At 42.4% G+C, this 144,179-nt stretch overlaps 4 protein-coding genes across 11 annotated transcripts; 3 read left to right on the forward strand and 1 right to left on the reverse strand.

Moving 5' to 3' along the window:
• Nucleotides 1-1,987: 1,987 nt before the first annotated feature.
• On the reverse strand, nucleotides 1,988-4,723 carry vkorc1 (vitamin K epoxide reductase complex, subunit 1). Its single transcript, XM_014154731.2, has 3 exons — nucleotides 4,416-4,723; nucleotides 3,263-3,372; nucleotides 1,988-2,298 (listed from the first exon to the last, which is right to left on the reverse strand). Exons 1-3 carry the CDS (start codon nucleotides 4,601-4,603, stop codon nucleotides 2,087-2,089), a joined length of 510 nt encoding a protein of 169 aa, XP_014010206.1. The 5' UTR covers nucleotides 4,604-4,723; the 3' UTR covers nucleotides 1,988-2,086.
• A 3,444-nt stretch (nucleotides 4,724-8,167) lies between these two features.
• On the forward strand, nucleotides 8,168-38,746 carry LOC106577048 (pleckstrin homology domain-containing family A member 1). Of its 8 annotated transcripts, none has more exons than XM_045700873.1 (13): nucleotides 8,210-8,339; nucleotides 21,273-21,483; nucleotides 23,748-23,804; nucleotides 23,913-23,958; nucleotides 26,960-27,057; nucleotides 27,440-27,571; nucleotides 27,712-27,852; nucleotides 27,974-28,042; nucleotides 31,507-31,571; nucleotides 31,661-31,724; nucleotides 31,872-31,961; nucleotides 32,357-32,427; nucleotides 33,702-33,882. In XM_045700873.1, coding segments are annotated over exons 1-13 (1,194 nt in total). In that variant the 5' UTR covers nucleotides 8,210-8,337; the 3' UTR covers nucleotides 33,850-33,882. The 8 variants fall into 8 exon arrangements, with proteins under 8 accessions (XP_014010210.2, XP_045556829.1, XP_045556825.1 ...); XM_045700872.1 differs by lacking the exon at nucleotides 33,702-33,882 and adding an exon at nucleotides 36,775-38,746 and having other exon boundaries at nucleotides 8,213-8,339; XM_045700874.1 differs by lacking the exon at nucleotides 33,702-33,882 and adding an exon at nucleotides 36,520-37,033 and having other exon boundaries at nucleotides 8,213-8,339.
• Nucleotides 38,747-48,055: 9,309 nt separating this feature from the next.
• LOC106577049 (serine protease HTRA1A) lies at nucleotides 48,056-80,375 on the forward strand. Its single transcript, XM_014154743.2, has 9 exons — nucleotides 48,056-48,740; nucleotides 56,208-56,307; nucleotides 56,912-57,116; nucleotides 74,634-74,828; nucleotides 74,921-74,953; nucleotides 75,182-75,296; nucleotides 75,550-75,607; nucleotides 75,870-75,965; nucleotides 79,736-80,375. Exons 1-9 carry the CDS (start codon nucleotides 48,281-48,283, stop codon nucleotides 79,902-79,904), a joined length of 1,431 nt encoding a protein of 476 aa, XP_014010218.2. The 5' UTR covers nucleotides 48,056-48,280; the 3' UTR covers nucleotides 79,905-80,375.
• Nucleotides 80,376-82,772: 2,397 nt separating this feature from the next.
• Nucleotides 82,773-111,972, forward strand: LOC106577050 (wings apart-like protein homolog). Its single transcript, XM_045700875.1, has 21 exons — nucleotides 82,773-83,216; nucleotides 83,980-84,365; nucleotides 84,940-85,660; nucleotides 87,159-87,463; nucleotides 90,737-90,745; nucleotides 93,141-93,262; nucleotides 99,571-99,666; nucleotides 99,984-100,148; nucleotides 100,801-100,937; nucleotides 103,519-103,630; nucleotides 103,883-104,116; nucleotides 104,198-104,309; nucleotides 104,700-104,797; nucleotides 104,972-105,048; nucleotides 105,194-105,366; nucleotides 105,569-105,684; nucleotides 105,962-106,558; nucleotides 108,213-108,426; nucleotides 108,517-108,605; nucleotides 109,828-109,923; nucleotides 110,029-111,972. Exons 2-21 carry the CDS (start codon nucleotides 84,002-84,004, stop codon nucleotides 110,092-110,094), a joined length of 3,903 nt encoding a protein of 1,300 aa, XP_045556831.1. The 5' UTR covers nucleotides 82,773-83,216; nucleotides 83,980-84,001; the 3' UTR covers nucleotides 110,095-111,972.
• Nucleotides 111,973-144,179: the final 32,207 nt, after the last annotated feature.

Here is a 144,179-nt window from a genome sequence, read left to right on the forward strand (position 1 = left end):
TTTCCACTGATTTGAAAAGGTTTGGTCGACTGGTGAAAAGCAATAAGTACCAGGTCTATTGGGGGATTTGCTTTTACCTGTCCAGTTCTTTAATCAGTCAAGATTAGTGCTGGTCCTGTGTGGCTCAGTAGGTAGTAGCGCATGGTGCTTGCAACCCATGGATGATGGGTTCAATTCCCACTGGGCCACCTATACAAAAAATCTATGCGCGCATGCCTGTAAGTCAGTTTGGATAAAAGTGTCTACTAAATGGCACATTATAACTGTATACAGTGCATTCAGAAAGTATTCAGGCCTCTTGACTTTTTCCACATTTTGTTACGTTACAGCCTTATTCTAAAATGGACAAAAAAATAATAATTCTCATCAATCTACACACAATACCCCATAATGACAAAGGGAAAAAAGGTTTGTAGAATTTTTTACAAATGTATTCAGAGTAAAAAACATACCTTATTTAGATAAGTATTTGATATGAGATTCGAAATTGAGTTCATGTGCATCCTGTTTCCATTGATCATCCTTGAGATGTTTCTACAACTTGATTGGAGTCCACCTGTTGTCAATTCAATTGATTGGACATGATTTGGAAAGGCACACACCTGTCAATATAAGGTCCCACAGTTGAAAGTGCATGTCAGAGCAAAAACCAAGCCATGAGGTCGAAGGAATTGTCCATAGAGATCCGAGACAGGATTATGTTGAGACACAGACCTGGGGAAGGGTACCAAAAAAGGTCTGCAGCATTGAAGGTCCACAAGAACACAGTGACCTTCATCATTCTTAAATGGAAGGCGTTTGGAACCACCAAGACTCTTCCTAGAGCTGGCCTCCCGGGCCAAACTGAGCACTCAGGGGAGAAGGGCCTTGTTCAGGGAAGTTACCAGGTCTCTCTTTATGTAGTGTTGTGTTGTCTCTCTTGTTGTGATGTGTGTTTTGTCCTATATTTATATTGTATTTTTTTTTTTATCCCAGGCCCCCGTCCCCCGCAGGAGGACTTTTGCCTTTTGGTAGGCCGTCATTGTAAATAAGAATGTGTTCTTAACTGACTTGCCTAGTTAAATAAAAAAATAAAACCAAGAACCTGATGGTCACTCTGACAGAGCTCCAGAGTTCCTCTGTGGAGATGGGAGAACCTTCCAGAAGGACAACCACCTCTGCAGCACTCCACTAATCAGGCCTTTATGATAGAATGGCAAGCCACTCCTCAATAAAAGGCACATGACAACCCGCTTGGAGTTTGCCAAAAAGGCACCTAAAGGACTCTCAGACCATGAGATACAAGATTCTCTGGTCTGATGAAACAAGATTGAACTCTTTGGCCTGAATGCCAAGCATCACGTCTGGAGGAAACCTGACGCCATCATGCTGTGTTGTTATTCAGGGGCAGGGACTGGGAGACTAGTCAGGATTGCGGGAAAGATGAACGGAGAAAAGTACAGAGATCCTTGATGAAAACCTGCTCCAGAGCGCTCAGGACCTCAGACTGGGGCGAAGGTTCACCTTCCAACAGGACAACGACCCTAAGCACACAGCCAATGCAGGAGTGGCTTTGGGACAAGTATCTGAATGTCCTTGAGTGGCCCAGCCAGAGCCCGGATTTGAACCCGATCGAACATCTCTGGAGAGACCTGAAAATAGATGTGCAACGACACTCCCCATCCAACCTGACAGAGCTTGAGAGGATCTGCAGAGAAGAATGGGAGAAACTCCCCAAATACAGGTGTGCCAAGCTTGTAGTGTGATACCCAAGACTCGAGGCTGTAGTCGCTGTCAAAGGTGCTTCAACAAAGTACTGAGTAAAAGGTCTAAATACTTACGTAAATGTCATATTTCCATTTTTCATAAAAGTGCAAACATTTCTTAAACCGTATTTTTGCTTTGTCATTATGGGTTATTGTGTATAGATTGAGGGGGAAAAAACTATTGAATCAATTTTATAATAAGTCTGTAACGTAACAAAATGTGGAAAAAGTCAAGGGTTCTGAATACTTTCCAAATGCGCTGTATATTATCAGTGCAGTAGGATGGAAGGCAAGGGGGAAAAAACTACTTAGACTATTGAGATGCACACAAAGATAGTCTCTCAGCCAGTCTTTTTCTTGACTGCTTCTAGTCCCGTCCTCCTCTTCAGATTGGTGAAGAGCAGCAAAAAGTTAACCACATAGGTTGAGACGCAGACCACGCAGAAATCTCCCAGAATGAAGGCAAGTACTCCGGCTAGGTACAGCGATCCAGCCATGGACACCCAGGAGGCCAAGACCAGGAGGAACGCTGCCCTACTGGACACAGACTGACCTGTAGACAAAAGAGACAGTGAATGTTGGTATGTGTCCCAAATGGTAACCTATTCCCTATTTAGTACACTATTTTTGAACAGAGCCCTATGGGCCGCCATAGGGCTTTGGTCAAAAGTGGTGCAAAACGGGAATAGGGTGCCATTTGGGATGCAGCCAGTGAGTAAGGAGACATAGCATCCCTGCGTAACATAAAATAATAAAAATGGGGAACTGTCCTGGGTGTCTGAAATTTTGTATAATCGTATATGACAGGGTTGGGGTTAATTCCACAAATTACATTGTAATTCAATTCCCTCTCCCTGTAAATTCCATGTCATACTTTGAATTCAGAGAGAATTCAATTCCTCTCAACTCCAACGTTAGGTAAACTCTAGTAATTCAAATTCAAATTCAATTCCCCCGGGCTTTCAGGCTGATCACGTCACTGTTCAGACAGCCTAGCTGTACTGGAAATATAGAAATACAAGTTGAAATAATTTAATACAAATCTTTCAGTCAATTTTTTTATACTAAGTGCATTAATTCAATTAAATATACAAATATTGAATTCCAATAAAACATTTTTTTTTACAAATTCAATTCCCATTCCATAATTTCAATTCTTGAATTTGCTCATTAAATGGAGAATTTACGTTTTAACAATCTTCAAATTCAACTCAATGTAAATTCTCCACTTAATGACAAAATTCAAGAATTGAAATTAAACCCAACCCTAGAAAGCACTTGATAAGAATTTCTCGTGTACGGCCTAGTGATAACTCAAAATAATAACCACTAAAATATATATGGACCCCTAAACCAGTAAGATTAGCTGTCATCATGGCGTCAGCTAATGACAATCCAAAGGGGGGTGACAATGGGTCAGTTGAGCTGTATTGTGTTGGTCAAAAGTTAGCCGTAACTGATCAGAAACAGACATCTCAACTCACAAGAGAGTAGCCTACATAGAGTATTTGACCTACCCAGAGCCAGTTGCAATGTGTAGAAAATGATCCCCAACAGACTGTTGGGTTGATTCAGTACACTGTCTTTAGCAAAGAAGAACTGTACAAGCCCAAAACCACGTCCCCATCTGACAAAAAAAGAGGCAAAACACAACGCTTTGTCATGCATTATGTGATAAGTATGATACAAGCATGTCATTATGTGGCATCAGTGCAGCTTTTAAATGAAAATGGATTACTGTGACTGTAGGCCTATTTTTATAAATACTACAATGCACTGTATCCCATCTGTCATGTGTGAATTGTTTGTCTAATCTGAATGCCACAATTTAATTCAAGATTCTACCAAAGACTAAACCACACACCCAAACTACAGAAAATAATAACTATGCCATAACAACGATAGAAAAATTGACTTTCTTTGGTATCGCCTTGACTAAGATTCACCTAACAAAAATAAAAATGCTGGCTTTTAAATGATTAACATGTGTTGCAGGTCATCAAAATAAATAAAAAAACGGATAAGGACCTGTGCAGTGCAATTAGTGCTGCCCAGATAAAAATGTAGGCTGTACGTGGCATTGAGAGGGGGGTGGGAGATTCTAGAGGAAGAGGCGAAGCAAGAGGTTTTACGAAAATAACCACGAAGTGAGGAATTTTTGAATTTGGAAAACAACAAATGTAATTGCTAATTTGCTACGTGAGGCTTATTTGATCGAATAGAAGGTTCGTAATGGTTCGGTTGTTACGAATGCACTGATAAGAAGACGCACGTGGCATTTCAGCAACTTTTAAAAAAAAAGACTTTATTTCGGAGTTGTGCCCCTTGTTCACTCGCGTATCTGCCCCGTCATTGGCTAGAATGGTTCCACCTGATCTCTCCTCCCATCTTTGAGGACATGTATTTACATTGTTAGAGTGGTCACTCGACTATCTTTGAAATATAATAGATCATCTTTACCTAGGAATTCTATGAACAACGTTGTCTATTCGTATGCCACGGAACTGCGATAATTGTGTTTAGCGCGCTGGTTGAGTTATAGAAGTGCGTTCACTACCCAACATCGCACACATATAGGCCTTGGCTACTAATAAATATGGAAAAGGCTTCAAAACACACCAATAAACTATAGGCCTATGCATGAAGAAAATACCTTCACCACTATTTTACCTTGAGGTGAAAACTTTAGAGCAGCTCACAGAATCTCCCAGGTCGCACATCGCCCGATACTCAGGGTCCCTCTCTCGCGAAATCTCAACGTGCAGAGCATAGAATGACAAAAACAAACCGAAGATACAAAGAAACAAACGTGTTTTTCTCTCCCATTTGGGAACTCCACTGCAACTATTCGATGCCATGTTCTATTGCCTTTCAATTAAGTTATTATAGACTACTATGGACAATCCCGGCTGGTCGGCAGTCAGAGAGTCGGTGTGTGTCGTGAACGACAGTGTGAGCAACATTTTCGGAATCAGCGGGTTGCCTTCAAAATAAAAGTCCCCCATTGAAACTGACGCAAACGGTGAGAAGTTGTGGAATCGTGCCACAATTGGCCTAGATAATGCTGAACAATGTTGGAATGTTGTTATATAAATTCAACACAACTGTAAACAATTAAAATTCCTTCAACAAGAGCTAGCTATGACGCTAATATTTGTGTAAACTATATACACTGAAAAAAATATAAATTCAACATGTAAAGTGTTGGTCCCATGTTTCATAGGCCGTCATTGTAAATAATAATTTGTTCTTAACTGACTTGCCTAGTTAAATAAAGGTTAAATAAAAATTATAAAAAATGAGCTGAACGAAAAGATCGCAGAAATGTTCCATACGCACAAAAAGTTTATTTTTCTCAAATTTTGTGCATAAATTTGTTTATTTCCCTGCTAGTGAGCATTTCTCCTTTGACAAGATAATGCATCACCCTGACAGGTGTGGCATATCAAGAAGCTGATTAAACAGAATGATCGGTACACATGTGCACCTTGTGCTCGGGACAATAAAAGGCCACTCTAAGATGCCACAGATGCCTCAAGTTTTGAGGGAGTGTGCAATTGGCGTGCTGACTGCAGGAATGTCCACCAGAGCTGTTGCCAGAGTATTGAATGCTAATTTATCTACCATAAGCAGCCCCAAACGTCATTTTAGAGAATTTGGCAGTACGTCCAACCGGCCTCACAACTGCAGACCAACTGTATGACATTGTGTGGGCGTGCGGTTTTCTTGATTTCAACTCTGTGAACAGAATGCCCCATGGTGGCGGTGGGGTTATGGTACGGGCAGGCATAAGCTATGGACAATGAACACAATTCGATTTTATCGATGGCAATTTGATTGTGCAGTCCATAGGTGGGTGCACAATCCATATGTTGGGCTGTACATTGCAATATGAATGTTCAAAACACAGATTGAATGGTGAGCTTAATGTTGCTAATTTCAGTGGTTTTAGAGTTCCACAATAAGAGCTAAGGCACTAATATTTGTGTAAACTCTACACAGTTGTGTTCTGTGAGTGTCACTGAGTAGGCTGATACCCCATTTCATGCACAATCCATAGGTTAGGCTGTACTGTAACCCTTCCTGGTTAAATAAAGGTTAAATAAATAAATTAAATAAATAAAGTATGCCCCCAATGCAAATCTGTGAGATTTCAACAGATTTTTACTTTTCGGGGGTTCAAATGAACTAATAATTGTCTTGTTAAATGTATATAACATCTAGTCCAAGTGTGGCATGATTCTGCTATTTTTATCCGTTTGCATCAGTTTCAGTGGGGACTTTTATTTTGACAATGAACAATCGATTCCGCTATCGTTGCTCACGCCAATGTTGTTCACAACACACTGGTCAATTGGACGGCATTGCAGATGTTACGCCAGAGGTGGTCCAGAATTCCACAAAGAAAATAAACATTCGCATGCCACTGCCTCAAGGTTGCGGACTTGGATAGCTGTAGCAGAGATGTGGGCCGTTTACACAGCCTACTATTCGTTTGCTTTTCACATGGGGGGGGGGAGTGGACACAGCGCAGCCGACTCTTTTTTCAAGCACAAAATCATTGATTGGCGCTTTCGATTTACTGATTAAATTATTAGGCCTAGTTGTTTTCATGTGAACGATCACACTAATGAGTAAATACGCTTTACTCTACTTTGCCAATGCGCTGTTTATTGTGAGCCCCAGATAGCCGAGTGCGCATTTGTGTGTTAGTGATGATGCTGACTCGGAGGTAGAAAGAGGGCTGTGCCTGTGTTGTACATGCCATAATATACTGTGTCTGTAGTTGACGCAGTAGCGGTGCATGGGTAAAACCACTGAAAAAGCCAAGCCAGGAATAAAAGCCTTATTACAATCCCTCTTGTGATAATTGCATTGTTTGCTCTATAACCTGTTACTTCATATGCCATGACACCGTGATATATAGGCCTAAGGCCGAGACAATAAGACACAGTGGCAGAATAAATTGAACCACAGCTTTGTTTCTTCACTAAACCGGAGAGCAACATCTGTCGGTGAAGTCCACAAAACATATTTAATATAACAAACAGTTTACATGACCTACAGTATGGCCAAGCAAGTTACTGGTTCCGAGATTTTCGGCCAACTAAACAACTATTGATTTAGAACCAGGGAGAGTTACTGCAAGTTGCAAAGAACTGGCACTGCCTCCAATATTCCTGCGCCATTTCAACTGCAACATCATCTAATCACCTATGCTTAGTTTAAAACAGTGACAACTAAAAGATACCAAAAACTATTTAGTCCAAACAACAAAGCTAAATATGACGTGGCTGTCCATGGTACTGATTTCTGTATGTACAGGTAGTGTTGACTCACCCTACTTGTAGAGAAACGTCAATGCCACCCTCCTCTTTCACGTTGCGTAAAAGTCTATGACTATGTCATACAGTACACACTTTTAGTTTTTGTTGTCCTAGGCTACCTGTCTAAAATGCCAGGCCAGCTAGTTAATTTTTTTAACCTTTATTTAACTAGGCAAGTCAGTTAAGAACAAATTCTTATTTACAATGACTGCCTACCTTGGCCAAACCCTAAAGATGCTGGGTCAATTGTGCACCACCCTATGGGACTCACATCCAGTTATGATACAGCCTGGAATCGAACCAGGGTCTGTAGTGACGCATCTAGCACTGAGATGCAGTGCCTTAGACCGCTGTGCCGCTCGAGAGATAACATTAGCCTACTACATCTAGCTACATGTTGAACTTTCAGGCCAGGGGCACAATGTATGTATTTGTGGTTGGATCCAAATTGCCATTATAATCATTGGCCAGTACAGAGAATGAAGTCCAAATATATATCTCCATCCACGGTTCATTTAGGAAAGGGACAATTTTAGCTAGCTAGCTAGCCACCAAAAGACAACAACAAAAGGAGATGCAACAATTCAATTTTTTTCTGTAAATTACTTTGGGATTTTGGTGTGGTGTGAATGGTGTGAAGCCAAATCCAAACTGTCTTCCAATGACACCTTTTTTGGTGCTCCAGGACCATTCACAGTTGAGCTCGCTCAGTTTAGCTCAACACTGATTGGTTATTTTATTATTTTTTATCAAGGGAGGTCAAACGCTCACCGGCTTCCCTTTATTCAATGCTATGGGCGCCTGCAATATCATATAATTTTTCACCAGACAGCACCCATTCAGCCTCTTGCGAATTGAAGGAAAATGATGACGCACAGAGACGAAATATACATTATTTTGTTATTTTTCTTGGTCATTTGTTGGGGCCATCCATGACTACACGTCACTTAGTTGATGTGATGGCAATTAGATCAGGCAAAGGAGCTACGAGCGTACTTTAGCAGGAAATTATGCAGAATATAAAGTTTTTCGCTTTGCAATTGTTTTTATAAAAAGCAGTTCTGATTGTGGCCGCTAGATGGGGCATAAAACCCATGTTTAACACACACACAGTAGCAGCCTAAAGTTAGTACGCTAGCTACGTTTTATACAGTGAGTGGGGGAACTCATCCAACCCAGCGTAACAAGAGGAGAGGCTGAATCAATGAGCTCCTGTGTGAAGACAACTTGAGTGAGTTGCACTGGTTGCAAGTCGCCAAATATAAATGTAAACGTTTATTCGAGACTTAAGTATTAGCTATAGTTAAAGCCTTGACGTGAAGCTGGCGAACATTTGAAGTGCGTTTTGAACGTCCCGTGCGTTGTTAGCTAACGTTAACCTTTCGAAAACCCTTCTGATCTGTAGCAGTTAGCGTCTATGAATGGGTTAGCTAAAGTTATGCAAATTAGCTAACTAGAGTTAGTTGTCAGAGCTCATTCTGTGCCAGGCCAGTAACGTTTGCTAACTACGTTAGTGAAGGAGAAAAAAGTCAGTCCGCTACATTCTGTGCTTAGTTAACTAGGTAAAGCAGAAGTTTGCAAAGTAGAACTATCACTACATGAGAAGTGTGTTGTGTTTTTAGCTGCTAAGCTAGCGCTAACTAGCCTTGTACTTCCTAAATAAAAGCCACAACAATTAGTTATAACGTTTGTTTAGCCAAACGACTACTAAGTTAATTCTTCGGTGGGGTTTATTGGTGGTTAGCATCCAACGTTGTTTAAACATTTTTTCTTTAACCTTTTATTTTACTAGGCAAGTCAGTTAATAACAAATGCTTATTCACAATGATGGCCTACACAGGCCAAACCCGGACGAAGCTGAGCCAATTGTGCGCCGCTAATGGGACTCCCAATCACGGCCGGTTGTGATACATTCTGTATTCGAACCAGGGTGTCTGTAGTGACGGCTCAAGCACTGAGATGCAGTGCCTTAGACCGCTGCGCCACTCAGGATTACCGCCACCTACTGTACAGGATTGTGGGCCAGAGACTGGGAGATACTACATCCAGCCAGCCAGACCCATTTCTTAAAAAAAATATAACAACATATTTGAAACTGTATCTAATGACATTCTACTCAGTATGCTCCTTTATACAAGGCGTGGGTCTAATCCTGAATGCTGATGGGTTAAAACCGTGTTCCAGCTGGTGTCTATTCCACAAGTTACCACCTGCTAAATCTATGACCTTAAAATGCCTATTTACTCTGTTCCATCTGACTGTGCAATCCACTGTCTCATCAGCCCCACCCAGGCACTTTATAAACTTGATCACTATAAAAAGCATCTAGACATTATCTTACATTTTTTTTATACTAACATTTAGTTTTCAACAGCGGAGATTTGTATAAACCTTACTGTCTGTCTCCCCGACATTTACAACATTGTTTCAATATTCAATTTCGATCTCCAGCTGTCCCATAGTAATGAACATGTCTGGACAAGAAAGATGGGCAGCGTTTCTTAGCTAGTCGAAATCATGAATCAGCTGGCATCATTTTTATGGATATATATATATACACAAAGAAATGTAATTTGGAAAAAGGTCAAATGAAACAAGAGTGTCGCTAGTTTGCAGTCTTTCCAGCTTCAGTTTGAAGTGATTGTGTTAGCTGTGTTGTTGGCTAGCTCCTCTGACCAACAGTGTCCTGACGAGTGAGCACATTTTCTATGCCAGGCAAAATTGCACCTCATTAGCTCCACACAGATGTCACTAGAAAACAGCTTAAACAAATGCAGCTACTTTGCTGTTATTCTGGCTGCACTTTTTGACGTGACTGTAAGTTAGCTGTAGTTGCCTAGCTAGAAAGCGTGGGATAAGAACGTTGCCAGCCATTATGGGAATGGAACATTTAGAACGAACAACTGGGTCGCGTCTCTAGCCACCGAACCGATAGAGCGAACGACCAGCCGGCTTAGGTAAAAACCCTAGATTTGGGCCAGGACTATATCTTGTGGAAGGATGAAATAGTATGAATAAATTCATAAATGTTCAATCATTATTTGAATATGTTGGTAAACAGTTGTATAAAAGTGATACTGCCCTTGAAGCCGTTTGGAGGATATTTTGTCACAGTTTGCCGGCCCTACTATAATCACACTCTTCCTGTTGGATGCTTTCCTACAGTATAACATTTATACATGCTTCACTGTCTCTGTTTCCTGGCAATAATCACACTTTCCTGTTGGATGTTTTCCTATAACATTTAAAGTATTATTCAACCGGCTGTGTCCCACCCGTAGTCTTGTAAAAATAGCCTCCTCTCTTCCTGCCGTCCTCCCCTCCCTGACTTATCTCTGTATTTGGAATATATGTTTTCCCTTAGTGTCCCTATTCCACTGCTCCTGCCATCTCTGCACCATCACTGTCCATATCAAGCTTTTTGCCTTGAAACTACAACATCCACATCCCCACTACTAAGTGCTTGTTTAGCCAGTACACCAGCTACCTCGTTCCCCTCCACCCCCACATGGGCTGGGACCCAAGAAAACTTGTCTGCATACCTATCTGTCTAACCCTGCCATGGGTTTTTAGTACCTCATACAGCAGGTCTTGTCTGCTACGTGAGCTACAGGACTACAGACTCATCAACACTGCACATGAGTCAGAGAAAGTAACTACTCTGTATAGCTTGCCTTCTTCCACCCACTGCAAGGCCAACAGTACACCCATCAGCTCCACCATATATACAGCCAGGTGATCTGTAATAGGTTTCCTGTCCGCCACCCCACTTTTCCTGCACTACAAATGCTGGCCCAGTGCGTCCTGTCCTTGGATCTTTTGAACCATCAGTGTAAATGGCCACAAAATCCTGATATACAGTATCCAGACGTCTATTAAACAAATCAGATGGATCAAACCCCTCCTTATCTTTCCGTAGTCTCTCCAACACTTCTAGATCAACTACTGGAGGCGGGAGTAGCCATAGTGGGTTCACAGGAATAGCTACCGTGAAGCTAAACTTCCTTCCATACAGTCCCATCTCCCTTCGCCTGAGTATTACCCATCCACCCAAAGCTCGTGTTCTGTCCTTGTTCATGTTCTCAGCATGCCTGTAGAATTCCTTTTGCAGGATGAGACACCCGATGTCCCAGTAGGTTGACCCAATCATTAATGGCCAGCTGCTGTCTCCTATTCTGCAATGGCATATCCCCCATCTCCATCTATAGTCCAGACACTAGGGAGGTCTGAAACGCCCTACTACATATTCGGAGTCCTTGCCCCTGTATGATATCTAGTCTTTCCAGTGAGATCTGGGCTGCCGAATTATACACTATACTGCAGCGATCATCAACTAAATTCAGTAGCAGGACAATTCTATTACTATTTATTTTTATATTTTCTTCTTGAATGGATGGTCGGGGGTCCGGATGATGATGATGATAATAATTACAAATAATTTGTAGACAGCAAATTGACCGATAGAAGCACAAAGGATGTGTTTGACTAAAACTCCATTTCAAACCTTGCTTACATTTCTATATGATCACACGTTTCTCTTTATTATCCATGGGAATACTTGAACAGATTTCTTAAATTAAAATCACTTGGAGCTGATTTCTTGGTGTTTTTAGTCTGTTATATCCAACAACAACCACAAAAAAATACTGCTTCAATAGTCATTTACAACATTAACAATGTCTACACTGTATTTCTGATCAATTTGATGTCATTTTAATAGACTTTTTTTTGTTGCTTTTCTTTCAAAAACAAGGACATTTCTAAGTGACTCCAAACTTTTGAACGGTAGTGTGTCTGATACAGTTGAAGTCGGAAGTTTACATAGCCAAATACATTTAAACTCAGTTTTTCACAATTCCTGACATTTAATCCTAGTAAAAATTCCCTGTCTTAGGTCAGTTAGGATCACCACTTTATTTTAAGAATGTGAAATGTCAGAATAATAGTAGAGAGAATGATTTATTTCAGCTTTTATTTCTTTCATTGCATTCCCAGTGGGTCAGAAGTTTACATACACTCAATTAGTATTTGGTAGCATTGTCTTTAAATTGTTTAACTTGGGTCAAATGTTTCGGGTAGCCTTCCACAACCTTCCCGCAATAAATTGGGTGAATTTTGGCCCAGTAACTGAATCATGTTTGTAGGCCTCTTTGCTCACACATGCTTTTTCAGTTCTTCCCACAAATGTTCTACAGGATTGAGGTCAGGGCTTTGTGATGGCCACTCCAATACCTTGACTTTGTTGTCCTGAAGCCATTTTTCCACAACTTTGGAGCTTTTAACTTTCTGACTGACATCTTGAGATGTTGCTTCAATATATCCACATAATTTTCCTGCCTCATGATGCAATCTATTTTGTGAAGTGCACCAGTCCCTCCTGCAGCAAAGCACCCCCACAACATGATGCTGCCACCCCCGTGCTTCATGGTTGGGATGGTGTTCTTCGGCTTGCAAGCCTCCCCCTTTTTCCTCCAGACATTCCTTTTGGCTACATCCATCCTGGTCCCTCGGCATCATTCAGGCACACCAGGTCTTTGATTTCTATCAGATTTTCAACCACTTGGCCATTTCCATCCACCACTAGCACCCCTCTCAGCCACACCACCACCACCACTACCATATATTCCTGTTCAATACCCTTGCCCTAGCATCCTGTAATGAAGTCCTTGCTTTATGAAGGTGGCACAACCCCCTGCCCCTACGAACCACTGCACACAGTGCACTCGCAAAGTATTCAGACCCCTTGACTTTTCCCACATTTTTGAACATTACAGCCGTATTCTAAAATGGATTTGAATTGTTTTTGATCCTCATCAATCTACAAACAATAACCCAAAATGACAAGGCAAAAACAGGATTTCTGAAAATACACTGCTCAAAAAAATAAAGGGAACAATTAAACAACACAATGTAACTCCAAGTCAATCACACTTCTGTGAAATCAAACTGTCCACTTAGGAAGCAACACTGATTGACAATAAATTTCACATGCTGTTGTGCAAATGGAATAGACAACAGGTGGCAATTAGCAAGACACCCCCAATAAAGGAGTGGTTCGGCAGGTGGGGACCACAGACCACTTCTCAGTTCCTATGCTTCCTGGCTGATGTTTTGGTCACTTTTGAATGCTGGCGGTGCTTTCACTCTAGTGGTAGCATGAGACGGAGTCTACAACCCACACAAGTGGCTCAAGTAGTGCAGCTCATCCAGGATAGCACATCAATGCGTGCTGTGGCAAGAAGGTTTGCTGTGTCTGTCAGCGTAGTGTCCAGAGCATGGAGGCGCTACCAGGAGACAGGCCAGTACATCAGGAGACGTGGAGGAGGCCGTAGGAGGGCAACAACCCAGCAGCAGGACCGCTACCTCCGCCTTTGTGCAAGGAGGAGCAGAAGAAGCACTGCCAGAGCCCTGCAAAATGACCTCCAGCAGGCCACAAATGTGCATGTGTCTGCTCAAACGGTCAGAAACAGACTCCATGAGGGTGGTATGAGGGCCCGACGTCCACAGGTGGGGTTGTGCTTACAGCCCAACACCGTGCAGGACGTTTGGCATTTGCCAGAGAACACCAAGATTGGCAAATTCGCCACTGGCGCCCTGTGCTCTTCACAGATGAAAGCAGGTTCACACTGAGCACATGTGACAGACGAGACAGAGTCTGGAGACGCCGTGGAGAACGTTCTGCTGCCTGCAACATCCTCCAGCATGACCGGTTTGGCGGTGGGTCAGTCATGGTGTGGGGTGGCATTTCTTTGGGGGGCCGCACAGCCCTCCATGTGCTCGCCAGAGGTAGTCTGACTGCCATTAGGTACCGAGATGAGATCCTCAGACCCCTTGTGAGACCATATGCTGGTGTGGTTGGCCCTGGGTTCCTCCTAATGCAAGACAATGCTAGACCTCATGTGGCTGGAGTGTGTCAGCAGTTCCTGCAAGAGGAAGGCATTGATGCTATGGACTGGCCCGCCCGTTCCCCAGACCTGAATCCAATTGAGCACATCTGGGACATCATGTCTCGCTCCATCCACCAACGCCACGTTGCACCACAGACTGTCCAGTAGTTGGCGGATGCTTTAGTCCGGGTCTGGGAGGAGATCCCTCAGGAGACCATCCGCCACCTCATCAGGAGCATGCCCAGGCGTTGTAGGGAGGTTATACAGGCACGTGGAGTCCACACACACTACTGAGCCGCATTTTGACTTGTTTTAAGGACGTTACATCAAAGTTGGATCAGCCTGTAGTGTGGTTTTCCACTTTAATTTTGAGTGTGACTCCAAATCCAGACCTCCATGGGTTGATAAATTGGATTTCCATTGATTATTTTTGTGTGATTTTGTTGTCAGCACATTCAACTATGTAAAGAAAAAAGTATTTAATAAGATTATTTCTTTCATTCAGATCTAGGATGTGTTGTTTAAGTGTTCCCTTTATTTTTTTGAGCTGTATATATTACAAATAAAAAAAACATACCTTATTTTGAAATATCATATTTTACATACTGTAAATAATTTTTACAGTACATTACAACCAAATTATGCTATTGCATATTGGATCACAAAATCACATAAAAAAAATTAACATTATTTTGTAGTTTTCCAATAAAATGGTCTGAAGTGTACATACTTAGTACTCATATCCCTAAATAAATGATCTCACTACAAAACAGTTTGTAATAGAAAGTTAGCAAAAATAGATAACGTCTTGCTACCATAGATATGAAAATACCTGTCCATTTGTGGAAACATCTTCACGATTGAACTCTTTTGTTTTATCCCACTATACCTGTTTGCTTATGGCCTTGCCTACACTTAACGACGTGTATTTAAATTATATGAGCAAAAAATATTTGTTACGTTAACTAGCGAGCCAGCCAGCTAACGTTAGCTAGCTAACAGTACACTTTAACTTGAAATGAAACCACTTTCTGTCAAAATTGGAAACGTGTAATTTCTGAAAATGTAGCTAGACTATCTTGGATGGACGCATCTCCTGTCAGATGCCATGGTTGCCCTTAGTTTGAAGATGTAATCCGAAGACAGGTGTTTTCTCCATCTCCGTAGCTATCATACTTGAATTCCACTGATTTCAAAACTGTCCTCCAGAAAGTGGAGAGCATAGACGTAACGTTAGCTAGCGAGCCAGCCAGCTAACGTTAGCTAGCTAACAGTACACTTTAACTTGACATTAGGCTTATGCAGTTTTACTACGCGATACATTTTTAAAGCTGCATTAGACAGGGTTACCTAGATATACTGACCAGCTCAAATAGACAGAAGGATGCTAAATGGCAGACCAATCCAAACTCATCTCTTGGCATGTCCAGCCCACTAATTATCTCAGCCAATCATGGCTAGCGGGAAGTTTTGTCTTTTTCTGTGGCTAAACCAACTAGGCTCGTAATTTAACAATTGTATTTGTATTTACAAATGGCATACACGTTTGTAATTAAGGCACATAAGTTCACATGTTCGAGAAGGCATTTCTGCCAAAAAATGTATTTTGATAAAAAATCTAGTTTACGTTCAAATGGCTTTCCTGTGAAGTAGTGACCCGCGACATATGCCTACTTTCCTGAAACGGGTCAAAGAAACATTCAATCATATACTTTGCATAAAAACCCAAATAAAAGTATGAAGATAGAAAGATGTGTGTCATGAATGCTAGAGTGGAGGTTTAAAAACTACAGCTGCATATGCATATTTGCCAAAATGGCATATCCTGCACGTATACACTACCGGTCAAAAGTTTTAGAACACCCACTAAGGGTTTTTCTTTCTTTGTACTATTTTCTACATGGTAGAATAATAGTTTTTATAGCTTCACTATGAAATAGCACACATGGAATCATGTACTAACCAAAAAACTGTTAAACATAACAAAATATATTTTATATTTGACCTACCCAGAGCCAGTTGCAAAGCGTTCCAGTTGAAGCTGGTTGAGAGAATTCCAAGAGTGTGCAAAGCTGTCATCAAGGCAAAGGGTGGCTATTTGAAGAATCTCAAATATAAAATATATTTTGTTTTTACATGATTCCATATGTGTTATTTCATAGTTTTGATTTCTTCACTATTATTCTACAATATAGAAAATAGTTAAAATAAAGAAAAATCCTTGCATGAGTAGGTGTTCTAAAACGTTTGACCAGTAGTGTAGCTTGCATTACAATCTTTTCTAACAGCTTGGCAAAATGTATACAATGTGATATGCAATAAACCAGATGACTTCTCAAAAGTCAGCAGCTGCCTAACCTTCTAAAAGTTGACTGTGCCAAATTATTTCCAATCCATTATGAGTGAGTGTGATGTATGTTTTCCATAGTGTATGTTTCATACAGGGGTTGGCACCGAAATTATTTTTGATCAGTTCCACTGTTCCGACCAACAAAATAAGGTTCTAAACCAGTTTGAACTAAAAACAATACCCGTTTATATCGTTCCTTTTTAAACCGCTGCATTTTTTTATTTTTATATATTTTTTTACATTTAGATTGACGTTAAATTACTTCACCAATCAGTGTGGATAGAGCAGCTAGCTGTGGAGCGAGTAAGCGATTTTAAAGAAATATAATAATAATTTAAAATATATGTATAGGAAAGTCGTTAACAGCAAATTGTATTTTGCCGTAACAGGATGATTTAATCATAATAAAAGAGAAACGGGAAGTTTTTTGCCAGTCACAGTGTAGAGCGTGAGATGCACCAAATGCTGAGGGTGAAGAGAGTGATGGAAGCTTGCCTTGAAGCGCTGGGCATCTTGTTATGACATGCATTATCTGAATTAGGCCCACAGTATTATACCTACGGAGAAGAGGCTTCTATCGCGGAACTTTGAATGTCTTTGAACTGCCGAGTTGGTTTAACGTTGGACCAGAGCAAACGTTAGCTAGCTAACAAGCTTGTGTGTTCAGAGCAGGAGTAGAATGAAAAACATTTTGTAATTGTAGTAAATCAATCCAAGGCGCTGATACAGCCCGACCGGATGATGCAGTTGGTGTTACAGCCAGACAGGATGCTCTCAATGGTGCATCTGTCAAAGTTTGTGAGGGTCTTAGGGTCCAAGACTCATTTCTTCAGCCTTCTGAAGTTGGCCAGATGCTGTTGGGCCTTCTTCACCGCACTCTCTGTGTGGGTGGACTATTTCACATTGTCAGTGATGTTTATGCCGAGGAACTTAAAGCTTTTCACCATCTCCACTGCGGCCCTGTCCATGTGGATGGGGGCGTGCTCCTTCTGACTGGGCTTTGCTAGGAGGGCTTTCAAACATCCTATTACACTTGTGTTGCCTAGTATTAAAACAATCCAATAGAACTTACGTTGATTTAGTGAGAATACTGCCTTTTCTGTTTCTATAGCTATTACTAACCAACCTGTTAGGCATGTGATGTAGCCTACTCTTGCATCATATGGTCTTGCATCAAGTACTGCCTAGTGTATGTGATGGACCACATCATCCAATTTACAGGGAAACTGTGTATCAAACGGTGTGCAAAGCCCAGGCCTATTGTAAAGCGTGACAAAAAATAAAATAAAAGCTAGCCGGCAAACAGAATTGAATTGACCTGTACATTTCATTTACACAGTGGAGTGCCAAGCCACGGATATTGCAGATGCAAATTGTCAACTCGGGATGTCAATTTTCCTGCTGACTTACCAACCCTCATTAACCGGTTAACAAACAGTTGAATTTGTTCCAAATAGTAAAATTGTGACCCAACAGAAAATACTATGCGTGCATACAAGAAACATACTTTTTTCATTATAGAGCTTAATTGAAACATGCAATAGCATCAAGCCAATTGTCTTACAGCTGAAAGGCTAAGTTATTGAAAATACAACTACTGTAATTAAGCAGCCAATGTAAAACATAATTTCAAACATTTGGCAAAATGGAATTCTCTGTTCTACATGGGGCACCTGATGCAAACGTTTCCATATGTGACAGAGATGAAAATCTCCTTTTAGAAACTTAGAGAGGGAATAAAGATGCAACAACTAGGATGGGTTGCTAATATGATAAGGATTGTGCCTCTGGCTTCTGGACAACCTAAAGAAAGTTGATATGAAAACCAATAGAACAGGAGAGAAATAGTGGTTTCTATGGTCCTATTTTGGCTAGGCTGGCTATTTTGATGCAATGTAAGACATGCCTCATAATATGAAGTAAAACGTTTCAGATTTCAAACAGTTAAGTATCCTGTATGTTTTCAAAATGCTTGCTGCCTCTAATTGCAAGGTGGCGGGTGACATGCCTGCCTACCGTACTGCCTATGCACTAGAATCGCTAATGGATGACGGGCTTCAGTTAGGAGTTGAGAAACAAGAATGGTAGCTATATAAAGCTGGGATCCTCTTGTTAAACGTGGCTATGTTTTTAACATGCGATTGCATTTACAATTGTTGTGCAATGACTCAACTTATCCAGCTGTTCTGTCCGACAGGTGATATTTTTCTGCTCAAAGCCTCAGGAATTCATAAGTGCATACTGACACAAACACACGCTATGCTGTTATAGTTTATTTTGAGACTGGCCGGCTATGGTTTTAACGTTTCGTGGGTGGACTGAAGCGCTTGACTTGGTTGTTGGTCGATTCCTGTTTGAAACCCCACCAAGCTGCAGATAATGGTGCATGCCAGCAGGAGCTTGAACAGGCTTGTCAGTAGCATTGTCTTAACTATCTGTTACTTAATCGGTGGACCTTTGGTCTGACTTCACCAGGCGTGCTGAGACTGAGCATATCATGAAGGAGAGGCAAATAAATATAAAAGAATATATATAGCCTAAAAGGCTAGTCTGAGCAGATGCACAGCAGACGGGCAGAGTGAGAGATTGGTTATGGGATTGTTCCATTTGATTTCAATCACTCTTTGACTGCACCCCTTTTGATTTGAACGAAACTTGCCGTACATATTTGCCCATAGTAAAAGTGGTCAGAAAATTACTTTTTGTACCTGAATGCCAAAACATTCAAGAGCATGCTGTGTCTCAACTGACGGCGGGCACAACACACAAACACCTCAGATTATGTAAATTAGGATCTAAGCTAAAATGTAGAATTTTTCAAGAAATGATCAAATAGTTTGCTAAACCTGAATGTAAGCTTTTAAACGACATCACACTCAACCGTTTATCTTTTCCAGTGATGAAGACATGGATGTCTCATTGTATGGTGGGGTATGCAAAATGTGTGAACTTTCAGCGCCTCTATCTAATGAATGTTTTGGCATTCAGGTTCAAAATGTCACTTTCAGGCCACTTCTACCATTGGCAAATATGTATGTAAAGTTTTGTTGAAATCAAAGTGGTACAGTCAAAAAGTATTGATATCGACAGTCAAACATTAAATAAGATTACTTCCCAACAAAGTCCAATTTCTTTAACTCCTTCACTTTAGAAGGTCGTAGCTCATAGAGACAAACCAAAGATATTCCAATGTGCATCAGTTGCGTCTTCCTAGGGCATTTTATCGCTTGTTTCTAGCCTAAAGCATCATTGATTTATGCGTTGCTTTAGATCAGTATAAACATTTCTATTACATTTTTACCCCTCAAATCAAGGAAAGACCCCCCAGTTGGACTAGTCTCTTCACTGATTGCTCTGCTAGAACGCAGAGTAGGTGCCTGGGACAAGCCTAAATATTAGGCTTATCTGCCGCAATCTTAACAAACTCGAAGCAGAATCTTTTTGTGAGACTGGAATTAATTTGACCTACACGAACTAGTGAAAAATGTTTAGATGAAAGTCGCACAAAGTTAACCTTCGCCCTCCCTTACTCACGATGACACAGTAGGTAGCCATTGTTCTTCATCACAAGCCCCATCCCACTTCACTCCCTTACTGTTTGTCGTTCTCCTGTCTCACTTCCCAATGATCTCTCCTTCTTTTCTGTCACTTTCTTTCTCCCTCCCTCTCTACACCTCTCATTTTGTTCAGTTTTATTGCCCGGCCGTTGGTTGCCAGTGGTGGACAAAGCCGTTCTCTTGCATTTATACGAGGAATGAATGTGGACACTGATGTTTGAGTTGGGACCAAGCCCATAGTCCATGATTTGATTCACCCCCCCCCCCAACCTTCTCTTATTTGACCTTTCTAACATGGTGGTTCTGTAGTCTGTCGCTTGCCCCCCTCTTCTGTCTGTTTTTGAGCTCTTTCTCTCCCTCTCCTCACACATGGAAAGCCTACTTTCTATGTTGCCTGACAGTCGAAGTGTCAGTTGGATTTAGAGGCCTCGCATGTTGCAATACTATAGAAATCTCCCCCTGAAAATCTTATGGCACTCTTGTGTAAGTGTGTACGTACACAGGCTCCAGTCACTGTTGACCAAGAAGCATCTCCAGCTAGTCTGAACCTCCCCTTCATATACTCTTTAAAATCAATGTTCAGGATCAGCCCTGACAGTGTTTCGTCAAGCGTCTGTGCGTGTCTACTGAATGACTCCAGGGGCTGCGGGGGCTAGCCCTGATGTCGTCACCCCTTTACACAATGCCCAACAAGCAGGTCTTTTGTCCCAGCTTTGCTTTACCCCTATCCTCCCACACAATGCTCATAATGTCCCAGCCTCTTTATCTGAGGCAGAGGTAGGGAGAGAAAGAGGGTCCTTTATCATGGACTCAAAGGTCTGTTATTAACTCCAATTCCTTCAATCAGAAATTACAGCAATGTATACAATATTATGCCCCCACATAAGAGCTGATATCCGTAATACAATTCTATCCACCAGGAGATGTCAGTGAGTTAGTTGGCTGCTTAGTCTTTGGGTTAAATATTGCTCACCCCAGCTCCTCAGAGTATTTGATTGTTGTGTTGATGACTGAGCTCCAGGTCTGTAGTGTAAATGAAATTGTGTTCTCAGTCGGGTTACCTTCTAGGAAATGAATGAATAACTTAAGTAGATCTGGGCTAATAATTCTCAGCTCTGAGTTTGTGGAGGTTAAAGAAGGAAAGGCTTGGGAAGACTGCAAAGGCTTACCAGATGTGAATGAAGAGCCAGAGGGAGGGAGGAGAAAAAAGGAGCCAGAGGGGGATGGTAGAATGGGTGACTGAGGGAAACTGATTAGGCTAGATGGAAAGGGATAAAGGAGGCGGGGTTGAAGTTTGTCACATGATCCCGAGTGTAGCTAGTACCAGGGGGCAGAGTAGCAGAGGCAGGCAAGGCTTTCTAACACTACACTGCAACTCTTCAGTACCCCCTCTCTCCTCCCTCCAGGCTATCCTCCATCTACCCTCTTCCCCTCCTATCTCCCGGCCCCTGGGCCAGGGAATGTGCCGGCTGGGAGATGCCTTACGTGGATCGGCAGAACCGGATCTGTGGCTTCCTGGACATCGAGGAAAACGAGAGCAGTGGGAAGTTCCTGCGCCGCTACTTCATCCTAGACACCCAACCGGGCAGCCTGGTGTGGTACATGGACAACCCTCAGGTAACACAGTACGATGGCTAGCATTAGCTGGGTCACTCTCACAAAACTGTCATTTTTCACTACTGAGATTAGCATATTTTCTTATCTATTTCATAATTACGTTTATTGATCAGATAATATGCATTTGACCACAATTTCCACAACATTGTCATTAATGCAACAGTCCAAAAAAGTAATACACAAATCAATTTCAAATATTTTTCAACATTGCTCTCCTAAAGAAAAGTCCTGAGGTAAACATAAAACCAAATAAAATAGTAACATTATTATAACTTTAAATCAGACTTTTTCCCCCAACTTGAGCTTCTTTGCCGTTTCGGTGATGAGAAGGCCAAGTGGGGTAAAGGGGTGTTTTGAACATAAGAACCCCATTCTGAAGGCATATAAGCGAATAGAATAACTATTACTACTCTAGATGATGCATCATAGGTGAATAAAACGTTATTTAAAAACTGATTGGAGTTTTTACAGGAACTTGAAAATGTGTTTTACGTAATGAGACTCATGTCCTCAGACAGTGTTTGTACCAGGGTTTCCATTAGCCGGTAATAAAAATGAAAAGCCGATAAGTAAAACTGCTGCCGACCAATTGTCCGCTATAATGGGGGAAAAAATCCCATTGCAAAATAATGCTTTGTAGCCTATTCATTGATGGAAATACCAGTCAATAGAAATACATTTGACCGGTCATGCTTATCTGTCTATAGGTTCATCTCTGTCACATGAAATCGCTTGTATGTGCAGTGTGGTTTTGACTACAGTGTTTTCCCGCTAATTGCATTATGGAATGAACATTTGTGTGTAGTCTACTGCCTTGTGCGCATTGCTGCGCTTATAACGTGAAGAAATAAGTTGATCAACATTTTCAGCAAAACATTGTGATCGATTGCGTCAGCCTCATTTGCTTTTTAAAGTTTGTTTTTGATGTAGCCAAGGCCTACTGCTTGTATGAATATGGGCTCTATTGTCCCAGAGTCTGTTTGGAATAGGCTATTTTCTTGCACAGATCAACAAGGTACAATGCAATTAGTGGGAAAACACTGTTGTCAAAAGCACACTGCACACATACAAGCAGTTTCATGTGACAGATTAAAATATCTGTTAGAAATTTAGAAAGAGTGGAGCTCTAAAGATGCAACAACTAGCATGGGTTGCTAATATAACTAGGATTGAAAAAATAGGGTACTGGTTTCAACATGAGAATCACCCAGGTTTGTTGATGTTACTTGTAGGGATGGGCATAGGCCCACCCACTAGGGAGCCAGGCCCAGCCAATCAGAATTAGTTTTTTTCTCCACAAAAGGAGTTTGAGACAGAAATAGAGACAGAAATAGTCCTCCGTTTCATCAGCTGTCCGGGTGGCTGGTCTCAGAAGAAACCGGATGTGGAGGTCCTGGGCTTGCGTGGTTGTGAGGCCGGTTGGATGTACTGCCATATTCTCTAAAATGACGTTAGAGGCAGATTATGGTAGAGAAATTAACATTCAATTCGCTGGCAACAGTTCTGGTTGACATTCCTGCAGTCAGCATGCCAATTTCACTCTCCCTCAACTTTAGACATGTGGTGTTGTGTGAAAAAACGGCACATTTTAGAGTGGCCTTCTATTGTCCCCAGCACAAGGTGCACCTGTGTAATGATTAGGCTGTTTAATCAGCTTCTTGATATGCCACACCTGTCAGGTGGATGGATTATCTTGGCAAAGGAGAAATGCTCACTAACTGGGATGTAAACAAAATTGGAGAGAAATAAGCTATTTGTGCGTATGGAACATTTCAGGGATTTTTTTGGTTTCAGCTCATGAAACATGGGCCAACCTTTTACATGTTATGTTTTATTTTTGTTTCGTATACATATAATGTTAAGTATGCTTGTTGGTGTGAAACGGGGCTGAAGGCAAAAAAAGTTAGCAGTATGCCATTGTTCCAATTACTGGTGGTTCTGAAAATGACTTCATATATTTCCACTGCACTGACACTCCACAAATAATAAACACATCTTAGAGTTTGAAATTCTGTTAGTGCTTATAAATTGAATCTGCAAAAAAATGTTGTTCTTGTATTAGATTATTAACAATGGAATAACCTTGAATTGATTACTCAAGTTCTCACCCCCATCCAGTCCCCCCCAACCACCAAGTCACTCTTCTTTAGAGTAATCCAAATACATAATATGGAGCACCCCGCATATTATAAGGTCAGGGTTTGCAACAATGGACAGTATTCAATGGTATCTAATAGTTTCTCACCCACATTTTTCCCTTATAGAACCTGCCCATCAGTGCCCACTGTGTTGGCTCACTTAAGCTCACCTACATCTCCAAGGTAAGAGATTTGCTGAAGAATATGCATATAATTGATTTTATAGGTGCTTGTTGGAAAAGGGATATTAAATTCAATAATTGAGGTTTTTGTACTTCTCTTGCCTCGTAGGTCAGCGACGCCACTAAGCAGAGACCAAAGGCAGAGTTTTGCTTCGGTAAGATTGAGGACAACTATTCTCTTTCCTCTCAGTTCCTCTCCTCAATTAATAGGGAAGTGGTTGTAACTTGGCTCAACTTTTCATGACCTTCAGTATTTTTAAACTCATACCAAACCACAGCTATAGATATACAGATTTCGGCCAACTTAGTTTCTAGATTTAGAATGTTAGTGGACACCAAACGTTCCGTTATTTATATGACCATGGGCTCTTTTTCCCATTTGCATGAGTTGAAATGACTAAATGATATGGGGGGTAGGTGAGTCCATGTTTCTGTTCAGCAATAAATCCAGCTTTTTTCAGGATTGACATGACAGTGACATCTCAAAGAGCCAGACTTTCTCAGTTCAAGGTCTGCCCTGACAGATGCCACCATGTACACAAGGCTGGGTCGTTTAGATTGACTTGAACCTAAGGGAGGAATGCATCCTTCTTGCCCTTCTCTCATCTCAGCCTGATTTTCATGTGGCTTGTCTCCACGCTACGAATAACCCTGCATAGCTTCAGCTGTTTAGCCAAAAGAGATATGCAGGATAGCAGCTGATCAGGATACTGTACATCAGGGGTCATCAACTGGCGGCCCACAGACCAATTTTATTTTTTCTGTTCCCAAGTACTCCCATGAACAAAAAAACAGACATAGGCCTATGTGATCATGTCTCAATATAATAAAAAGGTTTGAAATTATTATTTTAAAATACAATCTCTTTTTGGCCTGTGTGTGTGTGTGTCAGCATTCCCCCCTTCGCCCTCAATAGAAGGAAACACTAGTGTGTGTGACAGAACTGCCCCCGTCATCACCACACCGTTGTGTGTGTGTGTGTTGGGGTTTTGACAGGATGCTGGCATCCGAATCGGAACCCATTCTCAAAAGTCTGGGATATTTTTAAACCACTGTTTGCATGCCATGTTTTGTTGATTTCCACATTTATTACCATCGCACCCCTTCCTAACTCCCATGTCTTTTAAAAGTAGCTCTTAATTGGTGTTTTCAGGAAAAGTCATTTGGGAAAGGCTGTCATGCTTACAGTAAAACAAGGATCAGAGTGGCAAGCTATGATTCATGTCCGTGTATGTGTGTGGCTCTGATGCTGCGGCCCAGCTATGTGACTCAACAACACACATGTTTTGTGTGTGATCGCAGCTGTGAGTCAGATCTTAGATATCGCCCTCCCAGCTTATTATTCACTTCCTTTGAGAGCCCCCACCACTTGGTCTACACACCCCTTCAGCCAGACTGTTACAGTTTATAGTGGGGTAAATTGTACGTGCTAATGTGGCATACACACCCGTGTATGCCACATTGGTACGATTTTGGTTTCTTCTTGTTTCAATGCTGTCACTAATGGATTGATTTATAGCCTCGTCTTTCTTTTCCCATGATCTCGTTGTCTCAGTATGTTTAACAAAATGCCCATGGCATGCCAGCCTCTTACTGATCATCTCCCACTCATTGAGTCACTCATTCATTCCACACCATTAATGTTCAGTCAATGGTCACGATGTCTCCTTTCAGTTTCCATCACTGTGGTTTTTTGTGTGGTCAGAACAAGTGGGACTTAGGGATGGGCATAGTTATTCGAATATCCGAATGGACGATGGTATTCGAATAGTTACGGGAAGAAAAAAAATGAATTGGCCTATTTTAACAATGAAAAGGCTGTCTAAATGAAATGATCTATGTGACATTGCTACACACAATATATCATGACATTTGAAATTCTTAATTCATAAAACAAACTTTTTGAATGTAGTTTTTATGACATGCGGCCCATAAAGACACAGGCCTTTCGTAGTAGCCTACACCGGTTTCACATGTTGTTGTTATTGTCGGCCAATAAAAGTGGCGCTGTCTACAGTCAGTGGCTCCATGTGTAGCAAGCAATGTGGGATATCTCTAATGAATGCAAGGAGGAATAAAAACTACGGAATTAAGTTAAATGAAAAGGAGTAGGCTACAACGAGCAACCATCAGGTAGGCTGTTTTAATTTGAATGGAATTGTAGACAACGATGGGAAGTGCGTCAAAATAGCCTCAAGTAGCCTTGGTAGCGAGCTAAGTTAGCTAGCTGACTAACATAGCTGGTTGTCTTAGCTAGCTTCATTACATCGATTTGATGCTGTCAAGACCGGCACGACCAGATGGAATGATAACCTATGGCATGTACAAGTTTGACTAGCTAGTGTGAGTCTGTTTGGTCCCTGCAGTCACTGGCGCAAGCAACACACGTGCACACCCACGCTCATATAGAAACTTAAAAGAATGGTGGCCATTGTGTCACAAAGTTCTAGTGCTTAGAGCTATTCGCTGCACCATCACCCAGGCTATAATGTAATTTAACCCAACGATCTGAAGGGAGAGCGGGAAAGTGAAGGGAGGGAGGGATAAAATAATTAAGAGATCATGAAAGATGCCAAAAGGAGCACTCTGTGCCAGAATCACTGGTTCAGAGCTAATCAGGCTTTGACCTAAAACCCCTTTGTCATTGGTGTGTGTAATTTGTAATAGTCTTGAGCCCCTTTTGTTAACATATTGGTGGAAGGTCATTAGAATGGGCTGCTGATTGCCTTGATGCAATTCTCCACTCTCATATAATGGACCCAATGCTCCTGCTATGCCCTGTCTTATTACGAACAGCAGACAATCCAACCTGGTCAGAGCATTTTCTATTATTTTGGCTTAAGTAACCTGTCTAATGTATGTAACCATACCAAATGGAAAATCTCATACTAATTTTAGTATCCTGGATTTACATTTGCTATGTTACATCTAGTTTGAGAGCAGGCTGGACAATCCACTCTATTTCCTCTCAACCAGCTGTAATTAAGATACAGCCTTTTAACTTCTGTATTGTCACCAGTGACCCAATTTTATTTTTTATATGTATATATATTTGTGATATTTTTTTGTTCTTCTCTTTTGAATGTGTCACTCCCCATTAGGCCTATTTTTGATGTCTTCCATCTCTTTCTTGGTATTTCCCTTCCTCTTTCTCAGTCATAAACGCTGGCATGAGGAAATTCTTCCTCCAGGCCAATGATCAGCAGGACCTGGTGGACTGGGTGAACGCTCTCAACAAGGCCACCAAAATCACTGTGAGTCTCTCACTAAATGCTGCACTGTCTTTTATTGCTGAGGACTTGTTTTACACACAAGAAGACATAGCCTAGTCCTCTTTAGAAAACTATGACTTCCTGTTAATGACTGAAGTCATAGAGTCTTAGTAAAGTGAGTAAAATCTCAAGATTTCCTGTGTGTGTGATAGTCAAGAGGGTGACTGGCAGGATGGTTATTGTTAGGCTACCTGCCGCCCAGAAAGGTCTCTCCTAACGGTTAGAACGTTGGGCAAGTAACCGAAAGGTCACTGGTTTGACCACAGAGCTAGAAACAGGAGTAATCAGTAAAAGTAGTAAAACAGGAGGAATCAAGGTATCCTGTACATGTTAGGAATGTTTTTCACACCATTTTCTCTTGCAGGTGCCAAAGTCCTATGATGGCCAACAGAATGTGGAGACCCAGAAAGCCCTTCTGGACAACCTGGGACCCAAGAAGCAGGTCTCCTACAGGACTGACATCATCGGGGGAGTTCCCATCATAACCCAGATGCAGGTAGGCAAGGCCAGCCCCCCTATCTATCCCTAACCCTAGCTAGTTCATTTTCAGTAGAGTTGCAGTTGATAGTTTGAGCATCTGCAGACCATTTTTAGGGGACTACACAACTCAGGTGTACCCCCCTTCCCCCCCAAAAGCAGGAAAGGGGAGAGGGCCAGGAGGGTTCCGAGCGAGAGTTGCTGCATAGATCCCACAACCAGCTGCCATACTTCCTGGGCAGGCCGACCCAAGACAAGACGGTCATCAAGTCTGGCTATTGTGTGAAGCAGGGAGCTGTGGTGAGTGCAGGGGACTATAGTGGGTTACAGTAGGGGGGCTCTTAGTTTGAGGTCTGGAGTGTTACAGTAGGGGGGCAGTAGAATGAAGAAGGAATGTGTGTTTTTATGCTCTTTTACCCAGATGAGGAATTGGAAAAGGAGATATTTCTTACTGGAGGAGAACTCAATGAGTTACTTCAAATCAGATCTGGTAAGTCCTTTTCATCAACACTGGAAAGCATACTAGAATGACTTATTACTCACACACACTCGCTTGTCCTGGCATGCTCCACCTCATGTTCCTGGAATCTTGTGCCTCTGCTACACATGTCCTAGCATGTCCCTGTCTATGTGCCCTACTACACACACTCAGCGAAGAGCTTCCATGCTTGCCCATATTTTTCTCCAGCATGTCTATTTATCATCAACAGTGCCCAAGGACAGTCTTTCTCCCTTGTCGTCTTTGTGTTCCAAATAATACTGTATCAATAAGGCCTTGAAAGTTCATTTTGCTCAACAGAAAAGGAGTCCAAAAGACCAGTGCATTAAAAAAATTGAACTTTTTTTTAATTGTCCAAGGCACACTTTGAAGTGGCTAGAACAGTCCACATTTACTTTTCCTCTGCAAACATAACAAGTAATGAATAGAAAAATCAGACAACCCCATTGTAAAATAGTTGATCTATTTACCTAGTCAGCTTGTGTGTTCAATGTGAGAGAAATATTCCTCTCGAGGAGCATTCAAGTTACGAGTGCCATAGGGAGGGAATTCCCAGAATCTAATATACAATGCATTCGGAAAGTATTCAGACCCCTTTTTCCCCATTACAGCCTTATTCTAAAATGAATTAAATAACACATTTTCCTCATCAATCTACACAGTGCCCCATAATGACAAAGCGAAAATAGGTTTTTAGAAATGTTTACAAATTTATATATATAAAAAAACCAAACAGATACCTTATTTACATAAGTATTCAGACCCTTTGCTATGTGACTTGAAATTCAGCTCAGGTGCATCCTGTTTCCATTGATCATCCTTGAGATGTTTCTACAACTTGGAGTCAACCTGTGGTAAATTCAATTGATTGAACATGATTTGGAAGGGCACACACCTGTCTATATAAGGTCCCACAGTTGACAGTGCATGTCAGAGCAAAAACCAAGCCATGAGGTCAAAGGAATTGTTTGTAGCGCTCCGAGACAGGATTGTGTCAAGGCACAGATCTGGGGAATGGTACCAAAAAATGTCTGCAGCATTAAATGTCCCCAAGAGCACAGTGACCTTCATCATTCTTAAATGGAAGAAGTTTGGATCCACCTGGCCAAACTGAGCAAATGCGGGAGAAGGGCCTTGGTCAGGGAGGTGCTCAAGAACCCAATGGTCCTCTGTGGAGATGAGAGAACCTTCCTGAAGGACAACCATCTCTGCAGCACTCCACCAATAAGACATTTATGGTAGAGTGGCCAGATGGAAGCCACTCCTCAGTAAAAAGGTACATGACAGCCTCTTGGAGTTTGCCAAAAGGCACCTAAAGGACTCATACCATGAGAAACAAGATTCTCTGGTCTGATGAAACCAAGATTGAACTCTTTGACCTGAATGCCCAGTGTCATGTCTGGAGGAGACCTGGCACCATCCCTATGGTGAAACGTGGTGGCGGCATCCTGTTGTGGTGATGTTTTTCAGCGGCAAGGACTAGGAGACTAGTCAGGATCGAGGCAAAGATGAACGGAGCAAAGTACAGAGGGATCCTTGATTAAAACCTTCTCAGGACCTCGGACTGGGGTGAGGGTTTACCTTCCAACAGGACAACGACCTAAGCACACCGTCAAGACAACGGAGTGGCTTTGTCCTTGAGTGGCCCAGCCAGAGCCTGCACTTGAACCCGATCGAACATCTCTGGAGAGACCTGAAAATAGCTGTGCAGTGACACTCCCCATCCAACCTGACAGAGTTTGAGAGGATCTGCAGTGAAGAATGGGAGAAACTCCCCAAATACTGGTGTGCCAAGCTTGTAGCTTCATACCCAAGAAGACTCATGCCTGTAATCGCTGCCAAAGGTGCTTCAACAAAGTACTGAGTAAAGGGTCTGAGTACTTATGTGAATGTGATATTTCAGATTTCAAATGAACTGTTTTTGCTTTGTCATTGAGTTATTGTGTGTAATTTATTTTATAATAAGGCTGTAACGCAACATCATGTTGAAAGAGAAGCTAAATTGGTGTGTGTGGGGAGGGGGGTTGGTTTAGTAAAATCATCACCATCTCCATGGTAACCCTGTAAATGGCAGGAATGGGCAGATGAGGTTAACATTACAACAATTATTATCTGAGAATATTTTGAATAGTCGAACAGTGCGCACAAAATAAAACTCCTGGTCGCACTGCAAACAATTTCGTTGCATATTCGGCCAAATTGATCGCACTTTAAAGCCCTGACCGGCGTTGTGCTTCCAAACTGGGTATTTCACTTGCGCAGCCCGTATCAAAATGTATTTTGCCGGTTAGGCCTACTTTAGACATTTTTGCATGAGTTAGTCTATCCAGGCAAAGTAAACTTGGCAATGTGTCGTATTCTCACGTGGGGAGAGTCAAAATAAGCTCTGCGCGTGGACAAATTAGAAAACTGTAGCACCACACAAATAAGGGACAGTTCCCGGTGTTGTGCCGAAAATCTCCCCCCTGCCAGAATCCCCCCTTCTAATTTCCATACTTTTGTGGCTAATCAAATACTTTCTGTGGCAAATATCAGTCAAATACTTTCAATAGAACAAACTTCACGTCAGGATAGGCAACCGAAATGAATCATTTAATGTATGTGTGTTATGTTAAACGTAGAGGAGGGAGTAAAATGTTGCCAGTCAATACACATTTCAGAACAACTATGGCTGAGTTATTATCCTTACACTTTCAAAAATACTAGTCGAATAAGACACGGGAGAGATGACGAATTTTGGCAAAGAGATTTATTTATAGACTAATACAAAATCAGAAGCGGATTTAGGTACGGGTTGCATCTGCACGGGGTGCCCCCGGGCGCGGGCGCTGAAGGGGGGGTTCGCCCATACAAGCTAGAACCGCCACATACACTTGAAACAAATAGCCAAACCGAAAACTGCAGATAAAAATGCTTTCTGCTACTAAGATCAGTGAAATGTAGGCTAAACTGACAACGGAGTGAAGAGCAGAAATCTCAACTAGCATGCAAGTTGCAGCAATGAAGAACGCGAAGGGGGGGATTTTCGGCGCAATTTAAAAAAAACTGTTATGGCTCACTCACGGGAACATGGGTATCCGAACAGATGCAGGACTCTATTAATGATTAGCCCAATAGTGCAAATGCAGATAGGCAACCCCATGTTTCAGCCTATTTATTTATAGCCACTATGCTGCATTAGTAGGGCTACAGGTGATAATGCTTATTGCTAATATGGATTTAAGGTTAGAGGGTAGAGTTGCTCCCCCTCCTATGTTCTAATATTTTTTTTACAAATACTTTAACCAATATGTTCTTTAGCTCATTTCCAGAGGTGGACATTATATTTTAGATTGTCAGCATTTCAGTCATTTTGGAGTAGAATGTCCTTTTAAAAAGTCGCCAGAACTGAGTTATAGCACACGTTATACATTTTGGGTTCTTAAATTCTCTTGCCCCCCCTCCCCCCCCTCCAGGAGAAGGACCCTCTAAGAATTATTCCATTGAAGGACGTCCACAAAGTTCAGGAGTGCAAACAGAGGTACTGCACAACTCTCAGCATTGTCATGGTTGAAGGAAGCCTCTACATTTGCATGTAACTTTGATCACTGTTTATATTTGTATTTCCAGTGACATCATGATGAGGGATAATCTCTTTGAGGTTGTCACCACATCTAGGACCTTTTACATTCAAGTGAGAAGAGATTAAACATATTTTTTCTATGACATATGTCTAGATTAATATTAAGAAATATCCCACTCAGTATATGTATTTCTCTCACCTCTGACTCTCCCCCTTTACAATTTGCCCCATTGTCCCCTGTCTCTTCTCTCCCTGCAGGCTGACAGTCCAGAGGAGATGCACAGCTGGATCAAGGCTGTCTCTGGGGCCATCGTAGCCCTGCGGGGACCTGGGAGATCTGCAGCCACAGTACGTAACCACCCACCATGTCACTGGGGTTATAGGGCTACTGCATGCCATCTGGCTCTTATGTTCAGTCTCCCGTCTGTCTGGTCCTTAGTAGAAACACAAATTGATCTGTTCTCTATTTGTGTCACGTGTTCATGGCAGCCCAACACACACACACACAAACAGTGGGGATGCAGGGAGGAGTGTAAAGTATGTGTCACTTTCTGTACTCACTACGGAGGGTAGAGGTTGGTCCCCCTCCTACTGTAGGTGTTAGCCCCCCTGGCACAGCATAGGCAATGCAGTCGCCACATCTCCTCTTTTCTCTTCCACTCCCTCTCTTTTCCCCCTGTACTGTGGGCAAGCCTGGCCCTTCCCAACCTGCTCTAATCCAGCTGTCCACTGTGTTGTTGCAGATGCGGCAAGCCAGACGGCTGTCGAACCCCTGTATACAGAGGTATACGGCCCGAATCGGGGAGTGCAGCACGTATGTCAGCTCCTGTTCCCCAAAGCTCCTTCTCTGTACTGTTGTTTTTCACTAACCTTTGGTTTTTGATGTCTTGGAGTGGACTGGAGAGTCACCACTCTGCCTCCCTAAAAACTGTAAATGACCTCCCTGTGTGGGCTCTAACCTCTCCACCCCGCTGCCCATTCTGTAACTCCAACTCAGACCTTCTCTCCTCTACCTCTGCTTCTTTGCTTTTCCTGTCATCCTGTTCATGCTATACCTCAGCTCTGGGGTTAGTCCCATAAACTCATTCCCTTGATTTAATGTAGCTTAAAGGGATACTGCGAAATTCTGGAATTTAGAGTCCGATGAACTCGTTGATACATTTTTAGATCTCTGTGTAAGGGATGTTTGTGGTAGTTTCGCAATGCTACCGTACCTGTAGACTTCATCATTACACTAACGCTAGTTAGCATTGGCTCACAATACTACTGCTAACTTCCTTCATACAGCACGCAGAGACATAAACATCGTATCCAAGAGTTCATCTGACTAAGTAGAACCACAATCTCCCAGTATCCCTTTAACTTCCCTGGACCTTTGCAGCTAGTCACTGCCTCCCATTCACTTCCACACCCACTCATCCCGCTCTTAACCGCAGGTAGCCTAGCGGTTAAGAGCATTGGGCCAGTAATCAAAAGGTTGCTAGGAGCCAACTAGGTGAAAAATGTGTCTGTGCCCTTGAGCAAGGCACCTTAACCCTAATTGCTCCTGTAAGTCGCTCTGGATAAGAGCGTCTACTAAATTCATAAAATATAACTTGCTATTGTGGCTCTGTTACCATTTGAAGATGACTAAACTTTTTAAACATCCCTCTGCAACTTCGAAAACCCTTACCACACACACACACATTTGAAATCTGTACTAACGCATCTCTGGTACAAGCACAATTTACAAAAGGTATAAAATCACTTGTTTCCCCTTTTGATGGTCTTCGTATTGATTGTTCAATGAGTGTATAATGGAGCCAGCCTGATTTGAATCTTACCTTAGTGTGCACTTGTTCACTTCCCCTGATGGATTTAAAAGTAAAGGACAATATGGTGGAAACACCCAATGCTTTTTAAATGCGTCGTAGGGAGGGAGTGTATGAATGCACACTTCAGGAGAATTGGGACGCTACCTCTCTAAGATGTGTTGTGTAAAAATGTTTGTACAAACCTGTTTCCTGTTTCTGTCTATATCACTTCATATGTGCTCTCACACTCTCCTTGTCTCTCTTTCTCTCTCTCGCTCTCTCTGTGTCTCTGCAGTCTCCTGCAGCTGTGTACCTGTCTTAGATGTCTCACATCCTGCCTGTCTCTAGTTCTACTTCCTGTCCGCTGCCTGTATTTCTGTTTACTCTCTCACACCGTCGACTTGCATAACCCAGTTAACTTCAAACTTTATTTAAAAAAATGAGAATAAACTTCATCTTTGGGAGCTAAACCACAATCATCTTGACATAAATAACTGTTTAGCTGTTTGTTTGCGTTGTGTATGATGACTTCCTCTGTGTATGTACACTCGGAAGCTCATGAACTAACCGACCTAGCATACCTGAAGAATCACGTAGCCCTTTGTTTGTTCACACACAGGCCGTTATGGTGTCGGTGTTTCTGTTGAATGGCCTGCTTCAAGTCATGCAATTAAACTGCTCATTCAGTACCAGTCAAAAGTTTGGACACACCTACTCATTCCAGGGTTTTTCTTTATTTTTACTATTTTCTACATTGTAGAATAATAGTGAAGACATCAAAACTATGAAATAACACACATGGAATCATGTAGTAACCAAAAAAGTGTTAAACGAATCAAAATATATTCTATTTTGAGATTCTTCAAAGTAGCAACCCTTTGCCTTGATGACAGTTTTGCACACTCTTGGCATTCTCTCAACCAGCTTCATGAGGTAATCACCTTGCGTGCATTTCAATTAACAGGTGTGCCTTGTTAATTTATGGAATTTCTTTCCTTAATGCGTTTGAGCCAATCAGTTTTGTGACAAGGTTGGGGTGGTATACAGAAGACAGCCCTATTTTGTAAAAGACCAAGTCCATATTATGGCAAGAACAGCTCAAATAAGCAAAGAGAAACAACAGTCCATCATTACTTTAAGACATGAAGTTTAGTCAATCTGGAAAATTTCAAGGACTTCGAGGATTTCAAGGAAAATTTCAAGTTTCTTCAAGTGCAGTCGCAAAAATCATCAAGCACTATGATAAAACTGGCTCTCATGAGGACCACCACAGGAAAGGAAGACCCAGAGTTACCTCTGCTGCAGGTAGGTACCTCTAAATGCTTCAGAGTTCAAGTAACAGACACATCTGAACATCAACTGTTCAGAGGAGACTGCGTGAATCAGGCCTTCATGGTCGAATTGTTGCAAAGAAACCACTACTAAAGGACACCAATAAGAAGAGACTTGCTTGGGCCTAGAAACATGAGCAATGGACGTTAGACCAGTGGAAATCTGTCCTTTGGTGTGACAAGTCTAAATTTGAGATTTTTGGTTCCGACCGCCATGTCTATGTGAGACGCAGAGTAGGTGAACGGATGATCTCCGCATGTGTGGTTCCCACCATGAATCATGGAGGAGGTGGTGTGATGGTGTGGGGGTGCTTTGCTGGTGACGCTGTCAGTGATTTATTTAGAATTCAAGGCACAATTAACCAGCATGGCTACCACAGCATTCTGCAGCAATACGCCATACCATCTGGTTTGGGCATAGTGGGACTATCATTAGTTTTCAACAGGACAATGACCCAACACACCTCCAGGCTGTGTAAGGGCTATTCGACCAAGAAGGAAAGCGATGGAGTGCTGCATTAGATTACCTGGCCTCCACAATCACCCACATCTACCCAATTGAGATGGTTTGGGATGACTTGGACCGCAGATTGAAGGAAAAACAGCCAACAAGTGCTCAGCATATGTGGGAAGTCCTTCAAGGTGAAGCAGTTTGAGAGAATTCCAAGAGTGTGCAAAGCTGTCATCAAGGCAAAGGGTGGCTACTTTGAAGAATATCAAATATAACATATATTTAGATTGTTTAACACTTTTTGGTTACTACATTATTCCATATGTGTTATTTCATAGTTTTGATGTTTTCACTATTATTCTACAATGTAGAAAATAGTAAAGGGGAAAAACCCTGGAATGAGCAGGTGTCCAAACTTTCGGCTGGTACTGCACATTTTTACATGTTCTCTGTCCGGCTGCATGTTTGAATTAATGGTACAGAATTATGATGACTTTGGTGATGTTTTCCATATAATTTTGAACTGATGGGGGGGGCATTTTGAAATGCCAGCATGGGCAATCAGGTGTTCTTTTATTTAGGTTCACAAACTGTTTTTGCTGGGTGAATGGATTGGGTTAACAACTAATACGTGCTACTTGGCTTGCTCCCTCCTTAAAACCTTCTTCGGGATTGGTGTCCCTTCCACGGGATGGTTGAGCTAACGTAGGCTAATGCGATTAGAATGAGGTTGTACGTAACAAGAACATTTCCCAGGACATTGACATATCTGATATTGGCAGAAAGCTTACATTTTTGTTAATCTAACTGCACTGTCCAATTTACAGTAGCTATTACAGTGAAATAATACCATGCTATTGTTTGAGGAGAGTGCACAATTTTGAACAAATTGGGCACATTTGGGCTGTCTTAATACAACATTTTGAACAGAAATGAAATGGTTCATTGGATCAGTCTAGAACTTTTCACATACACTGCTGTCATCTAGTGGCCAAAATCTACATTGCACCTGGGCTGGAATAATACATTATGGCCTTTCTCTTGCATTTCAAAGATGATTATACAAAATGAAGTTTTTTTGGTTTCTTTGTATTATCTTTTACCAGATCTATTATGTTATTCTCCTACATTCCTTTCATATTTCCACAAACTTCAGTGTTTCCTTTCAGATGGTACCAAGAATATACATATCCTTGCTTCAGGGCCTGACCTTAGATTTCGTTATGTCATTTTAGGCGAACATTTTAAAAAGGGGGCGGATCTGTAACAACACCACCAACTGGTCACTGATATGTTCTTTCTTTATTCTTCACCTCCTCTTGTTTTTACAGAGAGTGAAATGACATTAAAATACTAATTTAAAAAAAAACAAGCACTACTGCTTCTGCTTGCACTACCACCGTCACAGCTTTACCAGCACTTCTACTGTCTGCTACTACTACCACTGCTGCTGCATCAGCCGCTACACCACAAGTCTGCAACTGACTCTATTCACAACTGTTTTCCAAATTAGATTTTCGTCACCGCCCTTGGTCCCTGTCTGACTGTGATTCTGTGGGACACACCCCTCTGTCCTCTCTCAGCAGGAGTACTGTGGCTGTTCCTCCCCTTCCACATTCTACCGCAGCCACCCGGGGCCCCCCGTCCCTCGCTCGCCCATATCTGCAGTGCCACCCTACCCAGGGTGCCCTGCTGTCGCGGGCGGTGCACGCCCGGAGCCTGGCGTGGGACAGCGAGCATTTCATGAGCCTCCTGCCACGACCCAGCCACGCCCGACTGTCACTGCAGGAGACACGCCTGTCCAAGTGACCGCTGCCACCACCCTCGAGTCGCCATGGAGACGGTGCAGCACCTTTGAGGGCTACCCACCAGAACCCCCACTTGACTTGGACCCTGCCGACCTGCGGTCAGTGAAGTCTGACCCCTACCCATAAACTAGGAGATGATGTGTGACAACAGGGATAATGGAGGAAATGAGAGGAGTGCTTTTGAATAACCAAGAGAAGCAGAACCAGGGGGCTGCTGGTCTCCTCCACCAAACTGACCGGAAGTCATCTGGATAGAAATGGCAGAAAGCAGGAACTGGACTCCATGCCAAAGTGAATGACTGTATAATATGTCTGACCTCCATCCATCTCATGTTACCTAACCCAACTAGTCAACCCTGGTCAGATATTAGAGTTGAAAGTCACTCAGGGACAGGGGGTTGCGTTCTCTCCTGGTGTTTCATTGTTATTCATCTGCTCAGTTGAAGTCGAGGCCTGTGGGCACATACATAAAGTCATGCAATCAGCTGTGTGTCTGTGTGTGTAGGGAGGGTGGGATTCACACTGAGTTATACGCCAAAGATTCGTCATTTGCCACTTTCTCCCACCTCAGATGAAACGTTAATGTTCATTTAGATTTAATTAGATAAAAAATGTAATGAAGAGTTTTACCTGCAACTCATGACTAGACACAAAGATTAAGTTAACAATTTGTGAGCTAATGAGTGTATATTTTAAGGGAGCAAGCTATATTCTCTGAGGGAATAGTTGTCAAGCTACAGAAATAATCATGCCTGGTCATTTCATACATTCACTGTTGTTCTTATTGAACGTTGTCTTTATCTGATTTTAAAACCTACATACAATCCCACTGAAGATCCACACCATAATATTACAGTTAGAAAGTTGTTGGCACACACTGTGGACTGGTACGAGAGGACTGTGCAGCTCCAAAGCAAGCCATGTGGGTCGTTCCACCAATTCTGCCTTTTTGAGAAGTATAAATTGGTAGAAAAAAAAAACATTTATTTCACTTTTATTTAGCATTCTGTCACATTTTCAACTTTAGCAAGTCTTTATTCAGATGCAAAAAATCTGATTTATTGTATTCTTTGTGTGGTCTATATTAAAGGCTACTTCATTTAATTGAACAGACTTAAATGTGATGTTGGTGCACAATTTTTACTTAACATTTCAAAGGGAAGCAACAGGCACTCATTTCGTGCAACGATCCACGGATGTTTGCCTAATCCTGCAGGGTACTGTTTTGGGGTTATCTTCGGATTTGTACCAATAGGATTTCAGTGGGGGAGTGAGTTGAGCGACAGAGTAAAGGTGGCTTCAGTACGGGACCAAAGTTAACAGCAGTCACTACTAGGGAAGGGATGGCCAGAGTGTCTTGCAGAGATGATGTTTAAATAAATACTGGTCACCAAACCTGCCTGACCTCTTCAGACCTGTATACTGTACAGTGGCTTCAACCATTTTAGTGACTGCTGCCCTATTTGTTGAGTTATGACAATGACAGCTGCTGTTTTGTGTGTGTGTGTGAAAACATTGGTTTTGTTCAACAGTTTATTATGGGATGGTTTTATTTTATGTTGTAAAATTATGTGGTAAGATGTATATTTCCGTTTGAACTTCCCTGTGCCTGTATTGCCAGGTAGTGGAGGTTAACCCAACAATACAACTCAAAGGTCTTATTTCAATAGCTCTCAGTAGTGGTTTTGCAAAACCATATAGCTGCTAAAGTGCCATAAATTCTATAAAAATAAAAGTTATTCTAACCCTTTTTGTCTTGTGTACTAGATTTTAATTATGTGGCTATTTATTATGTGGATGACTTGAAAGAAATACTTTAAAAATGTTCATGTGTTGATTTAATTATTGCAAATCAGTTCAATCAAGATGAGCAGTTGCTCATACAACTCCCACTGGTCATTAATTAACACATTTTGAAATAAAATCAAGGACTAAATCCAGATAAAGCAGACAATTCTATGAATGCATAAAAAACTGGAATAAACTGCTAAATATTAAGAAATGGTTTAACAGCTCTTACGTAGCCTCACACTTAATTGTATGACTACTCTGCCCCCTGGTGGTGAAATGTAAACAGTTAACTTTCTTCCCAGGGTGGAAATGCCACTATTGACTCACTCCTATACAGCCTGAACTTTGGTAATGATGGTCAGTCAGCATTATCTGTGTGTCCAATCATTGACCTGTCAAGTCTAAACAGGGTGTGGTGGTATGAGTTGTGTTTAGTCGAATGGGGTCCCACAGTGACCAATGATGATGCCATACGGTTGCTTGTGGAAAACAAAAACGACTACATCTGGATTGACTCAGGGCCAGTAAGAAGTGGGTGAGGTAGCCCAGTCTGTATATGCTTTTATTGGCCAGCAACAGTGACTTTTGTTGGGCTTCAACATTGTTTTGATCACACGGACTGGGATACGTTCTGGGTACCCTCAGAGAATAACATTGACGTTTACACGGACACGGTGACTAGGGTTCGTCAGGAAGCGTATAGGGGATGTTGTTCCCACGGTGTCTATTAAAACCCACCCAAACCAGAAACTGGATAGATGGCAGCATTCGCGCAAAACTGAAAGCGCGAACCACCGTATTTAACCATGGAAAGGTAACTGGGAATATGGCCGAATACAAACAGTGTAGTTATTCCCTCCGTAAGGCAATCAAACAGGCAAAATGTCAGTACAGAGACAAAGTGGAGTCGCAATTCAACGCATCAGACACGAGACGTATGTGGCAGGCAGTGGCGACCTGTCATTTAGGGCAGGTGGGGCTCCCCACATTTTAGTAAAAAAAAAAATTATACAAAAAATTGGGGGGCTTGCCTGTTTTTCATGTTATTTTGGCCTGCAACAGTGTCACATATCAGTTTGCAAATAATGCAAAAAAGAATCCTTGAGTTAATGAAGCCGCATACAGCAAACATGGTCTCTTTTTTTCTTTCTTGAGAAAGGCAGCTCCAAAATGCAGGTGTTTCAGCCTAGCCCAGTGCTTTCTGTGGTGGTGGGGCAGCCAGTGGGAAATACGGAGCGTAGGGTGTTGGTAATGTCTACTTGCGCTGTGATTGGCTCAGTGTTCTGTCACTCATGGTGACACTACGTCACCGCCGTGTCTAAGGGTAGAGCTAAAAAAATTCAAGCCCCTTGGGTGCTGCCGAAGAGTTACATTAGAAGTGCCCATCCTAGAAGGCTCAAGGTAAGGTCATTGGCCACAGATAAAATTACGCAAAATCACATTATATCTACTGTAGCTTTGATTGGACTGATCGTGTCAACATCATACTTTCAAAATCTTAGCTAGCAGTCATCATCATGAATCAAGCCGACAATCTACTGGCAAATCCTTTTTAATCCTTGTCATATGAAGAGAAATAATGAAGAGAAATGATAGATAAAACGTATCGGTGCTCATCGACCATTGGACATAAACATTACACAACAAGTTGGAAATCGCAAATTCAACACAAAGTGGTTTGGAACGAATCAGTGTCTAACTGCAAGCATTGCAAAGCAATCAAATCTAATCAAATCAGACTTTATTTATCACATGCGCCAAATACAAGTGTAGACTTTACTGTGAAATGCTTACTTACAAGCCCTTAACCAACAGTGCAGTTCAAGAAGAGCGTGCGATTCAGTGGAGTGGCTGTGTGGTCCAAGTCTGGGATTAAGGGTCTTTTTTCCAAGTTTAAAATTATAAACATTCAACATTGGCCATGCTGTCAATGAAGCATGATTTGTACTGCGCTCAAAACAACTGTTAACTCGGAACTGGGAAATCTCAGACTTCAGTGAGTCAAGACAACTGGGAACTCGGGGGAAAAAATAGCTCAGACTGGGAAAATACGTTTTGAACAGTCATCCAACTCGGAATTGTAAATCGGGAACTCGGGCATGTTTCTAGAGCTACGACCTGAAGATCAATGATGTCATCATGATTCAACCTTTTTTCAGAGTTCCCAATTGTCTTGAAAGCACCATAATTCCAGAGAATGCCAGATGTTGCCTTCCTGTTCAAGTGAGCACAGCACAACAAGGTGAGTCCAAAAATGTCTTGTATGCTGCTGCATAAATGATGTACTATGCCAGGGAGATATGTATACTCCCTGGCATAGTACATAGCTAAGAAAGTAATACTAAGTGTATGTTGTGTAGTAAGCTGATATTAGCCCATATTCCTCACCCTAATAATTTGGTCTATTATCCCCTCTTAATTTCTCCTACTGTTCTGACTTGGTGGTGTACATGTAGCCTATAACCTGTTTTAGAGAAATGTAATCATCGAATATTGTAAGAGCTTTCATTGTCTGCTTATATGCCCCCTTTATTTATCCTACGGTTCTGACTTGGTGTACAGGGAGAACATCCATGTTCTGAATTCTGTCGCTGTACATTTCAAAAGTGCTGAACAAATAGTTATATTGACTACTTCCGTCCTAACTTTCTCATTAATGTCTTAATCGAAATTACAGCTTGTTGTCCCCGTATGCCGTAGTTTGTACATCTTAATTGTCAGTACAAACCACATTTGTTTAAGCAAGTCAGCCAAATCAGCTATGTTTTTTTAAAAGGCAATAAATGAGGCTGAATGAACTGTTTCGCTGCCAGACAAGGCTCTGCTGATAGCCAGGTGTAGCAGTGGTAAGGTGTTGGGACTGCTGTTGGGACAGCTTTACAGTTTGTGGGCACCGTTTGTCACCGTTATAGTGCAATAATGTATTGTTTAGTGTTGTGTAGTGGCCTTGCATGCCACATATTTTTTTTGCCCCACCAAGATTTACATGCTAAAATCACCACTGTTGGCAGGGACAACAGACACTCACGGATTACAAAGGGGGAAAAAACACCATCTTGCTCCCAGACAAGCTAAACGCCTTCGCCCGCTTTGAGGATAACACAGTGCCACCGATGTGGCCCGCTCCCAAGGACTGTGGGCTCTCGTTCTCCGTGGCCGACGTGAGTAAGACATTTAAGCGTGTTAATCCTCGCAAGTCTGGCTGGACCCAGACAGCCTCTCTAGCCCACATCCTCAGAGCATGCGCAAACCATCTGGCTGGAGTGTTTATGGACATATTCAAACTCTTCCTATCCCAGTTTGCTGTCCCCACTTGCTTCAAGATGTCCACCATTGTTCCTGTACCCAAGAAAGCAAAGGTAACGGAACTAAATGACTATCGCCCCGTAGCACTCACTTCTGTCATCATGAAGTGCTTTGAGAGGCTAGTTAAGGATCATATCACCTCTACCTTACCTGACACCCTTGACCCACTTCAATTTGCTTACCGCGCCAATAGATCCACAGACGATGCAATCGACATTGCACTGCACACTGCCCTATCCCATCTGGACAAAAGGAATACCGATGTAAGAATGCTGTTCATTGACTATAGCTCAGTCTTCAACACTATTGTACCCTCCAAGCTCATCATTAAGCTTGGGGCCCTGGGTCTGAACCCCGCCCTGTGCAACTGGGTCCTGGACTTCCTGCCGGGCCGCCCCCAAGTGGTGAAGGTAGAAAACAACACCTCCACTTCGCTGATCCTCAACACAGAGGCCCCACAAAGGTGTTTGCTCAGCCCCGTCCTGTACTCCCTGTTCACCCATGACTGCGTGGCCACGCACGCCTCCAACTCAAGTTTGCAGACGACACAACAGTAGTATGCCTGATTACCAACAATGACGAGAAAGCCTACAGGGAAGAGGTAATGGCCCTGGAGGAGTGGTGCCAGGAAAATAACCTCTCCCTCAACGTCAATAAAACGAAGGAGCTGATCGTGGACTTCAGGAAACAGCAGAGGGAGCATGCCCCTATCCACATCGACGACCGCAGTAGAGAAGGAAGAAAGCTTCAAGTTCCTCGGTGTACAAATCACTGACGATCTGAAATGGTCCACCCACACAGACAGTGTGGTGAAGAAGGCGCAGCAGTGCCTCTTCAACCTCAGGAGGCTGAATAAATTTGGCTTGGCCCCTTAGACCCTCACAAACTTTTACAGATGCACAATTGAAAGCATCCTGTCGGGCTGTATCAATGCCTGGTACGGCAACTGCACTGCCCACAACCACAGGGCTCTCCAGATTGTGGTACAGTCTGCCCAACGTATCATTGTGGGCACACTGCCTGCCCTCCAGGACACCCACGGCACCCGATGTCACAGGAAGGCCACAAAGATTATCAAGGACATCAACCACCCGAGCCACGGCCTGTTCACCCCGCTATCATCCAAAAGGTGAGGTCAGTACAAGTGCATCAAAGCGGGTCCTGAGTGACTGAAAAACAGCTTCTATCTCAAGGCCATCAGACTATTAAATAACCATCACTAGCCGGCTACCACCCGGTTACGTAACCCTGCACTTTAGAGGCTGCTGCTCTATATACATAGACATGGAATCACTGGCCACTTTAATAATGGAACACTAGTCACTTTAATAATGTTTACACACTGCTTTACTCATCTCATATGTATACACTATTCTATTCTACTGTATTTTAGTCAATTCCCCTCCGACATTGTTCGTCCTAATATTTATATATTTATATTAATTTTAGATTATAACATCTGCTAAATATGTGCATGTGACCAATAAAATTTGATTTGACTAATATAGTGGCAGTTTGGCCCTAGAGAGACCTCTGCATTTGCTCATTCGGAATCATACAGATCACATCAACAATGGGTCCAAGTTAACAAGACAAATCTCGTCTTCTTTAACTTATTAGGGTGTAACCTAAAGCAGGTTGTTTTCATCTGAATATGTTTTAATGGGTTGATGTTGACCTTAAAGGTTGCCATGTCATTTTCCCAACATGCCATTGTCCTCCAAAGCTTTACATTCAAATGGGAAGAGTGTTTACAACACCAAACCTCATGAACTCCAGTGTCACTTTTGTTCCACATACCCTCACCCTTTCAATGCAAGACAAAGTGAAAACCATTATGAAAATAGGACCCTCTCCATCCCTGTGCTTTCCTCACTAAGTACCCCTTTGGTTATGGGAGGAGCATGTTAGACAAACCCCATAGCACCACAAGGGACCTCAGACAACCTCCATCTCAATGCCTGGACCCTGAGTATTGGTCCAACCAACTCATTAAACCATAGTCATTAAAATATCCCTGGCCCATAACCAATCATAGTTTATGGCAGTGATTCATTGGTCCACTGTTTACTGGATCTTTTACAGCCCACCACAGGCATCCAACTTGACAGAGATTTGTTGTTCGCTACACTACAGTATATAAGCCACTAGCTATAACATTGGAATTCATGCTTTTCATGCTAGAAATTGGCCTATATTTCGTCTAATAAGAGCAATATGTTTAGTCTTTAATTTGTACAACTTCAGAAACCAGCTTAAGCTTTCTGTTAGAATACCACAAAAAGCAGTTTGCTAATGATCTTATGAACAATGTTGGTTGAATGAAAAAGCTTTGAATGTTAGCTTTGCTTACAAAATTGGTAATGATTCATCCTCACCCAAGTTCCCCTCAAATATTGGTTTCTTTTGATTTAGTTTCTGACCGCACATTAAATTATTCATGAATGGGCAAATTGTGTACTTTTTTAAATAAGATTGAGTTAACTAATTATTTTATAAATGGCTTATAACCCACAGCAATCCTAGAACGCCTCACACCCTCCCTCTCTGTTGTTTTTGTTGCCCGATTATATGAGTTGAGTAAGTTGCCAAGAGTGACTAAGTCATATAGGGAACAGTAAAAAACAGCATGTTTAGGGCTGAAAATCCAGAATCCAGAATTATTCATGCTTCATGACCGCCTGTGATTTGTTCTGCTGTAGGCGGTCTATATGTATAGCTTCCTATTTGTTGGGGAATTATCATATTAGTTCATCCTGAGCAATGTTATGATGGCACACACATACGTGAATGGATTATCTAAACAGCTACATTTAAATGTTTAGAGAGATAGTATAAAGGCAAACATGTTTTAGGGACCACATTTGTAGTTGTTCTTTTTTGTTGTGGGGGGGGGGTTTACAGGTACATTATCCACTTCAAATGACACGTTTATAAAACATGGACCCGTAGGCTGCCACTTTAAAATTTAAATAAAAACATTTAAGAAATATATACGAGTTTAACAGGTGACATCAATAAGGGATCATAGCCTTCACCTGGATTCACCTGGTGAGTCTATGCCATGGAAAGAGCAGGTGTTCATAATGTTTTGTACAGTACACTCAGTGTATACTTTATATGTTTTGTATGTAATGTATGTGTTGGGCTTTAGCTGAGATTATTCTTTACAGAGTCAAGTATATTTGTCCAGGCCTCAATTGTTCCTTGACTAGCACAATTCATTCTTGCTGTTGATAATTCTAACGTTATAACTTCTAACAGTACCTGTATTCACTGGCGAATTGGGAGAGAGTGAGGTGATTTCCATCTAAGAGCCAACATCATTTTTGTGGCTGTGCTGCCTGCCAGCAGTAATCATCTCTGATTGTTTGAGATATTTAAAGTGTTACAGTATCATTGTTAAGTAAATAATAGATGCAAAGCATTGAATATTTACTTTGTAATTTTCCCCAGGAGCATTTAAATGCAGGGCACTCCCGCATCATATGGAGGAATGTGCCTACCTGATTTAGGAGACACTGTGAATAGTTGGAAGTTGGGGCCAATTTCATCGTAAAGCGTTTCCTTCGTATAAATACAGTCTGTGAACAAACTTTAAATGTTTATGTTGATGGTTCGGACTACGGGATGCCAAGGTCATATTATTCCATATTCTGTTCAATACTTTTTTCATGGCTTGCTCAGAATATCAGCTTTCCAAAAGTATAAACGCAACATGTAACATGTGGAGGCCCTGGACTGGTGTGGTTACATGTTGTCTGTGGTTGTAATGCCAACTGGACGTATTGCCAAATTCTCTAAAACAACATTGGAGGCGGCTTATGGTAGAGAAATTAACATTCAATTATCTGGCAACAGCTCTGGTGGACATTCCTGCAGTCAGTATGCCAATGGCACACTCCCTCAAAACTTGAGACATCTGTGGAATTGTGTTGTGTGACAAAACTTAACATTTTAGAGTGGCCTTTATTTGTCTCCAGCACAGGGTGCATCTGTGTCATGATCATGCTGTTTAATCAGCTTCTTGATATGCCACACCTGTCAGGTGCATAGATTATCTTGGTAAAGGATGAATGCTCACTAACAGGGATGTAAACAAATGTGTGCACAAAATATGATAAGAAAAATAAGCCTTTGTGCATATGGAACATTTCTGGGATGTTTTATTTCAGCTCATGAAACATGGGACCAACACTTTAAATGTTGTGTTTATATTTTTGTTCGGTGTATTATAGAGATCAGTCCTTTCGGGAGCACAGATCATTTATTTCTAAATCTCATCCATTGGATGGTTCGGTAGTTGGATTTCCCAAGGTGCTCCATAGGCCAGCATAGCTGACCTAAGTTGTAAATAACTGTAAGTGTCTTTCAAATCTTGGATAGTTCTGAAACCATTACTGTCCATAATATTGGCAAGAGAAAGATTCAACATTTCGACCATTGGGTTGATGCAAAAGGTCACCCCCAGATCGCAACGCGTTATAGTGACATTTTGGAGTATGGGCATGCCATTTTGATTCCCAGTTACCTGTACATTGCTTTTAAATTTTGAGCCAAATAGAAATTGTGTGAGCAATAATAGGACCAAAGTGTAGTTTACATTGTTTAAGGTATATCAGTGAAGACCACCTCTTCCAGGGCAATAGGAGACACCATATGTATCTCTATACTCAGCCAGGGGGCGGACTAAATCCTAGTGCCTAGAAATACAATTTTTTGTTTGGTATGAATAGTCCTATGTCTTGCCCTCTTTGCAAGTTTGTTAATTTTATCTGGAATAACTTACTTTGCCATATCCATTTTGAAACTGCACTATGGTTTTTATCCCAATAGCCAGAAGGGGGAGACAAGGGAAGCATTGAGCTACAGAAATTCAGCCGTGGCAGTATATTCATTTTTACAATAGATATTCTGCCAGTTAAAGCAACTGGGATATTGAATTGATTTCAGTGTTCTGTTAAAGTTTCTGCCAATGGTTTTAGGAAGGAAGGAAATACTGTATATCTATTCCCAGATATTTAAAATGGGAAACGATTGGGATTTCATTAGTAGAGATGGAGTCCTCATCGGGGTCTTGAGAGGCAGTAGGGCAGATTTGGTTAGATTTATTTTATAACTTGAGATGGAGCTGAATTTGTACATGATCTTTAAAGCTTTAAGGAGGGATTGCAGTACATTGTCTAGATAAAGTAAGATATTGTCGGTGTATAATAAGTTGACGTGATCCGTAGAATTGAGAGATATTGGTCTAATTTCTTTTGATTTGTCTATGCCAGGGGCTCCATAGACAACAAAAGTAGCGAAGGTGAGATGAGATCACGTTACCTGCTACTTAGAATGATTCTCAAAGGAACAGAGCAGGTATTGCCTGTTATTACTATGGCGAGGTATTGGCATATAGTATTTTAATAATGTGAATGAAATTGGAGTCAAGTCCCATACGTCCCATAGGTTGCAAATTCGAATCTAATTCTTAAACATATAATATGAAATGGGTGATGGACATCCTCAAATGAATGCATATCATACGAAACGTACATATCATACTAAATGGAGGGTCTCGGATTTACGTACAGAATAATACGAAATGCTTTCAGACTAGGTTGAAAAGAGTAGTCACTACCTGGTCTGAAGAAAGTGTTTGCTTTTTGTGTCATTAACAACTTTTTCAATTCAGATATCTTTTTTAATTGTGATTTATTCAGCTCAAATGCAAAAGGCAGTTGCATTGTTTTTAATAAAGCATGTAATGGCTTCCCATAAAATCAAATTTTGATCCATGATAGGCCTATTCCAAATGTGTAGCATATTCGAAATTTCGTCTATTTCAAAATATAATTCATTCAAATAGGCCCAATGAAAAAATGTATGAATACGTACCAAAGCGCTTCCCTTTAGCACGTGACACACACACCAACCATATAAATGGGTATTGTTATTGCCTAGAAAGTGTGCCGGGTCATGTGGAATTGAGTAGGCTTTTATATAAATGCAGTGCCAGCTAAAAAACGCAGTTGCTTATTGGTGCACAGTGGAAGTGGAGCTTCTCTTAATCCCTTACATCAACTGCTCTGCTCTACACTCCTCAGCTCACATGTACCAAAGTACTGCAAGTTTAGAGAAGCCCGGACACTTTTTGTTTACTTTCCCATATTTTGACAACTGTGTTTCACAGTAAACCACCATGTTTTGGTCAATATTGTGCGTAACCGTTTGCTTGGCATCCCTACTTGCTGAAGCACAGATCTCCAATAGGTACGTTATCAGCTGTCCCAGTCGTTGTCACAAGGCGATGTGTCCCCGTATGCCAGCGGAGTGCTTAGCAGGACAAGTCCTGGACCACTGCAACTGCTGCCCCGTGTGTGCCTCTGGAGAGGGTGAGGCGTGCGGCGGCAATGGAAAGCTTGGAGACCCGGTGTGCGGAGAGGGGTTGGAGTGTTCGGTGTCCGGCGGAGTGGGGTACTCTGCCACGGTCAGAAGAAGAGGGAAGAGCGGCGTTTGCGCCTGCAAAACTACGGACCCTGTATGTGGTAGCGACGGTGTATCCTACCGTAACATCTGCGAGCTCAAGAGAGTCAGCAACCGGGCACTGAAACTTCAGCAGCCACCTGTTATGTTCATTCAACGGGGAGCTTGTGGGAAAGGTAAAGGCTTTGAAGAATATTATACATACAATTCCCATTTCACCGTCTTGAATGTGCCTTTTGTGTGTATTTCATATTCATTATTTCTGGTGGCTTCCTAACTTTAAATCAGTGAGCATAACTCGATTACGCATAATTTTTCCATTCAATGGAAGCTTTACGCGAAAATCCAATCTATATCAAATAAGATTCAGCCTTGCTGATACTTAGAGTCATGAATTCTCACCAGAAAGGAATCAGTGTGTGACAGTCTGGTGGGCAACAACATCCAGATGTGGCAGCTGGTTATGTATCCCACGGGCACAAACATCAAGTGTCCTTTGACAGTAAAACAAAGGCTACCATTGAAATGTGCTGGTTTTTGTTTTTGTTCATTCACTCATGAAAAGCAGTAATCCTTGCTTAGTTTTGCTTGTTTGAACTAAGTCACTAATTCTATTAACTTGTTATTAACGGTATGGATTAGCTCTGGTATGCGTACAGTCACATGGGAATAACCCTCCAAATTAATTTATCTAAAGTAGCATAATTAATGCAATAGGTCATTGTTGCTGACTTCACCATGGATAATGTATTATTTATTTCTTTGGACTCCACTCTGAGACCTCGGTTTCAGCCAGTGCAGCTGGCCTGCAAACTGAGACACTTGTTATCAGAGTCAGTGGGACACAACATAAACCAGACCATCTATCCATCCCAGACATTTTTTCCGTTATGAATTATCATAACATTAATAGATTTGTGGCAGTCTTTTAAGCGGTTTCTATTTCCCTCAACTTTCTAATTGCAAGTGCATTGTGTCATAGCATAGTGAATTCTGTTCTGAAATGTGAATGACGCTGAGGATGGTACAAAGACAGCCTTCACACTCACAAAGAGTAGAGAGATGAGCCAGTGATCTTTAACTGTGTTTGTGTGTTTGATGTGCTCCAAGGGCCCGATTCCGACCCGAAATGGAATGGAATTCCCTTTATAGTGTGCTATTCACCTGCTATTCATTGTGGGTAGAGATACTTTTATATATTTAATGTATGTGGACACCTCTTCAAATTAGTGGATTCGGCTATTTCAGCCACACCCATTGCTGACAGGTGTATAAAATCGAACACACAGCCATGCAATCTCCATAGACAAACATTGACAGAAGAATGGCCTTACTGAAGAACTCAGTGATTTTCAAATTTGCACAGTCATAGGATACCACCTTTCCAACAAGTCAGTTCGTCAAATTTCTGGCCTTCTAGAACTGCCCCGGTCAACTGTAAGTGCTGTTATTGTAAAGTGAAAACATCTAGGAGCATCAACAGCTCAGCTGCGAAGTGACAGGCCACACAAGCTCACAGAACGGGACAGCCGAGTGCTGAAGCGTGTGGCGTGAAAAAAATTGTCTGTCCTCGGTTGCAACACTCACTAACGAGTTCCAAACTGTCTCTGGAAGCAACATCGGCACAAGAACTGTTCGTCAGGACCTTCATGAAATGGGTTTCCGTGGCCAAGCAGCCGCACACACACCTAAGATCACCATGCGTATTGCCGAGTGTCGGCTGGAGTGGTGTAAAGCTCACCGCCATTGGATTCTAGAGCAGTGGAAACGTGTTCTCTGGAGTGATGCGTCACACTTCACTATCTGGCAGTGCAACAGACAAATCTAGGTTTGGCGGATGCAAGGTGAACGTTACCTGCCCCAATGTATAGTGCCAACTGTAAAGTTTGGTGGAGGAGGAATAATGGTCTGGGGCTGTTTTTCATGGTTCGGGCTAGGCTCCTTAGTGCCAGTGAAGGGAAATCTTAATGCTACATCATACAATGACATTCTAGACGATGCTGTGCTTCCAACTTTGTGGCAACAGTTTTTGGAAGGGCCTTTCCTGTTTCAACATGACAATGCCCCCGTGCCGGAAGCGAGGTCCATACAGAAATGGTTTGTCAAGATCGGTGTGGAAGAACTTGACTTGCCTGCACAGAGCCCTGACCTCAACCCCATAGAACACCTTTGGTATGAATTGGAACACCAACCACGAGCCAGCCCTAATCATGCCTAACCTCACTAATGTTCTTTTGGCTGAATGGAAGCAAGTCCCTGCAGCAATGTTCCAACATCTAGTGGAAGGCCTTCCCAGAAGAGGAAGGCTGTTATAGCAGCAAAGGGGGGGACCAACTCCATATTAATGCCCATGATTTTGGAATGAGATGTTTGACAAGCAGGTGTCCACATACTTTTGGTCATGTGGTTTAGACTAAATGAAGGTGAGGCGGAGGTATGTCTACAAATATGCTGTATTCTGACCTTGACTTAATTCCACCACCTTTAAACTCGAGGAAACCATGAATAAGGTCTCGCGAACCTACCGGTTCCAAGTGAAAAAAGCATCTACTTTCTTTTTTTCCCTGATAGAAGTAATAACATTCTCCATGCAACTTGATAAGAGCTATTGATAAGAGCTAGGTCAATGACTAATCTGATTGACACTTGTTTCAGATAAATTTGACCTTTTTTATGAAATGCTGTGCCATTATGCAGAATTGAAATTGTACAACCTTTTAACTTGCAGGGATGGGCACTCTCAAATCTTTTAATTATGAGTTACTCCGACTTTCTCTATTTCCTATTTCTATCATGTTAAATATTAGCCACTATCAGTATCGTCCATCAGTAGGCAACACATATTCAACTGCCAATGTACTTTTAGTTCCCTTCAGTTGGTATAGCTTACATTATCATTCCATATAATTCCATTGTTTAGTTTACCTTAATTTGCTTCCTCTGTGCAGTATTCTCCCTATTATAATTCTATGTACTGTCACGCCCTGACCTTAGAGATCCTTTTTATTCTCTATTTGGTTAGGTCAGGGTGTGACTAGGGGGGGGGCAATCTATGTTTTATTTTTCTTTGTTGGCCGGGTATGGTTCCCAATCAGAGGCAGCTGTCTATCATTGTCTCTGATTGGGGATCATACTTAGGCAGCTTTTTCCTACCTGTAGTTTGTGGGATCTTGTTTTGGTGCTGTTTAGCCCTACTATACGTTACATTTGTATTTTTTTTTCGGTGTTCATTTAATAAAGTAAGATGTACGCCTACCACGCTGCACCTTGGTCCACTCCTTCAAACAACGATCGTTACATGTACACCAATCTTCCAACACTACCGTGGGTTAAAGAACTGAATGTGGCAATTTTCAGAATGGATCAAAACACAGTTTTTTTCTTTCATGCTAAAGGCTCTCCAAACCTGTTTTTTTTTTATGATTCATAAATACTTTCCTAACCCTAAATAATCTACAAGATCAGAGTATTTTTAAAGCTACCAATTGGTGATGAAACAAAGACTCATGCATATACTGTAGATGGCTTTATTTCATTGATTGCTAATATTCTGAACCTGTTCTCTCGATATATTCTATTAAATCTGTCAACGAAATTCTAATTAAAAGGTACACTGTATTTAAAGGGATGGCTTAAGATAAATGTACTGAAAACCGTATTGAATGAAAATCTGTTGTCCAGCGAGTGGGAGGGTTTTCAGTGGTTGAATTACATTTATTCAGCGCACAGAATGGAATCACGCCTGCAAAGCCCTTTACACACCTTCATGTTAGTCTGAATTCCAACTACTGAGAAGTGAGTAGGAAAGGAGTGCGTAGGAAAGGCGTAATTTCCTAAGTCAGAATCAGGGCCCATGTGTTTAGTTCTTAGTTGGACCACAAGGGTTCAAAAGGGTTCTTCGGCTGTCCCCATAGGAGAACCCTTTTTGGTTCCAAGTAGAACCCTCTGTGGAAAAGGTTCTACTCGGAACCCAAATAGGGTTATTCAAAGGGTTCTCCTATAGGGACAGCTGAAGAACCCTTTTGGGTTCTAGATGATTCAATGTCAGACAGTTAATGTACGTGTGCAGGCACATAATGTACAGTATGTGTATGACAGTAGACGATCTATTTTTAATGTCTCCATATGTTTACCTTTTCCAACACAAGGACGCACAAGGCATGCCAAAGTTATATCAGAGAGTGTCTCCTCAGTGATTTTGCAAACATTTGGGATGCAAACACTTGATCCAGCTCCTCTCCAGCTCCAGACAGCCTAAGAAAACAGAGTGCAGCTCTGTGCCAAGCTACATGAAGCCCCCTGGCCAAGTAAAGAGAGGCTCCGGACAACTGGCCTCAATGGCCTCTCTTAAAGCAAACACATTAAATCACATTGGTACATGATGTCATTTGAATCTGTTTTCTGAAGTTGTCGATTATGCAAGTTGTTTGAGCTGGCACACGATTTAGGTCAAATGTTGCTGTCCCGTGTGCCCGTTGTTTGTTTTCTTAAATAACTCATTTAGTCACAGAATGGCATATATGGCCTGCAGAAACACGTTTGAGATGTATTGATATTTTACAAGAGGTAAGAGAATAAACATGTTGACTTTAGGATGTTGAGAACAACCTTTTCATGCATTTAATTTCAATTCACACCCAAAGGAACAGCAACATAATGCATAGCTCTAGTGAGTGATTGGGGCTTGCTAGCTTTACATTGGCAAGCTGTGTTGGTGTACAGTTAGAGAAAGAAAATTGTCTGTGATTATGCTTGGTGGATCATGTACAGTATGCTGATCGTACACATATTTTCTCCCAGCCTTCTCGTCTCTGCCTCCCTCTTGCCACTCTTCCTTTCAGCTCTCTGTTTTCTTTCTTTCCTTCTTTCTTTCTTTCTCTCTCCCTCTCCCCTCACACTTTCTCTCTTGGCAATTTAAGTTCATCAGCAGGGTTATCACGAAACAATGGACTAGGGATTGAATTGGGATTGTGCTTTTCCGTGTATGTTCACACAGCTCAGGGAATATGTTTCATGTGACTTAGGGACCCTTTCAAAGACTTAGTGAGTGTGTATTCAGTGGAGCCAATGCATTTGCTGCACCACAGCCTTGCAGCAAGGGACCTGGACTACAGTGATACCGCAGAGGGAATACAACCCCACTGACACTGCAACCCAATCCCTCTGCCCGTAGGATGGGGGAAAGGAAGAGCAGCTTCCTTATGGAAAAACTCATAAAGCAGCAACAGTGTGGACAGGCAGGCAGGTGTGTGTTGGGGAGTGCTTGATACAAGAATCAGGTTTCTTTTCTTGGAGAGGTCAGTGAGTTTGTATAGCAGACATATGGGAATTATAGGGAGATGGACACAGTGTGTCTAATAGAGGGATGAAATCCCAGGGGTGGAATGTCTCTTTGACAGGAGGTTACTGAGCTGGCCCATGGACAGCATGATAAGCTAAACAAGTGCATTGTTTCATTATATTTTTACATTTGAGTCATTTATCAGACACTCTTATCCAGAGTGACATACAGGAGCAATTAGGGTTAAGTGCCTTGCTCAAGGGCACATTGACATATTTTTCACCTAGTCAGCTCAGGGAGTCGACCCAGTGACCTTACGGTTAGCCTACAGTCCCAAAGCTCTTAACCGCTGAGCTACCTGCCACATGAGTTTATGAGTGGTTTTGTGTGTTGCTACATGTTGCATAGACGTAACGAGACAAGACGAGAGAAAGTGTGGCACTACAGAACCATTTGGGATAACTATACTACCCCCATTCTCCTCCACTCTTTCGTCTGGTTCCCCCACCTCTGAGGAGGTGAAGTTGAGGGCTACAGGAGCACAGCCAGACAGCCAGACAGCCAGGCCAGAGGAAGGTAACTGATAGGACAACAAGGACTACCTTTCAGGGAGCCACAATAGACAGGCTCCATCTACACCCTGAGAGGATAGGCTTTGCTTTGCCTATGTAGAATTGAAGTTTTGATTTATTTCATCAATATGACATTGTTCAATTAAAAATGAGACCTGAAGCCTGATGCTTGAATACTCTAAACCTATGTATAGCTTGTATAGCTGTTTAAGAGCGTCTCCCCTGGTTCCCCTCTCTCTCCTCTCTCTCAGTCTGTAGTGAAGCATGCCTGCCTGGGGTCAGAACACTTCAATCAAAAAGCCATTATCTCGGTTTAACTGTGTGTGTGTGCGTGTGCGCGCGTGCGTGCGTGCGTGCGTAGGGTATCTTTAAGTATTTTTTATTTTACTCTATCAATTTCTGGCAGACAGTAAATGTGGGTCGACTCAACATACTGTATGTATATAATTCTGTAAGGCTTATGCATATGTCCTCCATCATTTCAGAACAATAAAAACTGATAGTTATTAAAACTCCTTTTCAAAGGCATTCCAATGATATTCAGGATTTTGGAGGGAGTTGAGGTTCAAGTAGATGCTCTCATCCTTGGTCCATATGCTTTTCTATTTGTCTAGCGGTCGACTTCATTCCAGCAGTCGTTGACCTGATCTGAGCCCCAGCTCCTCAGACAGAGTGTCTCATTAAGAAATATCCTGTCACGGTCTACAGACGAGGCAACACTGGCAACAGTAACCTGCACTGCTATGGAAGGAGCACACACTTGACTACATCTGGTTTGTGATTTTCCCAAATCATCAAGAAAGGTTTCGTCATCAACTGGCCAAAACCCATTCTCCTTCATTTCCAATGCAATGATGTGTCTGTGGAAACAAATCAGTCTGTCTGTGTCAAGAGGACGGGCCAAGTATCATCATAACATTGAACAATGAAGAGGTCAAATGGTAAAGATGACCTCTTTAGATACTTCAGATTGATCTCAGGTCTAGATACCGGAGCAGGCCCGCGGACTGATGCACTCATATCTTAAACATTTGAACCAGGGACATATGCCATCATACTATCCCCATATCTTGGGGCAAATTACAGCTATCCTGAGGATATGGATGCCATCATGGAATTTCCCTTCTTACACAGGAAAGAAATGGGGAATTCTCAACATATAATTAAGTAGGATATAGTACGCCAAGACTGTGCACATTCTACTCTTGTGTTGGTTTAACTGTGCCTCAAGCAGGAAGTATTTTTTCACAACCCATCTTCTAGGCTTATGGACGCCTCTTTGCCACGTAATATTATTGAACTAAACAACCTTTACAAACTACAGCAAGCTTTAGGATTGTATGACAAAACCTCTCTGTGCTTTCTTTATTTTAAACATAATTACTTGAGGGGTGTGGAAAGATAAAGGAGATGAAACATGATTATCTTGTCTTTAAAAAGCAAAACGTCTATGATAATCTTCAGAGAAGACTTACAGTAATTCACAGCCTGGAAAAATACTTGTATGCCTTCTCAGTATGATGTAATTACGTGGTCAGTCATCAACATTTTCTGACTTATCTTCTTACGGAAGAATCAAAGGCACTTACAGACAGAGACAGAAGCACGGGGAAGACTCCGTCTATGCCACAAACGGACTGTCATCTTTTTTCCATTTCTCTTTGAGACCAGTTTCATATACTGGGCTTATTCTTGCATTGCTGTTGCATCATTTCGTTGTATTTGTGTTTGTGGTTGTTTTTGAGTTCATTTTTTATCCCAACGTCCTGTCTCTGTTGATGTATTTCTAGCCCAGGACAACCCAAACAGTCTGAGACACAAATACAACTTTATCGCTGACGTGGTGGAGAGGATCGCCCCGGCCGTGGTTCACATTGAACTCTACCGCAAGTAAGAGTGGCACGTGTGTGTGTACGTGTGTGTGTACGTGTGTGTGTGTGTGTGTGTGTGTGTGTGTGTGTGTACTTGTATTCCTACATAATCAGGACCCCAATGTCCTAACACTTCACCTTAATATCCTGAAAAGGTAGGAAAACAATAACTTTTTTCAGGCCCGGAATATGTTCAAATGCTATTTTAAATTTAAAGGTTTAAGGTTTTGGGGTTAGGGTTAGGTTTAGGGAAAATATCATTTTTAATGGTGAAACATTTTACACTCCAAAAAGTCCAGAAATTTCACGAAAACACAGCTATGTGTGTGTGTATGTGTTCGTCCTTGAATATCTGTAGACATACCAGAGTTTACTTTACAGCCCACCTGGATGTGAGACCACACTAGTTGGTAAAACATTTAAGTTAAAACCCTCCCTTTTAACGTACTTATCTTTCTCCTTCTGCCTTGCATCCTCTTTCCCTGTCTTCATCTCTCCATCCCCCTTCTCCTCCCTATTTCTATTAATCACTCCCTTTCTCTCTATAAATGTATCTCTCTCTCTTTCTCTCCTTTTCTGCACATCTATCTCTTTCTCTCCCTCTCTCCCTCCCTCTCTCTCAGAATGACCTATTCTAAGCGGGAGGTGGCAGTGTCCAGTGGCTCAGGGTTCATGGTGTCAGAGGATGGACAGATTGTGACCAACGCCCATGTTGTGGCCAATAAACATCGAGTAAAGGTGGAGCTGAAGAGTGGCGCCACCTACGACGCCAATATCAAAGACATGGACGAGAAGTCCGACATAGCACTCCTCAAGATCGACTCACCGGTAAGAGGGGACACCAGAGGTCACAGACAGCTCAACAGTTCAGAATCTAGTACAAATGACTTTATTCGAACAACTTAATCCATTAATAACTGACATAGGAGACAAATGGACACATAGGGAAGAAGTTTACACTTAGAAACAGTTGCAAAATTGTGGTAGTTCGCTTGTGTTGTGTGCTACCCATTCCATCACAAAGATCAAGTTTCAGGTTTTGTTATCACGTTCAAGTACAATGTCTTTCTTGCAAGCTCTTTCCCAACAATGCAGTAATCAAATCAGTAGTACTATTAAAGAAAGTAAAGCAGGACAAAAAGACACAATAAATAAAACAATATAAATAGACATAAGAAAGTAAGTAAGCTATGTACAGGGCTAGTTCCAGGGTCAAATCAAATCCAAATCAAACTTTATTTGCCACATGCGCCGAATACAGTGTAGACTTAAAGTGTAGACTTTACCGTGAAATGCTTACTTACAAGCCCTTAACCAACAGTGAAGTTCAAGAAGAAGAAAATATTTACCAGGTAGGCCAAAATAAAAAGTAATAATAAAAAGTAACACAATAAGAATAAGAATAACGAGGTACCGAGTCAGTATGCAGGGGTACAGGCTAGTTGAGGTAATCTGTACATGTAGGTGGGGATGAAATGACTATGCATAGGTAACAAACAAACAGCGAGTAGCAGCAATGTAAATTGTCCGGTGGCAATTTTTATGAATTGTTCAGCAGTCTAATGGCTTGGGGGTAGAAGCTGTTGTGGAACCTTTTGGTCCTAGACTTATTGTGTGCTTACCGTGCGGTAGCAGAGAAAACAGTCTATAACTTGGGTGACTGGAGAGTCTGACAATTTTATGGGCTTTCCTCTGACACCGCCTATTATATAGGTCCTGGATGGCAGGAAGCTTGGCCCCAGTGATGTACTGGGCCGTTCGCACTACTCTTTGTAGTGCCTTACGGTCAGATGCCGAGCTGTTGCCATACCAGACGGTGATGAAACCGGTCAGGATGCTCTCGATGGTGCAGCTGTAGAACATTTTGAAGATCTGGGGGCCCATGCCAAATATTTTCAGTCTCCTGAGGGGGAAAGGATTTTGTCGTGCCCTCTTCACGACTGTCTTGGTATGTTTGAACCATGATAGTTCGTTGGTGATGTAGACACCAAGGAACTTGAAACTCTCGACCCGCTCCACTACAGCCCCATCGATGTTAATGGGGGCATGTTTGGCCCTCCTTTTTGGCTCACATTGATGGAGAGGTTGTTGTCCTGGCACCACACTGCCAGTTCTCTGACCTCCTCACTATAGGCGTCTCATCGTTGCCGGTGATCAGGCCTACCATTGTTGTGTCATCAGCAAACTTAATGATTGTGTTGGAGTCGTGTTTGGCCACGCAGTCGTGGGTGAACAGGGAATACAGGAGGGGACTAAGTACACACCCCTGAGGGGCCCCAGTGTTAAGGATCAGCGTGGCAGACGGGTTGTTGCCTAATCTTACCACCTGGGGGCGACCCGTCAGGAAGTCCAGGATCCAGTTGCAGAGGGAGGTGTTTAGTCCTAGAGTCCTTAGCTTAGTGATGAGCTTCGTGGGCACTATGGTGTTGAACGCTGAGCTGTAGTCGATGAACAGCATTCTCACATAGGTGTTCCTTTTGTCCAGGGGAGAAAGGGCGGTGTGGAGTGCGATTGAGATTACGTCATCTGTGGATCTGTTGGGGCGGTATGCGAATTGGAGTGGGTCTTGGGTGTCCAGGAGGATGCTGTTGATGTGAGCCATGACCAGCCTTTCAAAGCACTTCATGGCTACTGATGTGTGTTACCTTAGCTTCCTAGGGCACAGGGACTATGGTGGTCTGCTTGAAACATGTAGGTATTACAGACTCGGTCAGGGAGAGGTTGATAATGTCAGTGAAGACACTTGACAGTTGGTCTGCGCATGCTTTGAGTACACGTCCTGGTAATCCGTCTGGCCCAGCGGCTTTGTGACTGTTGACCTGTTTGAAGGATTTGTTCACATTGGCTACCGAGAGCGTTATCACACAGTCATCCAGAACAGCTGGTGCTCTCGTGCATGCTACAGTGTTGCTTTCCTCGAAGCGAGCATAAAAGGCATTTAGCTCGTCTGGTAAACTCACGTCACTGGGCAGCTCGCGTCTGGGTTTCCCTTTGTAGTCAGTAATAGTTTTCACGCCCTGCCACATCTGACAAGTGTCAGAGCCGGTGTAGGAGATTCAATCTTAATCCTGTATTGACGCTTTGCTTGTTTGATGGTTCATCTGAGGGCACAGGGGGATTTCTTAAAATCGTCTGGATTAGTGTCACCTCTCCTTGAAAGTGGCAGCTCTAGCCTTTAGCTCGATGTGGATGTTGCCTGTAATCCATAGCTTCTGGTTGGGATATGTACGTACAGTCACTGTGGGGACGACGTCATCGATGCACTTATTGATGAAGCCGATAACTGAGGTGGTGTATTCCTCAATTGTATTTTTTATTTAAAAAAATATTATTTCACCTTTATTTAACCAGGTAGGCCAGTTCCAGTGGGTCAGATGTTTACATACACTAAGTTGACTGTGCCGTTAAACAGCTTGGAAAATTCCAGAAAATTATGTCATGGCTTTAGAAGCTTCTGATAGGCTAATTGACATAATTTGAGTCAATTGGAGGTGTACCTGTGGATGTGTTTCAAGGGCTACCTTCAAACTCAGTGCCTCTGCTTGACATCATGGGAAAATCAAAAGAAATCAGCCAAGACCTCAGAAAAGACATTGTAGACCTCCACAAGTCTGGTTCATCCTTGGGAGAATTTTCCAAACGCCTGAAGGTACCACGTTCATCTGTACAAACAATAGTACGCAGTATAAACACCATGGGACCACGCAGCCGTCATACCGCTCAGGAGAAGATGTGTTCTGTCTCATAGAGATGAACGTACTTTGGTGCAAATCAATCCCAGAACAACAGCAAGGGACCTTGTGAAGATGCTGAAGGAAACGGGTACAAAACTATCTATATCCACAGTAAAACGAGTCCTATATCGACATAACCTGAAAGGCCGCTCAGCAAGGAAAAAGCCATGCTCCAAAACCGCCATAAAAAATCCAGACTATGGTTTGCAACTACACATGGGGACAAAGACCATACTTTTTGGAGAAATGTCCTCTGGTCTGATGAAACAAAAATATAACTGTTTGGCAATAATGACCATCGTTATGTTTGGAGGAAAACGGGGGAGGCTTGCAAGCCGAAGAACACCATCCCAACCGTGAAGCACGGGGGTGGCAGCATCATGTTGTGGATGTGCTTTGCTGCAGGAGGGACTGGTGCACTTCACAAAATAGATGGCATCATGTGGAAGGAAGATTATGTGGATATATTGAAGCAACATCTCAAGACGTCAGGAAGTTAAAGCTTGGTTGCTAATGGGTCTTCCAAATGGACAATGACCCCAAGCGTACTTCCAAAGTTGTGGCAAAATGGCTTAAGGACAACAAAGTCACGGTATTGGAGTGGTCATCACAAAGCCCTGACCTCAATCCCTTAGACATTTTTTGGGCAGAACTGAAAAAGCATATGTGAGCAAGGAGGCCTACAAACCTGACTCAGTTACACCAGCTCTGTCAGGAGGAATGGGCCAAAATTAACCCAACTTATTGTGGGAAGCTTGTGGAAGGCTACCCGAAACATTTGACCCATGTTTAACAATTTAAAGGCAATGCTACCAAATACTAATTGAGGGTATGTAAACTTCTGACCCACTGGGAATGTGATGAAAGAAATAAAAGCTGAAATAAATCATTCTCTCTACTATTATTCTGCCATTTCACATTCTTAAAATAAAGTGGTGATCCTAACTGACCTAAGACAGGGAATTGTTACTAGGATTAAATGCCAGGAATTGTGAAAAACTGAGATTAAATGTATTTGGCTAAAGTGTATGTAAACTTCAGAGTTCCACTGTATTTATAGTTGTCCACATATACTAAGTCAGAACCGTCCAGAATAGTGATGCTAGTCGGGTGGGCGGATACGGGCAGTGATCGGTTGAAGAGCATGCATTTCGTTTTACTAGTATTTAAGAGCAGTTGGAGGCCACGGAAGGAGTGTTGTATGGCGTTGAAGCTCGTTTGGAGGTTTGTTAACACAGTGTCCAAAGAAGGGCCAGATGTATACAGAACGATGTCGTCTACGTAGAGGTGGATCAAAGAATCACCCGTACCAAGAGCGACATCATTGAAAAATACAGAGAAAAGAGTTGGCCCGAGAAATGAGCTCTGTGGCACCCCCATAGAGACTGCCAGAGGTCCGGACAACAGGCCCTCTGTTTTGACACATTGAACTCTATCTGAGAAGTAGTTAGTGAACCAGGCGAGGCAGTCATTAGAGAAACCAAGGCTATTGAGTCTGCTGATAAGAATACGGTGATTGACAGAGTCGAAAGCCTTGCCAGGTCAATAAAGATGGCTGCACAGTACTGTCTTTTATCGATGGCAGTTATGATATCGTTTAGGACCTTGAGCGTGGCGGAGGTGCACCCGTGACCTGCTCGGAAACCAGATTGCATAGCGGAGAAGGTAAGGTGGGATTCAAAATGGTCAGTGATCTGTTTATTAACTTGGCTTTCGAAGACTTTAGAAAGGCAGGGCAGGATGGATATAGGTCTTTAACAGTTTGGGTCTAGAGTGTCTCCCCCTTTGAAGAGGGGGATGACCGCGGCCGCTTACCAATCTTTAGGAATCTCAGACGATACAAAAGAGAGGTTGAATAGACTAGTGATAGGGGTTGCAAAAATGGCGGCGGATTATTTTAGGAAGAGAGGGTCCAGATTGTCTAGCCCAGCTGATTTGTAGGGATCCAGATTTTGCAGCTTTTTCAGAACATCAGCTGTCTGGATTTGGGTGAAGGAGAAGCGGGGGGGTGAGCTTGGGCCAGTTGCTGTGGGGTGTGCAGAGCTGTTGGCCGGGGTTGAGGTAGCCAGGTGGAAAGCATGGCCAGCCGTAGAGAAATGATTATTGAAATTTTCAATTATTGTGGATTTATCAGTGGTGACAGTGTTTCCCAGTCTAAGTGCAGTGGGCAGCTGGGAGGAGGTACTATTATTCTCCATGGACTTTACAGTGTCCCAAAACATTTTGAAATTAGTGCTGCAGGATGCAAATTTCTGTCTGAAAAAGCTAACCTTTGCTTTCCTAACTGACTGTGTGTATTGGTTCCTGATTTCCCTGAAAAGTTGCATATCGCGGGGACTATTCAAAGCTAGTGCAGTACGCTACAGGGTGTACTACACTAGCTTCTAATAGTCCCCACGATATGCAACTTTTCAGGGAAATCAGGAATATGCAACTACAATGCCATTGGATGAATCCCGGAACATATTCCAGTCTGTGCTTACAAAAATCCTGTAGTGTAGCATCCGTGTCATCTGACCACTTCCGTATTGAGCGAGTCACTGGTACTTCCTGCTTTAGTTTTTGCTTGTAAGCAGGAATCAGTAGGATAGAATTTTGGTCAGATTTGCCAAATAGAGGGCCGGGGAAGAGCTTTGTATGCATCTCTGTGTGTGGAGTAAAGGTTGTCTAGGATTTTTTCCCCCCTGGTTGCACATGTGACATGCTGGTAAAAAATTGGTAAAACTGATTTAAGTTTGTCTGCATTAAGGTCCCCGGCGCTAGGAGCGCCACTTCTGGGTGAGCATTTTCTTCTTTGCTTATGGCCTTATAGAGTTGGTTGAGAGCGGTCTTAGTGCCAGCTCTGCTTTGTGGTGGTAAATAGACGGCTACGAATAATACAGATGAGAACTCTCTTGGTAGATAGTGTGTTCAACAGCTTATCATAAGGTACTCTACCTCAGGCGAGCAATACCTCGAGACTTCTTTAATATTAGACATCGCGCACCAGCTGTTATTGACAAAAAGACACACACACTCGTCTTACCAGAGGTAGTGTCTCTGTTCTGCCGGTGCATGGAAAATCCAGCCAGCTCTGTTTCTTTGTTCAGCCACGACTTGGTGAAACATAAGATGTTACAGTTTTTAATGTCCCGTTGGTAGGATAATCTTAGTAGTAGGTCATCAGTTTTATTTTCTAACGATTGCACATTAGCAAGGAGAATGGAAGGCATTGGGAGTTTACTCGCTCGCCTCCGGCTTCTCAGAAGGATCCCCGATCTGCGTCCCCTTTTCGGGCGTCTTTTCTTCACGCAAAAGTTGTGGATCTGGGCCTGTTCCAGTGAAAGCATATATACAGCAGTCATGCTAACAGCTGAAAAATCTCTCAGAAGGCAGAAGGGTCAGCATTTGACCATCGGGTATTCCAAGATGGGTGAACAATGGGTCGAAACTTCAGCATAACATTTGCTGTTGATGAAGAGGCTTAACCCTCTCCCTCTCGATTTCCCTGAATTCATTGTCCTGTCCGCTTGGTGAATGGAGAATCTATTGAGTTGGATAGCCATGGGGGGAATCTTGTCCGAACGCCATGTTTCAGAAAAGCAGAGAATATTGCAGTTACGAGATTCACATTGATAGCAAAATCGCAATCGGAGGTCATCCATCTTATTACCAAGTCATTGGCCAATAGAATGGAGAGAAGAAGTGGCCGCTTTTCCCTTTGTCTTAGCCTCGCCTGGACTCCCCCTCTCCTGCCTGTTTTGTTGCCGGCGTTTTCTCATGGGCAGCCCTGAATTGAAGAAAGAGCCCAGGGCAGATGAGTCAAAGTTAAAGCCGGAATTGAGGTTAGTAACTGCCAATCTTCACAATATTCCTTCAAATTGAAACTTTATGGAATATTATAAGTGGCATAAATAAGAGGATTTGAGGAGTGTGACTTTACACAGTAGCTCCCATGCTATTTAATCCCTGCCTATGAGCGTGAGTGGGAATGACATTGAGAGTTTCAACTCCCAGGAGGCAGATTGGATTTTAAGTACAGCTTTCCAGGCCAACAGCAGCCATCTTGGTGCAGTACTTTCCTATATCTTACAACTGCAAATCTAGACACCACTAGCAAATGTGAGCAACAATTGAACAATAACAATTACTTAATATTATTCCCTATTAAACATCAGCGGAGACAGAATTACAAGATGAAGCAAGAGGTTATTGGTAGAAAGTTGATGTTCAGCTTGATAACACAGCTGATTGTTTGAGAGGTGCAACATGTGCAACCAAGTGGTCCTTGTAAACGCTGGCATTCAACACATAGTTAATGTTGGCAATGGCATTCAGTTAAAAATACTTCAGAGACAACAGTCGTTAGGAAACGATTCTCTGAAATAAACTTGGAATACATTCTGCAAAGACTCATTACCAGCAGATGAAAACCCATGTCATGCTCCAATGAGCAAATAGTTTTGATAGCAAAGGTTTTGCTCATAAATGGCATGGAGGTAGGCCATGTAAGGTTTTTGCTGAGGGAGCATACAGTAACATAGAGAGATTGTTGCTTTGTGGACTAGTGGGATACACATCCCACATGAATCATATTCGACAGCCATATGAAGGAATGTCTGGCACCCATTCAAAGCCACAGGCTAGGAGTAACTGCACCGCAGAATGCCTCGCAGAGCATTCCCTCGCTTCAATGCACAGCTGAAAAGACACTCACGACAAGGACAGGGCTGCACACAGCATCGGCCAATACGCCAAGACAAGCACAAGGTTATGTTTTCTTTTATGCGGCCTACAGTGGTTCCCCAAACTGGCCCTGGAAGACCACTGTGCTATACACTCTGGTCTACATTCATTACACATACTAGACAACTGGAAGGTGATATCAGACCCAAAGCAGTGATCCATGAACGTCTGAAGAAAAGATTATGGATGGAAAATACAGCGTCATTACTTCTCATAAACCAGTTTCAAGACACTGAAAAGTCTAATGATTTGTGCCCTGTGGTAAAGACTACCATCCAACTACTGGTTGACCATGACAGCCCAGTACCTGACTGTGGATTGACCATATACCCTGTGCCCCACTCTGGCTACATAGCTAAGACAGCTGTTGAAATCTTTGCCCCAGTTTTCTCTTCTGTGTGAGAAGGTGTCTACCCAGTCTGCCCAGGGGGCACAGTCCCAGTTCCATGACTAACCCCCACAGTGGAACAGGACAGAGGCTATGGGAGAGGGGAGGGGGTCTGACTCATGACACCCCAGCTAATGAGACAGTGGGTACGGGCAGGGGAGGGGAGGGGAGGGTGGATGGATGTGAGGGAAAGAGTCGACTAGAGATGGAAAGTGTCAGTGAGAGAGAAATTAGAGGATGAGAGAGAGAGGGAGATAATTAGAGGCCAAAATAAAGGAAAAGTTGGAATTTCCTAATTTGTATGAAAAATTCAGTAAGTTGTCACAGTTCTGTCCTCAGGGCTTCAGGTCTGTACACTTTTAAGTATGTATTTATTTCCCTCTTTTCCTCACTTTCCCTCCATCTGTCCCTCTCTTGCCTCAAGTGTGCGTCATGAGTATGGGTGACTTTTGTCAAACTTTGTATTTCATATCAGCACACTGATAGAGAATCGATCACACATGTTTATGACTGTGAGCTTTGAAAGTTGACTCTGAATGTAGAATACCCTCTCTTCCCACTCGGTGCTTCATGAGAAGCAGAGTTGATTGGCGGCTGGGTCGGTCCGTTCTTGTGTGGTGTACCCTCGTCTCTGGGGAAGACATTACACATCTGCAGCTACATTAGTCTGTCTGCAGAAGTTGGCACTTCAGAGGATGGGAAGGAGAAAGGGAAAAAGTGCTACATTTGTTTCTGACAGAGAGAGAATGGGATGGAGAGGCAGGCAAAGACCGAGGGGATGTGGCCTGGAAAACGGATCCATATGTCTGCAAAGCTAAGTGATCTAATAGGCTAATGAGATGGTTGTGTGATGTGACGCTGGGAAGATTAATCTAAAAGTCATCATGCGGGGGAAAAAGCAGCTTGTTAACCCTATCCACTCCCTCACTCACTTCCTCAACTGTTTGTGGTGCAAAGTAGCGCACTGTCGGTGTCCTCAGTTTAGAATATTTGAGATGATTTTGTTCATGGAAGTCATGTCAACAGACTGAGGGCAGTTAAACACACCCAAACAAATGAGGACACCACATCCTCATCAATAAATACAGTGAGTATATGTGTCACAGTACTCAACCACAATGTTAGTCTGTATGCTCCCCAGGTCGTCCACCTCCTAAAGGGTGGTAGGATGACTGGCGCTGGCTAGACCGACCAGGGCTCTTATTGGTCCCCGTTCAGGAGACATCCAGGACATGCTCTGTTTCTCAGTGGAAAGAGTGGCGTCCTTCAGAAAGAAGCAGAGGGAAAATGAATCACATCCTCGTCTCATCCTCCATTTCACTCACTCTCCCACAGTCGCTCCCATCCTTGCGGAAGCAGCGTGTCGGGACGAGGGCCAAGGGAAGCAGACTGGCCTTGCTCTTCTTTTCGATGCTCCAGACAAGGCCTAGTTTGTAGGTGGTTGTTTCCCAGGCCAGCGATGCAGTGGAAGAGAGACCCATACATACATCCCAACCGCATCTCATCAGATCTGCATGGCCCACAGATTAAAGGCGTGTGGTGTCTAGCCGCCCGTTGGTGAGATGCCATCCAGTCTTCCAGGGTGTCTGTAAATCATGCTGGAAACAGAGGGAGCTTTCGACCATGTGTTTGCTGTTGTGTTGGCTGTGGCATTTACAACAACATGTGCACCATATTGATCCCCAGAGCTGATGGTTCTGCAGGTATTATCATGTTGGATCAAGCTCCTCTTTATCCACTGAGGCACAACCCTTGGGACAAAGTTCATGTGTAGCCATAGTAGAGTTCACCCACACACGGTTACACCATTTGCTAGTGGCCCCATGATATGTATGCATGGTAGCATAGGACTAAAAAGTTAACATAATACTTACAGATGCGCTGTCTTAATTTGACCCTGCATCTCACAGCAGGGAAATAATCCTGCAGTAACAGGAAATGTGAATTATTATGTGGATTATAATACATTTTGTAGGGGTTGATACATTATTAGATAAATGTTTTGTTACCGCAAATCAAGTCTGACATTTTTAAGCGGAAATGAGTAACTTTAGAAGCATTTTTTTAAACCTTGAATACACTACAATTTGCATATTGCCTTGAAGTCCCCTACAAGAAAAGCACAGTAGTGACCACAGCAAAGACTCTAGTAGTGGTCATAGATTTAATCACCAAACAGAGGGTGTGTGTGTTTCACTGGCATGCCTCTGTGCTGTTTACAGTTGTTTTTTGTTCGGGTTGATGTAAAATTAACCCTTTTTCTCAGGTTTGCATACGCCTTCGAAACTATTAGCGACAGTCCATCACAGCGTGAGGCTTGACAAAAACCAAGTTTGCACCTGGGATCAAGTCTTAAAAGTTAATGTAATGGGTTTTTAAGGGATTCCAAACGGCCAAAGCTGTAATTTGAATCAAAGACTTGTCTATGGCAAAGAAGGAGGCATTTTCTTTGTTGGTCCTTCCACCATCTCCTATGGCAGACACTCTAGATGTACAGTACAATTTTAGTTGAGATGATAGGATAAAGCCTGAATGTCTGAAATGCTTACCACCACTTCTAAGTGCCTCTGACATGCAACTGTTTTTCTGGATGGCTGCTAGTAAATACTGGTGCTTTCTGTTGAAGTTTATCTGTCACTATCTCAGCCTCTATTAAAATGATATTGTGCCATTCTCAGTTATCTTCTGTATGAGCCAGTGGAGAGCTTGGGAAATAGGTCTTTTTTATTAATAGAAAGGTTGAAATTTCAACTGAAAGTTTTAAGTTAAGATCTAGAACAAGGCAGTAGTGCATTTAACTGAAAGCATCTCACATGATGTTAGGGACGGCCAATGCAGGAGAGGGTTGCCTGTTCCTCTTCTTGTCCCTCTAACCACCTCTCCTTAATGAGGTCAATGTCATGGGTTGACAGGGTTCGATACTGTGACCAAAGCAGTCGCTTTTGCGACCTTTTGACTGGGCAGTGCGACACACATTTTTAATTGGTCGCAAGAGTGCCAGTGAAACTAATTTATCTGGTCACGTACATTTTTGGTTCACGGGTTGCTTTTTTTTTATCATCATGATTTATTCAAACTGTAATGTGCAACTGACAAAAAATAAACCAACTTTCTAAAGAGGCAACAATGGCACAGGAATGCCCCTGTCTGTGTGTGCCAGGGCTCGACATGCAGGGGAGGTTTTGGACACCCTCCAGACCAGTCAATCATCCCTGTTGTGGCCAGCTTGGGCTAGTGAAAAGATTAGACCATTATAATAATGCTATTTTTAATCTTGGCTATGTAAATGATTAAAAAGATGGATTCACGAAGCTGTTTGTTTTTGTGTCGAGAACATGCTGTCTATTTAGTCAGGCAATTCCTACATTATTCTGACATACACTGAGTGTACAAAACATTAAGGACACTTTCCTAATATTGAGTTGCCCCCCCACCCCTTGCCCACAGAACAGCCTCAATTCGTGGGAGGATGGACTCTACAAGGTGTCGAAAGCGTTCCACACGGATGCTGGCCCATGTTGACTCCAGTGCTTCTCACAGGTGCGCCTGCCACCTACTGCTATACCCCTTTCAAAGGCACATTAATATTTTGTCTTGCCCATTCACCCTCTGAATGGCACACACACACACAATCCATGTCTCAATTGTCTCAAGGCAAAAAAATCATTCTTTAACCTGTCTCCTCCCCTTCATCTACACTGATTTAAGTGGATTTAACAAGTGACATCAATAAGGGATCATAGCTTTCACCTGGATTTACCTGGTCAGTCTATGTCATGTAAAGGGCAGGTGTCCTTATTGTTTTGTACACTCAGTGTATTTTATAATTAAATTATGTGATTGTCAATGCTTAATGCCATTGGGTAGGCTTATTAAAAAAGGCATTATTCTTAAAGTGGTAATGCATACTTACTTTACATACATTTTTTTTTCTTTTTCTATAGGCTTTTTTTTTGTATGAAAGATCAAATGACCTGCTATTGAAATTATGCACGCATCATTCAGTTTCCTGTCAAGTCTTGACCTGGGCCAGTATTTTTGTTCCTTTGAGCCAGTAGCTTTCAGTTGCAGGGCACTGGCCCTTTGTACTACTGGCAAATTTAACTGAATGTCGAGCCCTGCTGTGTGCAGTGCGTGTAGCCATGTGGCCTATATGTCTACCACTGTTTGTAGCCATTAGCGATGCTAATGATAGCCTAATTGTTTTTGGATAGATGGAAATGTAATTAAAAGTTAACTACAAAGTAGCCTATGCCTACCTGACAGAATCATGATTATTCGCACCAATCAAGTGGCCATTTGTTTTGAAAACTCCATCACAAGTATGCTACAAAAACACTGCTAGCCAAATACAACTGTATGGCTGGTGTGCACCTGAATTAAAGGTGTACTACACTGAAAAATCTAAATTTCTCAGGTTTTATCCAGACCTCAAAAAATGGTTCCCTATTTTGGTTTAAGCATTGTTGTTGACACATAACATCCAATTTGGTTGTTTTTCTATTAAAACAGGTGCTTTTGAGAGCAAAGAAATGTGGGAAATGATAGTCCATCTCTCTATTTTATTGATCTTGTATCGTTTTGGTATCAAGTATACTTTTTTCATATTCTACCCTCTGGAAGGTTGTGTAGAAAATAACACATGGCACTTTGAAATTTGCAATAAATGCATTTTGCACTTTATTTTAACAGTCTCTTTTCTTTGCTGTTAGAGTTAATCTACCCAACTCAAGGAACACAAGCTAATTTGAAAGATGGCTAGTCATTATTAGCCTGGTTTTGTTTGGAATGCAGGAACATTATGGTACACAGGCCAGGTCAATTATCATTGTTTGTAATAAAAAAACAATTGTGTGACCAAATCATGTACTGGTGCCACCAACTGAAAAAGTTTGGTGCAACAGTGCCACCAGTGGAAAAAGTAAGTATAGAACCCTGGATGAGTGTTAATGCATTAAGGCCAGCCCATGGTCCAAAATAACCTGGTGAGTCACTTATGGTCAAGAGAAAGTCAGAACCACTGAAATTACATATACAGTATTCGACTCGGTATCCACAAGGACAAAAAGTAGCTGAGTACAAGTGGTCAGTAGGTGATAGCTAGACTAACAGTCCTCACACATGAATAGTCATGCCATTTGATGTTTGCTTTATTCCTATTCACACCTAGACACTCCCACCCTCAAGGGCTCATATCAGCTAGCCTTGGCATCCACAGTGTATGAGTTAATGTGTGTACGCATGACTGTACCGCCCACAAGTCAGTGGCAGCATTGTGTGTAAGCAGATGGATATGTGCAGGTGTGTGTCAAGTTGTGTTTTTCATTATTCACTGGGCTGAGACATTTCAATAAGCGACAGGACGATTTTATAATGATCACGCTGTTATTACCAGTATCACCAAAGCAAGCGGTTGGTAGACCGTCTCAGTGTTAGGGATTCAGATCGGGCTGACTTCTCTCACTTCCCCCCTCCATCTGCTTATCCCTTTAACTCGGTGGGGTCAAGGTACGGGGTGGTGTGTGTGTGTGAGGGTGTGTGTGTGAGGGTGGAGAGTCACAGACTGGATAGCAGTTCACAGACAGCTATTCCGGTATCAAGTCTGGATGAAAGAAATTAGAGGGAGGGGTGGTGGGGTTACGCACTCTCATCTTCTAACTGTCATCTTCTATTAATACCTAGGCTACACCTCAGGGGTCTAGTTCGCACTGAGTTCCCGCAACCCAAAAAGCTAAAATGGCGTCTTATAGTGTTAGATGGATTTACTACTGTATAAAGACCTATTCAGCTATTGTTGGCAATGGTCAGCAGTCAAAAGTGGCCCTTAAGTTGTGTCATCACTCCGCAGAGATGACAATCACCGTGTAATAACCTAGTGTGTACACTCTATTGGAAAGGAAAATGTAGTGTTATCATATTTTATGATGGCACTGCACTATGAATATCCCTGGGTAGTTGATTACAGGACGTGTTTCTGTGTTTGGATACAGAGACTTTTGTCTGTGTGTATCTTTGGCTTGTTGGCCAGTCAGTCTCAGTTACCTTAGCTTCCACACTGTGACTCTATTTATAACCCAGGGTAAACAAAATGGATACAGGGGAACAACCAGGAAGGTCTCTCAAGATTGTGCTGTTGTCAGGGAGTTTGTTGGGTGGTGTGTTGGGATCCACACACTCAACGTGATGTGGCGACGCGTGGGCTATGACCATACACTCATTGGCTATGACTGGACAGAAGGGAGATGATTTCATGCAGACAGGGAAACTGTGGATGGATAAATATACCCTCTGTCTGTCTGTCTGTCTGTCTGTCTGTCTGTCTGTCTAGGCACTGTTTCTGGCTTATGGTTTCCTTACCATGGAGTTTTTCAAGAGTTTAACATAAGTGAATTTGTACTGTTTTATGAGGTACTGGCCAGTGGCCTCTAATAAAAGAGATGCACTGTGATAGGAGAAAAATTAGGGTGGATAAAAAACATTGTAGTTACTCCACAATACTAACCAAATTGACAGAATGAAAATAAGGACGCCTGTACATAATAAAAATATTCAAAAGCATGCATCCCATCCTGTTTACAAGGCACGAAAGTAATACTGTATAAAATGTGGCAAAGCAACTAACTTTTTATCATTTTTTTCCCCCCAAAGTGTTATGTTTGGGGCAAATCCAATAAAACACGTTACTGAGTACAGCACTATATTTTCAAGCATAGTGGTGGCTGCATCATGTTATGGGTATGCTAGTAATTATTAACAACTGGGGAGTTTTTCAGGATAAAAAATAAACGGAAAGGAGTTGAGCTCAGCACAAATCCTAGAGGAAAACCTGGTTCAGTCTGCTTTCCACCAGACAATGGGAGATTAATTCACCTTTCAGCAGGACAACAACATAAAACACAAGGCCAACTCTACACTGGAGTTGCTTCCCAAGAAGACAGTGATTGTTCCTGAGTGGCCGAGTTACAAGTTTGACTTGGATATGTGGTGGTGTGATAGTGTTAAATGATATACTGTTCTATCTTTTGTTTTATGTGTAATTTAAGTGCCTTAATGTGTTTGGACCTTAGGAAGAGTAGCTCCTGCCTTGGGAATGGGGATCCATAATAAATACAAATACTTAAATCTGCTTGAAAATCTATGGCAAGACCTGAAAATGGTTCTCTAGCAATGACCAACAGCCAATTTGACAGAGCTTGAAGAATTTTGAAAAGAATAATGGCCAAATGTTGCACAATTCAGGTGTGTAAAGCTCTTAGAGACTTACCCAGAAAGACTTACAGCTGTAATCGCTGCCAAAGGTGATTCTAACATGTGTTTACTCAGGGTGTTTTATTTATTTATTTATTTATTTATTACAAATGTTCACATTTCGACATCACAGAGTATTTTGGGTAGATCGTTGATAAAACATGCCAATTTAATCCATTTTAATCCCACAAAATGTGGAAAAAGATAAGGGTTGTGAATACTTTCTGAAGGCGTCCTTATATCACTGGCGGTCAGTGCTGTTTATTTTTTATGCGCATGGCCTTATTTCTATTACAGCATGTTGGATGATTGTCATTCATATTCCATTCACCCAATTCAATGTAACAACGATAGGTTTAGGCTACTACATGATATTCAAATTTCTCCTATATCCATCATGAGGTTGCTACAACCTAGCCTATGAGTGAACGTTTACAATGTAGGTGCACACAGGTCGAGAGAAAAATTTGAGATGACGGACAGTGACACATGGACAGACAGTGACACATTCAATACCGCCTTGCACACTCTTGCCTGCATCTAGCTTATCTAGGATCATTAGTCAAACAGTTGCAAACAAGAGTTTCTATTGGACAAATTCAGGTATTTTTATCCCTGTTTCATTTTCAACAGAATCGGCAGAATGAATACACCCCTGATCACGCATAAACACAGTTCACTTTCATAGCAGTCACATTGTATTCCTTCTCACATCTTGCCTCGACTTCTGGTGAAGTCGATGCCCCTCCTTGTTCGGGCGGTGCTCGGCGGTCGACGTCACCGGTCTCCTAGCCATCATTGATCCATTTTTCATTTTCCATTGATTTTGTCTTGTCTTCCTACGCACCTGGTTCCAATCCCATTCATTACATGTTGTGTATTTAACCCTCTGTTTCCCCTCGTCCTTGTCAGAGATTGTTTGTTGTTATGGGCTCGTGTTGTTGGATTGGTGCGCGACGGGTTATTGTACCCATGTTTATTTTATTATGTACTTTGGTTTTGGAGTTACAGGGGGCAGGCTTTCTCACAAAGCCTCTGATAAATGTCAATCATGTTTTTAACATTATTAAACTACCCCAGTTACACCAAGTTTGTTTCTCCTGTGCCTGACTTCCCTGCCACCTACACACACGACGTGACACATCTATGCACTCTCCTCCTCTCACCCTTTCCCTTCGTTTGTGGACTTCAATGAACAACACATCAGCTGTATGTGACCAGGCAAAAAAAAACGTTCCAAGCCAAACCATTTCATAACCGCTACACACAGCCTTCATCGTTGTCACCATATTAGCTAAAGTAACGTCCTAGTCAACATAGCCAATGGAACTAATGCTTTAGTAAACCCACTACATACAGTTTTTGTTGAAAACTGTTCAACTATTTTCTATCTCTCTCTCTTTGAGTCAACTACTCACAACATGTTATGCACTGCAGTGCTAGCTAGCTGTAGCTTATTCTTTCAGTACTAGATTCATTCTCTGATCCTTTGATTGTCAGTTCATGCTGCAAGACCCCTGATAGGTTGGAGGACGTCCTCTGGAAGTTGTCATAATAATGACTGTGTAAGTCTATGGAAGGGGGTGAGAACCAAGATCCTCCTAGGTTTTGTATTGAAGTCAATGTACTAAGAGGAGGACGGAAACTAGCTGTCCTCCGGCTATACCATGGTGCTACCCTATAATAGAGTGCTTGTCACGTATACTACCTCTCCGGCCTCTAGGTCATCAGGCTGCTGATTATTCCGTACACCTGTCACCATCGTCAAGTGCACCAGCGCCTCATGACACTCAGCTGGACTCCATCACCTCCTTGATTATCTTCCCTATATCTGTCACTCCCCTTGGTTCTTTCCTCAGGTGTTATTGACTCTGTTTCATGTCAGTACGTTGTTTGTGTTTCGTGTTTACTGGTTTGTTTATTTATTACAACACTCACTCCCTGTACTTGCTTCCTGACTCTCAGCGCACTCGTTACAGTGCTATTGAGGCTATTGTAGACTATTTGGTGAAATGTATATATTTAGTATAGTTTTATCTAAAAAGGATAACTTTTTCAATGTTTTACAATTTTTATTTTTATGAAATTCACTGAGGATGGTCCTCCCTTTCCTCCTCTAAGGAGCCTCCAATGGTATGTATGTGGAGAAGGATAGTTTTACGGCCCACAGTTTCTAGTGCTGATGCTTATCAATGTTACTGAGGGATGTGTACCTATTAAATATCTCCCCCTAACCTGTCCCCCCTACAGATCAAGCTTCCTGTGCTGATGTTGGGGCGTTCGTCAGACCTGAGGCCTGGGGAGTTTGTGGTGGCCATCGGAAGCCCCTTCTCCCTCCAGAACACAGTTACCACAGGGATAGTCAGCACAACCCAACGAGGGGGCAAGGAGCTGGGCCTACACAACTCTGAAATGGAATACATTCAGACAGACGCTATTATCAACGTGAGTCTGTGAACACATGCACGCATATACACGCACATACACACACATCACAAAAGATTGTGAACTGAAGTAATGTTCTTTTCTGTTTACAGTATGGTAATTCAGGAGGCCCTCTGGTGAATCTGGTGAGAATACTGTTTGTTTATTGACAGCTATACAGTTTTTGTACATGTCTAATAAACAGCAGATAATGTGTCTGAATGATGGCACATAATATTTTCAGACTGTATGCAACTATGTGATTGCGTGTAGGAGTGTTACAGTGTTATTAGTGTGTCACTTTGTTTGATTATGAGTGATTCTGGTTGTCAGACACTTCATAAATGACTTTATTATTGATTGTGTTATTGAAGGATGGTGAGGTGATCGGGATCAACACTCTGAAAGTGACGGCTGGTATCTCATTCGCCATCCCCTCCGACAAGATCCAAGAGTTCCTGACTGAATCCTACGACAGACAGTCCCGAGGTAGGACGTTAAATCCCTATAGTCATCCTGTGTGTAACATCTAAATATGTCCCATTAGTGTAAGGTCCTGTCTACACTCTTATCCACATGCTTTGAGGATAACCATAAAGACTTACAGACATTTTGATTCAAGCCCCTTTATAACTAATCTTAACCCATGGCCTAGCTTCAGAATCACTCAAATATCCTCCAAGTCAAAAGGTTATACCCCATGGCAAACCTGATGGTTTTTCTTCTTATTGTGTTTCCTTAGGAAGAGCTGTGACAAAGAAGAGATACATTGGTGTGAGGATGATGACACTCACCCCAGCGTAAGTAGATCCTTAGTCACTGGTTATACTTGTAATGAAAAGGATAACGATGGTACTTTTCTTCTCTAGGACCGTCAACTCTCGATAAATGCAAAGAAAGATTTGAGACTGTGAATGTGTACACTAAACTGGAAAATGCAGTTATTCAAAGCTGTCAAAAAGAATCTATTTGAACTGGACCTGGTGAACTGCATTTCAGTTTGATACGGAAAACAGAGGACTTCTTCTTAAAACGGAGCACCTCTTCCCCTTCACCCTGTAGGTTAACCAAGGAGCTGAAGGTGCGACACAAAGACTTCCCTGATGTCACCTCTGGAGCATACGTCATGGAGGTGATATCTAAAACGCCGGCCGCGGCGTAAGTACAAACTAACAGGGATAGTAGAAACTCACTCCATCTCACCAACAGTGGGGGTTTCTTATGAGTGTGAGGACAAGTTGTCTGACTTTTTCTGTGCTAAGGGATATTGCCTTTGGCTCCTTCCACTGGCTGTACACATGTTTCAAATTTATATAGACCCTCAACGCCCAACTCTCCCCACACAAACTCACTCACATTCACACACACATACACACACAACCCCCCCCTTACTAAAACATTGCTGAGACTCACTTTAAAATTCTTGTTCACCCACTCAAGAATCCCCTCCTGACCACAGTTCTACCAGAGAGGGGTTGGGGGACACCGAGGTCAGCCATCCCCTTCCTCCCTCAAGCAGCAAGGGATATGCTGTGGTTTTACTGGGCCCACTCACCCAACCCTATTACACTCTCTGTGTTTCATTGGAGGTATAAGTGTTAGTCGTGTTTTCCTAAGTAGTATGAGGGGAATGTGGAAGTGTGGCTGTATTATAAGTGGTGGTGGCGGCCACTGTTCACATGTGTGATTAGAGAGTAGTTGTGTGCAAATTGGAGGCCTTGATATCACTTCTGGTAACCGCTCCAGTCTTTGTGCAATTTCGTTTTAACTAGATTTCTATTCTGGGTGTGTTTGGTCTATGGGAGTGTGTTGCACAAAGCAGTCTCCACCTGACTTACTGTAATTATTGTGGTCTTGATGAAGGATAAGTGAAAGGGGTCAATTTGTTTTCATTTCAGTTCATTGTAGCACTATAAAGTAAGGCATCATAGAATGTGTGAAAGGCAACAAGGCCATTGGAATCCATTCTTAGCTGATTGTCAGTGCAATAAAGACCAATATTGAGTCTATACCTTATAATGACTATCTTATAGCTAGGACTGGGCGGTATATTGTATTTTACTATATATAGGGTGTCCACCAACTCTGCCTTGAGTGGTTGAATATGTGCTTTGGTGATGACATTTTCCTTCCTTATGTTACAAAATACATTTTACCAAGACAAATATGTTTGGAATCGTTCAGTGGGGTCTTCCTCTAACATACATTACGATTATATCCAAAAGGTCGGATTTCATAACCTAATACATCCCATAATAAGCACCTAGCTCTGTTGACAGAGCGACACAGCTTTCTTGCCGAAACAACATTTGAGGATTTTACATTTTGTGGTCGCCATCTTCCAAGTTGTTTCCGCAGGTCGAAAATAGCAAGCTGAACTAAATGTAAAAGGCTTTGAAAATAAAAAGCTTACGGTACGCTCAGTGCTCCGTTTACATTTCACAGAGATGTGCTTGTTTTGTGAGTCTTTGATAAAGAACAGGAACTTCAAATGAATATGAACAGTGTATACTAAAATATGAGAATACTTCATGTCTCAAATTCGACATCTATCTTACCCATATTGTTTTAATGGTGCTTTCAAGACAACTGGGAACTCAGAAAAGAATGAGGTCAAATCATGACATGGTCTTCAAGTCAGAAAGTCGGAGTTGGATGACAGTTCAAACTATTTTTCCCCTTCAGAGCTAGTTTGTCCAGTTGTTCCCCGTTATCTTGAAAGCACTGAAGTCAGAGATTTCTGAGTTCTCTGTTGTCCCCAGTTGTTTTGAACGTGGCATATGTCCTCTGGATTTGAGAAGAAATATGACGAGTTCAATGGTAAACCTGTCAGGTAGCCTTATGCCACGTTCAATACAACTGGGAACTCAGAAATAAACAAGCTCCGACTGGGAAAAATAGTTTTGAACGGTCATCCAGTTCGGATTTCCAAGTTGGAAACTCTGGCTCAGACTTTCCGATCTGAAGATCACTGACATCATGATTTCAGCTAGTTCCTAGTTGTCTTAAAAGCACCATATATTCTCACACAGCATCTAGCCTAGCTGACGCGATGCTAGTTTCCTGATTAAAAAAAAAAAAAAAATATTATTTTACTACTTTTTTTCTCTGACTATCATTTAGTCACCCTAATTTTGACAATCCTACAAGGGTAAAAAAAAGCCAAGAAATGTTGAACTCATTATGATAGAGACATGAGGTTTGGACCATTGGTTTTCTTAAAGGATTATCCACAATTAACATATTATTTTCCAATTGGTCAAAAGATCCGATTTTGATTGGACAGCCTACTATATACTGGTATTGATGCATGGACCAGTTTGGGTTTTTACTTAACCTTCTATAACAGTATTTACATGTTTGGTTTGTGCCCCCTGTCACTCAAGGAGAGAGCAGTTGCTCAACCATGGAGTCACGAGCACTTCTTGCTGTTCACTCTGCAGTCTGCATGGTCAGATAGATGCCACAAGATGTTGGTGACATGCTGCTTTCTACAAGCATTCTATAATTACACTATTATTTTATGTATCTTACTGTCTACAAACTAGTTTGTCTTTTCTTAGCAAGTTGTGGCTGAAATAAAGCTTGTTAGCCGCTAATGCCAATTGCTAGTTTGCTGGCTAGCTAGGTTGCTATATGTACAGTACTAAGGGCAGTGTTGTAGTGAATGGTGTACGCAGGTATACACCTTATACCCGTACACTCACTTCTTAATTACCACGATGCGTATCAACGTAGTGTAGTAGAGGTATACGCCATATGAATTAATAAGTCTGATGGAACATATCAGAATGTTTAGCTTAAAATGTTGATAAACTATTATTTCTACACATTTTCACTGCAGCAAGGTTCACAGTGGTAGGCCGATCCGCGAATGTTCCAAAATACAAATAGCAGGAAAACAGTGTTCTAAAATGCACACTGCACATGCAAGTGGTTTCATAGACAGAGATGTAAATATGATATCCATTAGAACTATCATGGGTTGCTAATATGACTAGAATAATGCCTTTGGCTGCTAGACAATGAAAGAAAGATGAAAGAAAACCAATAGAACAGGAGAACGCATATAAGTCATATAAAATAATTGCCTCCACGTTTCTATGGTGCGATTTTTGTCTATAGGCTAACGTTACTTTGAAGCAAGGTAAGACATTCCTCATAATTTGAAGTTAAACATCCAGATTTCAAACAATGAAATAACAGGAAAAATATAGCAGTGCTAATGATAGACCTAACCGTCTTCTGGTAGATGGAAAGGCTTTCCCCAAAACCTTATTAAATGTTAACTAGCTACATAGTAGCCTATCCCAACCAGACAGAATGATACCATGATTATTTGCACCACTCCAGTAGCCATTTGTTTCGCAAACTCCATCTCATGTGCTACAGACACACTGAACCAAATAACAGTGCTAGGTACCTGCACACTTGAATTAAAGGGTAACTACACTCTAAAATCGAACACGTTTCTCATGTTTTTTTCCAACTTTGTAAGTGGTCTGCTGATGGGGTTTAAACATTGTTGTCGACTTAGAACATTACATTTAGTTGTTTATCTATTAAAAAAAAGTGTTGCACAGTGTGGAAATGATGACAAAAGTGCAAGAAATGGATTAAACTGCTGAAAATATTTTTGGGGTTTGATGTTGGATTGAACAGTATGAAACAATTAGAAAGGAGAAAGCCTCAATGAAATCACGTATAATTTATGTGTTGCCACTCTTGGGTCTTGGGTAATGAACTACTCATAAAGCATATTTAGAACTTTTATTATTCAAAAACATAAAAAACTGTCATTCTGTAAAAAAAATTACAAAATATTGTGATTTGATATTTTGTCTATATTGCCCAGCACTATACCTAACCGTTCCATCCAGCATGTTTGTTTCTGTAGTTCTCATTCTGATGTGTCCTTCTCATCTTAGTGGTGGTCTGAAAGAGCATGATGTGATCATCTCCATCAACGGCCAGCAGATCACCTCTGCAACCGACGTCAGCACCATCATCAAGAAGGACACCACACTGCAGGTGGTGGTTCGCCGTGGTAACGAGGACACCATCATCACCATCACTCCCATGGAGATCGACCCCTGACCCCCCCAGCCCCACCAATGAGTTGGTGCTCATTACCATCACCAATAGAACTTATATGGACGTGTGTTTTTAATCACGCCCCATGGAGTATCTGTGGCCTTTAGGGTTTTGTGGCGCCATGCGTCCGGCCAGGTTAAGACCGCCTTGGAAAGGAACAGTTGTACAGAGCATCTCAGCAGAGTTGTAATTCCTCATCCATGTGTATTATTACACTTTAATTATTATACGCTTCTACTACTGTTTACTGTTAAACACAAGCCAGTTGACCTGTTGTGATCTGCTTGTTTTGTTGTTTTATACTGACTGATTGTTCAGATGGAGGCCCACGATGGCAATCTAAAACAATGTGGAGAGCAGCTCTGGGCGAGTTGTGCAATTATTGTTTTCTAAATTCCTTACCTAAGTACTGTAGTTTTATGGTTTGTTTGTCGATGACATTTACGAAGAAGAGAATAAAGACTTGTAACAGCGTTTTATGATTGTAATTTTAATGTTGGAAATGTAAGGATCAACATGCAGTGCTCGCGTCTCTCACTCACAATCTTTTTCAAGCACTCTCTCTCTTTTTCTCCGTATCTCTCTCTTACATCACACACACACACACACACACACACACTGTGATGGAATGCATCCTGACTGAGATTAGGTTTACAATATTTTATTTGAGTGAGTATGAGCTTTGCCATGACATACACAGTCACGAGGAAGACAATGTTGATGTGGGGCTGTTTTTTTATTTAGTCGTACTGCCTCCATAAGGGTTTGATACTGACCTGGTGTGGCAGTTGGGCCAGGGGCCCTGGCTGTAGGCTGACCTCACAGGGAGGAGAATGGTCAACAAATGTGATCCAGATGAGGTCCTACGGATGATGAGACACTCACATGAAGGCACTCTACCCACGTCCTTTCCCAATACATCACGATGCAGTTATACTATTAAAACTCCCTGCCATCACTTCATAGGCATAGCCTACAGGCATAACATAATCATGTAAGAGGACTGGTACACATTCTAGACACCATGGCAAGCAGGTTATGGACAGGACATGATCACAGTAAACTGGCCACTGTATGCACTTGTGTGTGTGTTATCATAAATACAATAATATTTTGGGTATAGGAAACATGTTATATTATCCCAAAAAATTATGGTTTTCAGTTGATGTAGGCCTAGATTATACCTGATTTCAGTGGATGAGTAGCATAAAAGGATGTATCCTTGGGCATAAATGACAGACCACTTGAGCCAACCTAGTGCAGTACATATGTTATGGCTCAGGATTGTAATCTTCCCAATGCAGTATTCACATTTTACTCTGATGTGTAACATGTATAGGAGAGCAGATCTACCATGATACGTTAGATGTGTATCAAGAAACAGTGTGGTAGCGCATTTCAATAACAGTAAAAAGGAAATGCAAGTTAAGCAACTGCTGCCATCTAATGGGTCTATGAAGCACTACATCCTTGTACACAATGAAAACACTTAATGGAGGATTCAACTTGACTTTTTCTGTCTCCATCACACAGATGTTTGAAAGTGTTCCATTGATAGCCTTCACATCACTCTGCAAAAACATTGTTCCAGTGGGGTTGCTAACTGACTCAGAGACAGTGAAAACATCAAGCACATGTGACTCCATAAGTGTAGTGGTGTATTCAGCTGTGAAGGGCAGGGAGTGCCTATGTATGAAGCCAGGGTTTATGTCCAAACATTCAGTCATAAGGGCCATGACGGCATTAGCTCATGCCTCTTGTGTATTAGCCCTGCTGTGTCAATATGTGTTAATTGGCTTAGATTGGTTACATGTGGAATCAAACTCAGAGATGGATCTAGATAGAAACATTTGGCTAGACCTTCTAGTGTAAAATGTTGTATTTTAAATGTATCTACCTAGACTAAGCATTGTCCATGTCTAACCCATAAATCATTTTAGTTTGATCATATAGTCCTCAGACTTCTTAGCCTGATGTAGTATCCATAGGTCAGAGGAACTTATGCAAATACTTTTCTTTGGAATCTGAAATCACTTTCTTTCAACCATCGCCATGTGATGTCATGCACATAGCTGAGCTAAACTGACTTCTAGGGGTTATGATACCTGTGTTTTAGATTAGTCCCCTGGGAATCTCTACCAGTCACAACGAGTCATGTTCTACACACAGGTGGCTGGTGTCACCTTAATTGGGGAGGTAGTAATGCCTGGAATGGCATAATGGAATGGTATCGAACACATTAAACACGTGGTTTCCATGTGGTTGATACCATTCCATTTACTCCATTCCAGGAATTATTAAGAGCCATCCTCCCCTCAGCAGCCTCCTGTGGTTCTACATGAGCTTTCCTCTTCTGTTTCTGTGATTGTACACCAATCATTACAAAAAAAAGCTGTCTTCTCCTTGCTCAGACGTAGGCCTACAGGCCATACAATTGTTCCATGTACTTCAAGTCTGAGTAATAGCCCGTGATTTCAGCGTTGACCACTTGCCACAGAGCTGTTTATGAAGCAGTGTTCATTTAAATACATCTTGATCCCAGTTCAGTGCCAACGCTTATTTGTATTTTAAAATGCTTTTACACATGCTACAACTTTGTTTTGAATTTCTACTTAGTGCACAACTATTGGGTAGGTTATAGGCTAATAGTGGAATAGTGGAGGCACGCACCGCTTCTGCTTGTCAACCAGCTCACCAAGCTTGACCAAGCTGGTCAACCAGCTAAATTGGATTTTCCATTTTATCGTCAAGGAAGGACGTTATGATTTACAAACACTGATCTCAAATATCAGATTTTATGACGTTACAGTAGTTATGTGCTCATTCCACACTGGGGGCAGTATACTTCTGCAGAACTATGCAGAAATGTATTCGCACACCCTCTCTTTGCGCTCCATCGAAAACACTTTTCTTAAAGTTTTTATCCAATCACACACACGTTTACTGACACAACTCGTCAAAGTCGCTTAGGTACTACAAAACATTATATTCGATGATTGGTCAACAGGCTATCTAGTGGAGAAGTGACGCAATTTTCTTGGCCGCATCCGAAGGCAGAGGGAGGGTAAATTTTAATGGCAGTCACTGGCGCTGTAAAATAAATTAAGTCCGGAATCTGGGAAGAATTCATAACAATTTCGGTTATCAATGTAGCTCTTTAAAAGTGATTTTTTTCTGGTACATCTGCGTCGTATTTGTAAACTGTAGCTATCGTTGTTGCACGAAGTTAAGGCTTGTTTTGTGCGATTACAGTACGCCGGAGTCAGACTAGGCCCAGCCGGGTGCAGAAGAAGCGGTCCCACTGAGTTGAGAGAGGTGTGTTTTCGGTGTTTTAAAGCGCATTTCGGACCATATCTTGTTTTAATATATAACTAGCTAGCTAATTTTGAGAGATGCATTTCGACACCTTTTTGTTACAGTAAATAACATATTTAACGTTGCATTTGCTGGCTAGCAAACGTTAACGCGTTAGAAATGTAAACATAGCTAGCTACAGTTAGCAGTAACGTTAGCTAACTACTATAAATGGCTAATGCTGGTTCTTAGCAGATGTCCGGCCTTTTTCTTACATTGGCCCAGTCAGCCGTGTCATGACTTGAGCGTTACTAGTTGGCCAGTGAGCTGGCAACGCAACGTCGCGTTTTAACTAGTTAGCTGGTTAGCTAACTGTTAACATTACTAGTGCTGAGAATATCATCATAGATTGAGATCAGTGTTGAAAGGTAAACGTTCGCTAACTAGAGCTGGATAGCTAACTAGCCGACTAAACTAAAATTGATTGAGCTTAGTCGGCTAATTAGATGCTGTAGGTAGCTAAGGTGGTTTTAGTGAATCCATCATTGCAATGACCCCCATCACACCTAATGTATTAGCAACGTAATCTCGAACCTCAGCGGCAGAGCTAAAGCTGATAGCTAGTCGTTTGATTTAATCAGCTACTCCATTATAAACTGTATTCAGGGAAAAACGACATCCAATCTATTTTGCAGGTAGGCCTTCACACCATCCACCAGCTTTGGATGAGATAAATGTTCTTCTAGTTAACTAAAGTTATTGTTTTCTCGTGTTACACCCACAGAGAATATGTAACATACATCAACATGACATCCAGATTTGGTAAAACCTACAGCCGTAAGGGAGGGGAGGCCAACTCCAAATTTGACGAGGTCTTCTCCAACAAGAAGGCCACACTGAGCACCAAATGGGGAGAAACCACTTACAAGGCCCAACTGGGCTCCAAGCGGCCCCTTCAGAAGCCTGAGGTAGTCAAGTTACTCAAGAGGCCCCGCATTGAGGATGACGACAGCTCAGAGGATCCTTTTGGTTTTGACAGCGACGATGAGTCCAATCCTGTCACCTCCCACAGTATGCCCCAGTCTGAACCAGCTGAAGGTGAGGCCAGTAATATGCCGCCTGCTACAACCACAGTCCCAGTGGATAACAGTAGGAACAGCACAGCTACAGGTAAGAACTGGATGCCAGAAAACTGATGACTTACTGTTGGCTTTAAACATGTTGGACATGTTTTCATGGGAGGAGGCGCTCGAAAGTCTAGCATGAGCCTGTGTCTGTTTTAAAGTGGTAGTGTTTTGTAGGTGCTTGTAGAATAATTGCAAGTATACAGTAGCTAAAGAACACCATGCATGTCTCTTGCATTTTTTGTTGTTGCATTTTTTATTATGGAAAGACAACTGCTTCACATGATCCTTGTGATAATGGTTATGATGAGAGTGGTGGTGTGTGGATATTTCTGGAGCAGATAAAGTGAAGGGCCCCCTTGTGAGCTTGCTACACTCTTCTAGCAGCTTCTGTGTCAGCTTATCTCGTCTTTGTCTGTCCCTGATAGCTCTCTAAAGAGAGATCAGGCTTTACTGTAACACTATCGTCTCAGCAGGTCTGTACCCATTTAATTTAGAATAATTGATTTAGAAATTATACAAGCCAAACAACCGCCTTGAACAAAATCTGAAACGGTATTATTTTACAATATAATGCTTCCTTCTGTTAACTTGCTCTTTCATCTGCTTTGTGCTCACAGGCAAGCAAACATTGTCCAATGAGGGTGCAGAAAAGAGTAGCCAGTCCTTGTACAGAAATAAGTCGGACAGTAACCAGAAGCCTATTGCTCAGTCCTCTGTTACAAAGACTGTGCCCAAGGACCCCTATGTGGAATGGAGCTTAATAGGGACCCAGAGGTCTTCTACCTCCTCCACTAGCATGGACCCTCTCCAGGAAAAAGACTCAGCTGAGGCACCAGGGTTTAGCAGAGACTCCCAGTCCTCTTCTTCCCAGGATGGGCTCTCAGGTGGGATGAAAAGTGCTCAACAGGAGGCCCCAGCCGAGCCTGTTGTTGACAACCTTCCCCCCTCCCCGTTCCTCCTCAGGCCCTCCAACACTAGGAAATACATCCGTCCCAAACCCAACAAGGCCTCTGACGTTCCAGATGCTTCTGCTGCTTGCGACGTCAAACTGCCTGTAGCCGCCAGCGTTCCAGTTGCACTGAAGCCCAACAGTGTGTCCGCTGCCAGCGGTAGCGGCGGTGCTAATGCTAGCACGACGACGGCCAAACCTGCTGGCAGGGGTCGGGTACGGGACTATACGGTGCTGCATCCATCCTGCCTGTCGGTGTGTAACGTCACCATCCAGGACTCCATAGAGCGCAGCATGGACGAGCTCATCACCAGCACATCTCCTACTGACCTGGGGGAGGTGGGACGGCTGAGGAAGAAGGCAGACGTACCTCCAGCCAAACCCAACAGGTAAACGACTCCACTGGCTGTGGCCCAGAGAGTACACTCTAACTCCTCTCTCCCACTGGTCCTTCATGACATGCTTGATACTACTTGCTTGATATTGTACAAATGTACACTAACGTTCAAAAGTTTAGGGTCACTTAGAAATGTCCATATTTTTGAAAGAAAAGCATTTTATTTTTTGTCCATTAAAATAACATCAAATTGATCAGAAATACAGTGTAGACATTGTTAATGTTGTAAGTTACTATTGTAACTGGAAACGGCAGATTAATTTATTTTTATTTTTAAATGGCACGTTCCAATGGCACGTTGTGTCAGCTAATCCAACATTTTGAAAGGCTAATTGATCATTAGAAAACCCTTTTGCAATTATGTTAGCACAGCTGAAAACTGTTGTTGATTTTAAAAGAAGCAATAAAACTGGCCTTCTTTAGACTAGTTGAGTATCTGGAGCATCAGCATTTGCGGGTTCGATTACAGGCTCAAAATGACCAGAAGCAAAGAACTTTCTTCTGAAACTCGTCAGTCTATTGTTCTGAGAAATTAAGGCTATTCCATGCGAGAAATTTGCCAAGAAACTAAAGATCTCGTACAACGCTGTGTACTGCTCCCTTCACAGAACAGCGCAAACTGGCTCTAACCAGAATAGAAAGAGTGGGAGGCCCCGGTGCACAACTGAGCAAGAGGACAAGTACATTAGTGTCTAGTTTGAGAAACATACACCTCGCAAGTCATCAACATGCAGCTTCATTAAATAGTACCCGCAAAACACCAGTCTCAACGTCAACAGTGAAGAGGCGACTCCGGGATGCTGGCTGCTTCCTCTGTTCAGTGTCTGTTCTTTTTCCCATCTTAATCTTTGATTGGCCAGTCTGAGATATGGCTTTTTCTTTGCAACTCTGCCTAGAAGGCCAGCATCTCGGAGTCGCCTTCTTCTTTAAATCAGCACAACAGCTTTCAGCTGTGCTAAAATAATTGCAAAAGGGTTTTCTAATGATCAATTAGCCTTTCAAAATGATAAACTTGGATTAGCAAACACAACGTGCCATTGGAACACAGGAGTGATGGTTGCTGATAATGGGCCTACGTAGATATTCCATAAAAAATCTGCCGTTTCCAGCTACAATATTCATTTACAGCATTAACAATGTCTAAACTATATTACTGATCAAGTTGATGTTATTTTAATGGACAAAAAATGTGCTTTTCTTTAAAGAACCAGGGCATTTAAGTGACCCCAAACTTTTGAATGGTAGTATACATTTACCGTTGAGCACGTAATGTCTCTTCTTATACCAACTTACTTTAGCTTGCCTCTATAATTGTTTTCTATATGTGCTTTACTAAATGTTTCTACTACACTGAGACCTAGGTGATTCAGTTCTCTCGATTTTGCACCTCTTTTGTTTTTAGAAGACATTTGAATCCTTTGACTATGTTTTTGTGTGTTCCATGTCAGCTGCTGATTTGAAATGAAATGATTCCCCTCTTGTAACATCAGGTTCCGCACCACCCAGAGTAAATCCAAGAAGGAGACCAAGCTGGAGTTCTTTGGCTTTGAGGACAAGGGTGACCAGGAGGGGGAGGATGGTGCGGACCCCACGGCCGGCGGCAGCAGCTACAAGATCAAGTACTTTGGCTTTGACGACCTCAGCGAGAGCGACAGTGACGAAGAGGATGGCACCCTTGTCAAAGGGAAGCGGAAGGCCAAGAAGGCTGCAGCAGCGGCGGTAGCAGCCATGGCTGTTAGTGTGGATAGTCCTCAGCCCAGCGACTCTCAGGACAGCCAGAGCAGCAGCAATACAGGTGATATATACTGTTGATGTTTGTGTTCGTCTATAGGTAGTAAAGAGGCTTTAGCTGTATGAAAAACAGGTGAGAGAGGCTATGTCATACTGTCAAAATGTCAAATATTTGTTGCATGCTTCATAAACAACGGGTGTAGACTAACAGTGAAATGTTTACTTACGGCCCTTCCCAACGCAAAGAGAAAAAAAGAGAAATAATAAAAAAAATTATAACACAAGGAATAGCTGCATAATGAGTAACGATAACTTGGCTATATACACAGGGTACCAGTACAGAGTCTATGTGCAGGGGTACGAGGTAGATATGTACATATAAGTAGGAATAAAGTGACTAGGCAGCAGGATAGATAATAAACAGTAACTGCAGCGTATGTGATGAGTTAAATGTTTGTGCAAAGATGGTCAATGCAGATAGTTAACCAATAGCTACCTGGACTAATAATTTAGCAGGCTTGTGGGTAGAAGATGTTCAGGGTCCTGTTGGTTCCAGACTTGTTACATTGGCACCACCTGCTGTGTGGTAGCAGAGAGAGCAGTCTATAACTTTGGTGGCTGGAGTCTTTGACCATTTTTAGGGCCTTCCTCTGACACCGCCTGGTATAGAGGTCCTGGATGGCAGGGAGCTCGGCCCCATTGATGTACTGGGCCATACGCACTACCCTCTGTAGCGCCTTGCTGTCGGATGCCAAGCAGTTACCATACCAAGTGGTGACGCAGCAAGTCAAGACGCTATCAATGGTGCAGCTTTAGAACCTCTGAGTATCTGAGTGCCTATGCCAAATCTTTTCAGCCTCCTGAGGTTGAAGAGGCATTATCGTGCCCTCTTCATGACTGTGTTGTTGTGTGTGTGTGTGAACAATGATAATTTGTTAGGCTCATGCTTTGCTTACTGTCAGTTTGCCTTCACCATGTAACTGGATTTATATTGTAGATGTATTTCCATCATGTTGATTCCACTGTTAACCTTATCATTGTGCTGTTCCCCCACTCTCAGATATTCTGGAGTTTTCTGATGACTCTAACCTTGGGGGGTCTGAAGAGCAGAAGGGTCGTTCAGGAAAACAAGGGGACACATCCAAGGAAATTGGCAGGAAGATCTTTAGTGGACCCAAAAGGTGAGGGAGTAGGGATGCACATTTCTGTCCATTTTGCTGCCAGCTAATCTAACCTTATTAACCGGTCAACAAACAGTTCCATTTTTCCCAAACAGTAAAATTAGGTGACCAACAGAAAATAGCCTACTATGCATGCATACAAGGAACGGACAATAGCAATCCTATCGTCTTAGTCAAAAGGCCATAGCCTATTATTGAACATGCAACTCTTGTAATGAAACGGCTAATAAAACGCCATTAAATATTTGCCCAAATGCAATTAGCTGGAAAACACAGTTCTAAACAGTGCAGCTAATGCGAGCGTTAGAAACGTAGAAAGATGGGGAATCTAATAGGATGGGTTGCTAATATGACTAGGATGGTGCTTCTGGACTAATGAAAGTTGAAATGAAAACCAATAGAACAGGAGAGAAATTATGTCTTTATTAAAATAATAATAATTGCCTCCACGTTCCTCTAGTTGGATTTCACTAGGCTACTTTGAAGCAAGATAAGAAAGACATTATTTGAAGTAAAATAAACCATTCGGGTTTCAAAGAATTATACTGCCTCAAGCTCACGCTGCAAAGTGGTTGGTGACTCGCTGATCGTCTGCCTACCATTGACTATAGCCTATGCACTCGAATGAGAGGTGCGCTTGAATTACGTTGGGATGAGAAATAAATATAGCTATTTTTAATCGTGGCCATCTGTTTTAAACACTTGCATTTAGAATTGTTGGTATTGGCACATTGCGCAATGACTGGTGCTTATAAAAGCATGTTTTACTCCAGTGGCAGCTTTTTAAGGAGGTGCTCTGGCGCTGTCTGACAGGTGCTGTGCTGTTCCTCTCCTCAAACTCGGCTCTGTATGCTGTGCACGTGTGATAACTAAGATACATGGCAACTAATGAAAATACACACGCACTGATTTTAATACACTTAATTATGCAAATTAACCTATACACCGATAACCTGTCAAATGCATCTTTGGCGGCTAACCGATTTTTAACGGTTAACCATTAACATCCCTGTGAGGAAGTTAGGAAGTCTGATGTTTCTGTGTGTGGATTGTATATGTGTGTGAGATGGAGATTGTGTATGGAAAGAGTTTTGTTTGTGTGTGTAGCTGTGCTCATGAGGTAACACTGACACGAGCTACAATTGCTGTCACTAAGGGGAGTAGATGTTCAATATGTTTCAAGCAGTCATGGGTGAGTGAGCAGCCAGAGAACATTCTCTTTTGAAGGGATAATTGTGCTGGAATCGATGACAGGATCACGTCTGCTTTGCTTCACTTGATATATAAAAGTGTTTTTTTGCAAGGCAGATGAATGGGACGGGCCTAATTACATGACTCTTCAGAAACATCACAAGAACCTCTCTCCTCCACTCAAACATTTTACCAAATCAAGTGGTAAGTCGCCACATTTTCATAATTGACATGCCTAGATTGACCATCAAAATTAGTGATAAAGCCAGTTAAGAGGACCAACAGATTGTTTTAATTCCAATAATAAGTAGTAACTGCACCAGCCACAGTAGCTGAGTCATATGCAACAGTTCAACAACAGTCAATTCAGCAACAGTTCCTCAACAGTACTCTGCACTGTAAGAATGTCACTGTACCGTTTACACCTGCTGTATCCAGTGCATGTCAAATCAAATATTATTTGTCTTATGCGCCGAATACAACAGGTCTTACAGTGAAATGCCTACTTACAAGCCCTTAACCAAAACTGCAGTTTTAAGAAAAAATGCAGAAAAGAAGAAAAACAGTTACAAAGAATTAAAGAGCAACAGTAAAATAACAATAGCGAGGCTATATACAAGGGGTACCGGTACAGAGTCAATGTGCGGGGACACCGGTTAGTCGAGGTAATATGTACACTAACGTTCAAAAGTCTGGGGTCACTTAGAAATGTCCTTATTTTTGAAAGAAAAGCACTTTTATTTTTGGTCCATTTTAAAATAACATCAAATTGATCAGAAATAGTGGAGACATTGTTATGTTCTGGAAACGGCTGATTAATTTATTTTTGAATATTTTTAAATGGCGACGCCTTACAGCAAATCACTCCTGTGTTCCAATGGTACGTTGTGTCAGCTAATCCAAGTTTATCATTTTAAAAGGCTAATTGATCATTAGAAAACCCTTTTGCAATTATGTTAGCACAGCTGAAAACTGTTGTGCTGATTTTAAAGAAGCGATAAAACGGGCCTTCTTTAGACTAGTTGAGTATCGGAGCATCAGCATTTGTGGGTTCGATTACAGGCTCAAAATGGCCAGAAGCAAAGAACTTTCTTCTGAAACTCGTCAGTCTATTCTTGTTCTGAGAAATGAAGGCTATTCCATGGAATTTGCCAAGAAACTGAAGATCTGGTACAACCTACTCCCTTCAATGAACAGCGCAAACTGGCTCTAACCAGAATGAAGAGTGGGAGGCCCCGGTGCACAACTGAGCAAGAGGACAAGTACATTAGTCTCTAGTTTGAGAAACAGACACCTCGCAAGTCATCAACATGCAGCTTCATTAAATAGTACCCTCAAAACACCAGTCTCAACGTCAACAGTGAAGAGGCGACTCCGGGAGTAGGTTCCTCTGTTCAGTGTTGTGTTATTTTGCCCATCTTAATCTTTTGATTGGCCAGTCTGAGATATGGCTTTTTCTTTGCAACGCTGCCTAGAAGGCCAGCATCTCGGAGTCGCCTTCTTCTTTAAATCAGCACAACAGCTTTCAGCTGTGCTAAAATAATTGCAAAAGGGTTTTCTAATGATCAATTAGCCTTTCAAAATGATAAACTTGGATTAGCAAACACAACGTGCCATTGGAACACAGGAGTGATGGTTGCTGATAATGGGCCCACGTAGATATTCCATAAAAAATCTGCCGTTTCCAGCTACAATATTCATTTACAGCATTAACAATGTCTAAACTATATTACTGATCAAGTTGATGTTATTTTAATGGACAAAAATGTGCTTTTCTTTAAAGAACCAGGGCATTTAAGTGACCCCAAACTTTTGAATGGTAGTATACATTTACCGTTGAGCACGTAATGTCTCTTCTTATACCAACTTACTTTAGCTTGCCTCTATAATTGTTTTCTATATGTGCTTTACTAAATGTTTCTACTACACTGAGACCTAGGTGATTCAGTTCTCTCGATTTTGCACCTCTTTTGTTTTTAGAAGACATTTGAATCCTTTGACTATGTTTTTGTGTGTTCCATGTCAGCTGCTGATTTGAAATGAAATGATTCCCCTCTTGTAACATCAGGTTCCGCACCACCCAGAGTAAATCCAAGAAGGAGACCAAGCTGGAGTTCTTTGGCTTTGAGGACAAGGGTGACCAGGAGGGGGAGGATGGTGCGGACCCCACGGCCGGCGGCAGCAGCTACAAGATCAAGTACTTTGGCTTTGACGACCTCAGCGAGAGCGACAGTGACGAAGAGGATGGCACCCTTGTCAAAGGGAAGCGGAAGGCCAAGAAGGCTGCAGCAGCGGCGGTAGCAGCCATGGCTGTTAGTGTGGATAGTCCTCAGCCCAGCGACTCTCAGGACAGCCAGAGCAGCAGCAATACAGGTGATATATACTGTTGATGTTTGTGTTCGTCTATAGGTAGTAAAGAGGCTTTAGCTGTATGAAAAACAGGTGAGAGAGGCTATGTCATACTGTCAAAATGTCAAATATTTGTTGCATGCTTCATAAACAACGGGTGTAGACTAACAGTGAAATGTTTACTTACGGCCCTTCCCAACGCAAAGAGAAAAAAAGAGAAATAATAAAAAAAATTATAACACAAGGAATAGCTGCATAATGAGTAACGATAACTTGGCTATATACACAGGGTACCAGTACAGAGTCTATGTGCAGGGGTACGAGGTAGATATGTACATATAAGTAGGAATAAAGTGACTAGGCAGCAGGATAGATAATAAACAGTAACTGCAGCGTATGTGATGAGTTAAATGTTTGTGCAAAGATGGTCAATGCAGATAGTTAACCAATAGCTACCTGGACTAATAATTTAGCAGGCTTGTGGGTAGAAGATGTTCAGGGTCCTGTTGGTTCCAGACTTGTTACATTGGCACCACCTGCTGTGTGGTAACAGAGAGAACAGTCTATAACTTTGGTGGCTGGAGTCTTTGACCATTTTTAGGGCCTTCCTCTGACACCGCCTGGTATAGAGGTCCTGGATGGCAGGGAGCTCGGCCCCATTGATGTACTGGGCCATACGCACTACCCTCTGTAGCGCCTTGCTGTCGGATGCCAAGCAGTTACCATACCAAGTGGTGACGCAGCAAGTCAAGACGCTATCAATGGTGCAGCTTTAGAACCTCTGAGTATCTGAGTGCCTATGCCAAATCTTTTCAGCCTCCTGAGGTTGAAGAGGCATTATCGTGCCCTCTTCATGACTGTGTTGTTGTGTGTGTGTGTGAACAATGATAATTTGTTAGGCTCATGCTTTGCTTACTGTCAGTTTGCCTTCACCATGTAACTGGATTTATATTGTAGATGTATTTCCATCATGTTGATTCCACTGTTAACCTTATCATTGTGCTGTTCCCCCACTCTCAGATATTCTGGAGTTTTCTGATGACTCTAACCTTGGGGGGTCTGAAGAGCAGAAGGGTCGTTCAGGAAAACAAGGGGACACATCCAAGGAAATTGGCAGGAAGATCTTTAGTGGACCCAAAAAGGTGAGGGAGTAGGGATGCACATTTCTGTCCATTTTGCTGCCAGCTAATCTAACCTTATTAACCGGTCAACAAACAGTTCCATTTTTCCCAAACAGTAAAATTAGGTGACCAACAGAAAATAGCCTACTATGCATGCATACAAGGAACGGACAATAGCAATCCTATCGTCTTAGTCAAAAGGCCATAGCCTATTATTGAACATGCAACTCTTGTAATGAAACGGCTAATAAAACGCCATTAAATATTTGCCCAAATGCAATTAGCTGGAAAACACAGTTCTAAACAGTGCAGCTAATGCGAGCGTTAGAAACGTAGAAAGATGGGGAATCTAATAGGATGGGTTGCTAATATGACTAGGATGGTGCTTCTGGACTAATGAAAGTTGAAATGAAAACCAATAGAACAGGAGAGAAATTATGTCTTTATTAAAATAATAATAATTGCCTCCACGTTCCTCTAGTTGGATTTCACTAGGCTACTTTGAAGCAAGATAAGAAAGACATTATTTGAAGTAAAATAAACCATTCGGGTTTCAAAGAATTATACTGCCTCAAGCTCACGCTGCAAAGTGGTTGGTGACTCGCTGATCGTCTGCCTACCATTGACTATAGCCTATGCACTCGAATGAGAGGTGCGCTTGAATTACGTTGGGATGAGAAATAAATATAGCTATTTTTAATCGTGGCCATCTGTTTTAAACACTTGCATTTAGAATTGTTGGTATTGGCACATTGCGCAATGACTGGTGCTTATAAAAGCATGTTTTACTCCAGTGGCAGCTTTTTAAGGAGGTGCTCTGGCGCTGTCTGACAGGTGCTGTGCTGTTCCTCTCCTCAAACTCGGCTCTGTATGCTGTGCAGGTGTGATAACTAAGATACATGGCAACTAATGAAAATACACACGCACTGATTTTAATACACTTAATTATGCAAATTAACCTATACACCGATAACCTGTCAAAAGCATCTTTGGCGGCTAACCGATTTTTAACGGTTAACCATTAACATCCCTGTGAGGAAGTTAGGAAGTCTGATGTTTCTGTGTGTGGATTGTATATGTGTGTGAGATGGAGATTGTGTATGGAAAGAGTTTTGTTTGTGTGTGTAGCTGTGCTCATGAGGTAACACTGACACGAGCTACAATTGCTGTCACTAAGGGGAGTAGATGTTCAATATGTTTCAAGCAGTCATGGGTGAGTGAGCAGCCAGAGAACATTCTCTTTTGAAGGGATAATTGTGCTGGAATCGATGACAGGATCACGTCTGCTTTGCTTCACTTGATATATAAAAGTGTTTTTTTGCAAGGCAGATGAATGGGACGGGCCTAATTACATGACTCTTCAGAAACATCACAAGAACCTCTCTCCTCCACTCAAACATTTTACCAAATGAAGTGGAAAGTCGCAATATTTTCATAATTGACATGCCTAGATTGACCATCAAAATTAGTGATAAAGCCAGTTAAGAGGACCAACAGATTGTTTTAATTCCAATAATAAGTAGTAACTGCACCAGCCACAGTAGCTGAGTCATATGCAACAGTTCAACAACAGTCAATTCAGCAACAGTTCCTCAACAGTACTCTGCACTGTAAGAATGTCACTGTACCGTTTACACCTGCTGTATCCAGTGCATGTCAAATCAAATATTATTTGTCTTATGCGCCGAATACAACAGGTCTTACAGTGAAATGCCTACTTACAAGCCCTTAACCAAAACTGCAGTTTTAAGAAAAAATGAAGAAAAGAAGAAAAACAGTTACAAAGAATTAAAGAGCAACAGTAAAATAACAATAGCGAGGCTATATACAAGGGGTACCGGTACAGAGTCAATGTGCGGGGGCACCGGTTAGTCGAGGTAATATGTACACTACCGTTCAAAAGTCTGGGGTCACTTCGAAATGTCCTTGTTTTTGAAAGAAAAGCACTTATTATTATTTTTGGTCCATTTTAAAATGACATCAAATTGATCAGATAGTGGAGACATTTTATCTGGATGCGGCTGATTTTTATTTTTGAATATTTTTTAAATATATCTACATAGGCGTACAGAGGCCCATTATCAGCAACCATCACTCCTGTGTTCCAATGGTACGTTGTGTTAGCTAATCCAAGTTTATCATTTTAAAAGGCTAATTGATCATTAGAAAACCCTTTTGCAATTATGTCAGCACAGCTGAAAACTGTTGTGCTGATTTAAAGAAGCGATAAAACGGGCCTTCTTTAGACTAGTTGAGTATCGAGCATCAGCATTTGTGGGTTCGATTACAGGCTCAAAATGGCCAGAAATAAAGAACTTTCTTCTGAAACTCGTCAGTCTATTCTTGTTCTGAGAAATGAAGGCTATTCCATGCAAGAAACTGAAGATCTGGTACTACTCCCTTCAATGAACAGTGCAAACTGGCTCTAACCAGAATAGAGTGGGAGGCCCCGGTGCACAACTGAGCAAGAGGACAAGTACATTAGTCTCTAGTTTGAGAAACAGACACCTCACAAGTCATCAACTGGCAGCTTCATTATATAGTACCCTCAAAACACCCGTCTCAACGTCAACAGTGAAGAGGCGACTCCGGGAGAGTTCCTCTGTCCAGTGTATGTGTTATTTTGCCCATCTTAATCTTTTATTTTTATTGGCCAGTCTGAGATATGGCTTTTTCTTTGCAATGCTGCCTAGAAGGCCAGCATCCCGGAGTCGCCTCTTCACTGTTGAGACTGGTGTTTTGCGAGTACTATTTAATGAAGCTGCCAGTTGAGGACTTATGAGGCGTCTATTTCTGAAACTACACACTCTAATCAAGCCATTCATTTGATGTTCTGTAGTTTTGGCCTTTAAACTCTTTCTAAAACACAGACATCAATCCCTCTACCTCTCCCCCTCTGCGGGAGTGAGAGAGATCTCTGTAGAACTGTGATCCACAGTAACTTGATCCTCACAGGCCAGTCATGACAGCAGTGTGATGGCGATTGCATCGTCTGTACCTATTGGGGCCTATCAGTTCTCTCCAGAAATGTTCGATCGGGTTCAAGTCCAGGCTCTGACTGGGCCACTCAAGGACATTCAGAGACATGACCTCAAAGCCACTCCTGCGTTGTCTTGGCTGTGTGCTTGGAGTCGTTGTCCTGTTGGAAGGTGAACCTTCGCCCCATTGTGAGGTCCTGAGTGCTCTGGAGCAGGTTTTCATCAAGGATCTCTCTGTACTTTGCTCCGTTCATCTTTCCCGCAATCCTGACTAGTGTCCCAGTCCCTGCCGCTGAAAAACATGCCCACAGCATGATGCTGCCACTACATGCTTCACCGTAGGGATGGTGCCAGGTCTCCTCCAGACGTGACATTTGGCATTCAGGCCAAAGAGTTCCTTCTTGGTTTCATCAGACCAGAGAATCTTGTTTCTCATGGTCTGAGAGTCTTTAGGTGCCTTTGGCAAACTCCAAGCAGGCTGACGTGCATTTTACTGAGGAGTGGCTTCTGTCTGGCCACTACCTTAAAGGCCTGATTGGTGGAGTGCTGCAGAAATTGTCCTTCTGGAATGTTCTCTCATCCTCACAGAGGAACTCTGAAGCTCTGTCAGAGTGACATCGTGTTCTTGGTCACCTCCTTGAAGGTCACCTCCAAGGCCCCCTGATTGCTCAGTTTGGTCGGGCGGCCAGCTGTAGGCAGTCTTGGTGGTTCCAACCTTCTTCCATTTAAGAATGATGGAGGTCACTGTTCTTAGGAACCTTCAATGCTGCTGTCATTTTCTGGTACCCTTCCCCAGATCTCTGCCTCGACACAATCCTGTCTCGGAGCTCTACGGACAATTCCTTAAACCTCATGGCTTGTTTTTTGCTCTGACTTGCACTGTCAACTGTGGGACTGTATATAGACAGGTGTGTGCCTTTCCAAATCATATCCAATCAATTTAATTTACCACAAGTTTGTCATTATGGGGTATTGTTTGTAGATTTCTGAGGATTTAATTTTTTTAAATAAATGTATTTATTTATTTATTAATATTTATTTTATTAATTATTATTAAGGCTATAACGTAACAAAGTTAAAGTCAAGGGGTCTGAGTAATTTACCTAGACATTAGTTATTCTATCAACAATTGCATAATAAATTGTTTCTGCTGCCATTTGTCACATGATCTATTTCACAGATGACAAATTGTCCACCCGTATCTAGCGTATTTTGTTTTGTCGACATTTGAAAGGTTTACAGAGATTTGCTCTTTCCATCAGCTCCGTCATTCTTTTTTTTGTTGGTCTAACATACTTTACTCACATACTTGTTGGATGGAACATGCAAAAATATAAACAGCTCATTGTAGCTCTGCCACAAATGGAAGAGGCAATTACTCAAAAGAGAAAGGAATTAATTATGTTGTCTGCCGCCAATCAAAAACCATGCATGGCTTAAAATTACTAGTGTGAATCATAAAATATATCAGTTTCACTTCAGGTTGAGAGGTTTGACAACATACAGCTTAAAATTCAAGACAGTTGGAACAGATTTGATGTCATACAAAATATTTGACTCGTCAATCCATTCTTTTCAATTTAAACTAAAATTCTCGCTACACACAAATAATGTGCAATGTATGGTGCATTGAACAGTCAGCTCTGTGAAAAGACTGCAATGAAGAAACAGAATCAATAGATCATCTCTTTTGGTACTGTCCTTCGGTGGCTCGCATTTGCAGTCAGGTCTAGCAGTGGTTGTTAATGTCTGTGTTCAGATGGACCTACAAACAGTACTGTTAGAAGATCTGAAAAACCACAATCTATTCATGGAAAATGATTATACTCTTAGGTAAAATATTTATTTGATTGGCAATATCTGTAGAAATGGTACAAATAGTGTTTTCAAGACCCTTGTAACATCAGTGTCATGTCTGTGGACTTGAGGGATTGGTTGATTTGCCGATTCACTTGGAGTCCAGTACAAGTAGGAGAACTTTACACTGCGTGTACAAAACATTATGAACACCTGCTCTTTCCATGACATACTGACCAGGTGCAACTCAATATTAGGAGGGCTCTTAATATTTTATAGTGTGTGTTATATATATCACACACAGTACCAGTCAAAAGTTTGGATGCGAACTCATTCAAGAATATCTCTTTATTTTGACTATTTTCTAGAATAATAGGGTTAATACAAACTATGAAACATATTTTGTTTTTTTTTACAACGTGATTCCATATATTTATTTCATAGTTGTGATCACTATTATTTTATAATGTAGAAAATTGTAAAAATAAAGAAACCCTTGAATGAGTAGGTGTGTCCGAACTGTGTTGACAGGGACTGTGTGTTTCCACCAGGTCCTCCAACCATGGGGGGGTGGTGGTGAGGGCAAGGGGGGGGGGAAAGCAGAATCAGAAATGATGCAAGTAATGTTTGATACCAATCGGTCTGCTGGTTTCATAGCTAAAAAAAACATGGTTTGTGTTAATCACAACATCCTCTCAATGTAGGCCAGTTGTATTCAGGACATGCACCAGACCAGGGTTTCCCAAACTTGGCCCTGGGGCCCACCTGGGTCCATGTTTTTTTTTATTTGCCCCAGCACTACAAAGCTGACTCAAAGAATCAAAGCTTGATGATGAGTTGGTTATTTGAATCAGCTGTGTAGTGCTAGGGAAAAACCCAAAACATGCACCTGGGGGGGACCCCAGGACCGAGTTTGCTAAACCCTGCACTAGACGACTTCAAAAATGGATAGTTTTCCATTAGAATGCAGTGTCTGAACATACCCATTTCCTAGGTAGACCTATTCAGTATCATTAAAACATAAAGCATGTCTGATGTTTGTATTCCTTCCATCACAAACTCACCACTTTTATAGCAGATCTAATAGTTTAATAATGACCTTTTTTTTTCAAATGGATAGAATTTTTATTGAAGTGAGCTTCCTGAGTCGTGGAGATGATAGGATAATAGTATAAGATGAACTAAAATGTCCCCAAGGTGCGATTTAGGGGACTAATGTATTTATTTCGGAAGTTGGTTTTGGTCAAAGTTAAAAAAGTGACCGTTTTTGTTCTTCAGAAAGCAACTTGATGAAACGAGCCATGTAGCTTCATAAGTCTAGACTTTATGAAGTTGTTTATTGTACAATTCTCCACCATTAGCTCCTATGTTATTGTGATTATGAGACTAATAATAAGTCAGGTTTATCTAGTACCTACTGTTCCCAAAACTGAGGAAGTCGAGGTTTGTTTTGCTAGTTCATCATGAATTCTTTCTACTACTACTGAAAGCTGTACTGTAATCATTCCCACTGCTACTGTACTTACCCTGGACCTGTGGTTGTGTGTTGTGCAGTCCCCTGCTAAAGCTGTGTACAATGCTCGCCACTGGAACCATCCTGAGCCTGAGGAGATTCCCCTGCCACCACTTGCCTGCGCACACACTGCTCCGGTGAGAACTACTCTAGGACACTGCCAGGGCTCTGCCTTACACTGGTCACACAGATGCACGCACCCACACCGTGTATTGAAATTGCGATCTCTAGTAAGCCGATAACAATGCATTGTCCTAGAAATAATGCATTGACCAAATGGCAGCCTCACCTACTTGAGATTTCAGAGGGGGATATTTAAATATTAGCTGTGTTCTGCTTAGTCAAGACTTTGAAATTGTCCCAATAGGAGACATTTTAGATTGTCCAAGTGCACCTGGAACTAGATTTTGTTTGTCTCGTCTAACTTTGCTTTTTGATTTATTCCCCTCTCCAGGCCAGCATATCGAGCGGAAGCAGCAAGGACACCAATTCTCACAAAGACGACGGTCTGTTCAAAGCGCCTCCCCCACCGCCCAAAGTCATCAAGTCTGTGACCATCCCCACTCAGCCTTACCAGGACATCGTCACGGCTCTCAAATGCAGGAAGGAACACAAGGAGGTGAGCCAGGCATGCTGGGTGCCGCGTCACTCCCTCAAGACAGTCGGCATGATCTTTGCACTGTTAACATCACCCTTACGCTTATCTGCCATTTTCACAATTTGCGTTTGCGTGCTTGTATAGATTTTTTTTTTTTCTCCTGCAGGCCGCTGTCGTTATTCATTTCAAACACAGTTTAGACTGTTGATGTCCATTTAGAGCGCAGTGTAAAGCTTGTTTTTGTTCATTTAAAACACAATATGGGCAGGCGGGTCCCTGAGGAGCATGCTATTTCATTAAGGTCTAGCCACAGCTAGCAGATTTGCCTTCATGCTCTTGACCAGACAGTTGGTTGCACATCCCTCTTACCAAGAGGGACTGAACCGAATCTATCTCGTTGGGCATTGTCTTCGCCTTAGATAACCTCTGATGGCCTGCGTACACACACATAGTTATTGATAAGGGAGTATTATCCCAGTCAGCTAATGGAACTAATCAAGTGGAGCTGCTTTGCATGCTGTGTGGGGGGGGAGGAACACTTTTTTTGTCTTTGGACAGATACACATGCACACAGACACTTGCATTAGATAACAATTTTAAATTGTTTATTTTGCTCAATATTCAGTGCCATTTTCTTGTGTAAATGTCAGTCATTATCTCTTCCCCCTTGCAGCTGTACACGGTTGTGCATAATGTGAAGCACTTCAACGATGTGGTAGAGTTTGGTGAAAACCAGGAGTTCACTGATGACTTTGAGTACCTGGAGACAGGCCTAAAGAGCAGCCAGCCACTCAACACACGATGCCTTAGGTAAGAGAAACCCACTCAACATTGTCCACCTTGGCAAAAAGAACTCTTTTTATTTAACATTTCCCACACACACACACACACACACACACACACACACACACACACACACACACACACACACAGAGTGCCTTTGGAAAGAATTCTGACCCCTTGACTTTTTCCAAATGTTATTGTGTTACAGCCTTATTCTAAAACACATTGATGAGGAAGTTTCTTCATTTAGTCTGCACACAATACCCCAGTATCACAAAGTGAAAACAGGTTTTTAGAATTTTTTTGTAAATGTATTAAATGGAAGAAGTTTGGAACCACCAAGACTCTAACTAGAGCTGGCCGCCCAGCCAAACTGAGCTATCGTGGGAGAAGGGTCTTGGTAAGAGAGGTGACCACAAACCCGACAGGGAAACAACCCTAAGCACACAGCCAAGACAACGCAGGAGTGGTTTCAGGACAAGTGTAAGAATGTACTTCAGTGGCCCAACCAGAGCCCGGACTTGAACCCGATCGAACATCTCTGGAGCTACCTGAAAATAGCTGTGCAGCAACGCTCCCCATCCAACCTGACTGATCTGTAGAGCAGAATGGGAGACATTTCCCAAATACAGGTGTGCCAAGCCTGTGGCGTCATACCCAAGAAGACTCAAGGCTGTAGTCGCTGCCAAAGGTGCTTCAACAAAGTCCTGACTAAAGGGTCTGAATACTTACGTAAATGTGAAGTCGGAAGTTTACATACACTTAGTTTGGAGTCATTTTCTCGTTTTTCAACCACTCCACAAATTTCTTGTTAACAAACTATAGTTTTGGCAAGTCGGTTAGGACATCTACTTTGTGTATGACACAAGTAATTTTTCCAACAATTGTTTACAGACATATTATTTCACTTATCATTCACTATATCACAATTCCAGTGGGTCAGAAGTTTACATACACTAAGTTGACTGTGCCTTTTAAACAGCTTGGAAAATTCCATAAAATGTCATGGCTTTAGAAGCTTCTGATAGGCTAATTGACATCATTTCAGTCAATTGGAGGTGTACTTGTATTTCAAGGCCTACCTTAAAACTCAGTGCCTCTTTGCTTGACGTCATGGGAAAATCAAAAGAAATCAGTCAAGACCTCAGAAAAAAGATTGTAGACCTCCACAAGCATGGTTCATCCTTGGGAGCAATTTCCAAACACCTGAAGGTACCACGTTCATCTGTACAAACAATAGTACGCAAGTATAAACACCATGGGACCACGCAGCCGTCATACTGCTCAGGAAGGAGACGCGTTCTGTCTCCTAGAGATGAACGTACTTTGGTGCGAAAAGTGCAAATCAATCCCAGAACAACAGCAAAGGACCTTGTGAAGATGCTGGAGAAAACAGGTACAAAAGTATCTATATCCACAGTAAAACAAGTCCTATATCGACACAACCTGAAAGGCCGCTCATCAAGGAAGAAGCCACTGCTCCAAAACCGCCATAAAAAAGCCAGACTACGGTTTGCAGCTGCACATGGGGACAAAGATCGTACTTTTTGGAGAAATGTGTGATGAGACAAAAATAGAATTGTTTGGCCATAATGACCATCGTTATGTTTGAAGGAAAAAGGGGGAGGCTTGCAAGCCAAAGAACACCATTGCAACCGTGAAACACGGGGGTGGCAGCATCATGTTGTGGGGGTGCTTTGCTGCAGGAGGGACTGGTGCACTTCACAAAATAGATGACATCATGAGGCATGAAAATTATGTGGATATATTGAAGCAACATCTCAAGACATCAGTCAGGAAGTTAAAGCTTTGTCTCAAATGGGTCTTCCAAATGGACAATGACCCCAAGCATACTTCCAAAGTTGTGGCAAAATGGCTTAAGGACAACAAAGTCAAGGTATTGGAGTGGCCATCACAAAGTCCTGACCTTAATCCTATAGAGAATTTGTGGGCAGAACTGAAAAAGCATGTGTGAGCAAGGGGCCTACAAACCTGACTCAGTAACACCAGTTCTGTTAGAAGGAATGGGCCAAAATTCATCCAACTTATTGTGGGAAGCTTGTGGAAGACTACCCGAAAGATTTGACCCAAGTTAAACAATTTAAAGGCAATGCTACCAAATACTAATTGAGTGCATGTAAACTTCTGACCCACTGGGAATGTGATGAAAGAAATAATATCTGAAATAATTCATTCTCTCTACTATTATTCTGCCATTTCACATTCTTAAAATAAAGTGGTGATCCTAACTGACTTAAGACAGGGAATTTTTACTAGGATTGAATTGTGAGAAACTGAGTTTAAATGTATTTGGCTAAGGTGTATGTAAACTTCCGACTTCAACTGTATATATTTTTAAACCAGTTTTTGCTTTGTCATTATGGGGTATTGTGTGTAGATTGAGAAGGGGGGGGTTAATACATTTTAGAATAAGGCTGTAATGTAACAAAATGTGGAAAAGGTCAAGGGGTCTGAATACTTTCCGAAGGAACTGTGTGCTCAATCCAAGAGGACAACATGGAGCGATTTTTATTTTTTGTTTATTTTTTTAAGTATCTTTAATTATTTTTACTTGTCCACTATCCCCCTCTCTTGCGCCTCTCTCTAGTATAATCAGTTTAGCCGCAAGGTGTGCAATGCCCAGTTTCCGGATGCACCTACGGGCCAGAGGGAAGGTGGCTCAGGTCTTCAAGATGTTGAATGATGCCCCGCTGCATCCGGTAGGAATCTGACGTCTACAACCACAATTGACTCAAACTGTAGTAACTGACCCAAACTAATGGTACAAAACCAGTGGGTTTCAATAAATCTACCTCAGCTTATTTGTGGCGATGACCTATTTGTCCTCTAGATACTTCACATTTTGCTATTGAATTTGAATAAACAAGGACAATATTTAAGGTCTTCCCCTGCAACCAAATGCTTTTGAACTGATTGTTGCCCCTCCCCACTCTCCCTTCACTCTTCTCCAGAACCTGGCCCTATGTACTGCCTCTCTGATGTACATCCTAAGCAGAGACAGGTTAAACATGGACCTGGACCGGGCCAGTCTGGAGCTGATGATCAGACTGTTGGAGCTGGAGCACGACCACTCAGGCCACCACCAGGACCAGCTCACTGCCAAGGAGATGACCAAGGTCAAGGAGAAGATCCGCAAGCTGTGTGAAACCGTCCACAACAAGCACCTGGACCTGGAGAACATCACGGTACGCGGGGTCAATCAGAATAATGATCTTTATATTGATGATGGTGAGTTGGATTTCTATAGCACTTTGTTTGTTTTGCAGTCGTGTCACCTGGCCATGGAGACCCTGTTGTCTCTGACCTCGAAGAGGGCCGGGGACTGGTTCAAAGAGGAGCTGCGCTTACTGGGAGGCCTGGACCACATTGTAGATAAAGGTGTGTTGTAATAGTTTTGACTTGAGGTTATTCTTTTGTTAGGGGTGCCAGGTAGGTTGTGAAATGTTTGATTTGTCCTTTTTACTTTGAGTTGGTCTCATCTGGCAGTCAAGTCTACAGCAATACAAAGGACTCATATAAAAGTCAGTACTGGGAAATACGCTTTTCATAAACTGTTAAACATCAAAATAACTGCAACTATTTGAATATTTTGCATTTGTTGTATTATTCAACAAATGATCATACAAATACAAGTCACTACGCAATAATAATAGTAATAATAATATGTTCACTTATTAAGATGCAACTTATCTGAGACTTCCTATCTAGGACATCTTAATTTGTTAGCACATAGTCATTGGCATACATGTGAATTATTGTCTTCTGCAGTGAAAGAATGTGTTCAGAACCTGAGCCAAGAGGATGACAAGGAGAAGCTGGTGTCATCGCTATGGGGGGCAGAGAGGTGTCTAAGAGTACTGGACAGCGTAAGTACAACATCGAGGAGTGTTGGCAGGCTCAGATGTTTGAAATCCATTCATTGAATACAAGAGGGGAAAGTACATTGACTCTGCACTCTTCGCCTCATCTGACCAGCTTTGATTTGACAAGTGAAAAGGCATTTCAATATCAGTCTAGTGTGTCTTTGTCCTTCGTTGCAGGTGACTGTCCAGAACCCAGAGAACCAGGGCTACCTGATCGCCTACAAGGACTCTCAGCTCATAGTGTCCTCTGCCAGGTGAGAGAGACTGAAACGCATGCTAATCTTTTGACACCCACGCTCGCTTGCTCCATCGCTCGCTCGCTCCATCTTGCGTTCTCTCTATCGCTCGTGCCGTCTCGCTCTCTCGCTTCATTTCTCTCTCTTGCTTCATCTCTCTCAGAGGTTTGCGGTACTGTGAGGACATGATTCAGCGCTACAGCCGGGAGGTGAACAGCTCTCTGTGTTCGTCAGGCACGGTGCTGCCCCACTGCAGCTTCAGCAACGTGGGCAAGGCCGTTGAGGACTGCATGAGGGCAGTCATAGGTGTGCTACTCAATCTCACCCACGACAATGGTAATATCACTGCATCAACATGACCTCTACATCGAGCAACATTGTAGCTAGCGCAATGCGTTCCCAATCCTAGTGCCTTGTTTCTCTGCTCCTCGTCTCTTTTGATCGCATCCCAGCTGTGCTAGAGTTCTCATAACACACCACAGCTAGCTGCAGGGTGGCGGCAGAGTGGTAACTCTGGACTGTTCTGTGTTTTTTTTAGAGTGGGGAAGCACTAAGACTGGAGAGCAGGACCGGCTCATCATCACAGCACTCAACTGTGTCCTACGGGTCCCACGCTACATACCTCAGGAACAACGCTTTGACATCAGAGTCCTGGTGAGAGGCCCTGTGTGTTGTAGGCCTGCATGGAAATGATTGCACAAATCCAGTTACTTGTACCCATCTTTGAAACATGTGGGTCCTGTGTACCCCCCTCATTGAAATGCCACTTAATGAATGCATAGGTAGTATTAAAACTGACGCTTCAATGTAGTAATTGCAGGTTGTTTGTGCTCAATGTTTTATTATGGGACTAATGAAGTGTATGTCCTTGAGCCTTTTTAACAGCATCGCTCCTCTCCTCCTCTCTGTGTGTGTGTGCACGCTGGTACAGGGCTTGGGGCTGCTGATTAACTTGGTGGAGTACAGTGCCAGAAATCGCCACTGTCTGGTGGACATGGAGTTCACCAGTTCAACCAGCCCTGAAGGCAGCCAGGGAGAGGCAGGGGGAGAAGAGACCCAGACCCCTGAAGGGAGGCAGGGAGAGGCAGGGGGAGAAGAGACCCAGACCCCTGAAGGCATCCAGGGAGAGGCAGGGGGAGAAGAGACCCAGACCCCTGAAGGGAGGCAGGGAGAGGCAGGGGGAGAAGAGACCCAGACCCCTGAAGGCAGCCAGGGAGAGGCAGGGGGAGAAGAGACCCAGACCCCTGAAGGGAGGCGGGGAGAGGCAGGGGGAGAAGAGACCCAGACCCCTGAAGGCAGCCAGGGAGAGGCAGGGGGAGAAGAGACCCAGACCCCTGAAGGGAGGCAGGGAGAGGCAGGGGGAGAAGAGACCCCTGAAGGGAGGCAGGGAGAGGCAGGGGGAGAAGAGACTCAGAACCCTGAACAATTCCTAGCCTCCACAGATCCAGCTACCGCAGCCCTTACAGAAGGTGAGGCTGAGAAGAAGACCAAGGGCTCCTCTTCAAGTGCCCTGGCTGCTCTGGTGCAGGTAATAGTTCTGTTATCACCACTTCAGAATCATTTTGAAGGGAATTTGTAGTAAGAAGATAGAAAAACACAGGTAATTGAGTTACTCTTGTGCATTTGTCTGCATCTTCAACAAGTACATAGAGTAGCCCCCGGCTGAATTCCTTTTTGCCGAATGAGCTCTATTTTGGTGTCCTCTGGTACATTCTAATGCCTTGATTCCATCAGAAATACACAGTGACATTATTGACTTTACCTCCCAGATTGGAGACTGTGTCGTGAATTGTCGAAAGACATTACTTTTTACAATTTAAATTACTGAAAAATGTATGAATTCCGTGTGTTGTAAGTTATTTTGGATATCGTCTAGGCCTATATGATCAGGAATATTTAGTAAAGTGTTATATCGTTCTGATTTTATGTAGCCTAAATTCATTTCAAAAGATCATTAGGTAGGGCCCTATAAAATCCGTTTATTTGTTGCCTGATCTCGTTTAGTTTTGTCAATTTAGTTTTTCCAGGTTCCCATTTTTCTAGATTTTGTCAGGTTTTTGCTCTCAGATCACTTTTTATTTTTTTATAGATCATCCGATTTAGTTGGTTTTCTAAGTCCACAACAATGCTTAAGCCACATGAGACCACTTTTGAGGTCTGGAAAAAATCAGAGAAATTTCGATTTTTTTTTACTGTCAAAATCATCGCTAACGGCTACACAAAGTGGTAGACGTGTGCACAACACACACACACACAGATTGCAGGAAATGCGAATCACGGATGCATTCTGTTCATGTCTTATGATTATCTTGGGAAAATAATCCCTTTTCAATACATTTAGTTTATTCCCTACTGAGGTCAATACATTTTTGAATATTGTTGAATTCTGTCTCAATGCCTGGATTCCATGAGGGCCTAATGATCATATTTGGACCAGAATGAGGCTCTCCTCTACCTATTGTTCCTGCAGTGATGATTCACCATCTTCATTGAATGTTTTCATAATTTATCTGCAGATAATCACCAAAAAGCCTAGGCACATCAGGAGCCTATGCAAAGTAGTGAGCCAAATAAACGTCTCTCTCGCCGACGTGATCGTTAGGCCACACTGACTGACCTGACTAGACGAGCCTAGGAAATCCTTTGGTTTACTTGCCCCAATGCAATAATGTGGACATATAACTACGTTGCATGATTTAACAATGGTAAAGGGATATAGGAGATCGACTTTATTCAGTCAGTTGGACAACTTTTTATAAACTAGTCAACACTTGCTGTTCAGTTGTCAAAGTACAGTAAATAGACTGTGAAACACTCTAAAGGAAATAAATGAATGTGCCAGAAAACAATAATTAGGCTGTCGTGGATTTCAACAAATTGTTACCACTGACATGCAGATTCACGAGCATCATGTTCTCTTCCTCTGTAAAGACATTTGACTGCAACCAAGCACACACATTGTACTGGGAGGCAGAATGTGTTTCCCTGTCATCGCTTGCTTTGTGACTGACAGGAGCCTATCCTATCAATAGATTGCTAGAAAGATTCATATTGTTCATCGTAGTTAATATGAAGTGGAAAAGGTAGCCGGCTGAAAATGAGTCTGTAACCGGATGATTAGCCGACGGCCAGAGCTAATGTCTGTCTGGCAGGAGTTTGACTGTCTTTTCCTCCGTTCACAGTTCTTCCTGGAGCGGGAGCGAGCAGCCATATTGGCTGAGGCGCAGACTGATGACCTCATCAGCGAACCGCCCAAGCCCCAGGACCAGAGTGGGGAGTGGCAGGAGACGTCGGGCGAGATCCAGTGGGTCGCTGCAGAAACCAACGACAGCGAGAATGACAAGGAGAAGGACACAAAGAAAGACGAGGAAGATGAGGAGCTAGATCTCAACAAAGGTAAAGATGTGGGTCTGTGTAAAATAATAATTTTTGTAACAGTTTCACTACTCCATGTTGAGTGTTGTTCTCCCTCTCTCTCTGGTGTAGCTCTGCAGCATGCTGGGAAGCACATGGAGGACAGCATCGTGGCTTCCTACACAGCTCTGCTCCTGGGTTGTCTGTGTCAGGGCAGTCAGGTAAGCTTCCGGCAAACTAGCGACAACCCTGTTCCTCAATCCTCGCACTGGGGGTGCAGGCTTTTGTTCCATCTCAGCACTAACACACCTGATTCAACTAATCAATAAAGGGCTTGATTAAGTTTGCAGGTTTGAAGTACAGATGTAGGATCTTAATTTGAACCAGTTTGCTACAGCAGGAAAATAATCCTGCACCAACAGGAAATGTGGATTATACTTGGACATTAGTGGTTGATTTGATTTTCCATTACAGAAAATATCTTGAATTCCAAAGTGGAAATTATAAACTTCAGAAGCCTTTTTAAACCTCAAATAGCCTACGATTTTTAAATTACATGAATGTTGTCCTGCAACGGGCTGATCAAATTAAGATCCTACATCTGTATAGGCTACTGCAAACCAGTGCAATTCTTCTGTCTTGATGGTAGGTCTCTTAGAGTGGCATTTTCCTTAGAGCCTTTTGCTAATAGTGTTATCTGTGCAGTGCTAGTTTTTTCCTCGTACAAAATATCAGGAAGAGAAGTTGAATCTTGTCAAAGACAATGGCAATAATATATGTATACTTATTAACATGTAAGTGAAAAATAAAGGCAACTGCAGTGCTCTACTTTGTCCATGGTGAATAGAAGAACCCGATCGTGGCCTATGGTGGTCTAAGCCACTGCCTCTAGAACTCCTATACCACTGCAGCATGCGATTGAATCCTGAACACTTATTCAGCAACTCTCTCTTTCCCCTTTACCTCTGTTCTAGCTGATAAACAAATAACAATATGAGAGGAAGCAGAAAAAAGAACCTGATCGCTGATTCCAGTTCAGTTGCATAATGCTGCATCAGAATTCACTTGTGAGAGCTTGAGTCTGTCAGAAAGTAGGCTATTAAACGTAACATGACACAATACAATTGCAGAATACATAAAAGCACAAAGGCTATTTTTGGATAAATATAAAGAATAGGTAACATAAAAGCCTTGTTCAAAGCTTATGAGTACCGTTGTATCCCATCGATAAATGGAAAGCTAGTAGCCTTCTCCCCTAAACACCTCATGAGTCATTTTCTGCTCAACCTACATCGGTGCAGAGTTGACCAAGATCTGTGCAGATGCACCGAAAGGTGAGCTGAAAATAACTTGTCATTGCTTAGTTATTTTAGCTGGTTGCGTATTTTTGCGAGAGGGAAATTTTGCCCCTTAATGTGTGTTTGCTTCATTCCCTCTCCTCAGGTTAATGTGACTACTGTGCGGGAAAACCTTCCCAAGGGAGATTTCTCAATCATGACGGAAATGCTGAAGAAGTTCTTAAATTTCATGAACCTTACTGTAAGTAGGCAACGTCTTTTGATAATGACCTAGCATCTCTTTCTCCTTTTACATACGAGCACAATACAAGCTAACTTACTTTCTCTCCGATCTCTTTTTCAACAGTGTGCATTTGGCACCACAGGGCATAAGTCCATCTCTCGTGTCATAGACTACCTGGACCACTGTTAGTGAACCCTTCTTTGCACTCTGAGTGCAGATAAGGGCACATCTTTTCAGATCTGGCAACCCAACAAGGCTCCCACCAGATCTGGCAACCTTAGCAAGGTTATGTCAGATGTGGCATCCCCAGCAGGACGGGCTGTACAGAGAATCCACCAGAGATCATCAGTGTCCCCCAGCATTGCTTCAACATGCGTTCTCATTCTGAAGAACAAGACACACACCACACACACAATGGCCTGTGATGGTTGTAGAAAAGGGAAGGTAACTGTAGAAAGCCCCTCTCTAAATTTCAGTTCTGATTATGCCCATTCGCATAAGCTCGCGGTCAAGTTGAAATCTTCTGGAGTTTTCTTCAGTGCATCATGCTTGTTTAAGTTCTTCTCACAAGGTCATGTAATGTAACATCATTCTACATTTAAGAAATCATCAGTTCAGGATGACTGATGTTATTTAAATCTTTGTTTTTAAATAATGGCACTTGAATGCTTTTAAAAAAATTGTTTTACTCATTGCCCTTCCAAATTTGACTTTACAGTAAAGAAACTGAGTTTTGTGTTTGTTTTAAATTTGCAATTGGTCGTTTTTTATGCTGTGTGAGATGTTTCAAGTCTCTACAGTTCCTTACCTTTTCATGTTCCACCTAACACATCACTTGAAGTGGCTGGATATAATAACTGCTGTATGTACGGTTTTCCTTACACTCCCAGAGACCCTGGTAAACCGGACTGACATTAATAATAACCAAACCTCGGGCAACTGGCATAATCCTCATTGAACATAATTGTTGTTTGCCCATACTGTGGGCGTCAGTGGTGGCTGGTGGCACTTTAAATGAGGAAGACGGTCTCATAGTAATGGTTGGAATGGCAACATGTTTGATACCATTCCATTCACTCCATCCATTACTACGAGCCGTTCTCCCCTCACCAGCCTCCTCTGGTGGGCATTGTATCTTACCACTTCAAGTAGCGCTGATCCAGAACCAAGTCCAGGGTTCACCACCTGGTCCTGGACAGCTGCAGGGGGTGCAGGTTGCATCCAGCCCTGCAGTAATTATAAAAAGCCTGCACACCTAGTACCCTGCGTTGGTGATCCCGGTCCGAACCCCAACCCCCTAGGCACCCCCAGGTCTGTGAGCACTGGATAGTAAAATGTTGACAATTCTACCTAGTCTATTGGAGGGAAAAGTGAAGTAACTACCATACTGCTTATACCTATCCTTTCCTATCTGCTTGTGGTGGTAGCCTCTGGACAGGGCTGCAATGTTTCTTTACTGCCCCTTGTGTCTTAAGTCGTCATGTTGGGCATGACCTTCCTACTCTGAGCGGGGAACCAGAACCCGTAAACCTCCTTTCAGCTACTCTATAACTAGTCCTGTGCTCCAGTAAGATACTGATTGAATGACTGCCATACAGATTTCATTTCCCTCTGATTTGTAGAGCTGCAATTGAACAGACATGTTACCTGCAAGTTGAGTTACAAATCTGGGATGTATTCATTATGACGATTCTGTTGCAAAACGTTCTGTCTGTTGCAAAACGTTTTTACAAACAAAACAAGGGTTTCTATTGGACAAACTCAGATAGGTTCGTTCCGTTTTTCTGTTTGCTTCCGTTTGGTTGTTAAACGGTTTCTGTAATGAAAGGAATTTCAGAATGTAAACACCTGTAAATAGTGGTTAGTGGATGTTAGAATGCTAGACTACTTTTCTGAAGCTGATATTTTTATTTTATACAATATTTCTGAGTTGTCATTTTGAAGTAAAAACAAAAAAATACAAAGACAGCTGCAGGACGAAAAAAGTTTGTACCGGTTTTGAGGACGTTGTCTTTGATTACATGTAAATAATTGTAACTCAAATAAAAAGTTGCTACTTTCGCTACACCACTGTATCTTTCTCATGTCTGGTATTGTGTGAGAAATACTTGTGTTCATTCTGCTATTAACATACTGACTGGCTTAGCCTCAGGAGGCAAACATTTATACATTGAACTTGAGGTATTCGTGTAAAGAGACTGTATGCATGACTGTATTCTGTTTATCCCCTATGAGGCATGAGTGCTTTCTGGGAGTGTGTGTTGCTTCTCCCTCTCCCCACACCCCCTTTCTTTGTTTGTTCATTCACCCTGACAGACTCAGACTGAGTGAGTTGCACAATAGAAACAAGCATTTTATACTTAAAGTACCACATTGACAATTTAGACAGCTGTTCCTGCTTGACAGACAGCTGTTTTAATAGAGACATATGTGTGTTAATACCCCAGCCTCTTAAACCAACAAAACACTTTGTAGAATTGTTTGAATATCTGGCAACCTGACATTTATGACAGTGGTGTCAATAGATGGGAGACATACAGTACACATGATTATGTCTGAACCTGACAAGACATGTCAACATAAGCTGTGAAAATGTATGGTTGCAGTGCAATGTCAAGATACACAGTATGTCTATGGAAGGGATTGTCCAGAGTTCCAAGTGTTATTTCTTTTCATAGCTCATTATAAATATGTTTGAATTTAAGGTAGACATGAGTGAGCTCTACTCTGAATTTTGATGTGACTATCAGAAGCGATGGCTGCTGGTTACTTTAAGTGTATAAAATGTGAATAAATCTGGAGTAAAGGGGGCGGGGGGTGTATTTCCCAGAGGCTAATTGGATTGTTAATTCCCCCAATGAACATGGAGATCCTACTGGGAGAAAGAAGGATGGAGCGAATAAAGGAATATAATCCTCCCTCTCAGGTCGGTCTAAATGTAATTCTCGCTGTAATTTCTCTATACTATGGATCAGTCTCCCAATCTGCCTGTCATTCTGTGTTCATGTCTCTGCCACCTCTCTCTGTGGTTTTCATTTGGCCAGAATGACCACCAGGTGGCATGAGCACTGAAGTACTGACCATCTGTGCCTCAATATAGTGGAGAACAGGTGGAGACACTCCATTGTTGACACTGGAATAATTGCTCAGTGTATTTCTCGTACGCGCCTGTGCACATGCATGCAGGAGTCTCCTCGTCAGTGGTGCTGCCTGCCATTTCTCCCACAGGCTCTGATAATGCTATGCTAGCTTTGGAGTGATTAAAACCACTCCCGAAATGCCAACTTTGGAGTGATTAAAACCACCCCACTCCCGAAACGCCAAATTAAGAAGATATACACCTGCACAGAAGTATACACTCTGGGAACCAGTGAAAAATATACTGTTTCATCACCACCATCACCACACACACACTTGGGGCTCCTCTTTACTCTTGCACCTTAAATCATTGACTGGCACAGCAGAAAGAGCCACTAGCCCATCTGTATTCCTAAGTGTGTGTGACCTGCATTGTAATGGGTGGCTTTCATGTCTTCAGACCAGCTAGATGACTATTAGAGGGCTAGGTAGCTATCTGAGCCAGGCTGGGGTTGTTTCATGTCTTCAGACCAGCCAGATGACTAATAGAGGGCTAGGTAGCTATCTGAGCCAGGCTGGGGTTGTTTCATGTCTTCAGACCAGCCAGATGACTAATTGAGGACTAGGTAGCTATCTGAGCCAGGCTGGGTTTGTTTCATGTCTTCAGACCAGCCAGATGACTAATAGAGGGCTAGGTAGCTATCTGAGCCAGGCTGGGGTTGTTTCATGTCTTCAGACCAGCCAGATGACTAATTGAGGACTAGGTAGCTATCTGAGCCAGGCTGGGTTTGTTTCATGTCTTCAGACCAGCCAGATGACTAATAGAGGGCTAGGTAGCTATCTGAGCCAGGCTGGGGTTGTTTCATGTCTTCAGACCAGCCAGATGACTAATAGAGGGCTAGGTAGCTATCTGAGCCAGGCTGGGGTTGTTTCATGTCTTCAGACCAGCCAGATGACTAATAGAGGGCTAGGTAGCTATCTGAGCCAGGCTGGGTTTGTTTCATGTCTTCAGACCAGCCAGATGACTAATAGAGGGCTAGGTAGCTATCTGAGCCAGGCTGGGGTTGTTTCATGTCTTCAGACCAGCCAGATGACTAATAGAGGGCTAGGTAGCTATCTGAGCCAGGCTGGGGTTGTTTCATGTCTTCAGACCAGCCAGATGACTAATAGAGGGCTAGGTAGCTATCTGAGCCAGGCTGGGGTTGTTTCATGTCTTCAGACCAGCCAGATGACTAATAGAGGGCTAGGTAGCTATCTGAGCCAGGCTGGGGTTGTTTCATGTCTTCAGACCAGCCAGATGACTAATAGAGGGCTAGGTAGCTATCTGAGCCAGGCTGGGGTTGTTTCATGTCTTCAGACCAGCCAGATGACTAATAGAGGGCTAGGTAGCTATCTGAGCCAGGCTGGGGTTGTTTCATGTCTTCAGACCAGCCAGATGACTAATAGAGGGCTAGGTAGCTATCTGAGCCAGGCTGGGGTTGTTTCATGTCTTCAGACCAGCCAGATGACTAATAGAGGGCTAGGTAGCTATCTGAGCCAGGCTGGGGTTGTTTCATGTCTTCAGACCAGCCAGATGACTAATAGAGGGCTAGGTAGCTATCTGAGCCAGGCTGGGGTTGTTTCATGTCTTCAGACCAGCCAGATGACTAATAGAGGGCTAGGTAGCTATCTGAGCCAGGCTGGGGTTGTTTCATGTCTTCAGACCAGCCAGATGACTAATAGAGGGCTAGGTAGCTATCTGAGCCAGGCTGGGGTTTTTTCTATTTTTCTATGTCCCACCTCGGAGGTAAGTCTGTCTTAATTCAGTGGAGAAGAAGAGGGATGTTAGGGTGTGTGTGCGCTCGAGCGTACGCGCGCATGATAGTGTTGATGTGAGATGGACGACCCATGCTCTGTCACCCATGCTCTAACTGATCCCAATGGAGTGTCTTGGTTCAGCCACAGCAGATTACCTGTGGGATTGAAAACACGTACAGTTTCAATGCATAGTAAAACAGGGAATGCTCACAAACTTGTAGTAGTCACAGACTACTACATACAGACTTTATATTCAGTACGGTGGATCAACCTAAATCCTATTCCTCTCTGATATAATCCCAGTAGGATTGTAAATGTTTTTACACAGTTGACCCTGACGCTAAGGGTGTGGATAGGGACTTAAAGGGAGAGGTGAGAGACTTTGTCATTTTTAAAGTTAGAGTGTAAGGTGTGAACATGAACGCAATCCCCTAGATGTAACTTCAGGGCGAGTTCATGTACTGAACAATAACACACAGGACCAGAGAGTGCACACTGCAATCTAAGTAGTCTCACTCTTGCTCTCCCTCTCTCTGAGTATTATTTTCCTCTTCTTTGCTTATGAAATTTGTTTCCCTCCATCTCCATTTCTCAATCAATGTCTGTCTCTCTGTAAGCGTTCTCTCTCTTGATCCCTTCTCAAGGGGTCTCTCTTCTCTCTTCTCCATGTTCCGCTGTCTGTTTAATTTACCCTGCCATGTTCTGGAGTATTTTCTGATTGACTGCCAGCAGACCACATCTGAAGACCCAGTTACTAGCTTGACAATATAAAATAGCTGCGGTTTTATTGACTTCAGAGAGGCTGACAGTCAGAAACATACCTTGGGGCACTCTTGAGTGTCAGAAGTTTCTGTGATACCCAGGGAACTGGACTGATCTGATCAGGACATTCAGTGGGACGCGTCTTGATGATGACAGCGCTGGAATGTTTGATATTGAGCTTGGTTAGAAGCCAGAGCCAGATATTATGTCACGACTTCAGCCGAAGTCGGTTCTCTCCTTGTTCGGGCGGCACTCGGCGTCGCCGGTCTACTAGCCATCGCTGATCCACTTTTCATTTTCCATTTGTTTTGTCTTTGTTTCTACACACCTGTTTTTCATTCCCCTAATTATTGTTCATGTATTTAACCCTCTGTTTCCCCCATGGTGACTGGTTATTTCGACGGGTGCGGTTTCTTGCCCGTGCGTAAAGTTGATGTTCGTGTGTTTGTGTTTGGGCAAGTGTATTGTTTTACCTTGCACCATTCATTATTCTGAGTAAAGTGACGTTGCTCCCAATTCTATGCTCTCCTGCGCCTGACTGCAAACACCAGCTACACCCACCATTCTGACATATTAGTTGTATTATTTTGCATTAGCACTGGTAATACCCCTAAGATGCTAGCCCACCTTTGGTGAGTGTCGTGTCATTGACTATCATTAAATGTGAAGACTGTATCTTATCAAATCAATTCTCTATGTGTAATTTAATTACGTGATTAAACTAATCATGTAACTTTAATTAACTAGGAAGTCGGGGCACCACGGGAATATGTTGTTTATAGAGTTTCAATTTCCGAATATAACGCTTCAGATATTTTCATATCTTATCGAGTACACTCTTGTATTAATGTATTATTATTACCTCATCAATGATATTCTTGAACGTCGCAAACCCTTGGATATCTGCACGAATCAGCGATATACAATTAGTTATACATTGGGTGCTACATGATACAAAGAAAAAGTCCCTAGCGGACGAAACCGATATGACGGCTTGGTAGACAAAGGAAAGGGGGTGGGGACCGCTCAAGAGCAGGAAACTCATAGCTGATAACTACACTCATAGAAATTGCTAATACTTTGAATATGAACAACCGCTGATTTGAAAAGAAATTACAATTTACATATTTACGAGCATATGTCTTGTTGTCTCTCTCTGTGGTCGCCGGTCCATCTGCTGGAGAGAGTCGTCAGAAAAGTCTCTGGTTGCATTCCCCATAAGTCAGAGTCTGTCGTAGTTAGAATGGATACTTCAGAGTACCATTCAGTATTGTTCTTAGAATCGGATGCATTTACCAGACTAAAGTATTTAAACAGCTGCTGTCTGAATAATTATTCTTTAGTTTGTAGATTTCTTTGCCATTTCAATGTGGGAATGATCTCCACGTTCTCTGGTCAGGTCCTTTGGTAGAATTGTAGTTCTTAATCATTTCAACATGTAGCGTCAGCTCCATATTTTCTGGTCTTAACCATTCGAGACGTCCAGCTTACTCCGGGTCTCTTTGGCATCGAGTAGTACTTCTTTTTTGTTGAAAGGTTTAGAGTTCCAGCCATTTCAACGTGGGAACTCCCTATCTTGACTAAATGTAAATGTTGTCACGAGTCCTTTTATTCTGGAGTAGAAAAGGGCAGTTCCATGATGCCTGATGTAATGTCTGGCTCACGGGGGTGTGGCCACTGACTAGTTAAACTTTATATGAAATTCCATACTGTCATTTAGAAGGCTAACATCACATTTAATCTTTTCACAAATAGTTTCATATGTAATCACATACGTTTCACAACATTTAGATGTAAACCTGACAATTGAGATGTGTACACAAATATAGATACAGTAATGTGGATTTCCTGTCCTTCATGAGATCACCAAATGAAACACACTTGACATGACTGTCCCTTCAGTGTCCACGGACCACTCCCACATTCTCAAAAGTATAAATATTGTTCAATTATTCAAAGTTTTGATGTCCAAGTGTCTCTCTGTGTTCCACAGTTTACATTCCAATCTCAAACACCACAGAGCATCGAGGCAGCGTATTTTACGACCGCCATAAAACAGCCGACTTCCCGCTCTCCCCCTCTATGAGAGAGAGCACGCTGTAGAGCGGACCCACTGTAACCTGATCCTTCAGATCGTTACAGGAGAGTTATGACAGTCCCCCTCTGGTGGGTTCAATCTTGTGTTTATCCTGCAAGTTGCAAACCAACATAAAAATAATGACCACGTGATGTCCTGGTTGTGGATCATTGTTGCGGTCCCCCTCTGGTGGTGGACCTTGGTAGGCTCTCTGAGAGCGGAGCGGTCCACCACAAGGATGGGCAGTGGATGTCTGGTTGGTGATTGCCGTTGCAGTTCCCCTCTGGTGGTCAACCCGGGTAGGATTTCTGCAAATGGAGCAGGCCGCCACAAGGATGGGCTGTGGATATCCGGATTGGGATTGCCTTTCTGGACCCGTCGTCCAGGCTGGTTGATCTAGGCAGTAACTTAGGCAGATGTTAACAACGCACACATACTCATGAAATACATAATTACATTTCTTCCCAAATGAGCGGCGTTGTGGCACTAAGTGATGGTTGTATGGGGAACTTTTTTATGGCTCTATCACTTCCTAAGTGTCAAAGGAAATGAAACGAAAAGGAATGAAAGCATAAACAAAACGTATACAGAATATAGTTATCACACCTTCATCTAATTGGACTGTATTCTATATACGTCCAAGTCTTGGCAAAATGGCCCTATCATGGCATTGTCTATTGCCATATCTAGGGCGTTCCTAATTTGTGGTGTGTTGCTTAGGGCACTATCCTAAGTTGATAACTACATTATAAGTCTACAGCTGTAAGGAACGAGCTTCGGGCAGTCTACAGGGATGACCTACGGATCTCTGTGGGGAAACTGGTGAGTACTGTAGCTGTAGAGTCAAAAGGGCTTAGAGTACATTTTCAACTTTACTAAGGCTGGTATTTTGTTCTGACCCTTAAGTGATCCGAGCAGAAATCCTCATTAAATGTTACATGTGTGTTTGTGCTTACACAAGCACACATACCAAGGGAAAGAAACCAAGTATCCGGGTAGGCTGCACCCTGTTCAGAATGAGTCTGACGTCATCAGATAATTTCCAGGTCAATGCCTGGAGGTCAGTAAGAATTGATGTCGACCTCAAGACGTGTAAAGGGGACCTGTAGTAATTTTACTACACGTCAATATGTCTTACACCATTGTAGTGGTGATAGGTATGAAGGAGTTAATTTCATAGCTATGTTATCCACGGAGGAGCTAACCTCACCAGTTGTACGCGGTGTGATCATGGTTCATGACTTCTGACAACTTACCTCCTGAATGGAGGGTTCTATTTATTAGTTGCATGTGTGTTAACTATCAGAAGAGTGTTCTGGAGATTCCCTTACATGTGTTGCCATCTGAGTGACTACTAACTCCTCTGTCGCTATTATCAATAGCAATTTGACTTGTGAGATCTCTAATCCTCTTACTGATTGTTGCTGGACTGACTATGCTGGCATTGATACTGGTACTCAAGGGGACCAGTTATCCTACCAATTTATTCTGAAATGTTATCCTACTGGAACACATGATTAGAACATTTTATTAGTTGCATTGTAGTTGAAACTACACATGACAAGGCATGATTATTTTTGCCATTTGTTTTGGAAGTGGATCATCTACTGGACTTATTTTACAACCAGTGTGGTACACCTCAGTAATATCTTAGATGTGTTCTAAGGTTATCCCGTTTAGGGGACTGTTTGCCCCCCCCGTGTTGGTGTTGGTATCCAAGGCACAGACGACAATGTCGGGTCGGACCCCATGTACAAGTTGTCAGTGGCTGCGTTATGAGAATGGCCATAATCTTTCAACCAAATCTCATGGTATTTGTGCTTCAAAATGCTCAGTGGCTGTCGAGGCCTGTCAGTCACCACAGCGTCCACGTGTGGCAACCTCTTCAGTCCCTGCGAACTGAGACGAGGATATCTGTCTGTGATATTGCAAACCGTTTCACCAGTGGGAGTCATCTGGTCAGTTGCGGGACTGACGCCATTAGTGTCATTGTACAGGGTGACAGTCCCCCACAAAGCGGAAGATGTATCATCGGAAGCAGAGAACACTCTGCACGTCAATGTTTTACTTGCTGAGACGGCCACAGTGCTTGCGGAAGTGTCCGAAGGGCAACTACAGTATTGCACGACTTCAAGGAGGAGGGAAGTTGCTCATTCACAGAGACTACTGGCTCGAAATCATGAAAAGAATGGTCAATCAGGTTTGCTGATTGAATGTGTCGAGATATCGTAATATCTCCTTGGATCGGATTCAACACCAAGAGGTTTCGAAACGTATTTTTATCAAGGGGTGCTTTTGACAGATACCCCTCGTGGATGACTGCATTGCAGCTAGCGTTAAGGGAAGCCAGTGTGGTCAGTGGAGAAGGCACTGTATCTTGTGACCATACATGGTTGGTTTTTCAATCCATCAGTGTGAGTAACCAATCCATCAAGTCTGCTCCGAGTAACAGGGGTTCAGATTCGAGGCTGGTACCATACACAGGGTAAACAAGCGATATGTCCTGGAAGTGTAGTTTCAGCATGATTCTCAATGAGAGAGGCGAGGTAGTCTGAGTGAAACCTTGAAGTGTAGTATTGTATCATTCCACTTTTAACCAACGTTTAGTTGGCTTCAAAGCCCTTTTGAGATCATCAAACAATGTTTGAGAGATGAGCGATATTGTCGCGCCCGAATCAATTAGCGCATGACAAGTTAAGCAGTACTCCAGGACTGTTTCCAGGTATGGCCGTTTAGAGTCGCGTTTAGTGGACATATTCCCCGCAAAGTGGAGTGGTCGTTCGCAACTACGTGATGTGCCATTTCTGTTCAAGGTGAAAACAGATCGACTTTTCGGATTTTGAGTGGGCTTTGTTTTAGCGAAGCTTTTTACTTTTTTCTTCGCAACCTTTGTATCAGAGTCTATAGACAAAGCCTGTGGGCTTGTTTCATGATCGAGCGGGCCCTGGATAGGGTCTCGAGTGAGAGTGGGAGAATTTTGATTTTTAACTTCCTTGCTAAGGGTGTTAATTCCTGTGGACCTGGTGTCCGGCAAATCCCAATCTAGTCCTTGTGACTTATCTTTTACCCTTTCCTCAATTTTTTCTCACTTTAGTTCATCACGTAGTGGAACTTCTAGAGAACATTGGAACGTCTCAAAATCATTTGGCTGACCTGGAACGGGGTCAAAGATGGGTAAATTCTTGACGAGTTTGTCAAAGCGTTCCGCGCCGAGCGGGCGGAGAGGGTTGGCAGCATCCTGTGGGAAAATTGGGGCCGAAAGGCAAAGAGGAGAAGACTGAGGGACACATGAGGGAGGCAAAGTCTGAAACCTTCTATCGTCTTCACTCTTTTGAGTACCGGACTCCTCCGGTTGCTTGATTGGGTAGTCACACTGTAGTCACGCTGTAGTTTTTCCCGCTAATGGCATAGTTAGGGTTGGTATTGCTGCTGAGGTCAGAGATCAATCCTTTTATGGGTGAGGGTTCACTAATTAGCGGTGGAGTGGGGACCACTCCCTCTGATAGCTTGCACATTATTAGACTTATTAACGTATTAAATTGAATGAGACGATTATATCCAATCAATTGAGATTGTCTGAATTATCATAAGTGTAACCAGTAGTTCAAATATCACCACTAGGGTCACTTAGCCCTAAGGCCGAAGCCACATGGGATTCCCACGAAGGCGGGACGTCCTTCAGTGCTGGGTAGTACTGAATTGGCTTTGCAAAAGCTAATTTGACTGATTAATCAATGTTAATGATAAATCAAACCTGTATAGGCTATTTGGGAATTAAACTTTAATTAACCTGAGAGCGTTGCTGTATCAAGGTTAATGTGGAAAAGTTTAAATTGTCTCATTTGTAGAAACCGATCGATTTGGATATTATTTAAAATGTCCATTTGAAAAAGGTAAGTCTGGCAATTTTACTTATTAGTTTAATTGAATGAGACATCGATATCCAATCAGTTGAGATTGGCTGGATATCATAAGTAACCACTTGTTAAACATGGTACACGTTGGGTGTCACCTAAATAATTATTTAAAAAAAATTATTATTGGTGATTCTTCACCCCCAGGGGTCACTGATCACAGAAAGCTGAAGTCAAACAGAAGTACAAAGGGTGGGACTTCCATCGCCCAAGACGGAGGAATTTCAACGTGACACAGGAAAAACTAAATGGCTGTTCTCCTTTGTTAGCTTAGCATCTCGTGCAAGCTAATCCTTCTTTGTACACTTTGAAGCATAACATAGGATCCCCTTAAACAAGGGAACGGTTTTGCTAGTAATCGTCTTACTTTAAAAACTTTTTGCCGATATTTTTTGCGATGTTTTAACCGGAACGCGCGGTAAACAAAGAAATACACAGAGGCTACTCACGCTACTGAAACTGCGAGGGACAGAGAATTATCGCTTTGTCAAGCTAATATCTCCTCAAATTTCAATTTGCTGGCTCTGTGTCCTTGCTTGAGAAATTAATAACGTCTGAGTCTACCCGGTTCTGAAACACGGGAGACAGAAATAGCATGTTTGGCCCAAGGTGTCTATTTCTCAGGATTGTTATCCAAGTACTAGAAATGTTATGACTAACTTTACCAACTCATAAGACGTCATCAGATACGCAACACCGGCACAACTTCTATGGGCAAACACACACAACTAATAATTCCTGTCTACAACTCCCCTGCAGTTTAACATAATCTGGGTGTATAATGCAATCTGCTGTTCAATTTCATATAGGCTGAATCAAAATAAATGCCTCATTCTGTCTTAGATTTCTCGCACGGGAGCATCAAATGTCATGTCGTTGACTATCATTAAATGTGAAGACTGTATCTTATCAAATCAATTCTCTATGTGTAATTTAATTATGTGATTAAACTAATCATGCAACTTTAATTAACTAGGAAGTCGGGGCACCACGGGAATATGTTGTTTATAGAGTTTCAATTTCCGAATATAACTCTTCAGATATTTTCATATCTTATTGAGTACACTCTTGTATTAATGTATTATTATTACCTCATCAGTCATATTCTTGAACATCGCAAACTCTTGGATATCTGCATGAACTCTAGCCTAAATCATGAATCAGCGATATACAAATTGGTTAAATTGTTTACTTACTAACTAACTTAATCAATCACAGAATTACATAATCACACACACAATTAGTTATACATTGGGTGCTACATGATACAAAGAAAAAGTCCCTAGCGGTCTTTGGTCTTGTCCTTTGGTAGAGTTGTAGTTCTTAACCATTTCAACATGTAGTGTCAGCTCCATATTTTCTGGTCTTCTTAACCATTCGAGACGTCCGGCTTACTGTGGGTCTCTTTGGCATCGAGTAGTACTTATTTTCTGTTGAAAATGTCAGAGTTCCAGCCATTTCAACGTGGGAACTCCCTATCTTGACTAAATGTAAATGTTGTCACGAGTCCTTTTATTCTGGAGTAGAAAAGGGTGGTTCCATGATGCCTGATGTAATGTCTGGCTCACGGGGGTGTAGCCACTGACTAGTTAAACTTTATATGAAAATCCATACTCTCATTTAGAAGGCTAACATCACATTTCATCTTTTCACAAATAGGTTCATATGTGATCACATACGTTTCACAACATTTAGATGTAAACCTGATAATTGAGAAGTGTACACAAACAGAGATACAGTAATGTGGGTTTCCTGTCCTTCATGAGAAGTGTCCACGGACCACTCCCACTCCCACATTCTCAAAAATAGAAATATTGTTAAATTATTCAAACTTTTGACATCCAAATGTCTCTCTGTGTTCCACAATTTACATTCCAATCTCAAACACTACAGAGCATAGAGGCAGCGAATTTTACGACCGTCATAAAACAGCCGACTTCCCGCTCTTCCCCTCTACGTGCGAGAGCACGCTGTAGAGCGGACCCACTGTAACCTGATCCTTCAGATCGTTACAGGAGAGTTATGACACGAGACACATCACAGAAAGGCACATTCGGCCCCATGTCACACAGGAAGTAGAAAGAGAAAACTGCGTGACTGAAGGAGACACAGATGTGTCAGTGTTATACAGGGGGATGCTATTTAAAGAGGTGGATTTCTGAGAAGAAAAACAGACCTGAAAGACCTTGTATTTGCATTATCTTGCATAATTGAATCTTTGAGTTATTCAAAGGGAATTAATATTAATCCTCCCCTCTGGCTGGGTGCCCTGTGAAGTTGCTGTGCCTAGGGGCAGAGGAAACAACCACACCACAGGAGGCTTGAGAGGGGAGGACATGGCTCATAATAATGTCTGGAATGGAGTGAATGGAATGGTATCAAACACACAGAAACTATGTGTTTGATACTCTTCCATTAATTTCGTTCCAACCATTACTATGAGCCTGTCCTCCCCAATTAAGGTTCTACCAGCCACCTGTGAACCACACAGGGGTGAGACAACCACACAGAGGGAGGCCACGCAGAGGGAGGTTCCTGTCCAGCTAAACTAGCAGGGGTTAGACAACCTTCCTCCAACCTTCCTCCTGGAGAGCTACTGGCGTGCAGGTATTTTATTAGGATCCCTGTTAGCTGTTGCGAAAACAGCAGTGACTCTTCCTGGGGTCCACACAAAACTTGAAACATGGCATAATACAGAACATTAAGAGACAAGAACAGTTCAAGGACGGAACTAAATACATTTTTAAAAAGGCACACGTAGCCTATATATCAAAACATACACACAAACTATCTAGGTCATATTGGGGAGATGCGTTGTGCCGTGAGGTGTTGCTTTATCTGTTTTTTGAATCCAGGTTTGCTGTTTATTTGACAATATGAGAAGGAACGGAGTTTCATGCAATAATGGCTCTATATAATACTGTTCTGGATTTGGGGACTGTGAAAAGACCCCTGGTGGAATGTCTGGTGAGATAAGTGTGTGTGAGCTGTGTGTAAGTTGACTATGCAAACAATTTGGGATTTTCAACACGTTAATGTTTCTTATAAAAATAAGTGATGTAGTCAGTCTCTCCTCAACTCTTAGCCAAGAGAGACTGGCATGCATAGTATTTATATTAGCCCTCTGATTACAGTGAAGAGAAAGACGTGCCACTCTGTTCTGGGCCAACTGCAGCTTATCTAGGTCTTTCCTTGCAGCACACGACTGGACAATAATCAATATAAGACAAAACTAGAGCCTGCAGGACTTGCTTTTTGGACTGTGGTGTCAAAAAAGCCGAGCATCATTTTATTTCGGACAGACCTCTCCCCATCTTTACAACCATTGAATCTATATGTTTTGACCATGACAGTTTACAATCTAAGGTAACACCAAGTAATTTAGTCACCTCAACTTGTTCAACAGCCACTCCATTCATTACCAGATTCAGCTGTGGTCTAGAACATAGGGAATGATTTGTCCCAATCACAATGCTCTTAGTTTGAGAGATGTCAGTACAAGTTTATTACTAGTCACCCATTCCAAAGCAGACTGCAACTCTTTGTTAAGGGTTTCAGTGACTTCATTAGCTGTGGTTGCTGATGCATATATGGTTGAATTATCAGCACATATGGACACACATGCTTTATTTAATGCCAGAGGCAGGTCATTGTTAACTTTTTAGTGACAGGGGGCAGTATTCGGAAATTCGGATGAATGACGTGCCCAAATTAAACTGCGTACTACTCGGGCTCAGAACGTAGAATATGCATATTATTAGTAGATTTGGATAGAAAACACTCTGAAGGTTCTAAAACTGTTTGAATGATGTCTGTGAGTATAACAGAACTCATATAGCAGGCAAAAACCTGAGAAAAATCCAACCAGGAAGTGGGAAATCTGAGAATTGTACTTCTTCTTTTGAATCCCTATCGAAACTACAGTGTCTGTGGGGTCACGTTGCACTTCCTAAGGCTTCCATTGGCTGTCAACAGCCTTTAGAAAGTTGTTTCATCCTCCTCCTGTTACTGGGCAGAGAATAGGAGCTCAGTCAATGAGTGGACTGCCTAAGGACAAAGGACTTGGTTATGCGCGGGCAAGCGAGCTCGCCGCGCCTTCTTTTTCTTCTGGAATGAATACCCTATTGTCCGGTTGGACTATTATCGCATTTTTATGTTAACTTCTCTAGGGCCAGTGGGACGATTTCATCCCACCTACGTAACAGCCAGTAGAATCCCGTGGCGCGTTATTCAAATACCTTAGAAATGCTATTACTTCAATTTCTCAAACATATGACTATTTTACAGCATTTTAAAGACAAGACTCTCGTTAATCTAACCACACTGTCCGATTTCAAAAAGGCTTTACAACGAAAGCAAAACATTAGATTATGTTAGCAGAGTACCCAGCCAGAAATAATCAGACACCCATTTTTCAAGCTAGCATATAATGTCACATAAACCCAAATCACAGCTAAATGCAGCACTAACCTTTGATGATCTTCATCAGATGACAATCTTAGGACATTATGTTATACAATACATGCATGTTTTGTTCAATCAAGTTCATATTTATATCAAAAAACAGCTTTTTACATTAGCATGTGACGTTCAGAACTAGCATACCCCCCGCAAACGTCCGGTGAATTTACTAAATTACTCACGATAAACGTTCACAAAAAACATAACAATTATTTTAAGAATTATAGATACAGAACTCCTCTATGCACTCGCTATGTCCGATTTTAAAATAGCTTTTCGGTGAAAGCACATTTTGCAATATTCTAAGTAGATAGCCCGGCATCACAGGGCTAGCTATTTAGACACCCAACAAGTTTAGCCCTCACCAAAGTCAGATTTACTATAAGAAAAATGTTATTACCTTTGCTGTTCTTCGTCAGAATGCACTCCCAGGACTTCTACTTCAATAACAAATGTTGGTTTGGTTCCAAATAATCCATAGTTATATCCAAATAGCGGCGTTTTGTTCGTGCGTTCAAGACACTATCCGAAAGGGTAAAGAAGGGTGACGCGCCCGACGCGTTTCGTGACAAAAAATGTCTAAATATTCCATTACCGTACTTCGAAGCATGCCAACCGCTGTTTAAAATCCATTTTTATGCCATTTTTCTCGTAAAAAATCGATAATATTCCGACCGGGAAAGCGTATTTACGTTCAAAGAGAGAGAAAATAAAAACATGGGATCCCCTCGTGCACGAGCCTCAGTCTGATGGTCCTCTGATAGAGCACTTACCAAAGGCGCTAAAGTTTTTCAGCCAGCGGCTGGAATTACATCATTCAGCTTTTCCCCGGGTTCTGAGAGCCTATGGGAGCCGTAGGAAGTGTCACGTTACAGCAAAGATTCTAAGTTTTCAATAAACAGAGCCAAGAAGCCCAAGGAATGGTCAGAGAGGGCACTTCCTGTACAGAATCTTCTCAGGTTTTTGCCTGCCATATGAGTTCTGTTATACTCACAGACACCATTCAAACAGTTTTAGAAACGTTAGGGTGTTTTCTATCCAAAGCCAATAATTATATGCATATTCTAGTTACTGGGCAGGAGTAGTAACCAGATTAAATCGGGTACGTTTTTTATCCGGCCGTGCAAATACTGCCCCCTATCCCCAACAGGTTAAGTAGACCCTAAGGATTGATTGTAAACAACGTTTGACATGTTTCCACGAACGGTAATGGAACATTTTGACTTTTCGTGTCCTGATTTACACTTGCGCATTATGCCTTTGGATAGTGATCTGAACGCACAAACAAAATGGAGGTATTTGGACATAAATATGGAGTATTTCGAACAAAACAAACATTTCTTGTGGAAGTAGGAGTCCTGGGAGTGCATTCTGACAAAGATCAGCAAAGGTAAGAGAATATTTATAATACTAATTCTGAGTTTAGTTGACCCCAGAACTTGGCGGGTATCTGTATAGCTTGCTTTGATGGCTGAGCTATGTACTCAGAATATTGAAAAATGTGCTTTCTCCGTAAAGCTATTTTAAAATCTGACACAGCGGTTGCATTAAGGAGAAGGACATCTATAGTTCTTTCAATAACTGTACATTTTATCAACGTTTATGATGAGTATTTCTGTAAGTTTATGTGCTCATTCACCGTAGGTTTTGGTGGGAATACATTTTCTGAACATCACGCGCCAATGTAAAATCGGGTTTTGGATATAAATATTAACTTTATTGAGCAAAAAATACATGTATTTTGTAACATGAAGTCCTATGAGTGCCATCTGATGAAGATCATCAAAGGTTAGTGAATATTTTAGCTGTACTTTTGGTTTTTGTGATGCATCTCCTTGCTTGGAAAATGGCTGTGTGGTTTTTCTTGTGAAGTTTATGTCCTAACATAGTCTAATTTTATGCTTTCACCATAAAGCCTTTTGAAATCGGACAATGTGGTTAGATTAACGAGAAGTTTATCTTTAAAATGGTGTAAAATAGTTGATTGTTTGAGAAAAAAAAATGCATGAGATTTTTGTTGTTTTGTATTTCACGCCATGCTATTTCACTGGCTGTTGAATAGTGTGTCCCGCTAGCGTCCCACCTAGCCCAGAGAAGTTAAGAATAGAAAAGAGTAGAGGGCCTAGAGAGCTGCCCTGGGGTACACCACCCTTTACATGTTTAAAATTAGAGAAGCTTCCATTAAAGAGTTATATTAGATAGATAGCTCTGAATCCACGATATGGCAGAGGTTGAAAAGCTATAACACAAAAGTTTGCTCAACAACAGGTTATGGTCAATAATATCAAAGGCTGCACTGAAATCTAACTGTACAGCTCCCACAATCTTCTTACTATCAACCAATCATCAATCATTTGTGTCAGTGCAGTACATGTTGAGTAACCTTCTCTATAAGCATGCTGAAAGTCTGTAGTTAATTTGTTTACAGAGAAATAGCATTGTGTTTGGTCAGGCTTTTGCTCCAGCCCTGCTCTACCACACCGTATGCTGTGCAAGGCTTGGCGCAAAAGCCTTCATACCCAGAGGCTCTCCAGAGCAGGGTCAGCCACCCCCTGGGTGGTAGGTAGTACTGTAGTTAGTATGGAAGTCACGTAGGGGGAGTGAGGCATCCATATGAGTGAGATCTTTAAAGCTGCAATATGTAACGTTTTTGGCAGCCCAACCAAATTCACATAGAAATGTGAGTTATAGATACTTTTACATATATTGTGTATGTGGACACCAGTTTAAATGAGTGGATTCAGCTATTTCAGCCACACCTGTTGCTGACAGGTGTATACAATCAAGCACACAGCCATGCAATCTCCATAGACAAACATTGGCAGAAGAATGGCCTCACAGAAGAGCTCAGTGACTTTGAACTTGGCACTGGCATAGGATGCCACCTTTCCAAAAAGTCAGTTCATCAAATGTCTACCCAGCTAGAGCTGGCCCTGTCAACTGTTAGAGCTGTTATTGTGAAGTGGAAACGTCTAGGAGCAACAACGGCTGAGCCGCGAAGTGATATGCCACACAAGCTCACAGAACGGGACCGTCGAGTGCTGAAGCGCGTAAGAATCGTCTGTCCTGGGTTGCAACACTCACTATCGAGTTCCAAACTGCCTCTGCAAGCAACGTCAGGACACAAGAACTGTTCATCGGGAGCTTCAGGAAATGCGTTTCCATGGCCGAGCAGCCGCACACAAGCCTAAGATCACCATGCGCAATGCCAAGCGTCAGCTGGAGTGGTGGAAAGCTTGCCACCATTGGACTCTGAAGCAGTGGAAATGCGTTCTCTGGAGTGATGAATCACGCTTTACCATCTGGCAGTCCGACGGATGAATCTGGGTTTGGCGGATCCCAGGAAAGTGCTACCTGCCTCAATGCATAGTGCCACTGTAAAGTTTGGTGGAGGAAGAATAATGGTCTGCGGTTGTTTTTCATGGTTCGGGCTAGGCCCCTTAGTTCCAGTGAATGGTAATCTTAATTCTACAGCATACAATTACATTCTAGACGATTCTGTGCTTCCAAATTAGTTTGGGGAAGGCCCTTTCCTGTTTCAGCATGACAATTCCCCCATGCACAAAACAAGGTACATACAGAAATAGTTTGTCGAGATCGGTGTGGAAGAACTTGACTGGCCTGCACAGAGCCCTAACCTCAACCCCATCGAACATCTTTGGGATGAATTGGAATGCCCTCAACCCCATCAAACACCTTTGGGATGAATTGGAACGCCAACTGCAAGTCAGGCCTAATCACCCAGCATCAGTGCCCGACCTCACTAATGCTCTTGTGGTTGACTGGAAGCAAGTCCCTGCAGCAATGTTCCAACATCTAGTGGAAAGCCTTCCCAAAAGACTGGAGGCTATTATAGCAGCAAAGGGGCGGACCAACTCCATATTCATTCCCATGATTTTGGAATGAGATGTTTGACAAGCAGTAGTGTGTGTCATTCTCATTGAAAGCAAATCTAAGAAGTGGTAGAGCTGTTCTATGTGCACTATTTCTATGCTTCTCGTTCTTAAGTTTCATTTGTGCATTTTTTTGCTTTCGGTTTTGTACACCAGCTTCAAAAAGCTGAAAATACAATATTTTTGCTTATTGAGAAGATATTTCACAGTGGTTTAGATGGTGCAATGATTTTCTACACTACACATTGCTTGTTTTGCCACATAAACTGAAATTTTGTCAACTTTTCGAATTTTAGCAACCAGGAAATGGTGGAGCGATTTCTGCATATTGCACATTTAATGTTGCCCATTGTGGAGCCTTACTCTCTGCTCTTAATGCAGTAAAGGGAAGATAGAAGTGAAGATACTGGTATTTGACAGCATTCATGAACCTTAAAGAATATTATGAAGTGAAGTGTTTTGGCATAAAGGGATCTTGTAGCACAGGTCAACAATGTTAAACTCCTTTGCTCCTGGAGTCATGCGTGACTAAAACCTTTGCTTGGAAATCCGAAAACAACAATGTGTGACTCTCTCTTTCTTGCTAAGCTTTTGGTTCCATTAAGTCTGCTTCATAGAGTATGGAAAGTTCACTTAGAGTTTCTTAATTCTGTCTAGCCCAATTTAACACCCCCTTCAGGCACAACTACACCTGAACCACAAAAAAAGTATTTCACATGGAACAAATTAACCATCAGGAGGAACAGATAACTCTGCTTCTCTCATGCCGTCTATCTATTCCCCCTATACGCCTGCTCACATATGCAATTCCTCTCATTCTCTCCATCTCAGACAAATGAAACTTAGATGGGCAAATAGAAATGAGCAAAAAAACTATTGCTTGTTTATCTGCTTTATTCATTGGAAAATTGGGAGAATGTTAATCAAGGTGTGTGTGCGTGTGCATGCATGTGTGTGCATGCACAAACTTGGCTTTGTGTGTGTGGGTGTGTTTGTATACAGCCTGACCCCCGCTGTCTGGTCCCCTGAGTGTGTGTCCATAGTCAGCAGGGGACGACAGAGGGAATGATGCTTAACACTGGGGATTCAGATTCACATCAAGTTTACATCCTCTTTCTCTCTTCTTCCTCCCTCATACAGTATTAATGAAGCTCTCTCTCCACTTTTAATTACCCTCTCCATCATAGCACCACCAGCCCAGCCTGGACCACGTGGTCCTGGGACTCTTCCTCCCTCTTGGGTGGATGTGGCGTCTAATTTCTGGTCCACTGCATAGCACCAAATTCACCCAACAATAAGTTGGGTGAATTTGGCCCATTCCTCCTGACAGAGCTGGTGTAACTGAGTCAGGTTTGTAGGCCTCCTTGCTCACACACCAGTTTTCAGTTCTGACCACAAATTTTCTATAAGATTGAGGTCAGGGCTTTGTGATGGCCACTCCAATACCTTGACTTTGTTGTCCTTAAGCCATTTTGCCACAACTTTGGAAGTATGCTTAGGGTCATTGTCCATTTGGAAGACCCATTTGCAACCAAGCTTTTACTTCCTGACTGATGTCTTGAGATGTTGCTTCAATATATCCACATAATTTTCATTCCTCATGATGCAATCTATTTTGTGAAGTGCATCAGTCCCTCCTGCAGCAAAGCACCCCATAACATGATTCTGCCGCCCCCGTGCTTCACGGTTGGGATGGTGTTCTTCAGCTTGCAAGCCTCCCCCTTTTTCCTCCAAACATAACAATTTTTCATCAGACCAGAGGACATTTCTCCAAAAAGTACGATATTTGTACCCATGTGCAGTTGCAAACCGTAGTCTGGCTTTTTTATGGCGGTTTTGGAGCAGTGGCTTCTTCCTTGATGAGCGGCCTTTCAGGTTACGTCGATATTGGACTCGTTTTACTGTGGATATAGATACTTTTGTACCTGTTTCCTCCAGCATCTTCACAAGGTCCTTTACTGTTGTTCTGGGATTGATTTGCTCTTCTCGCACCAAAGTACGTTCATCTCTAGGACAAAGAACGCGTCTCCTTCCTGAGCAGTATGACGGCTGCGTGGTCCCATGGTGTTTATACTTGCGTACTATTGTTTGTACAGATGAATGTGGTACCTTCAGGCGTTTGGAAATTGCTCCCAAGGATGAACCAGACTTGTGGAGGTCCACAAGTTTTTTCTGAAGTCTTGGCTGATTTCTTTAGATTTTCCCATGATGTCAAGCAAAGAGGCACTGAGTTTGAAAGTAGGCTTTGAAATACATCCACAGGTACACCTCCAATTGACTGAAATGATGTCAATTAGCCTATCAGAAGCTTCTAAAGCCATGACATAATTTTCTAGAATTTTCCAAGCTGTTTAAAGGCACAGTCAACTTAGTGTATGTAAACTTCTGAACCACTGGAATTGTGCTACAGTAAATTATAAGTGAAATAATCTGTCTGTAAACAATTGTTGGAAAAATGACTTGTGTCATGCACAAAGTAGCTGTCCTAACCCGACTTGCCAAATCTATAGTTTGTTAACAAGAAATTTGTGGAGTGATTGAAAAACGAGTTTTAATGACTCCAACCTAAGTGTATGTAAACTTCCGACTTCAACTGTATACCTTCATCTCTCTCTCTCTCTCTCTCTCTCTCTCTCTCTCTCTCTCTCTATCTATCTATCTATCATAACACTCACACTGTAGGTGTGTTGTCTGTACCTGAAGCAATTCCAGAGAATAACCAAAATAGTCCTCCACCAGGCAGATCCTTTGAAATGCATTGTGCTTGCAAAATCCAATAGGCATCAAAGATGAGAATATATCTTTCATGTTGTTGCTTCAGAGGCAATGATACTTTTCAGCCTCCAGTGAACTGGGGTTTGAGTGAAAATCCACTCTGATTTGCTCCGTGTGAGTTGTAGGGCATAGAATCAGGTTCAAGGGCTTTAGAATGATCAAGAAGCTTTGGCCCTTGTCTGAGGTGAAGGCTGTTCATTTCAAATGTATGTAATACGCTCCAAAATGTGGTGTGGTTTGACAGTAACAGGGCCATTTTTTCAATAGTGTGCATCTGCAGACCACAATTAGATTCCTACATGAATTAGATTCCTACATGATCCCCCCCCCACTCTACCCTTGAGCACTCCATAGATTCTTCACCAGCGCCTACCAGAGTCCTCCTTGCTAGCTAGTGGGAGTGACACTGATAGACAGTGTCCTTTGCTCCCGCCTGCCGAATCCCTGCCCTCACCGTCGTTAACAGAACTGCGAGAAAACAGTGCCCGACAGGCGGTGGCAGAGGACACTGTCTTCCGGTTGCCCCGCCTCCTGCTAGTACAGAAAGCGGGAGGTTGTGACACTGTGTGCTAGCATGCTAGTTAGCAACACCATTTTTTAACTAGCTTTCTAGTTAGCTAGCACACGGTGTCACCTCCCACCTGCTGTGTACAGGAGTCCTCATTGGGACTAGCTGGCTAAGCTAACACACAGTGTCTTTCACTCCCGCCTGCCGAACACCGTCCCTCACCATCATTAGAAATGGGAGAAAACAGTGCCTGACAGGTGGGGGGGGCGAAGGACACTGTCTTCCGGTGTACGGCTAGCTATTCCAATCGTTTTTCCACCATTCATGTTTTGTGTAGGCTTACCCTGGCGTGACATTTTGATAACCGTGTATATCTCTCTAGGACAAGATGACATTTATCCAGTGGTTGAAAAAGTGCTCAATTGTCATACTTGAGTAAAAGTAAAGATACCTTAATAAAAAATGACTCAAATAAAAGTGAAAGTCACCCAGTAAAATCCTAATGTGGCTCTCATAAAGAATTACAAATGCCATGACGAGACTGTCGAATTGAGAAAAAGTTACGGTTCTCTCTCTGGACTAACGTCTATGGGATTGGTGTCCCCCCCACGGGATGGTTGAGCTATCGTACGCTAATGTAATTAGCATGACGTTGTAAGTAACAAGAACATTTCCCAGGACATAGACATGACTTATATGGGCAGAACGCTTAAATGCTTGTTAATCTAATTGCACTGTCTAATTTACAGTAGCTATTACAGTGAAAAAATACCATGCTATTGTTTGAGGAGAGTGCACAAATACAAACTTTTTTCACGGCAACAGGTTTGATACATTCACCTCTGAAGCTAAATAATGTACTTACATTCAGTAATCTTGCTTTGATTTGTCATCCTGAGGGTCCTAGAGATAAAATGTAGCATATTTTAGTTTGATCAAATCTATTTTTATTTTCAAATGTAGGAACTGGGTTCTAAAGTTTGAACCCCTGCTGTGTCCCCCCCATCTAGATGTGTGAAGGTTAGTGTCTTTTCTGTAGGGAAGCTAATTATCCACCATTTATGACATTCCTGGGAGTGTGTAAACTGACATTTTTATTACCATATCATTTTTGTATGTTCTCTATAGTTATGTACTTGAAAATGTATCAATTGACCAATTTGGCACATTTTGGCAGTAATGCAGTGGTTCATTGGATCAGTCTAAAACGTTGCACATACACTGCACCCATTTAGTGGACAAAATCCAAATTGCGCCTAGACTCCTAAGTGATATAATGGCCTTTCTCTTGCATTTCATTTACCAGATCTAATGTGCTATATTCTCCTACATTTATTTCACATTTCCACAAACTTCAAAGTGTTTCCTTTCAAAGGGTATCAAGAATATGCATATCCTTGCTTCAGGTCCTGAGCTACAGGCCGTTAGATTCGGGTATGTCATTTTAGGCGAAAATTGAAAAAAAGGGTCCGATCCTTTGAACTATCTAATGTTAGCTAAATGTAGTAATGAATAAATTGGCTAAATGTCTTTAATTTACAATTCTGTGAACTATCTTGTTAATAAATTGACACAATACACGTTAGCAAAGGTGTCAGGTAGCGATGATTTGCATGAGCTTGCAGGGATTTGTCGTCTTGCATGATGTCTACGTTGATGCCAATTAGTATTTTTTAATTAGGAGTAAATAGAGCCGAATATATCGTTAAAAATCCCGTGTCTGAGAGATATTAGCATGATTATCAAAATGTTATGCCAGGGTAAGCCTACATGAAACACATACCTTGTTTTAAGTGTTTCTAAAATCCACTATGGGGAAAATGAATGGTGGAAAATGAATGGTGGAAAAAACGACTGGAACCATTTCCCTGTTTCAACACTAAGGTTTATGGGTATTATGACTCCTACACTGTGGGGCTTTATAGGCTTAGGAAAAGAGCACTCTACTCTGCATAAGTGGAAAGTGAAAACTGGAGATCCCTGATTTTATATTCTATGTTATAGATCTATCTAATCCATTGAGGAACCTATTAACTTAATTCTCCACAAAGGGGGGTCTGTCTCTCCCTACACTTTCATGTACCTGTGCAAAATACAAATGCACATGGCCCATGCTGAAAACTGCATTCATATTTGTTTTCTGTTTCAGAGTTACCTTGGGGACGAGAGCAGAAGAAATATAATATTCCGACAGTTCGAGATAGGCTCCTTTGTGTTGGTGTGCTCGTGCTGAATACACATCAGGAAATAGCAAGCTATATTCCAACATAAAATGTTCTAGATTTGTCTTTGTTTTTCCTCTCATTCCGAGCCTTTAGAGCATCCCCTCAGACGCTGAGCTGCCAGAGTGAAAGAGGCACAGCAATCTCTGGACTCATTGGCTGTTGGGCCGGTGGGGGTTGTGGCTATAGTCTAGACGTGCATTACCGCTGCTGAGTTAGCTGACACAGGCTTGCTGCCTGGCCTCTCTGGATCAACATCAATGGAACACCCAGAGTAGAGCTGGTATGATGACAGGCAGGTACCCAGGACTCTGTGTTGGAACATGGCCAGGCAGTGCTGGCTCTATCCTTTTGGGGGCCCTAAGCGAGATTGGCAAATATTGGCACATTTCCAGAAATTCATTTTTTTTTTGCCATGAGTTATGCCATGTTAAAATTATATCTGCGTCGGAGTGGATAACAAAATCAATGGGGGCCCCCTGGAGGTCAGGGCCCCTGGGCATGTGCCCTTCATCCCTGGTCGGTAATTTGTCCATGATTAAGTTTAGAAAGCTGGCTAGACTAATTTACCAATCTACATTTTTTTTAGTGAGTGACAATTGAGTGACTGTCAACCACATTTCATAACTGCACCTTGTGTATTCTACTATTGTAACTCTCAACAGTAATTTGAGACCCAGACTGAGTTCTAAAAACAAATTGCTTATGAAAGGAGCCTGCCCTGTGGCCAGGCTTCATAACATCCATCTATCTGTCCCATTTTATTGCGTCTTGAGAAGTCTCTGCGGTGGCTTACTCTTCCTCTTCCCTTCCCTTATCCCTCCTTCTCTATCCCCCTTTTTTTCCCCTCTCTCGATTATGTTTTTTATTTCAGCCTAATTAGGAAATCCCATAGGTTCTGGTTACTCTGCACAATGTTTACAGTTGGTGGTTCAGCCATGGGTTTCTGGGTCACACCAGGCAAGGGACTGACTGGAGCTCATAACACAAGAGCTTTATCACACCAAAAATACTGCGCTTGTACATTCATATACAAACTTCAATGATCACAGGTGCATCTTGTGTTGAAGGATTGAGACGTCAAGCACAAATCACACTCTCATAAAGACTTGCTGTGGTTGAGTTAGAACAGTGTTACCCAACTCCAGTCCTCAAGTACCCTCAGCAGTAGTCATTTTTATTGTAACCCTGGACATGCACACCTGATTCAAGTTGTCAAGTAATCATCAAGCTCTAAATTAGTTAAATAAGGTATGTTTGTATGGGCTCCAACAAAAATGTGTGCTGTTGGGGGTACTCGAGGAGTTGGGAAACACAGAGTTAAAACATGGCAAGTTAAAGACGCATATATATTTACACTGATTATTGAGTTCCCTGTGTTCTTGGAAAAGTAGGCTGCAAGTCAATCCCATACATGTTGGTGAGAATGCATAGACTAATATATACTCTACATTACATTTTAATAGAAGAAGAAATAGAACAGGGCTCTCACTTCAACCCCAGTTGTAACTAACCTGATTGTGTTTATTAACCAGCTATTTATTAGAATCAGGTGCGCTAGATTAGGATTGGAGTTTTCACTGCATAGCACTTAGAATTTGTCCCTTTTCAGGTTTAGAAAAAGTGACTGCTAACTGCCGTTCGTATAAGCTGGTGGCATAGCTGGCATACAAAAATCGGTGGTGGTAGTCAAAGTAGTTTTTTTTTTCTCCCAAATTACAATCTTGTCTCATCACTGCAACTCCCCAACAGGTTCGGGAGAGGCGAAGGTCGAGTCATGCATCCTCCGAAACATGACCCGCCTAACCACGCTTCTTAACACATGCCCACTTAACCCGGAAGCCAGGTGCACCAATGTGCCAGAAGAAAACATTGTTCAACTGACTAACGAAGTGAGCCTGCAGGTGCCCTGCCAGCCACAAGGAGTCGCTAGAGCACGATGAGCCAAGTAAATACCCCCCTGCCAAACCCCCCCCCTAACCCAGACAACACTGGGACAATTGTGCGGCGCCCTATGAAACTTCCGGTTTTACGGCCGGTTGTGACACAGCTTGGGATCGAACCGTGTGGCCTTTGATGGCCACTCGGGAGGCAGTCTAATTTTGCTGGGGGGCAATGGGGAGATTTGGGGTGGAGATGCAGGTTGAAAAACCGTGCAGCCTTTTTACTTCATGCTATCTTGGCTAAACTCCTATGTCAAGCACAGGGAAACGGACTCCAGCATCTCAGAATAGGTAAGGTCTTGTCTTTTTGTTTAGCCAGTTGCTTGTAATTAGCTGGATGGCTATAGCTATTAGCCCTAAATCATTACGAGTGGTAGAGACCAATTTATTCAATGCGTATGACAGCTCCCACGAAACACAAGAAGTATGTATGCTCTGACTTCTGCAGAGGCCACATCACAGTAAATGCTGTACAGCCACTGTAGACATCGATTGACCATGCAGATCCTTTTATAGTCCGGAGCCTCCGTATGGAGGGTGTGACTTAATTGCGGAGCCTCTGGAGGCTTGGGGAAGTCAAACAAGCTCTGTATGGCGATGCCGTGCGCCTTCCACATTTTTTAACAATCCGCATTGACATAATTAGTTGACGGTTACACAAACTCCCTTCCTTGACAACTTCCTTCACAACAGCTCTACTCTGCTTCTCGAAGTGCAAGAAGAATGTTTCTGCAGAGGCCGCATCGCAGTAAATGCTGTACAGCCGCTGCACACGCCGGATTGACCATGCTGCTATTTCCATAAGAGCTGCAACACAGTGACGGCAAATATCTTGCTCACAACTGAAAGCTGAAAGTGGACTGAGATCCAGCAGCATGTGTTTGTCATGGTAACCACCTGATTTAGAATACTGTGGTCCACATCAGGCCGTTACCATGCTAGACACGTGGATGGGTCTCTACCTGTGATCAACTACAGAAGTTAATAGAAGAACAGGATGTAGTGATTTATCTGTTTAATCTTAAGTACTGTATAATACAGTACCTATCATTAGTATTCACCTTTTGGATGTTTTTCACATTTTGTTGCGTTAGAACTAGGGATTGAAATGGTTTTTATTGTGAGGGTTTTTTGTCACTGACCTACACAAAATACTCCATAATGTCAAAGTGTCTGTGGTTGGAGAAAACTGAAGATGGATCAACAACATTGTAGTTACTCCACAATACTAACCTTCATGACAGTGAAATGAATGAAGCCTGTACATAATAAAAAGATTACTAAACATGTTTTCAAGCATGGTGGTGGCTACATCATGTTATGGGTATGTTGGTCAGCGGCAAGGACTTGGTAGTATTTCAGGATAATAAGAAACAGAATGGAACATGTTGTGGAAAATTAAGTAATTAGTCATATAATCCCATGTTTTACTGCTTAAAGAATAGTCTTGTTATATGCTAGTGTTTTTTCGAACCTGATACAAACTTGTCTTTGTGTGACTCAGTCATAAGACAGGGCATATAGCTAAGATCCGTTTAGGTGCGACCGCAGCATGTGAGACATCCCGTAGGTTTACTATCTGCAGGAAGTCAGCTGTGTGGAACCTTGCAGGAAGGAACACATTATAGTGTGAACTGTGACAAAATACAGTTATACGGTTAAGCCCTTGTGCTATCAACCTCAGGCTTTCTTAATCTGCACGGACAAACCAAATTGCCTTTTACACTATGCTCCGCCGTTTCCACACATCTGCTAACTACCAAGTAGATTTTTTTATTTTATTTAACCTTTATTTAACTAGGCAAGTCAGTTAAGAACAAATTCTTATTTACAATGACAGCCAGATAAAAGAGGTTGTACTTTTTCTATAAAGCTGAGATGCAACTATAATTCGTTGGGCCTTAACTGTGCACTGTTGAAGTGCATGGTTAACTGCTCCAGTTTTGCAAATCTTATAATAAAGTTGTTGTTTGAAGGATGTCTTCCCTTCCTATAGATAAATTCCCCCACAAATATAAGGAAAGAGGTATCCTAGAGGTAAATATGGTTCAGTCTGCTTTCCACTAGGCACTGGGAGACAATAGCCCAAAACACAAGGCCAAATCTACACTGTAGTTGCTTACCAAGAAGACAAGTAATGTTCCTGAGTAGCCAAGTTGATAATCTGCTTGAAAATCTATGGCAAGACATGAAAATGGCTGTCTAGCAATGATCAACAACCAACTTGACAGAGCTTGAAGAACTTTGAAAGAATAATGGGCAAATGTTGCACAATCCAGGTGTGGATAGATATTAGTCTTACTAGCCAGAATAGATTCCAACTATTGCTTACAGCTGCACTGGGGTTGGACAGGCTTCCTGTTAAGATTAAGATACCGTGGAGCCGGCGCGAAATATGACTCGGACAATATACTTCAATCCAGGGATAAGAAATGCATTGTAATCTGATTTGTCCCATTATCCCAACTGTTACACCGAGAAGATTGAACGACTGCAACAAAACTAGCAGTCATTCAATCTTCTTGATGTAACAGTTGAGATCATCCCTATATTGAGGTACATTTTCATAGCCATATCTTGCGCCGGCTCCCCAGTGTCTTATTTTGAGGAAAACACTACCAAAGTTTTATCAACACATTAGCTGCACCATTCGTGCTTCAAAAACTCTCGACCAATGCTACTCTCCCTTCCAGGATGGCTACAAGGGCCTCCCCCGCCCTCCCATTGGCAAATCAGATCATGCCTCCATTCTGCTCCTCCCTTCGTATAGGCAGAAACTCAAACAGGAAATACTTGTGGTAAGGACTGTTCAATGCTGGTCTGACCAATCGGAATCCATGCGTCAAGATTGTTTTGATCACATGGACTGGGATGTTCCAGGTTGCCTCTGAGAATAACATTGATGTATACACTGAAACGGTGACTGAGTTAATCAGGAAGTGTATAGGGGATGTTGTTTCCACTGTGACGATTAAAACCTATCCAAACCAAAAACCATTGATAGATGGCAGGAAAGAGAGTACAAACAGTCCAGTTATGCCCTCCATAAGGCAATCAAACAGGCAACCATCAGTACAGAGACAAAGTGGAGTCACAATTCAACATATCAGACATGAGACGTATGTGGCAGGGACTCCAAACAATCACGGATTATAAAGTGAAAACCAGCCATATCGCAGACACCTAGGTCTTGATCCCAGACAAGCTAAATACCTTCTTCGCACGCTTCGACGAAAACACAATGCCACCGGGCCATCACTGCTCCCGTGGACTGTCAGCTCTTGTTCTCCTTGGCCGGCATGAGTAAGACATTTAAGCAAGTTAACCTTTGCTCAGACGGCATCCCTACCCCATCCTCAGAGCATGCTCATACCAGGTAGCTGGAGTATTTATTCTCTCCCTATTCCAGTCTGTTGTCAAATCAAATCAAATTTCACTTGTCACATGTGCCGAATACAACAGGTGTAGATCTTACCGTAAAACGGTTACTTACAAACCCTTAACCAACAATGCAGTTCAATAAATAGAGTTAAGGAAATATTTACTAAATAAACTAAAGTAAGAAATAAAAAAGAACACAATAAAATTACCTAACAATAACGAGGCTATATACAGGGGGTACCGGTACCCAGTCAATGTGCGGGGCTACAGGTTAGTTGAGGTAATTTGTAAATGTAGGTAGGGGTAAAGTGACTATGCATAGATAATGCATTTTTACTTTTTCATTACCGTATATTTTTACTTTTTCCCTCACTCAACTTTTTTTGTTCAACTTTTTCACCTCGGAGGTTTTATCTGGACATGGTTCGTCAGGACTTCAAACAGCCGAAGCTAAGTAACATTAACATGATGCCTTCTAATTGCAGTCGTTGTACTTATAATATACAGGAGAACGATCGCCTTACGGCGAGGATAGCTGTGCTGCAAGCCCAGCTTCAGACATAATCGTTAGGCAAGGGCAATTTCAGTGTAGGAAAGGATGAAACAGCGTCTGTGCCACCAGTAACTACAGATAGTAACGTTAGTATAAACCCCCTCGCACGGTCCCCGCAGCCGGACAACTTTCTCATGGCTTCTGGAGGGAAACGCTGTAGGAATGCTCAACCGGTGTCGCTTATTCAGCCGACAGAAACTTTCAACCGGTTCTCCCCATTAAGCGAGTCGGAGTCAGAGGCCGAGACTTCTCTGGTCTCTACTCCTCCCGTTGTGGGGTCTGAGACGCCGACGGCTCCCACCATTAGCTCTGACAAATTGAAAACCCTAGTCATTGGCGACTCCATTACCCGCAGTATCAGACTAAAAACGAATCATCCAGCGATCATACACTGTTTACCAGGGGGCAGGGCTACCGATGTTAAGGCTAATCTAAAGACGGTGCTGGCTAAAGCTAAAACTGGCGAGTGTAGAGAGTATAGAGATATTATTATCCATGTCGGCACCAACGATGTTAGGATTAAACAGTCAGAGGTCACCAAGCGCAACATAGCTTCAGCGTGTAAATCAGCTAGAAAGATGTGTCGGCATCGACTAATTGTCTCTGGCCCCCTCCCAGTTAGGGGGAGTGATGAGCTCTACAGCAGAGTCTCACAACTCAATCTCTGGTTGAAAACTGTTTTCTGCCCCTCCCAATAGATAGAATTTGTAGATAATTGGCCCTCTTTCTGGGACTCACCCACAAACAGGACCAAGCCTGGCCTGTTGAGGAGTGACGGACTCCATCCTAGCTGGAGGGGTGCTCTCATCTTATCTACGAACATAGACAGGGCTCTAACTCCTCTAGCTCCACAATGAAATAGGGTGCAGGCCAGGCAGCAGGCTGTTAGACAGCCTGCCAGCTTAGTGGAGTCTGCCACTAGCACAGTCAGTGTAGTCAGCTCAGCTATCCCCATTGAGACCGTGTCTGTGCCTCGACCTAGGTTGGGCAAAATTAAAGATGGCGGTGTTCGCTTTAGCAATCTCACTATTATAAAGACCTCCTCCATCCCTGCCATTATAGACAGAGATTGTGATACCTCACATCTCAAAATAGGACTACTTAATGTTAGATCCCTCACTTCAAAGGCAGTTATAGTCAATGAACTAATCACTGATCATAATCTTGATGTGATTGGCCTGATTGAAACATGGCTTAAGCCTGATTAATTTACTGTGTTAAATGAGGCCTCACCCCCTTGTTACACTAGTGACCATATCCCCCGCGCATCCCGCAAAGGCGGAGGTGTTGCTAACATTTATGATAGCAAATTTAAATTTACCCCCCAAAAAACTGACGACGTTTTCGTCTTTTGAGCTTTTAGTCATGAAATCTATGCAGCCTACTCAATCACTTTTTATAGCTACTGTTTACAGGCCTCCTGGGCCATATGCAGCGTTCCTCACTGACTTCCCTGAATTCCTATCGGACCTTGTAGTCATCGCAGATAATATTCACATTTTTGGTGACTTTAATATTCACATGGAAAAGTCCACAGACCCACTCCAAAAGGCTTTCGGAGCCATCATCGACTCAGTGGGTTTTGTCCAACATGTCTCTGGACCTACTCACTGCCACAGTCATACTCTGGACCTAGTTTTGTCCCATGGAATAAATGTTGTGGATCTTAATGTTTTTCCTCATAATTCTGGACTATCGGACCACCATTTTATTACGTTCGCAATCGCAACAAATAATCTGCTCAGACCCCAACCAAGAAGCATTAAAAGTCGTGCTATAAATTCTCAGACAACCCAAAGATTCCTTGATGCCCTTCCAGACTCCCTCTGCCTACCCAAGGACGTCAGAGGACAAAAATCAGTTAACCACCTAACCGAGGAACTCAATTTAACCTTGCGCAATACCCTAGATGCAGTTGCACCCCTAAAAACTAAAAACATTTGTCATAAGAAACTAGCTCCCTGGTATACAGAAAATACACGAGCTCTGAAGCAAGCTTCCAGAAAATTGGAACGGAAATGGCGCCACACCAAACTGGAAGTCTTCCGACTAGCTTGGAAAGACAGTACGTGCAGTATCGAAGAGCCCTCACTGCTGCTCGATCATCCTATTTTTCCAACTTAATTGAGGAAAATAAGAACAATCCGAAATTTCTTTTTGATACTGTCGCAAAGTTAACTAAAAAGCAGCATTCCCCAAGAGAGGATGGCTCTCACTTCAGCAGTAATGAATTCATGAACTTCTTTGAGGAAAAGATCATGATCATTAGAAAGCAAATTACGGACTCCTCTTTAAATCTGCGTATTCCTCCAAAGCTCCGTTGTCTTCGCTATGCAATCCGGTTTCCGAGCTGGTTACGGGTGCACCTCAGCCACGCTTAAGGTACTAAACGATATAATAACCGTCATCGATAAAAGACAATACTGTGCAGCCGTCTTCATCGACCTGGCCAAGTCTTTCGACTCTGTCAATCACCACATTCATTTCGGCAGACTCAACAGCCTTGGTTTCTCAAATGACTGCCTCGCCTGATTCACCAATTACTTCTCAGACTGAGTTCAGTGTGTCAAATCGGAGGGCCTGTTGTCCGGACCTCTGGCAGTCTCTATGGGGGTGCCACATGGTTCAATTCTCGGGCCAACTCTTTTCTCTGTATACATCAATGATGTCGCTCTTGCTGCTGGTGACTCTCTGATCCACCTCTACGCAGACGACACCATTCTGTATACTTCTGGCCCTTCTTTGGACACTGTGTTAACTAACATCCAGACGAGCTTCAATGCCATACAACTCTCCTTCCGTGGCCTCCAACTGCTCTTAAATGCAAGTAAAATGAAATGCATGCTCTTCAACTGATCGCTGCCCGCACCTGCCCGCCCTTCCAGCATCACTACTCTGGACGGTTCTGAC

Source organism: Salmo salar, chromosome ssa18, assembly GCF_905237065.1.
Source record: "Salmo salar chromosome ssa18, Ssal_v3.1, whole genome shotgun sequence".
Taxonomy (NCBI): domain Eukaryota; kingdom Metazoa; phylum Chordata; class Actinopteri; order Salmoniformes; family Salmonidae; genus Salmo; species Salmo salar.

Bases quoted from the DNA above. Each gene is read 5' to 3' on its own strand.
- vkorc1 (XM_014154731.2), bottom strand. From the start codon at position 4,603: ATGGCATCGAATAGTTGCAGTGGAGTTCCCAAATGGGAGAGAAAAACA. The intron at 3,373-4,415 runs GTAAAATAGTGG...TTTTTTTGTCAG, and splicing joins TCTAAAGTTTTCACCTCAAG to ATGGGGACGTGGTTTTGGGC. The intron at 2,299-3,262 runs GTAGGTCAAATA...TTTTGTCTACAG, and splicing joins CACATTGCAACTGGCTCTGG to GTCAGTCTGTGTCCAGTAGG.
- LOC106577049 (XM_014154743.2), top strand. From the start codon at position 48,281: ATGTTTTGGTCAATATTGTGCGTAACCGTTTGCTTGGCATCCCTACTT. The intron at 48,741-56,207 runs GTAAAGGCTTTG...ATGTATTTCTAG, and splicing joins ACGGGGAGCTTGTGGGAAAG to CCCAGGACAACCCAAACAGT. The intron at 74,829-74,920 runs GTGAGTCTGTGA...TTCTGTTTACAG, and splicing joins AGACAGACGCTATTATCAAC to TATGGTAATTCAGGAGGCCC.
- LOC106577050 (XM_045700875.1), top strand. From the start codon at position 84,002: ATGACATCCAGATTTGGTAAAACCTACAGCCGTAAGGGAGGGGAGGCC. The intron at 106,559-108,212 runs GTAATAGTTCTG...CTCCGTTCACAG, and splicing joins CCCTGGCTGCTCTGGTGCAG to TTCTTCCTGGAGCGGGAGCG. The intron at 109,924-110,028 runs GTAAGTAGGCAA...CTTTTTCAACAG, and splicing joins TAAATTTCATGAACCTTACT to TGTGCATTTGGCACCACAGG.
- LOC106577048 (XM_045700868.1), top strand. The intron at 27,853-27,973 runs GTGAGTGCAGGG...TCTTTTACCCAG, and splicing joins GTGTGAAGCAGGGAGCTGTG to ATGAGGAATTGGAAAAGGAG. The intron at 28,043-31,506 runs GTAAGTCCTTTT...CCCCCCCTCCAG, and splicing joins GTTACTTCAAATCAGATCTG to GAGAAGGACCCTCTAAGAAT.